The 116,086-nt window shown below is 39.7% G+C and overlaps 1 protein-coding gene across 7 annotated transcripts; it reads left to right on the top strand.

The window, feature by feature from the left end:
• Positions 1-21,647: 21,647 nt before the first annotated feature.
• On the top strand, positions 21,648-115,822 carry ABCB11 (ATP binding cassette subfamily B member 11). Of its 7 annotated transcripts, XM_045187471.3 has the most exons (29): positions 21,648-21,786; positions 22,653-22,735; positions 33,054-33,149; positions 35,584-35,605; positions 38,885-38,936; positions 39,690-39,928; positions 50,223-50,310; positions 51,416-51,549; positions 53,218-53,389; positions 56,795-56,919; positions 58,916-59,090; positions 65,229-65,342; positions 67,547-67,657; positions 69,552-69,677; positions 71,537-71,740; positions 73,419-73,589; positions 74,055-74,256; positions 75,165-75,240; positions 79,423-79,525; positions 87,183-87,347; positions 92,245-92,349; positions 92,437-92,598; positions 100,206-100,409; positions 101,730-101,971; positions 104,306-104,462; positions 105,643-105,840; positions 108,766-108,972; positions 110,196-110,342; positions 111,174-115,822. In XM_045187471.3, exons 3-29 carry the CDS (start codon positions 33,074-33,076, stop codon positions 111,372-111,374), a joined length of 3,978 nt encoding a protein of 1,325 aa, XP_045043406.2. In that variant the 5' UTR covers positions 21,648-21,786; positions 22,653-22,735; positions 33,054-33,073; the 3' UTR covers positions 111,375-115,822. The 7 variants fall into 7 exon arrangements, with proteins under 7 accessions (XP_045043406.2, XP_045043408.2, XP_053774731.1 ...); XM_045187473.3 differs by lacking the exon at positions 39,690-39,928; XM_024579885.3 differs by lacking the exon at positions 22,653-22,735 and having other exon boundaries at positions 21,695-21,786.
• Positions 115,823-116,086: the final 264 nt, after the last annotated feature.

Raw genomic sequence — 116,086 nt, 5'->3', positions numbered from 1 at the left:
GTATGTGTCTCTTTGTTTAATTTTTTATCCAATCCCAGGGATTTCCCCCAATTTGTTTTTCTTGCCCCCTAAATCTGCCACCAATGGATTTCATGTAACCCTCCTTACACTTCCTCCTTTGAGTCTAACATATAAAATGAGCTGCAAAACTGCCGTTCTCTGGACCATTTTCTCAACCCATTGAGATTTTGCTTCCTGGCAATGATCATCATTTTGCCTCAAATAAACTCATAAAAATTCAAGTTTTTCCCTGGCATGTGTGGTTCAGTTGATTGAGAGTTGTCCTGTGACCAAAGGTTGCGTATTTGATTCCCAGTCAGGGCGCGCACCTAGGTTGCAATTTCAGTCCCAGGTCTGGGTGCATACAGGAGGCAACCCGTCGATGCTTCCCTCTAGAATGAGGTTCTCTCCCTTCCTCTCTTCCTTCCTCTCTAAGAGCAAAGAAAACAGGTGAGGATTAAAAAAAATTCTGTACAGTCTTGGACATTTCTTATGTCGACACCAAATGGACTTTTTAAAAAAATCAGATGTTTTGACTGATTTGTATATTGAGAACTAGAATTCTTGCAGTGTCTGGATCTCTCAGTTCCAGGAGACCCAGCTGTTAAGAGTTCGGTTTCGGGGGCCCTGGCACCAGGGTTGGAACATTCGCTCCCCTCGTCCAATGGTCCCATTTAGGCGTTCGGTTAATGGCGCCGTTTGTCAGCAGCACTTTATCCAGACCGTAATCATATCTGCATTCAAATGCACGCCTTACGCGCTAAATTTTCTTTCATCCCACTCCTTAATAAGGCACCTGTGAAAGTGCTACTCTGTTCAGAACTCTCCTTACACTAGGCTTCTGGTCATCCAAGGTGATGTAAAAAATCCAGAACCAAATTGCCATTCTACTTTTTTAATTCCTTTTAAAGACAGAAGATCGCACTGTGGATTTCATTCAAATGTAAATGTCAGTGTTGACAACTGGACTGTAATTATATAGAGGTAAGGCTAGATACTGCCACAGACAAAGCGCTAAACATATGACTCTCCTTTGTCTTCTAAATTCATAGGTCCCCTTGTCTCCCTCCAATTTCTGCCTGAGGGTGGCTTCTCCACCCTTTTCCAGACACAAGAAGAACGTACAGCTTCACGGCTGTCTCAGATGACAGAACTGGGCTTCTTAGTAACTGTGCAGTGTGGGAGGTAGGCCAAGTCGCAGATGGCCCTGAAATGGGAGCCAAGTGGAGAAAAGCACCCCCAGCACCAGAGGCTGTGCTGGATCCAACTCCTGGAGCAAGCTGCTCTCACACTTGCAAGGGTGGCCAGGGGAAGGGGGTTCAAGGTTGTTTATGGCATGTGCATGCTGGCCTACTCCTTACCGGTATAATAAAATAATCCTCTCTCCAAGGTCGCCCTCAGTGTGAAATGGGGTGCAAAGCAAAAGGACCCTGATACAGAGCATCATCCCTTACAGCCCATGGTTGAGGGAAGGGGAGAAGCAGATGATATGGCTTGATACTTTTCATAACGGTGGCAAAGCGATAGCTGTGTCCTTCCTGAAGGGAAGCTGTGCTGCCACCCAAGTAAAGGTCTATGTGACCTTCAGGACATATAGTGCTGAATATGAGGTCACATAGGAAGCCCTGGATCAGCATTTAAAATTAGGGTGGCCAGCCATGATGAGGTGGCCATGGGATTTGAAAGGGTGTAGCAGGGTGCCTACCAGCCCCCCATGAGGTCTGGTGTGTGAGGAGGTGCCACGCAGTTTTGGATTAACAGTTAGAGGAAGAAAGAAGAGACCTGCTGGGAGAACATGGCAGCACAGCTGATGGAACTGGAAATTGCGGGGACCTGCCCAACCAAGTACGGATTAATGGGAGATGCCTGGGATGCTGAACTGTGACCGGGAACGCTGAGTCATGGACTCCTGTTTTTCTGAAAGACGGTTCCTCTGACTGATGTATTCTACAACTGGCCTGGTTTGGCAAAGGAAGGCAGGATTGTGTATTTTGGAAGGGAGTGGGACTTAACAGCAGAATTCCACCATTATTCTAAATCTGTGTAACTTTTAAATAAACAATCCCTTTCCTTTAGACCAAACTCTTATGATGGGAGTCATGCTTCTCGGCCTCGGGCAATTGGACCGTACAGCTGTTCCAGAACAGCATAAGCTGGGGTTCTGTAACAGCCTTGGTGCCCAACGTGGGGCCTTGATGATTGCCTATGGCATGTTGACCCCCACAGGAGTGGGCATGTGGGACTGGAATTTCCCAGTCTCTGAGAATTTCTCTGCATGCCTCTTAAGGGCATTGGCCCCCTAAACCCACCTGGAAGGTGAAAAAGAAATGAGTTTGGGAAGGGATCAGAGAAGTGAGACTATTTGGCTGAAAATTTGTTTTTGAACACTCTTTGGAAAATGGAGTTGTTGACAATAGTTTTGTTTGTATGCTGCTTCCAGGTTGACTGTACTTTTCTGCTTGTAGCCTTTTGCTTGCTAGGCTGGTACAATGAAGGCAGTTCTGGGTTGACCACTAGGGGGAGCCCACTGAGTAGAATTTTGGAGGACTGGAATGTGCACTGCTGTTATCCTATGTCTAAGGAGGTATTGATTTGCTACTGTAACACTGTTTGGCCTATGCATGATTTGGATTTTGAGGAAAGGTGGACTGTGGATGGTTCCCTGAGTTACTGTATCATTAAGCAGTTGGAACGGTATTGCCAATGGTTGGGCAAATGGGAGGAGATCCATTATGTCAGTGCATTCATGCCACTGTATATTAGGGTTTCTTCAGGGACAAAGAAACGCTTGATGGTATAGAGAAGGGAAGTGGCCTCAAAACCTCTTCCCGATAGTAAGACACAGGAAGAAAGGGAGAATAAGGAGATAAATCTCATTAATGCTCTGAACCCAGGGGACAGAGGCAGGGAAGTAAGTGTCAGGGGTTTCTGTGCCACCTCCCCCTTTGCAGGCAGGAGAGGCTTCCTTGCCACCACCCCTCTCACAAACTGCCCCTGAAGTGGAGACCATAAAGCCAGTGGCTCCACCCCTGGATGACGAGGAATGGGTCTCCCCCACAAAGACCCATCAGGGCATCCAGTGTGGCCAAGGGACCTCCCATTTTGGAGCAAGCCAATGCCTTTGAGGCAATATCCTACAGGCAGAGTAAATCAAGAAGGCCAGGCCGCTGGCTGCTATTGGGCCCATACTCCGTTCTCCACTTCAGACTTCCTGGGTTGGGAGAATTCCAACCCCTTATACAGGGACAATCCTCAGAAAATGGCAGATCTTGTCACCTCCACTTCTGCCGCTCATCATACTAACTGGGCAGATGTACAGGCTCCCCTGGATATATTGCTAACTGCAGATGAGCAGTGGCTGGTTATGAGTAGGGCTAATGAAGAGGTCCAGCGCCTCCACCAAGACGATCCCAATACGACCCCCAACCCAGCTGAGGCAGTTCCCCTAATGGAGCCAAACTGGAACCCAAATGGTGGGGGGCCTACCCTTCCTGAAACATTACAAAAGGTGTGTACTAGAAGGGCTTAGAAAGGGGCACCCAAGCAGAAGAGCCTGAATTTGATATAGGCCCTTCAGCAAAGGCCAAATGAGGAGCCTTCTGAATTTTTAGAGAAAATCTATCAGCCCTATAGAAAGCGCGCTGATGCTGATCCACAGGCACCAGAGAATGTGTGCAGGGTAAACATGACTTTCATTGAGCAGAGTGCCCTGGATATTAGAAGGAAACTCCAGTATGTAGATGGGATACTGGGAATGAGTCCCTCTCAGCTGGTGGACATAGCATTTAAAGTTTACAATGCCTGGGAAGCATGGAAGACAAAACAGTCCTCAGTGTTTTTAGAAATGGGCTGGGGAGGCCAAAGGAAGAGGCAGGACCCTATAGAGAGGAGGAGAGACTCATTAGGCATCAGTCAATGTGCCTATTGCAGGGAGGGGGGCCATTGGAGGGATGAGTGCCCAAAACGCAAAAGGGAAAATAGAAATGAGAGCCCTCGCTGAGCAATGCTGAAAAGGAGAAGGGAGGCTGATGATGAATGAGGAGACCCAGGGGCTCCATTGGATATCTCCCAACCTATTACTATTTCCCCATGGGAGACGTGGGTACAATTGACTGTGAGGAACAAGCCAATTGATTTCCTTGGATATACGGGAGGTACACACTCAGTGTTGAATACAAAATTAACCAAGAAAAGTTTGAATGAAGTAATGGTTACTGGAGTGACTGGTCAGTGACAAAACCAGGCATTCCTGCAACCTCTGGAACACCAGCTTGGGGATCAAAAGTTCTGTATATATCTGACAGATTGTCCCTTTCCATTGCTGGGCCGAGATTTACTTTGTAAAGGGCATGGCCAAGAACCATTTCTCTTGAGAAACAGCCATTATGTGTGGATGTCCCACTGGAACATGCCCTCCAGCTGCAGGTGTTCCCAACCTGTTCAGACAGTACTGCAGCTGAACCCTTCCCACCTGAAATCTATGAACAGGTCATTCAAACTCTTTGGGCTGATGGAACCCCAGGTAAAGCGGTTAATGTGCAACCCATAAAGGTTAATCTAAAAGGAGAGGCATGGGTCCCACGAAAGAAGCATTACCCCCTCAAGGAGACTTTAGATCGGATCCATCCAGTGTTGCAAAATTTTTAAAATAAGGATTAATTTGTCCATGCCAGTCACTCTACAACACTCCCATTCTGCCAGTCAAAAGCCTCATGCTAATGAATATCGGTTCACACAAGATCTCAGGGCCATAAATGCCATTGCTCAAGACATTAATCCTGTAGTGCTCAGTCCCTACACCCTGCTGACGGTAGTGCCTGGGGATAGCAAACGGTTTTCAGTCCTAGTCTTGAAGGAAGCCTTTTTCTGCAACAGGCTCAGCAACTGTTTGTCTTTGAATGGCAGAACCCAGAAACTGAAGCCACACTCCAATACTGCTGGACTGTGCTGCCGCGAGGATTGATGAACTCCCCAAGTATATTTGGGGATGTGCTGACAAAAGACTTAAGGGATGTTCAGTTGAAATCAGGAGTTCTTTTGCAATATGTAGATGACATATTGATAGCCAGCAGCAACCATGAGGACCGTTTGCACAACACCATCACAGTCCTGAATCATTTGGCAAAAAGGGGATATAAGATATCACCTCATTAGTCTCAGATTGCAAACAGGAAGTTGTGTACCTGGGATTTCAACTGAAGCAGGGTATGTGGAGCTTCATGGCAGAGAGAAAACAAGCCATTGCTTTGTTAAAAATCCCAGACAACCAAAGGCAGCTTCATGGGTTCTCAGGACTTACAGGATTTTGTCAAATTTGGATTCCAAATTTTGGACTCATAGCAAAACCCCTGTTCAATTCCTTAAAAGGACTGGACTCTGAACCCTTCCAATGAACAGGATTGTCAGGTAGCATTGGATAACTTGAAGGAAAAGATGGTTTTGGCTCCTGCACTAGAACTGCCCGATTTACAGAAGCCTTTCAAATTGTATGTTCATGAAAGGCAGGGGATTGGACTGGGCGTACTGACCCAGGCTCTGGGAAATATACCCCAACCCATGGCTTATCTCTCGAGGAAGTTGGATCACACGACAGATGGATGGCCACGATGCCTCCAAACAGTAGCAGCCACCTCTGACATCTTACCGGGAGCTGAGAAGTTCACTTTGGGACAGTCTATTACAGTGTTGGTACCACACCAGATCCTGACTTTCTTGGAACAAAAACAAGGGTATTGGCTGACAGCAGGGTCTTTGGGGAAATACCAGGCCATTCTGCTGGACAACCCAAATGTTACCTTGCAGACACCGCAACCCTGAACCTGGCAACCCTACTCCAGAGATGGAGGGGGACTCAGCCCTTGAGCATAAGTGCTTGGAAATAATTGACCAAGTTTATTCTGGCAGGCAAGATCTGAAGGACCAGCCACTGGCAGCACCAGCCTGGGAGCTGTATACAAGCGGGAGCAGCTTCATGGACAATGATCAATGATGAGCTGGGTATGTGGTAGTTACCACAGACAAGGTAATAGAAACCCAAGCCTTTGTACCAGGAACCTCAGCACAAAAGGCTGAACCAATAGCCTTCAGGAGAGCCTTAATGCTGTCCCAAGGAAAGAAGGTTGACATATATACAGATTCCAAATATGCCTTCATGAAGTTCATGCCCATGGAGCAATATGGAAGGAGAGAGGACTGTTAACTTCGGGGAACAAGGATGTTAAACATGCAGAGGAGATTTTACAATTGCTAGAGGCAGTGAATCTACTGGGCCAGGTTGCCATAATGTACTGCCCAGGTCACCAGAGGGATGGCTCCCAAACAAGTCAGGGAAACAACACGGCTGATAAAGCAGCAAGACAGGCAGCTAGAGAGCCACCACACCTAGGGGCTCTGGTCCGCTGTTTGGACTTGTCAGAGTTTAAACCTCATTACACAGAACAGAATGAGGAATGGGCCCATGAATGGGGATTCACTAACACTGGTCCCAATACTATGCGGAAGAGCGATGCCCGTGGTATGATTTTACTCCCTGAGGCTCTAGTGTATCCATCCTCAAACACCTACAGGAAGGGACCCCAATAGAAGGGATGCCTTAATGGACTTCATTAGGCCACATCGGAAAGGCCCTTATTTGCAAAGGACTGTTCAGAGGATCACTGAAGCCTCTCAAATATGTGCCAAGAACAATCCTAAGAGAGAGCATATCCCAATGGAAAAGGGAGTACAATATAAAGGGTTGTGTCCATTTGAGGACTGGCAAGTGGACTTCACACTACTGCCTAAAACCAAGGAGAATTTCCAATTTTTGTTGGTCTTTGTGGACACATTTTCTGGATGGGTAGAGGCATATCCCACTAGAACTGAGAAGACGACTGAGGTGGCAAAACTGTTACTTAAAGAAATAATTCTGCCCTGGCTGGTGTGGCTCAGTGGATTGAGTGCCAGTTGGTGAACCGAAGGGTCACTGGTTCAGTTCCCAGTGAGGACACATGCCTGAGTTGCAGGCCAGGTCCCCATTAGGGGGCACACGAGAGGCAACAATACATTGATGTTTCTCTCCCTCTCTTTCTCCCTCCCTTCCCCTCTAAGAATAAATAAATAAAATCTTTAAAATGACAAAAGAAATCACTACGATGTTAAAAAAAAGAAATAATTCTTTGGTTTGGACTTCCTCAAAGCATTCAAAGGGACAATGCACCATTTTCACTTTGGAGATCTCTCAGAAGGTTGGGCAGGCACTACAAATACTATAAAAATTGCATCTTGGAGACCTCAATCTATGAGAAAGACTGAGAAAATGAATCACATGATAAAAAAGACGTTGGTGACAGGAAACACATTTAAAATAGGACCAGGCACTGCCCATTGCTTTGCTCCAAATGAGAGTGGCACCCGGAAGTGGGCTTAAATTGAGCCCTTTTGAAATAGTTTATGGGAGACCCCTCCACATCTCTGGTTTAGGAATGTCTCCTCTAGATTTGGAACACAAGGCAAGAATTAATCAATATGTACAATATTTAGGGCAAACCCTAACCATTTTGCACAGGTTTGCTCATTGCAGGTTTGTCTATCCATCTGATGAGTCCCCGCACCCATTCTGGCCAGGGGACCAAGTCTTACTGGAGACCTGGCAGACTCAAGACGTTGGAGAGCAGCTGGCTGAACAGTGGACTGGTCTCTCTGACACCCTGTTGACAATGTCCATTCTTCCTTGAAGCTGGTGGGAATCAAGCCCTGGATGTACCACACATGGGTAAAATGGGCATCACCTGAGGAGGACGCAGACCCTGCTGCTGTGGTTGATGCTGAAAGGGAAAGCTGGACCTGCCCTCCAGGAGAAGATTTGAAATTCCTCTTCCAGAAGAGGACAGTGAACCCCAACACAGGGTGACAATATTTCTATTACTTTATTCGTGTGCTTGATAGTCTAGGACTTTTAGCTTCCAGATACCTAGTTTGAGTATGGTCCTTTGTAGTGTAGAAAAGAATAAGGGTTGAAAGTGGATTATGGTTAAATCTGAAGGACTTAATGTATATAGAAAGTTTGTGAATGTTGTAGAAGGTCTATGGAGAGTTGTAAAGATAAATGGAAAGTTTGTGAAAGTTTTGAACTTGAAGGATAAGGCAGAGAAATGAAGAACTTTTATAAAAGGTGTATAGAAAGTTGTAGAAGTTTATGAAAGATTTGGGAAGAAGTTATGTGGTTTTAGTAATAGAAGGTATAAGGCATGGAGATACTTTTTTGTGAATATTAGAAGAACAAGGATTTTCCTTCACACTTTGTATTTTTCTCCCTATCTGATCCCTCTGGAATTGGCATTCTGAAGCAGTGAGTGATGACGTAAGGTTTCTTTGCATAAAACCAAGAAGACCAGTTGCTAATGGTGTTGTTTTTTTAAAATTAATTTATTTATTTTATTCAGTTACAATTGTCTGCATTTTCTCCCCATCCCTCCACCCCACCCCAGCCAGTCCCACCTCCTTCCCCCACCTCTACCCTCCCCCTTGATTTTGTCCTTGTGTCCTTTATAGTAGCTCCTATAGACCCGTCTCCCCACTATCTCCTCCCCACTCCCCTCTGGCCATTGTTACAATGTTCTTAATTTCAATGTCTCTGGTTATATTTTGTTTGCTTTTTTCTTTTGTTGATTATGTTCCAGTTAAAGGTGAGATCATATGGTATTTGTCCCTCACCGCCTGGCTTAAGCTAATGGTGATTTTGCCAGCCAAGACTTTGACTGAAGGAGGTATGCCTGGGCTCTGGTTGTTACCAGAAAGCCTGGAGGAATTGGGGTTGACTTTCAAAGCTAGTTAAAGCCCACAAGAAAAAGCCTGGTACCATGGTTAGTTGTGTGGTTCTTGGCAGTCTTTCCAGGGAAGGACCAAAGGTTGCTTTCCTGAAAGATGACTAGGAAGAACCATAAAACACCTGCACCCTTTACCTGGGTGAAGGTCTATCTGACCTTCAGGATATACAGTGCCAAATATGAGGTCACATAGGAAGCCCTGGGTTAGCATTTAAAATGAGGGTGACCAGCCAGGATGGGGTGGTCATGCGGTTTGAAGGGGTATAGCAGGGCCACCACCAGCTTGCCATGAGGTTTGGTGTGTGAAGAGGTGCCATGTGATTTTGGATTAAGAACTGAAGTAAAAAAGAGTGGACCCTCTGGGAAACCTTCCTGGAGAACCCAGCAGCATGGATGATAAGGCTGGAATTGTGGGTACCTGCCTGACCTAGCACAGATTAACAGGAGGTGCCTGGAATGATGAACTGTGACCAGAAATGCCGAGCCGTGGACTTCTGTTTTTCTGAAAGATGGTACCTCTGATTGGCATATTCTGAAACTGGCCTGGTTTGGCAAAGGAAGGAAGGACTGTATGTTTTGGGGTGTTTTTTTAAGGGAGCGGGACTTAATGGCAGAATTCCACCATCATTCTAAATCTGTACAACTTTTAAATAAACAATCCCGTTCCTTTTCACCAAACTCTTACACTGGGAGTCACGCTTCTTGGTGGAGGGCAATCGGACACCACAGCTGTCTCAGAATAGCACAGACTGGGGTTCTGTGACAAGTGGAGGGCATTTCTCTTAATAACTATGAATTGGTATTCTAACTATATACTTTATTATATTTTACTTTCAAATATTTTTAGTTAAAAAAATTTTAAATGATAGTTTACATTCAATATTATCTTGGTTAGTTTCAGTTGTGCAGCACAGTGGTCAGCCACTCACGTACTTTACAAAGTGTTTCCCCTGGTAGTTCCAGTACCCAGCTGGCACCACACATAATTACTACAACATTGATGACTGTGTTTCCTAGGCCATCCTTTAGACCCCCACTATTATTTTGTAACTTCCGGTCTGCACTTCTCAATCCCTTCATCTTTTTCACCCGGCCCTCCACCCCACCTCCCCTCTGGCAATCATCATTCTGTTCTCTGTATCTATAAGGCTGTTTCTGTTTTTTTTTTTTTCATTTATACTGTTCTTTAGATTCTACATATAAGTGAAATCATGTGGTATTTGACTATATATTTTTAAAGTATATTTGTAATTTGTACTTCCTTCCTTTGACAACAGACAGCTCTCTCATTCCACCATAAAGATCTCCCTTGCTGCACCAGCAATACCTGTGACATGCGAGCAGTTTAATTATAAATGATGCCTGTGAGTGCATAGCTCGGCTTGGTCAAACTAGGAGCTCTGATACTCACTCAGCATTTCCCAAGTGTCCCAGGTATAAAAGGAAGCTGGTCTAATCTTTTGTTCCTCTGCACTGTAAGATCCTTGGATATACTACTAGAGACTGAGTCAGGGCAACTTTTGGTAGATTCTTTGACAAAAGACTTTTACAATTTGCAGAACACACATCCTTTCAGCTTACTCAAACAAGAGGTCTTAGTTTGAAAGGTGGGGTGGGGCGTATTACATTGGGGAGCATTGTTCTGAAAAGGCAAATGGAGCAAGAAGGAAGATGGGTAAGAATGGAGATAAAGGGCCAGAAACACTAGGAATTCCTGGCAACAGGGGTACTTGCAAGACATAAGGAGACTCAATAAGGAAAATGTGACTCTCACAGAGAAGAGGAAGTGGATACTCTTTTTGATGTGGCCATCACATGTACAGCATTAAAAAAAAAACTTCTCTGGCTTAAGAATGATCCGTTTGCTAAATTTCCTGGTTTCTTCTAATCCAAAACAACCTTTTCCAATGATTTTAGCTGAGAAAAATAAAGAATCAAATGAAATCATGGGAAGATGCTAGATATCTCCTTTTGTGTGGTATGCAAGTACAATCCAGGAGGAAAAGAACTCACTGGGATCCATAAAATGGAGAGCAGTTAGAGATAACTCAGCAGTTTGAGTAACTGTCTTCAGCCCCTGTGTGTGGGCACTCTGAATTGTTTGTTCTGCACCAGGCCCGTGTTAGGCTCATGAGGTACAAAGATGAACAGACAGGGACATTTCTGTTGAGAAATCACTCACTAAGGAACCTCATGGAGCTGTTCTTCTCCTTGAATGAGTCCCACTCCTTGCTGGCTTCCAACATGTGATTGTCATTGTGACTCTTCTTCTGTTCCTTGAGACTGTGTTAATTATGTGGGAAGGCGTGGCTCATCCTTAGCTGTGAACTTCTATAGCCTTTTTTTGAAAGCTATTGGAAGCATCTAGTAAAATAAAAAACACATGTTACTTTTTCATCCAGCAATTCTACCCCTGGGAATCCATCTTATAGAGACATAAGCCAGTATGTATGTGTATATGAACAAGATGTGTCAACAAGAACCAGGAACGGAGTTATTGCCCTTAGAAGTGGGATGTCGGAGTAAATCGTGGTAGGTGTACAAATGAATACTATTTTGCAGCCATTGAATAAAACAAATTTGAACTCTACAGCTTGGCTCTGAAGCTTTCCATGACCTCATTTTTGTGAAGCAGAGAATCACTGTGTGCATGCGTATGACGATATTTAAGTGGACATGGAGAAAATACGGAGGGCTATGCACTGGACCGTTAATATGGGACTTGTAGATAGGTGGTGTAGGTAAAATAAGAAGAGGATGAAACGAGAGAAAAAAGAATGGATATTTTTTAAAAACGGCACTGAAAATGATGATCCAACGCAATGCCAGCTAGAAACAAGTCCCACTTCCTCCCTCTTCCCACCAAGAAATATCACAAAGAAAAATCATGAATTTAATAGGCTCTTTACATCCAATACCAGTTCATAGGAAATACAGAGAATAGAGGAAATAGGTTAAGCTATATCCTGGGAGTCTAATTAACAAACCAAGGGGGAATTCTAAGGACAAACAACTTGACTTATTTAATAAAAATAAATCACACACAAAAAAATTCAGAGGGAATCTATTTGACTAAAGGAGACTTAAAAGATATAATAATCAAGTGCAATAAACAAACCTCATTTGAATCCTGATTCAAAGGAACATCCTTTAAAATAACAATTAATTCATTTACTGTAATTTCTGAGACAATTAGAAATTTAAATAATGGATAATTGATTATATCAATTATTATTAATTTTTCAGATATGAGGACAGTATTATGGCTATTATAAAAGAGTCCTTATTGTTTAGATTAATTACTGAAATATTAATGTATGACATAATATGGTGGCTGGGAATTGTTTTAAAATACTACAGGTGTGGGAGGAGCAAGTGCAGGTGTGGCTGGGCCAGGATTAGTTGTGGTCTTATGCTGGTGCTGGTGAAGGGTGCATGGGAGTTCAAGATACAAATCTACTTTTATACATGTTTGATATATTCTATTATAAAAATTTTAAAACATGATATAAATATATTTTGTTATTTATACATAAATTGTGAATTATTAGTTCAAAAGCAGACTGCCTGTAAGCCATTGGGTTGGCCGAAAAGTTCATTTGGTTTTTCTATAAGATGGCGCTTAGTTGTTTTGAACTTCATTCAAAACAATTTTGTTAGATTGTGTTGTGACAGCTGTCATACCAGCATTCATTAAAAGAAAAATCAAAATTGGTGAATTTTTGTGTAGTTATTTTAATGTTGAAGATAGAAAAAATATGCAACATTTCTGGCATATTATGCTTTATTATTTTAAGCAAGGTAAAAACACAACTGAAATGCAAAAACGGATGAGTGCAGTGTATGGAGAAGAAGATGTGACTGATCGAATGTGTCAAAAGTGGTTTGTGAAGTTTCTTGCTGAATGATGGTCCGTGGTCAGGTAGACCAGTTGAAGCTGATAGCAAACACATGAAGATATTAAATGAAAACAATCAGTGTTGTATACCATGTGGGAGATGCCAACATACTCCAAATATCCAAATAAAGTTATTGGTGAAAATGAAAAATATCTTTTCTTTTATGGAAAAAAACCGAATTTTTTTGCCAACCCAATAATTTGAGTGCAAAACACCACACCCTGGGAATGGCCATGTTGTTAATGAAACCTACCAAAAATAAGGCACATGTTGTTGTAACTCTGTTGATGCTGGTTGGGTGTAGGCAGAGGTAACGTCTCATAGTGAAGTAGATCTGGCCTAATGCAGATTAACTTCCCAGCTCTCAGTGGCCGTCCGATGCAGAGCCAAACATTTGTTAGGGAAATGTCCCAAATGCACTTTGTGCCTGATATTTACAATGTACCAGAGTACTTTCTGACTTGCAACTTTCTAAAAAGTTTACCATAAACTTATTACAAACATTTTCTGATATTAATAAATAAACTTTTGCTCAGTGGGTTTTTTTTAAAGTTGTTTATATTCCATATGTGTTTGCTTGGCTAACTTCCAATAATTAATCATTTAGACTGATTCTAATTTTTTATTATCATGAGTGATATTTTAAAGAACATGTTTAAATGAACATCTTTGCATATACCTGATCGTTTACTTAGAATAAATTCCTAAAATCTGTGCTATTTAAGCCTCTTTACATGGCTGGAGTTTGTGGTAGATTGTTTCAGTAATGGGCAAGCTGCCTCCCTGGCCACTCCCTTGCATGTAGTCACTTCCCACACTGAGTCTGCATTTGGCCACATGGCTTGGCCTCAGACAAGCAGAAGTGAGGCATCAGCAGAAGTGAGGCAATGCAGGCTTTAAAAAAGAGTGCAGCCCTGACTGGTGTGGCTCAGTAGTTGGGTGTTACCCCACAAACCCAAAAGGTCACCAGCTCGATTCCTGGTCAGGGTACATGCCTGGGGTGCAGTCCAGGTCGCCAGTTGGGAGGCATGCAAGAGGCAACCAATTGATGTTTCTCTTCCTCTTTTTCTCCCTCCCTTCCCCTCTCTCTAAAAAATCAACAACAAAAAATTTAGAAAAGAGTGCGTTGGCACCTGCCCTCCTATAATGTTGCCACCATAGATAGTCTGGGCGAGGGTTCCAGAATCCTGCAGCACGGCCACCTGCCAGCACCAAACCACCAAGCATGTGAGTGCAGGGGGATTTGCCATCCCAAAATATGTCTCTCTGGCATAGGATTACTGTGGGCTGGTTATTTTTAAGAGACAGCAGACATAGGAGAAGCTTTGAAAATCAAGTGGAAGTTTAAGTAGAAGAACCAGGTGGATGTTCAGTTGTTCCAGTGCCCTTTGTTGAAAAGACTATTCCTTCTCCACTGAAAACTCTGACAATCAAATTCTACTCTTTCTGGAATCTGTTGCTCCTTGCAGTGGGTTGCAGTTGTTTGCTGAATGACTTTTCTAAGAGAATGTACTTTTTTGTTGTTGATCCCTGAAGTCTTTATTTCTTTAGCTTTTTAGTCAGCCAGTTGTTTGATAGATATATTTTTTTTAATGGCAAGAGCCAGGAAAAAGGAAAAAAGGAAAAGGAAAGAAAATTTTCTTTAGGTCTTGGAAGATTGGCTCTGTGTTGGGCTGGTCCTCAATGCTAAGCCAGGCCATTTACAACTCTGAATTAGCCTTCACTTCCTTCTTATGCTGAGCCTGTAGATCAGCCTTCAGTCTTCTCTGCTATTTTCTGAGCATGCGATGGCTTTCTGGATTACCTGGTATACTCAGGAGATTTTTGAAGCCTTTATTCCCCAGAGTCTCATTCCCCAGCTTTTTCTTCCTGGCTTTTGTCATGGCTAGTGTTTGCTTCAACTGTTGATTTTTGCCCCAGCGGGCAGACGCTTGTTCATTTAGCTGTCAATATTCTTAAGAAAATCCTCTACCACGAGAGAGTTTCAAGTCAGGTGAAACAGAGGCAGCCTATGTTAGTTCTTCCGGGAACCCACAGACAGGTCAAAACAAATGTGATAATAAAAAATTAGAAACAAGGTGTTCTCTACTCCCTCCAGTATCGTGTATTCATAGTGGGGACTCAGGCTGCCCTCCTGAAGACCTGTATTGTGCTGGGGAGGGAGACGGAGATGGGGTTAAAATGTCACAGAGTTTTATGTTCTAGTGGCTTTTATCTTGGTTAAACATTCACTTAGTTGCTGTAAACCTTTGTCTATCTTCAAGAGTTCCAATAGCGTTGATCCCTATAGTTTTGCCATATTTTGGGGTGTTCCTGGGGAGGAAGAAGCCCCTGAGGTCCCTACTCTGCCATCTTCACTGATGCCACCAATCAACTTGAATAATGTTCAAAACCCTTTTGTATATCTCCAATTGGACAACAGATTGATCAAAATACTACTGACAATTTCTATAGCCTACCATACTTTCTTTGGTGATTATAGAAGATAATGACAAAATTATTTTTTTCCAACTTAATGCCTAACTCTCTGATATGCTGAAAAGATAGACTATCTGAAAAACTTAGTTTCCAGAACCCACTACTAGAAACTCTTCTGGTTTTTAATCCTAAATTTTAAAAACCAGACCTTTTGGCCCAATCCTAAATGATAAAGTCCTTTAGGAATCAATTGTAGAATTTCTTTTCATTTTTTAATCTCCTATGGGATTTTCTATATGAAAAAGAAAGACCTCTTTATTTTTCTATATTTAATCTCCTATATGAAAAAGAAAGACCCCTTTCTTTTTCTTACTTACTGTCTTGTGTTATTTTCTGAATTCTTTATAATCATATCTTCATAATAAAGTTGTGTGTGTGTGTGTTTGTTTTCCTATACCTCCTCAAGAAGAAAAGATGCGATTTAGTTTCTGGAGCTATTAGGAAGGTTAAGTGATATCTAGTTAGCATATATCTAGTTGCACAGGAAAGAATATCCTGGCAAAGTGGCTTAAGTGTTAAAGGCAATTATTTCACATTATATGGAATCTGGAAGCACTTAAAAATTTGTTTATTTATTTATTTTTAGAGAGAGGGGGAGGAAGGGAGAAAGAGAGGGAGAGAAACATCGATTGGCTGTCTCACACACACGCCCTGACTGACGGGGCGTGTGCCCTGACTGGCAATTGAACCAGTGACCTTCTGATTTGCTGAATGATGCCCAACTAGTTGAGCCACACTGGTCAGGGCTGAAATCTGGAAGCATTTGGTTTCAGGGTTGGTTCAGTGGCTCAATCATATCATCAAAGCCAAAGGCTCTTTCTGTCTCTCTACCCTGCTATCCTCAACATGTGGCTCTTCATTTTTTAGATTGTCACCTCATAGTCACCAGACATAATCCCTTGAATTATGACTGAGAGGGAAATACTATAACTTAGAATATGATACATGGCGCATTTGCTTCTGCATGGCACACGCACGCACTGCCCACACACATTCATTTCTACTAAAAATAAAGACATAGACAACAGCCCTGAAGAAAAAACAAACAAACTAGTGATTATCACTAGTATATATGTCCATAAGTTACATGTGAAGGTCTGAAGTGAGTTCCTGAGAATGCTGGCAACTTCCACACTCAATAAGGAAATAAGTACGTGGCAGACCAGCTGATGTGAGACAGGCTGTGGTCTAAGGGTGAAGATGCCTGATTGCGCTCTGGGCGTGGTAAGTGTGGACTCTGACCGCAGGTCTGCTGACACCGGTGGCCTGGCCTGGGAAAGAGTCCCTGGAATAATGGCAGCCACCTGGGCACCTTTGTCAGAGTCGGATGCAGGCTGAACCCGAATGCCAGTCCTTTATTTTACTATACCTCAGTTTGAGGTTTGATGAACAAGACTAGGGCACCCTAGTTAATCACTGTTATTAAAAATTGTGACATTCTCACGTGTGCCCAGCCATGTGTCATTGAGAAGCAATGAATTAGTGAGTCAGGTTTAGATAACTGGCTGCCGTTGTGTTTCACAAGCTATGTGCCTGATGCGTTAAGTAGTAACCCAGAGCTAACAAGAATGGTAGTGGGGTGTTCTGAACAGCCATTGGCAACATGGCAATACAAATAACGTGGCTGCCTTCATTTTTTCCCTCAAAGCTAAAAATAGGAGTTTACCAACATCTACCTGGATTGAAAGGCTTACATAAAGAACTGGATTTTGGATTTATGGGGCTATCAAATGGTTCAAAAACATGATTGACTAATTTGGTAAAACTGGTTCCTTGTTGCAAAAGTTTGTTGTATGAAGAATAAATTGTCTTGCTTTAGGCTAGGCAGTAATAGGTACCACTCACACCTCATAAGTATAAGCACTTCGCATAGATAACCATGACCTACGCTTGACTATCACCAACCACCCACTTCTTACTCTGCCACCGCTTCCACCCCAACAAAAAAATGGTTTCCAAGACTGATGCATCCCTTTAAGAAGGGAGGTGTCCTGACTGAGGCTGAGACATGAAAACCCAATCCACCCAAAGGTTCAGGCAGCCGTGCCCCTCGCCAGTGAGAAATGAGTTCATTTGACAATGCAAGTCGCTGACACCATAGGTACAACCACTTCGTAATGAATTTATTTTGTTCTTCTTCTTTATTTATTGCACCTATTTCTCTCCCTTCTCCAATTACTGATGTTCCCTCACATTTGTTTTTAGTATTTGACGTGATATGTGCACTGTAATGAGCCTTTAGAAACAGACAAGAACTACTACACTAAGAAATATGAGAAGACATTTGCTTATGAGCAAAGCCTGTATTTTGGGCCCGTTTCCCTCACTAAAGAGGTAAACAAAAACAGAAATTCTCACCAAGCATTGAGTGCTGAAGAAGATAAGCAACTGTGAAGATGAATATATGTATTTCATTTAGATAATTGTGAATTACAACGTGACAAGAGTGTGGTTAAATGGCCTTATTTGGTGGTGTCAGTTCTATAGAGGAAGCATAAACATACAAAATATACATTGAGGGTACTCAACTCGCTACTTCTAACTTTTGTTTCCATGATCATGTTAAAGAAAGCACACTTTGAAGATCGCAATGAAGTGTTGTATGTGTCACGTGTTTTACTCTAAACAGCTCAGCAAGTGGGGCTTGGCGGAGTTCCAGCAGCCAAAGTCACATGTGGCGTAGGGCTGGGGCAGTCTGTACACTGAGCAAATGGGGTTTTGTGCTCTCCTCATTGTACCATTGTGCCTCCCTCTGGAGTGAACTAAACTACAGAAATTGTACCCTTGCACACATCTTGCTCTCAGACACAAAACTACCCAAGCAAGCTTGAATTTAGACATTTTGTTTCTGCCACAAAACACAGCCAATTATATTATGCCAATCTGGCTTTTCACAATTTGTATTGATTTTCAGGGTGGTAATGACCAAAGAGTCTGTCATTGGTGCACACGTGCAAGGCTCCCCCGGACTGAAGTTCCAGTCTCAGACCGAGTGGGACTCGTTCTACCGGCATTGAAAACCCTTCCTTTCCTGTCACCACGTACTTAAACAAACGAGATGCCACTGTTTGCCAGCAAACGAAATGCTGTTTTCAGCCGCTCCTCTCAGTAGGCGTTTGGTTCTTCTCAATGCTGCCTGGACGTGTTCGATGACCTTGGCCACGCTGTCATTCTCACCTGGTCCTTCTCATGCTTGGGGACATAAATCCCCCTTCCTCCAAGAATCTTTTCCTGATGATTCCTCTCCACACAGCTATGTCACTGTTTTAATACCTAAGATGTACCTTGAATATTTTAATGTTTGATGTTGCTCTGTTTTATTTTTTCTTAATTGCTTTGTATGTTAAGCTTTATCTTCCCTTTAAAATTTAAACTTTGTCAAGGATACGAATTGTATGTACCAGTTGGCAACCAGCACAACATGGGCCACAGTGTCTTGCAGATAGAAGATCCTCAATAATTTGCTTTTGAATAATTCAGGGAATGAAGTACTGGTGACTCTTTTTTGTCCCTTCCACAGTACCTAGAATGACCTTCAGTACACTTTTAAACACAAGTCTGTTTTCATGGGTTGGGGCCCTCCATGAGGTATTTTTGGCTATGATTTTAAAACATGGGCCAAAATGCTCTACAGTGACCTCCAAGGCTCTGCAGTAGTGGTTCTCAAGCTTGAGCATGCTGGGTGCCACACCTAGAGTTTCTGGGTCAGTAGGTCTAGGTAGGCCCCACAATTTACATTTCTAACGGGTAAAGCCGTTGCTGATGGTTTACTAATCACACCTCGGGAGGCACTATCCCACTCCTCTGGCACTGGTACTGTCTACTACTGCTGTCTTACTCTATGTTGGTGACACTGACCTCCTTGTGGTTCCTTAGACGTAATCCAGGGCTCCCCGGCTCCACCCAGGGCTTTTGCATTGCTGCTCCCCCAGATTCTCATGCACCTGCTCCCTCGTCTCCTTCAGGTGGTTCCTCATATGCCACCTTCTCCCTGAATTCTTCTCTAACCACCTGATCTAAAATAGCAACTCACACTCCCACACATTCGCACACAGACTCCCTGTCAGATCCCTTTCCTGAAACGTTTTTCTCCATAGCATTTACCACCATTTGACACATCACATGTTTTACTTCTTGCTTATTGTCTAAGCACTCAAAACATGGTTGTTTCAAGTGGAGGACAGCCACCAACCATAAACCACAAAGAAAAGCCGCCCACTGCTGAAACAAATTAGAAGTGATTAACTCGATACTCTCTCTGCGCAGGCCTGTGAAGGGGCAGACTGAAGAAGGAAGGCACCACTAACCCCCTGAGGGGCTCAGGACAGGTTGCTGCTTTGTTCTCACGTCTCCTGTACAACATGAGGTGACTGGAGATGAAATACAGCAGGTCTTTGAATAACGTCATTTCGTCCAGTGTCATTTCATTACAAAAGTTGATGAGAAAAAAAAAAAAATGCCCAGCCAGGGCCACTGTCTGTGCGAGGTTTGCATGTTCTTCCATGTCTGCCTTCTCTCTGGGGACTCTGGTTTCCTCCCACACCCCAAAGATGTGCCTATGAGGTGAATGGGTGTGCCCACCTTGCCCCAATCTGAGTGAGTGTATGTGTGTGAGTGCGCCCTCAAGGGAAGGGCACCCTATCCAACGGAATCCCTGCCCGGTGCCCTGAGCTGCTGGGATAGACTCCAGGCCCCTGCAACACTGAACTTGGCATGAGTGGGTTGGAAAATAACAATCTTACCTGTTTCTAGTAATCGTTCTTAAATATATGTGGACCTCACATTATTTCAATGCTTAATATTAGAAGTGTTTTGGGTCTTTATTTAGAAGTTTGGTGATGTTTTTTTGTGACCAGAAATATGCCTAGGAACTTAATTCTGGTTTGTATCAATTAGTCCGGGTAAGATCGGTTTCGTTATACATTGGTTCACTTCAAGTTGTAGTTTTCAAGACCCTATCTATGGTGGTAGGTGAGGACCTGCTGTATCTGCAATGTTTGCGGCTCTAAAACTCTATGCGTTTTTCCTCCCCCAGGTCTACACGGCACACAGAGGGAAGTCTCAGGACATGGGGACCAGTGAGCAGCTCCACTCCGGTCCTGAGGTGACAGTTTTCTCCTTGGCATTTTCACCCTTCAGCTGTTGTCAACAACTTTGCCACAACAAAGGTAGCACAATTCTATAGAGAATTTTCTCCCAGCCAAAGCTACAACCCCATAGCTGTGCTGCCTTTTTGGTTTTGTGTAAAGCAAAGTTCTTTTTTCTGGGTCCTAATTGATGTCAAACAGAATAGTATTACATTTGTGCCACGTCACAAATCATTCCGTTCCAGGGCTTCTTGAATCAGGTCAGGTAGGGGAACATCTAGAAATGTTTCTTTTCTTTACTGACCTTGATGTTTTGAGATTTCAAAATATAAATATAATAATAATATAAAGAATTTGGGGCTAAATCATAAACCATTTTATATCTAGCTTCCAGTAGAGACAAATAGTAATGGATGCTGGATTTTTAAAAAAAGTTTTTTAATTGAGAACATGTGTCATTGTTTAATTTGATCCTATTCTGCAACTGAGAAACACTGGCCCCTGCCTGCATTTCAGAGCATGGGTGGAAGAAGGTTGGCATGGAGTGGTCAGGAGCTTAGGCTCCTGTTTCGGTTTCCTTAATAAAGGTGATAGTGCCTAACTTCTAGGGTTATTGAGAAGCCCAAATAAGGCAGTACACATAAAACTCTTCAACTGAGCCAGGCACCCAACAGGGTTCAACCAATGTTGGCTGTTACTCCACACAAGGCCATAGTAAGTCACACATAGGCAAGGGTTAGCCCAGACAGGGAGAGAAATAATGAAATAAGAACATTTTTAGAGAGTGAAAGGATTAACAAGAATGAAGATGAATAGATATGGCCAACACAAAAACCACTGGAGAAGCTCTATGTGTTTGGCTAAGATTTCTGTTAATTTGAACCTTAAAAAAAATCATTACTCTGCCCTTACACAGGGCTTCATCTGGTAAGTGGAGCTTGAGGTTGTTGACTATTCAGGCCAGGGTACAAGGGCCTTCGGAGCAAAAGGCTGTTTCAGGTGTTCTTTTAGGTTGTCTGTCTCCAGGAAACTCTGGTGACCTGTGACCTAAGGATTTTCCAAGACTAATCTTTTAAACTAAGGGGGGATATTTAAAGGGTTTTTGTTTGTTTTGTCCTGGCTTGTTATGTTTTTAAGTAACTTTTCAAAAATAAGGGCCTATAAAAAGAAGAGTCAGACATAGCCAGAGTCACAGTACTCTTGCCCCAGTCCCTCTTGCCAGTGACTCACCCCTGTTTCCATGACAAATCAGCACTTTCCACAGCCTGGTCACCCCTCAGAGGGTTTCCCCAGCACACTGTGTTTGGGGTCATTACTTTGAATGTGTTCAATCTTTTCTCAGATGTCACTGAACTGTGCCTAGGCTGGCCTTCAGGGCATTGACCCTTAAACAAATAGAGAATGTTCTCAAAAAAGCTTGAATTCCGTTCAGTGCTTTATAATGGTGAACACTGAAGTCAGAAGAGGCAGTGGAGTTCATTGTTTCTTCTGGCTTCCTCAAGTTCACTATCACAGGTAAGTGACTTATACTGTCTACAGCATTTGAGGGCTATGTTCTGCAACTCCGTTTCCTCTAAAGGTCACATCGTGGGCCACTGTGTTTCTGATTTACAAGGGTGGCCTCTTGTCTTGTGATAAATAATGCGACAATGCTTGGATAGAACTTGCAGAACACACGAATGATTTCATAATATCATATGCAATGCAGATACTCTCCATTGCTGTCTTACTCACAGCAGTGCTATTTTCTGCATCGGTGCCTTTGAGAGTCTGTGGTGCATGGGGGGGTGTTGTGCAAATGTGTGAACAGATTGAATAACCTGCCCAAAGTAAAAATGCCAGTGAAGTTTCTTCACTCAGCTTTATGAAAGCATAATTCTGTTTGCACTGATAACCACAAATCCTACCCTGGAAAGCCGCTGCTGGTTTCATAAAGAACTATTCTGATTTACTTTTCTCCAGACTCATGCTCATTTCCTCATTCTCCCAGTTCTTAATAATCTAGATACTAAGAAATACGAGCTCTGGATGCCTGGCTAGAGGGGGAAAAGTTGGCTTCTGGAATCCAATTTCAGTTTTTAGGTTTCCCTAGACAGTAGAAATCACATGTTGCTGATGAGTTGAATGCATAGATCAAATATCATACACATTTAAGACTGGGGATAAAGTGCGGTATTTCTAAATGTTCTGAGGGGGAACAGCTTTCTTGGCATTTTAGAGACACAGGATAATGATTGTACCTACTACTCTTATACTGGGATCTAACAGCGGTTCTTATTAAACTTTTAAAGTATTGACTTATTTTTAGGCTCTTATTTAATAGAGGTTCTTTCTGTGTGCTCTACCTGCCCCCCATCCCCACGTACTCCCCACCGCTCCAGACTTAGTTAACCTTGTGCTCGGCTCTGAGGCTTCCACTTCCCTGCTGAGAGAAACTGTTTACATGCCCCTCCCCCCTTTGATGGTAAGTGCCTTGAGTCACTCATGTGTCCTACTACTAAGAGTAATGGTGACAAATATTTGCTGATGAATGCTGGAAATAAATTAGAAGTAATTTAGGGGAAAAATATTGCCCACTCTGGTTTTAAAAAACACTGAAATTACTTAGGAAAAAAAAAAGCCTGAGTTCCATTGCAGGAATCAAGTGTTAGAATTGTGTGTTACTTTGTGAGGATGAGAGAGCTATGCATGGAGAGGCAAAGGAGGGCTGGGGGTAACTTTGGCGTTAAATTCTACTTTCTTTTTTTTTTTTATTTTTTTATTGTTGTTCAAAAAATTCTACTTTCCTCAAGAAGCTATTCCTTAGTCCTCCATCTCAACTGTGACTCTGTGAAGAAAAGAATTTTTATGTTCCATGAGGATCCCTGTGTATTTCTTTCCCCTTAGGGCTAAAAAGGCCCCATTTTTAATCCTTTCCCTGGACAATGAAGTTAATATTTCTTTTCTCCTCTAATGATCCTTGGGAGAAAGAAATCATTTGCTAGCTTTGATGATAACAAAGGAGCCTTACCATTATTCCTAAATGTCAGCAGCGTAAGACATTTTATGAGTTTTTAGAAAAATTGGTGGCTTGGAAAATGACTTCCAAATTCAAGGGGAGCAAGAGCAGTTCCGCTTTGCTCTCCCAGCAGCTCAGGGAAGGGGAGTTTGTGGAGCTGGCAGCCTCAAAAGGTTTTACAGAGGAGACGACTTCATAAGAGTGAAGTGAAGGAGAGGTTCACAGTGTGAGGTGGGGTGCAGGTGAGGGCCACCCCACTCGTGAGCCTGGCTCCTCAGTGGCTGCAAGGGGCAGCCACTTACCACTTTGGTCTGGATGTGGAGAAACCTCGGCCTCTCCCTCCTGAATTCAGTCTAGGCATGGCCGCCATGTTTAAAAATAGTATTTGGGAGAAAATAAAATGGGAAGCTGAATAAATCTCACCCTGCCCACAAAATTCAAAACCCTGAATCATGAGAGTCAAGGAGCCATCTTCTGAAGCAACAAGAGCCAGGTCACCGCTGGTGTGGCTGTGTCACGCCACACAGTCTGTCTCCTTTGGTGACCTCAGGTGCATCTGCCTGGAGTGATTTGAACTACATATACTCCTGACCTTAGTAAATGAGGATGAGTCGATGTTTGATCTGGGGGGATTTCTGACTTTCCCAACATGATTTCCTAGTCTCTCTCTCTGGGTGTGGGCTCCAAAGTCTCAAGCCTTATTAGAGTGTTGTTTTTTAGAAAATATATGAATGTAATCATATCCTTCCTTTGTGTGAAAACCTTTATTAGTTCCCATTGCCCTTGGAATAAGGGCCCAAGTCCTCAAGGTTAAGGATTACCAGGTCCCAAGGAATCAACCAGCCACATCCCCCAAGATGGCCTCATCCACATCCCTAGACTCACTGGATCTTTTTCAGTCCTTAAACCTACTGTCTCTTGGATCTGGGCCTTTGCATGTGCTCTCCCCTGCCTGGAGCTCTTCTTTCTCCTCTTCCCTCGGCTAACTTCCTTTCATCTTCAAGGTCTCACCTAAATGCACTGGTTCCAGAGCCTTCCTTAACTTTCTAGACAAAGGCAGGGCTTCTGCATGGGGGTCTAGGAGATGCACATACTTCCCCTTTATTCTTAGTCATTTTGTTTGTCATTTCTTATGTGTCATCTGTCCTCCCTGCCATCCTATAAGCTCTATAAGGATAGAGCTGGTTGGGGTGACTGAGCATCACGCCATTTTTCATTGAGTAAATCAAGTCCTTGAAGATTTCTCCCTGAGCTTCAGGCTGTCCTGAACTGATCTCAAAATGCATAGGTCAGCAAGCATTTTCTGTAAAGGGCTAAAACATACATTTTTAAGCATTGAGAGCTGGGTGGAGGTATGTGGGTATAGTCTGTGTCACAGCCACTCAACTCTTCCATTGTAGCCAAAGACAAAATGAAAACAAATGGGCACACCTGGGTTCCAATAAAACTTTATTTACGAAAACAAGTTGTGGGCTAAATGCTCCTCATGTAGTAATATCTTTTAGCATGGAGGTATTCCAGCTCCTGGAAAAACTATTCTCACCCTGTTTTCTTTCATTTTGTTTCATTCCCTTTCCTTTCCTTTCCTTTCCTTTTCTCCTTCTTTTCAGACCATCTGCGGTATTTGGTATAGTCAGCTCATTTATCTGTTACTCCAGGCTGCTGTTTTGGTCACGCTAGTAACCTTAGTGCAATGGCCCATGGTGGGAACTGATGTTTTGTACTCTTGGGCTTTTTGATTTGTTCCTGGCATGGCTTGTAGAACCCTGTGTCTCCTCCAGTTTTGACAGCCTCATGTCCCTGTGGCACTGCACATTCAGCCCCCTTTCTGAGGTTGTCAATGTCCCAGGTTCTCTTGGATGACATCTTGGCACTTCTCTCAGTCCCTCCCTGCAAAAAGTGGCCTTAAAGGGTGTAGTTGCTAATGTTCTAAGGTAGAAAAATCTCTGATACATCCACCAGTAAAGGTCAAAAGACTGACTTCTAATGTGGGTTTCTGTGGATATAAGATTACACATTTTATCAAAGAAAACTTCCACCCTGGGCAGTTAAACAGAAGCACATGTAGAACACAGGTTATAGGTACGTGCCGTTCCGCAAAGAGAAATATTGGTGTTGGCTTGGGCAATTAAGAATTCCTGTGGAATTCCATGATTAAGTGGCCAAAGGCTGCCTACCAGTGCTTAGAAATCTTGATATCCTAATATCCTACTTTTAACTCTTAGGTTCTCAAGTTTATTAAAAGATATGTCTTTCTGAAAGACCCTGGAAATTTGCTTACAGAGATTTTTTGGAGATGAAAATAATTTACTACATCAAAATTCAGAGTGAAAAGGAAATAGCGTGGTGCCTTAATTTTAATTCTGAGTTTTTCTGTGTTGGTTGAAGTAAAATTTTGTTATTGTAAATTGTTAAGAAACCTTATTGAAGCTTCTTGCAATGTATGATACCCAAGTACCTCTCACATGCCTCAGAACACTCAAGAACAAATTGTTAGCCTAGGCACTGAAAGAGTAGAATTTGATGACATTACATCTGCTTGATTTAATGAGAAAAACTAATGTGACAAAATATAGCACTCTTAAATCAGAGTGTACAAGTAAGGAGGACACCCTCTCATACGTCTGTGAAACAAATCTGTTTATCCCTGAAAGCCAGACTCCCACTGTGTTTTCAGGGTTTCAGCAATTAGCAGAGATATTCTCCAGCATCTCCAAATGACCTTCCCAGAAACTTGTCTTATAAAAAGGGAATTAACCAGTGAGAGGAAACATGGTCTAATGATGTATCAGAGTTTTATTGTACACTTGTAACAATATGAAGCAATTCACATAACATCTAATTCTGGAAACATAACTTTTCTGGAAAACACCGCAAGCAAGGCCTTGTCTATTCTTTCTAGGAATTTTGGTATCTCATCGCACTTTTCCAAACTTAGTGTTATAAAATTGCCACTGTCTCTGTGCATGCATGCAAGCAGTTAACATTTTCCATACAACAGCCTTCAAAAGTCATCACTGCCATTTCGAGAGTGGCCAGAGATATGGCAACTAGCCTCCATTTCTGACTGAGCAATAGTCAGATGCTACACAGTGCATGCCTTGTAGCAATGGAGAGTACCTCTAATGGAAAGACTATACGTCTTTCGAAGTATAGCTCCTTGGTATGTCAAAAGGAAACAGGAGACTTTCAAAGTTCAGAGTGATGCACTGCTCAGAGAGAAAACAAACAAAAGAATATCCCCAGGTATTCAGTAGCTGGCCTGGAATTCACACCTAAACCATGTTATGCTCTTTTAAAAATAAACAGTCTCACAGAATATACCAATTGTATTATTCAAGGTTCTCTAGAGAAACAGAACCAGTAAGATATATAGAAAAAGAATTATTATAAGGGATTGATTCATGTGATTATGGAGGCTGACAAGTCCCCCAGTCTGTAAGATGGAGGCCCAGGGACACTGGGGAACCAAAGTCCTGGGCATCAGGGGAGCCAATGGTGTGTGTAAGTCCCAATCTGAGACTGGAGGCCTGAGAACCAGGAGCTCTGATGTCTGAGAGCAGGAAAAGATGGATGTCCTAGCTAAAGCAAAGGAGCAAGCACACCCTCCTTCAGCTTAAAATAATTACTTAAGCTTTTATTGAGATATAATTGACATACAACATTGTGTAAGTTTAATACAATGTATTGAATTGATATATTGCAGTAGGATTACCACCATAGCTTTAGCTAACACCTCTTTCAAGTCACAAGATTATCATTTCATTTGTGTGGTGAGAACATTTAATATCCAGCCTCAGCAGTTTTGAAGTATACAACATAGTATTCTTGACTATAATCACTCTGCTGTGTATCAGATCTCCGGAACTTACTCATCTTCTACTTGCAAGTCTGTACCTTTAATGACATCTCCCCAACTCCACCATCCACCAGCCTCAGCTAAACCCCATTGTGTTCTGTTTCTATGAGCTCCCATTTTTTAAAACATTTATTTTATTAATTACACTATTACAGTTTTCCTGATTTATCCCCCTTTGCTCCCCTCCACCCAGCACTCCCCATACCCTTAGACAATCTCCCCAACCTTTTCATGTCCATGGGTCATGTATGTAAGTTCTTTGGCTTTTCTATACGTACTTTATATCCCCATGGCTAATCTATAACTACCAATTTGTATTTCTTAATCCCCTCACCTCTCACCCATTTTCCCACAACCCCCTGCCCCCGCATCTCTTTATCTTTAACCTTTGGCATTTTAATTTTGATGTGTCTTGAAGTGGGCCTCTTTGCATCCATCTTGTTTGGGACTCTCTGTCTTCCTAGACTTACATGTCCATGTCCTTCACCAAATTAGGGAAGTTTTCTTTTATTATTTTTTTCAAATAGATTTCCAATTTCTTGTTCTTTCTCTTCTCCTTCTGGCACCCCTATGAAGTGAATGTTGGATTACTTAAAGTTGTCCCACAGGCTGCTTACACTATCCTTGATTTTTGGATTCTTTTTTCTTCTTGTTGTTCTGATTGGTTGTTTTTTGCTTCCTTATGTTCCATGTTATTGATTTGAGTCCTAGCTTCATCCACTCTAATGTTGTTTCCATATAAATTGTTCTTTATTTCAATTAGTGTATCCTTCATTTCTGACTGGATCTTTTTTATGCTGTTGAGGTTCTCACTAAGTTCCTTGAGCATTCTTATAACCAGGGTTTTGAACTCTGCATCTGATAGATTGCTTCTCTCCATTACATTTATCTCTTTTTCTGGAGTTTTGATTTGTTGTTCTACCATTTGGACCATGTTTCTTTGTCTCCTCATTTTGGCAGCCTCCCTGTGTTTGTTTTTATGTATTAGGTAGAGCTGCCTTGACTCTGTGTCTTGGTAGTGTGGCCTAATGTAGTAGGTGTCCTGTAGGGTCCAGGGGCACAGCCTCCTCTATCATCCAAGCTGGGTATTTGAGGTACACTCTTTGTGTGGGCTGAGTACACCCTCCTCTTGTAGTTGAGCCATGGTTGCTGTTGACAGATCAATGGGAGGGATTTACCCAGGCCAGTCAGCTGCAAGGACTGGTTGTGACCACTGACCACCAACCTCCACCCTCTGTGGAGGATCAGCTGTGCGGGGGCAAGGTGGTGGTGCTCTGATGTGGTCTATAGCTGTCTACCTGGTGCACTGGCCCTGTGGTTTCCTGGGTGGTGCAGGTCAAGGTCAGCCCTCATCTCTGTGTTTTGCCCAGGGCCACCCTGCCTGAGTTATAAAGCAATCTGAGATGGCTGCTGCTTATGCTGGGCTTGGGGATTCCCAGGCAAAGCCAATCTGTGAATCTAGGCTGCTAGTTCTGAGTCTGGAGCTCACTGAGGCCAGCTGCTGCTTGTTTGTTCATACAGAAAAGCAGCTTGGGTGGGCTTGTAAGTTGGGTGGGGCAGAGTCTCTGGGGATCTCCAAGGTGGGTCAAACAGTGTTAGCCAGGTTGATAGAATCTTAGATATGACACTAGTCTGCCAACTCTTTGGGGGGAAGGTCCAGAAATGGGACAATGGCCTCTGCCCACCTTGATGTCTGGCACCTCAGCCTCCCCCTGCATGCCACTGGTGCCCCTCAAGCCACCTCCCTGGTGCTGGAGCCAAGAGGGAGTGAGTCTGTGTAGGTGAGTCCATGTGTGGGTTCTTTAAGAGGAACTGCTTGGGGCTCCAGAAGTTTCTTCCACTGACTCTATTCCCACTGGTGTTTGCATCCAGAAGTTTTGGGGACTTACCTTCTTGGCACTGGAACCCTGGACTGGGGGCCTGATGTGGGGCTGAGACTCCTCGCTCCCAAGATATCCCTTCCAAATTTTCATCCACCACACGTGGATGTGGGACAAGCCTATTCCACATCTGTGTTTCTCCTACCAGTCTGGATGGATGTGGTTTCTTTAATTCTATAGTTGTCAGACTTCCATTCAACTCAATTTCTGTCAGTTCTGAGTGATGATTGTTCTATATTTTAGTTTTAATTTTGTTCTGGTTGTGCAAAGAAGCAAGCCGTGTCTGCCTATGTCATCTTCTTGACTGGAAGTCAGTGAGTTCACTTTTTTAGATTCCATGTGTAAGTGATATAAGACAATATTTGTCCTTCTTTATCTGGCTCATCTCACCAAGCATTAGGCCTTCAAGATTCACCCATACTATCACAAATGGCAGTATTTCCTTCTTTCTCAGTGCTGAATGTATTCCATTGTTTATATATATATATATATATATATATATATATATATATATATATATATTCACTCCATCTTCTTTAACCATTTATCCATTGACAGACACTTAGGTGATTTCCATATCGACTATTATGAATAATTCTGCAATAAACTTGGGAGTATAGATATCTTTTTGATATCCTGTTTTAATTTTCTTTGGATATATACACAGAAAGGGATTTCTGGATCATATGGTATTTGTATTTTTAGTGTTTCAAGGGACCTCCATACTGTTTACCATAGTGACTGCACCAATTCACACCCCCATCAACAGTGCACTAGAGCCCCCCTTCTCCACATCCTTACCAATGCTTACATCTTATCTTCTTGATGGTAGCCATTCTAACAGATGTGAGGTGACATCTCATCATGGTTTTGATTTGCATTTCCCTAGTGATGAATGTTGAGTATTTTTTCATTTACCTGTTAGCCATTTGGATGTCTTCTTTGGAAAAATGTCTATTTGGTTTCACCACCCTCAATTTCTCTGCCTTTTTCTTCTGTTCAAGCCTTCAAAGGATTGAATGAATGATGCCCATCTACACTGGTGAGGGAGATCTTCTACTGATTCAAATGATAATCTCTTTCGGAAACATCCTCACAGACACAGCCAGAAATAATGTTTCACCAGTTATCTGGGTATCGTTTAGCCCACTTGAATTGACACATAAAATTAATCATTCCACCAACCTCAGACAAGGTCACTCTGAGACTGGGATAAAATGAGAAAAAGCAAGCCCATTTCATAATGTTGCACAGGACAAAATAAGATCACTGTGCCACACACAAAAAACCAAACATCCCTCTCTCCTGCTAAATGAATGACTACTATTTCTTTACCCAATCATAAAATTGCTCTGGCTTTCTGATAGCATCCAATCTGGAGCAACCTCCACTTCATTGGACCTTCTCCCAAATCACCTAACTAAAGCCCATGTCCTACAATTGGTTCTTCCTAACACCCTTTTACTGAGCTACCTATAGTTCCCCGCAGCGTGTTCTCTCTCACTGCAACAAGAAATCCAGATTATTCAGCCACAGGTGTATTCCTGGAGGTCCCTGGCTGCAGGGCATGGTGATGCTATAAGGGTAAAGCTCCATGCTGTGCATACATTTTTGTCTGAGAATATTACTTTTCAATAGTAAAATAGAGATCACAAAAATCACTGCTCTAAGAAAGAAGGAACATGTAAGGAAACATAATGTGAAACCTAATGTACAGAATTTCTGAAGGCACAAAAGAGGGAAAGTGAGGAGAGTAAGTTGGTTGATCAGCATTCTCTTCCCTAGTAAAGACTGCAGTTACAACAAATGACCTCAGAACAGAGGGGCAGGAGGTATGCGTTGGGGGCACAGGAGAACTCAGTCACCGAGCTTGAAGGGCAAAGGGAACATTAGCTACCTTCTCCATTTGTGCCAGCTGGTATGCAGACGCAGACCCATTTCATTTTCACATCAGTCCTGCAAGGCAGATTTTACCATTACCACCACTCCCTGACTCGAAAGATGAAGAAATCTGGGCCTGAAGAGAAGTTGAAAAGACAGAACAGAGTGAAGCCACAGGCAGTACCAAGATCTGTGGGACTCTGATGTTTATAGGCAAGACACTACACGGATGGCCTCTAAATTCTACCAAGTATTTACACACCAGTAGAAAGAAACCTTTTTAAATGAAGAGCTAAGCCAGGAAAAATATAATTGGAGACTAAATTTTAAAAAAATGTCTTATTTTGAAGTCAGGTGATGCAATACTACAACTATCGTTAAAGTTGTTTTATTTTCTCATTATCAAAGAGTTCCTTTTTTTGCTTTTTGAAAAATTTCTTTTGGGTTAAAATTTCATAATCAATAGAACCAGCAAACATTGCAGTCTCTGAATGTAATACTGTTATATTGAACAAATTTTGTTGTTGAATAAAATAATTTGAATCTGGTTCATTTAGTATTTTTTAAAATTTGTACTGACCTCATAAACTACTAATTAAATAATGTTGGTAGTACCTTTCATATGATGTAATGAGAAGGGTACTTTACCTCTCTGGTATTCCTCTGCAAAACATACAACTTCTGTCTAATCATGAGAAAAATAAATATCACATAAATACCATTTTAAGGGACATTCCACAAAATAATTTCTCAATACTCCTCAAAACTGTCGAAGTCATCAAAACAAGAAAAATATGAAACATTGTCACAGCCAAGAGGAGCTTAAGGAAATATGACAATTTAATATAATGTCTTTCTTTTACATCTTCATAAAACTTTGCACTATTAGATATTTACTCTTTGCCAGTATTTCAATTAATGGTTTTAGTACTCATTGCTGATCATTTTCCAAAAATTATTCATTGGGGTGTAAAATAGTAATTTTTAGTCATTAGTAATAGTAAATTTTCTGATTTTGTAAGATTTTAAAAGTCACCCCGGTTGGTGTGGCTCAGTGGATTGAGTGTCGGCCTGGGAACGGTCACTGGTTTGATTCCTAGCCAGGGTACACGCGTGTGTTGCAGACCAGGTCCCCCGTTGGGGGCAAAGGAGAGAAAACTAATTGATGTATGTCTCACACATCAGTGTTTCCCTCCCTCTCGTTCTCCCTCTCTTCCCCTTTCTCTAAAAATAAATAAAATCTTTTAAAAAATCAAGAATGGATTTTGATTTTTATTGAATACTTTTCTGCTTATATCAAAATGATCAAAATATTTTTACATTGAACAGTCACTGCATTCTTGGGATTAACATTGCCCATTATATGTTTTCATATAATGAAGACTTCTGAATGATACTTAACATATCTTATTTAATGATTTTAAACCTATTTTGAAAAGTATTTATGATTTCTATAACATTTTTGTTTGTTTTGATGTCAAGATTGTACTTGTTTTCTAAAGTAAGTTGGATAGCAGTTCTGGCCCACACTGGACTTGCTGCATCCTGGATCTAGGAGCGTTATTTACAAAGGAGCTCTGAAGGCTGCCCACTGGTATTTGAGTGTCATTGGTCAGTTATTGACCCCAAAATGTTGCCAATTGGTTGTGCACTTCTAGTGTATTTTTTTAAAAAATTCTGTTATTGATCTGAGAGAGGGGAAGGGAGAGATGGAGAGAAACACTGATCACTTGCCTCTTGCATGTGTCCCAACTGGGAACCAAACCCACAACTCAGGCATGTGTCCTGACTGGGAATCTAACTGGTGACCTTTTGGCTTACAAGGGCAATGCCCAAGCAACTGAGCCATGCTGGCCAGGGCATAGTTATTTTTCTTTTTACTGACAGAGAGAAATGAAGGAAGGAATAAAAGACAGATAAGCTGAAAGAACAGATAACTAAAAAAGCAACTATCCATTCATCAGCCTGAGAAATCTATAATCAATGGTTTGGGTTTATCTTTCCTAATCATTATTCCCTTTCGTGGGGTTATTAATCACTTAAACAATCTTCTTTTTATGAGATTGTTAGTGAAGGTTTTTTTCTTGAACCAGATCGTTCTTATGTTTTGCTACTTTGGTTAAAAAAGGGATAATTGTAATCATTCTTTTATTTTATCTCATAGGGTTACTGGCTGCAGTTACCATGTCTGACTCAGTAATTCTTCGCAGTGTGAAGAAATTTGGAGAGGAGAATTACAGTTTTGAGTCAGATGGATCATGTAAGTGGCCTTTTTCTGTCACTTTCTGTTGTAAAAAGACAGTTTAGAACAAAAGTGGAACAAGCCAGTGAGGTTTCAAGGGACAGAGAAAATCCTCAACAATATTTAGAACTATTACTGAATATGTTTCTCAAACACGAATGGGTGCTGCTCCCCAAAATCCATGTAATGGAGTGTCTGAAAATATTACAGTAAAAATGCACAAAATATGGGTGAGTGAATTATCTAATCTCTAAATAATCTCTTTCCTAGGCAGAGCAAAGTTTTTCCAACATTGGCTATTATTATTACCTTTATTCACACATTGTAATAATTAATTAGAGTAGTAACTGTTCAGAAAGCACTACTCCTTGAGAGGAACTGCACCAGGACTGTGCTGGCCAGAATGGAAGGGGGCTAGTACCTAGCATGTAGTGAGCACAGATGATTCTAAGCAAGTTTTTTTTTTTTTTAATTTTTATTGTTATTCAATTACAGTTGTCTGCATTTTCTCCCCATCCCTCCACCCCACCCCAGCTGAACCCACCTCCCTCCCCTGCCTCCACCCTCCCCCTTGATTTTGTCCATGTGTCCTTTATAGTAGTTCCTGAAAACCCCTCTCCCCACTATCCCCTCCCCACTCCCCTCTGGCTATTATTAGATTGTTCTTAACTTCAATGTCTCTGGTTATATTTTGTTTGCTTTTTTCTTTTGTTGATTAGGTTCCAGTTAAAGGCGAGATCATATGGTATTTGTCCCTCACCTCCTGGCTTATTTCACTTAGCATAATGCTCTCCAGCTTCATCCATGCTGTTGCAAAGGCTATAAGCTCCTTCTTTCTCTCTGCTGTGTAGAATTCCACTGTGTAAATGCACTATAGTTTTTTGATCCACTCATTTGCTGATGGGCACTTAGGTTGCTTCCAGCACTTGGCTATTGTAAATTGTGCTGCTATGAACATTGGGGTGCATAGGTTCTTTTGGATTGGTGTTTCAGGGTTCTTAGGGTATAATCCCAGCAGCAGAATTGCTGGGTCAAAGGGCAGTTCTATTTTTAGTTTTCTGAGGAAATTTCATACTGTTTTCCACAGTGGCTGCACCAGTCTGCATTCTCACCAACAATGTACTAGGGTTCCCTTTTCTCCACATCCTCTCCAACACTTGTTTGTCGATTTGTTTATGTTGGCCATGCAAGTCTTATTTTTTAATCAATCTTATGATTTTACAGGAGGAGAAACTGAGACTTGGATAAATTTTTTCAAAATTTGGCAAAGATCACATGACTAATAATGGAACCATAATCCTAATCTAGTTCTTTCTGATTCCCAAACCTGTAATATTAATCTCTATCTATACTATGATGGCTCTTTACTCTTACTTAAATTAAATTAAAATGCCGGGAGAATTAGGATGTGCTGTTCTATGGTAATGGTTGACATTGGCAACTTGGGTTCCTTTCCCTGTGGCTTGTCTACCCCAGGCCCTTTCACTTCCTACCCTCCACCTGTTCTGACTTATGCTGGGGAAATAATATACAGTTCAATCTTATGGCTTCTACTGGTATGCAAATATTAATGGCATCACACTGCATATTTAGTTTGAAGGCTAAATTTTAAATAGATAAATTCTGATGTTTCTAAAGAACCAAACAATAAATAAATATTCATTTTACTTGGTATTAGGGTGGTCAGGGCCATGGGCGGTGTAAGAATTCACAAAGAGAAGAAAATTTAGAGAGCAAAGTTTTTACTCACTTTCCAAGAGTGGAAGGGGGCAGGGTCTGAAGAGATACACCAGCATTGGGGGGTGGGAGCTTTTGCTTTTATTGGATTATAATTGCGTTATAAAAGTATGGAGGATTGCTGTTGCGTGGACCATGGACTGTTAGGAACATTGCAACAAAGGAGGTTTTGGGTGGTTTTGCATAAGCTGCGTTTTGCTCCAATGTTATCTTCTGCCTGTGGTAGTGGGGAGTGGTTAGTCATGTTCTGTTCTTGCTTTACAGTAAATCCCAGTCCTGGGGACATAAGCCAAGAAGAGTAAAATGGCGGTCATGTTTAATAAGGTCATAGGCCTGCTCAGCAAGTGGTGCCATAACAGCAAATGGAGCTGGTTTTGTTCTTTGATGTGGTAGTTCAAAAATCATATCGTCTTCAGATAATTTAGAAATGTTGGTCTCCAGTTGATATTCAGAAGATAACATTTCATATCCTAGAGAAAAGTCCAGAAATGTACTCAAGCCATCAGTCCTAATCCTGAAAGAATACCTTCTTCATATATATGTAAAGAGAGAATAAGAGAAAGGAGAAAAAGCAAAAAGCAAATAATCATTTTGCTATGTTTCATGAACAAATATAATTTATAGGATTTTTTTTGCCAGAGCAAAATTGTTAATGATTATGTTACATTTTGTCATTATTAACTGCCTTATGCATTGTTTGTTTTTTTCCTGACAGATAACAATGATAAGAATTCACGGTAAGTGACTATTTCAACAATGCATCTTTTCTAGAATGACTCTACAATTTTCCTATAAAAAGCACAAAATAGAAAAGATATTTTTTAAAGATTTTATTTATTTATTTTTAGATAGAGGGGAAGGGAGGAATAAAGAGTGGAGAGAAACATCAATGTGTGGTTGCCTCCCATGTGCCCCCTACTGGGGACCTGGCCCACAATCCAGGCATGTGCTCTGCCTGGGAATCGAAGAGGTGACCCTTTGGCTTACAGGCCCACACTCAATCCACTGAGCCACACTAGCCAGGGCAGAAAAAATATTTTTATGTATGTTGTACTTCCTATAAAGTGGTATGGATAATCCATTATTTTTCTCTTTAGATTTAGTATAATATAATTTGATTTCAAAAACCTTTTGGAATATCCCTTCTAGTCTAGGTCTAAATCTCCCCTGTGCATCCAGAAACTGTACAGGATTCTGACCTAAACAGTAGAAGAAAAGTTGGACAATTATGATTTCATGGTACAGGGGAGGTTCCTAAGGCCCAGATTCGTCCCACAAGCAAATAGGAGAAACCTAAAACTTAATTAATTGATATTACTCTTTAGTTTAAGAGTTTACATTCTCATATAAAACAAATTATTAGTTAGTTATACTTTGACAAGAGAGCAATATTACATGGAATCTAATTTAGAAGACAGAAGGGAGGAACCAAGCAAGTTGCTATAATAGAAGTGGTAGAAAGGGAGCGGTTGAAAGTATTTAAGAAATTCTAAGTAACTCATGGCAGAGGGAGGGGTTGGGTGTGGCAACATTAGTTTTGGACTAGGAGTGGTAGGACCAGCCTGGGCCTGGAAGAATTATACTGGGTGGGAAAGATATGAAAATGCATGTCAGTGTACATGGAAAGGTGATGAGAGACTGAGCAGGAAGTTTGAGTAAGTTCTTGATTTTTAGAGGAGAGACGAATCTATCTCCTAAAAGACATGTTAATGTAGAATGAAAAGATAAGAGTGAAAGTTTGGTAAAGTTGCTGAGGGGAAGGGAACAATCTCTAGAGGGATGAAGCACAGTGTTTGGCTTGAGCTAAGGCTGGAGACCATACTCATTCATTCATTTATTCATTCATTCAATATTTCATAATCAATATTTCACAAATAGTAATTGAGTGCCCATTAGGTGTCAGGTAAAATTAGTGCTGAGGTACAGAAAAGAAGAAATGAGGCAAAAAATCTATGTCCTTGAAGAGCTTGCATTTTAGTGAGGAAGACATAATAAACACCATAAATAAATAAAACATATAGCATGGTAAGTAGTGATAATCTATCACTTTTTTCTACAAAGGGAAAAGTAAACATGGAATGGAGTTATGAAATAATGTGGGGGAAAGTTGAAATTTTAATGACTTTGATCTGGGAAGACCTCATTGAGAAGGTGACTTTTGAGGGCGAAGGGCTGAAGGAGGTGAGGGAATTGGTCATGTACATATCCAAAGAGACAGATTTCTGGCAAGAGGAAATAGCAAGTGCAAATGCCCAGGGGTGGAAATAAATTTGGCATGGACAAAGTCAGCAAAGAGGCCAGGTGGCTCAGGTGGTGAGAACTGGAATGCAGTAGGAGGAGACAAGGTGAGAGATCCAGTTGGCCAGACCACAGAGTGCTTTGAATGTTTCTCCAGGACTTGAGTTTCTGTAAGAGAAACTCAGGGCAAGCGAATGCTAAACATGGCATGTGTTTAGCATTCGACTGGAGAGGTTGTCTCTAATCGGCCTAGTAGCTTGTTTCGATGGAGGGTGATATTGAGAGTGTGGTTCAATTGGCAGACAGTGGGATCTGGAATTCATTGGGAAGGAAGAAAAATCTTGATGAGGTTTAGCAATTATAAGTAAGTGGAGGGCTTAATGGACTGCTTGTCTCAACTAGGATGACAAATAGCTGTGGAAGGGGGAAGGAAGCGAGAAAACAAATGCCTGAACTGTCCCTCCGTGCGATGCAGTAGAGTAGTTCCTGGTGAAATCAAGGTCCAGGGCGTATCCACAAAGGAATGACTCAGCAGAGATTCCTGGAGCTGAGAAGGTCAAAGATGGGTTAAGTTTAACTTCATGAGAAATAAAATAAATAAGAGATATTAAAGAAATATAGTTTTATTGAAAGTATGGAAGTTTAGGGGGAACTTTTTATCATATCATCATTATTTAATGTAGTTGTAAAATTTTTTAAGTGCTAGAAGGAAGTTTTAAATCAGCTAATCCAACCACCTCAATTTACCCAAAGGAAATGTATTTAGAAATAGGTCAAGAGTCAAGACTGAACTCCAATAGTTATTTTTTATTTCTTTTTTTATTGATTATGCTATTACAATTCCCCCAACTTTTACCCTTTTGCCCCTCTCCACCCAGCACCCCCATTCCCTCTGGCTATTCCCCCCTCCTTAGTTCATGTCCATGGAACATGCATATGTTCTCTGGCTTCTCCATTTTGTATATTTGCTCTTAACATCCCCCTTTCTATTATGTACCTACAAATCTGTACTTCTCAGTCCCTTGTCCCCCATTGTCCCCATTCCACCAGACCCCCCCTCCCCACTGGCCACCATCCCCATGTTCTCCATGTCAGTGATTCTGTTTCTGTTCTGCTTGTTTGCTTAGTTTATGCTAAAGGAGTTCATCATCACCAAACCATTATTATATGAAATGTTAAAGGGACTTATTTAAGAAAAAGATCAAAACTATGAACCTTAAAATGGCAATAAATACATAACTATCAACAATTGAATTCAATAGTTAGTTATTAGTATAATTGAGCGCAGAGTACTTTTTATTTTCTTTCAGTTCCTTTAGAAAAACCTCAATGAATCTCTACTGAACATGATATATAGCTATACTGAATTCTCTCTATATGGAGCTATACAGAAGAGGTAAATCTAAAGAATAAAAGTTTTTAAGATGCTGTGTTTGGCAAGAACTTCTCAGCCAGAGGAGGGCTTTTATTTCTTACTGAAGATGACTCATAGCTCTGGCCAGCAGCTCAGTTGGTTAGAGCTCGGTCCTGATACATCAAGCCTGCAGGTTTGACCCCCTGTCAGGGCACATTCAAGAATCGACCAATGAATGCATCGATAAGAGGAACAACAGGCTGATATTTCTCTCTCCTTTCCTCTCTCTCTCAAATCAATAACATATCCTCGGGTGAGGAGAAAAAAAAAAGAAGAGAAAGAGTGACTCATAAAATCACCACCTAGGGAGAATTTTTCATTGTTTGGAAATGATACTGTGTAAATCCCTATTTTCTCTCCTCAGGTTACAAAATGAGAAGAAAGGTGACAGCAGTCAAGTTGGCTTCTTTCAGTTGGTAATAAAACTGTGCCAATATAGGACATAGTTTTGCAACTATGACTTATTCAGACCATGGAGGAAGTGTTAAATCATTAGTCATATTGGCAGGCTTTCAACTACAATGATCGCTTTTTCAGTCATAAACTTTGTCTATGTGATAACGTAGCTGACTAACAATTAGAAATAGAGTGCTGATTAAACACATCAGATAGATCAGAAAAGTGTCCTGGAAAATAATTACTAAGTTTATAATTATTTTAGTAAGGAGAATCATCACAGTGATCATATCATGTATATTTATTCTTATGACAAGACTTTAGAAATTCCATAGTATAAGTATTTTCCCAAATCTGTTCAGAGTGGAGGCATTTCTAGACACAAGTGGGCACTCTTCATTGTCAGGATTAGTTCTGGGAGACCATTCATGCTGTTGCTGAATGCCCCGCGCAGAAGGTACGTGTGGCAATGGCGTTCGTGCTGATGACTGTTTCCCCCTTAAGTTGCCGACAAGTAACTAAGAGCTAAAGTCCACTCTTGAGATTAAAAGAAAGAAGTAACATGGGCAGACAATGTAAGAGTCTAATGTTCTAGATAATCGATACACCATTTATTTTGATAAAATTAGTGAGAACTCTGTTGTTCATTAGAGGATCCCACAAAGTTTAGTGCTGAATACTATTTATCAGAATGGAGTAGCTAACATTAAATAGTCCTCCTACCTCTCCTGCTTCGCACCCATAGATGATCTCTGAATCCTTTGTTTTTCAAGTTTCGATTTGCTTCAGCGACCGACATTTGGCTGATGTCTGTGGGAGGTGTATGTGCATTTCTCCATGGACTAGCCCACCCAGGCGTGCTACTCATTTTTGGCACCATGACAGATGTTTTTATTGACTATGAAAATGAATTACAAGAACTCCAGATCCCCGGAAAAGCATGTGTAAATAACACCATAGTGTGGACCAACAGCTTCCTCAACCAGAATGTGACAAATGGAATGCGTTGTGGGTAGGCTGCTATTTTTTATTTTTTACTTCTATTGTTCACATTTTAAATTGCAATTCAAAAATGTGTAAAGGGCACTTATTGACTAAGCTGGAATGGTATCTAATATAGAGAAACCATTACCCATATTTCTACAAATTACTCTACCCTGAGGTTCTCCTATCCTACCATGTTTTTAAATCTTAACAAAAAACATAACTGGAAATTGTCCATTAAATACATCACCCAAATTAAACCACTTGAGGATGGGGCTACCAATACTCAATGCCAAAGAAGATGACCCATGAATTTTACTTGAGTCCTATGTCATGTCTTATATCCAAGACTTCCTTTTTTTTTTTTTTTTGGTAACTCTCTTCTGTTTCCTAGCTTCTGTGGCCATGACTAATGATCCACTAGATCCCAGGCCTTTTCTCTACAATGAGAATTTCATTAGTACACCTCAGGACTTGGAATAGGGGCCACAGGTCTCAGTTAGTAGTTGAGTTTCTTTCAAGAGTGCTGTGGGGTAGTGAACAGGAGGAAACCATGCAGAATTAGCCGAAGTTCAGTGTGCTCTTAGTGATAAGCCCAACAGGCTAACTTGTAATCAGTGAGTTCGTAGAGTACACAGGTTGACTCACTGTTATGGCATGGACTTTGCAGCCTGCCTCACGCTGCCTCGGTCATAACAAGCTCATTTGCATGTGTGAACGCATATACTCAGGGTTGAGAACCAAGGGCAGGGCACATCCTGGCTAAAAAGACACTGAATGACTTCCCAAATGAATTTATATTTTTTACCTTCATTTAAAAAATGTTCTACAGGCTTAATCCCAAATTATGTAAAATCCTCCTAAATCACTGACTCTTTTCCATAATATTATCTACTACTTAGGGTATTCTATTTATTTACTCATTCAACCAAAAACTTTAAAACACCAACTATGTACCAGAAAGTTGTGTAAGTGTCAAGGATACAGTGGTTATCTTAAGAGTCATAGTTGTTATCTCTGATACCATCATTAAATCAGTGACTATTCAAATAAATACATAGTTGCAATTTTGGTTACTGCTAGAGAGAAAAGTATAGGATAACATAAAATATGCAGAATTACCCTTTGAAATATACTAAGCCTACTCATTAGAAATACATTTTCTAATACCTAAATATGTATGTTTTTTTTCTAAATTTATAAGTAAGATGCAGAACAGTTTGCATAAAAGAGAGACTATCTCTTTGACAGTTTTTTAAGTCATTTAGGGTGGAGGACAGAGATGAACTGCTTTTTACAGAGTGAAATGACTACAAAATGCAAAGTTAATCACTTCCCCCTTTGGAAAAAAAAAATGTATTCGACTTCTGTACAATGTAAATAGACCCAAATCATTAAAAACAATCATGAAGATAAATTTTTTCAAGGGAAAATTCCTCAAAGTCTATCCTGCTATGTTATAAAATTTGGAAATAGCTGTTAAGGAGGCCAAAAACTGGGACCAAGTGCTTATAACTATTTATTAGATGAATTAAAGAATAAATCTACCTTTAATTCTGTATCACCAGCATCCATTAGAAAGGAATTCACTGTGCCTAATTACCACTCATACTTCATTCACCCTTACTGGGTCATATACTCTAAGGTGAGCAAATAGTGCAAAGCAAATAGGGGCTTTCAGAAATTCACTGGCTTTAGCTGAATCCACATGATACCAAACGTGTAAATGAATATTTATCCTCAAAAAAATTCTATATGATGACTGAAATTGTGTGGACCATATCTTATTTAGGCCATTCCTTCATCAGGAACTCCTTTGATAAGTTAAATATTTTAATTGTGAGTTATTATGGCAGTGACACAAATACTGTTACATCTCTGAACTAATACATTTGTTTAGCTTTTATGTAGAGTGATCACTGCAAAAATGGAGTTGGGTGGAACAGGGGAGAAGGGAGAGCACATTTTCCTATCTGTAAGTAGTTAATATGCCTCCCAAATTACCCAACTCTTTACAACTTGTTTTCTTGAGAAAAAAAGTATATCATTAAGAGTACAATTTCTCCACCTATTATAATAGTTGTATTACTCTTGTTATACACAAGCCAGCTCAATGATTTTATCACTTAAGCGTGCATGTGTAATGGTAGGAGCTAGTTTTTCTCTTTCATTATATTGGTTTCCAAATATCAATTGTAATCTATTGGCTGGAATTAATAAACTAAAGCCTTTTAAATGGCTTTTAGTGAATAATACTGAAAAGGATTACAGAACATTAGGCCTCCTGACTAGCTTATCAGAATTTAGTTGCTCAGAATAGTCAAACAGTGGAGTTAAAGAATGACAGAGAAGAGGACTTCCAGCCAAGATGGAGGAGTAAATAGATACACTTTGCCTCTCTGCAAAAGCAAAAGAAGGACAACAAATTTAAAAACAAAAAAACCCAACCAGAACTGCCAGAAAATAGAAGTGTATGGAAGTCTGACAACCAAGGAATTAAAGAAGAAACAGTCATCCAGACTGGTAGGAGGGGTGGAGAAGGACAGCCAGGGCAGAAAGGACACATGGCAAGGCAGTGGCTGGCAGTCCCACATTCGAGTGCAGATAAATTGGTAGGAACAACTGGGGAGTGAGACCGACTGCGCAACCCAGGGTTCCAGTGCGGGGAAATAAAGCCTCAAAACCTCTGACTGAAAACACCTGTGGGAGTTGCACCAGTGAGAGAAACTCCCAGCTTCATAGGAGAGTCCACTGGGGAGACCCACAGGGTACTAGAATGTACACAAACCCACCCACCCAGGGAATCAGCACCAGAAGGGCCCAATTTGCTTGTTAGGAAGTGACTGAAAGCCTGCCAAGAGCCAAGCAAGTGTCATTGTCCCCTCTCGGAGCCCTCTCCCACATATAGCGCCACAACACAGCCATGTGGGTTGCCTCATCTTGGTGAATACCTAAGGTTCCACCTCTTACAACATAACAGGTGCACCAAGGCAAACAGATATGGCCCAAATGAAAGAACAAATCAAAACTCCAAAAATAGAACTGAACAATGAAGAGATAGCCAACTTATGAGATGCAGAGTTCAAACCACTTGTAATCAGGATGCTCACAGAAATGGTTGAGTATGGCCACAAAATAGAGAAAAATGTGAAGGCTAGGCAAAGTGAAATAAAGAAAAATATATAGGGAACCAACAGTGAAGGAAAGGAAATTGGGACTCAAGTCAATGATTTAGGCCAGAAGGAAGAAATAAACAATCAACCAGAACAGAATGAAGAAACAATAATTCAAAAAAATGAGGAGAGGCTTAGGAACCTCCGGGACAACTTTAAACATTCCAACATCCAAATCATAGGGGTGCCAGAAGGAAAAGAGGAACAGCAAGAAATTGAAAACTTATTTGAACAAATAATGAAGGAAAACTCCCTCAGTCTGGCAAAGGAAATAGACATCCGGGAAGTCCAGGAAGCTCAGAGAGTCCCAAAGAAGTTGGACCCAAGAAAGCACACACCAAGGCACATCATAATTACATTATGTGCTGTCTTTGTCTGCTTTTGATATCAGGTAGTACTGACCTCATAATTACATTATGTGCCGTCTTTGTCTGCTTTTGATATCAGGTAATACTGACCTCAAAGAATGAATTTGGAAAAGTTTGTAAAGAGATGGTATTAATTCTTTAAACATTTGGTAGACTTTATCATGAAACCTTCTAATTTTGGATTTTTCTTTTTTGAAAAGTTTTTAAATTATTGATTCAATCTCTTTACCTGTTATAGATCTAGTCTGATGTCTTATTTCTTTTTATATCAGTTTCAGTAACTTTGTACTTCCTAAGAATTTTTGCTTTTCATCCAAATTATCTAACTTGTTGGCATATAGTTGTTTCAAGTATTTGCTTATAATTCTTTTAATATTGAAGGTCAATAGTAATGTCCTTATTTCATTTCTGATTTTTAACTATTAGAATCTTCTCTATTTTTTTCTTGGTCCATCTATCTAAAGGGTTATTAATTTGGTTTATCTTTGTGAAGATAAACAGCCAGCTTATGAGAAAATATAAGAAAGATAAAAAACAGAAAAACAATATAGGAAATAAATATAACAAAGAGCTGATCCTTGGAAACGATCAGTGAAATTAACAAACCTTTAGCAAGGCTGAAAAAGAAAAAAGGGAGAAGACACAATTACCAATATTAGGGATGAAAGATGAGATTACAGTTAAAGGATAACAAGGAACTACTATAAACAAATCTACACACTTAAATTTGACAACTTGGAGAAATGAACTCATTGCTTGAAAACACAAAGTACCGCAGTTCATCCAGTGTGATATAAGTAATTCGAATAGTCCTAACTATTAAGGAATTTAAAAACTCAAAAAAAAAAAAAAAGAAATCTCCAGGCCTATATGTTTTCACTACAGAATTCTACCTATGTTTAAAGAATAACACAATTTTATACATTATTTTACAGATAATAGGAGGGAACACATCCCAATTCATTTTATGAAGCTAATATTACCCTGATACCAAAACCAGACAAAGATGTTACAAAAAAAAAATACAGATTACTTTCCCCTCATGAATGCAGATGTAAAATCTTAACAAAATAATACCAAATAGAATTCAGCAATATATAAAAAGAATTACATGCCATAACCAAGTGGGCTATATTCTAGAGAAACACAGCTGGTTCAGTATTTGAAAAAAGTGAATGTTGTCTACTATGTTAACAAGCTAATAAAGAAAACCACATGATCATCTCCATAGATGGAGAAAAAGCATTTGAAAACTCAATATCTATTCATGATAAAAATCCTCAATTTAAAAAAGAGCATCTACAAAAAATCCAATATCTAACATTATATTTAATACTAAAAGTTTGAATGCCCTCCCATTAAGACTGGAAACAAGGTAAGGATGTATGCTCTTACTTCTGTTATTTAACATAGTACTCAAAGTTCTAGCTTGTGCAGTAAGGAAGGAAAGAGGTAAAAAATACTGATATAATACTTAACACTACTGAACTGTATGCTTAACAATGGTTAAGGTAGAAAAAATTGTTATGTGTTTCTTTTTTTTACTGCAATCAAAAAATTTGAAGATGTAAAGGAAGAAATACAACCATCTTTATTGGCAGATGATATGATTTTCAACACAGCAGATCCCAAAGAATCTACAAAAATCTCCTAGAACCAATAAATGAGTTCAGCAAGGTCATGAAATACCAGATAAACACACAAAATTCAATAATATTTTTATATACTAGCAACAAACATGTAGATACCAAAATTCAAAATACAATGTCATTTACAACTGCTTAAAAATTTTTAATTAGGTATAATTCTAGCAAGACATGTACATGATTTGTATGCTGAAAATGGCAAAAGGCTGATGAAAGAATTCAAAGAAGACCTAAATAAATGAGAGACATACTGTGTTACTCAACTGGAAGCTTCAACATAGTAGAGAATTCAGTTCCCCAAAATGATGTACAGATTTAATACAATTTCTTTCAAAATCTCATCAAGATTTTTTGTATATATAGACAAGATTACTCTAAAATTTACATGAGAATGAAAAAGAACTAGAATATCTAAAAGAGTTTTGAAAAAGAAGAATAAAGTATGAGGAAACTATATACCCAATTTTAAGAATATTATATAGTTATAGCAATCAGGGCAGTGTGGAATGGACAAAGGACCAGAATAGAGGACTCAGACCCACGCAAATACAGCCAGTTGTTTGGTGACAAAGGTGAAAAGCAAAGTGATTCAATGAAGAAAGGATAAAGTTTTTATCAAATGGTGCAGAAGTACAATCAAAATGGACCTACACAGATATTAGCTCAAAGTGAATTATAAACTTACATGTAAAAAAATTAACTGCCAAATTTTAGAAAAGTACATGGGAGGCCATTTACAGGTCTAGGCTAGCAAAGGAGTTCTTAAACTTGAAACCAAAAATAATACATAAAAGGAAAAATTGATACTTAGAACTCATCAAAATTAAGAGCCTTGGTCTGCAAAAGGCCTTGTTAAGAGGATAAAGACAATCCACAGACTGGGAGAACGTATTTGCAAATTATATATCTAACAAAGGATTAGGATCTAGAATAGCTAAACAATTCTCAAAACAATTACTAAAATAAATCCAGAATATAGGGAAGGACATGAACAGACATTTCACTAAGGATATAAAGATGGCAAATAAAAACATGAAAAGATGTTCAACAACATTAGTAGGGGGTTAGGAAATGCAAATTAAAATAAAAATGAGATATTAGTATACAAGGTCTGTCCAGAAAGTATCCAACCATGCACTGTGAAAAATGAAAACATTTATTGAAGATGATACAAGATACAAGAAACACTGTACATAAGACAATGATACCTCAGTCCCCTTCAAAGTAGGCACTGTGGGACCTAAACACAGTTCTTCCAATCCCCATCAGCTGCTCTGTTGTGTTTTCCTGAATCTCATTGCTGGTCTAAAATTTCTTCCTTTTCAAAGGTGATTTTAGTTTTCAGAAAAGCGAGAAGTCACAGGGCACCAAATCTGGGCTTAGGGGAGCTGAGTCACCTGGGTGATTTGATGTTTCGCCAAAAAACCGTACAGGAGTGGGCGTGTTGTCATGTTGAAGCTGCTGATCACCAGTAGCCCATAGCGGCAGCTTTGTGAATCATCCAAATAGTTTCTACAGTGGAATGTTCAAGCTTAATGCAAAATTTGATGCAGATTCACTGCTCTACTCGCTCATTCATTTTGAATGCCATGGCCACACAGTACACATACTCACTCAATGGCATCTACGGCCCCCACTGACTAGCACAGTGGAGTTGTTACTGTTCACACATGTGCATTCCAGTCCACTCTCCTTGGCTGCCAGGTTACACCTATGTTGCACAAACTGTTCTCGTTATATTAACAAGGTTGGACTTTTTCCAGAATGACCTTGTACATCTGTCAGAATGACTGAAATAAAAAATGGTGGTAACACCAACTGCTGGTGAGGACGTGGAGGAACTGGATCACTCACACTCTGGTGGGCGTGTAAAGTGGTGCAGCCACTCTGGAAAACAGTTTGGCAATTTTTTAGGAGCTAAACGTGCAACTATTATATGACCCAGCAATTCCACTCTTGGGGATTTATCCCAGAAAAATGAACTTGAATGTAAAAAATAAAATCTTTATTTCTAATAGACAGAGATGGAAATACCCCAGACATGTTTCAATAGGTGAGTTAACTAACTCACCTATAGATGTACAAACTGATACCATGGAATTCCTATACCATGGAATACTACTTAACAATAAAAAGAAATGAGATATTTATGAAACTTGAAAGCTTTATGCTGACTGAAAAAAAGCCAATCCCAAAAGGCTACATTCTTTGTAACTCCATTCAACATTTTTCAAATGACTAAACTACAGTGAGAACAGATTAATGGTAGCCAGTGGGTGAGGGAGGAGTGGGGCCAGATGAAAACATGTGTGGATATAAAAGGACAACATGAGAAATCCTTGAGCTGATGAGAATGTTCTGATCTTGACTAACCAATCTCAACATCCTGACTGTGATATTGTCCTGTAGTTTCCCAAGATGTTAGCACTGGGGGGAAACTGGGAAAGGGCATATGTAATCTCTCTGTATTAGTTATCCTAATTGCTTGTGAATCTATCCTTATCTCAAAATAAAACACTTGATTAAAAATAAACAAACAAAAATAGCTTCCTGGCTAAAAAAAATTGTTGTGGATTCTCTGAAATTAAGATCTAGCCATTCTGGAAGTATACTACCCTCGTGTGTGGATGTTCTAGCGATGTTAGCCAGTGACAAGCCATTTATCCATAGGTCAATGTCCCTCACATTAAGCGATACAGAGCCTCCAGCACCCTGAAACTAGGACATGAACACGTTTCTGCCAGCCTGTGATGCTCAGCTTAGACTTTACACTGATATTCACTCTAACGTGTCAATGCTGTGTGTACAGAGCATGGAACCATTGAAACAAAACTCCTTATCAAGCGATGCAACTTATCGTAATGACCTCCTAGGTATTTCAAATGAGAAACCTGTGACCTTAGTAAATCTGACATCTTGAGGCATAAATTGAGTGATTCAATCTTATGATGCATTTATTTTGTTAGGAAAAGTAAGGAAAGAATCCTTACATATTAATAATTTGTAAAATATCTCTTTCCTTTCCTTCTAATTGTCGTCTCTCTCCCCTCTTCTCTCTTCAACAAATGAGACAGAGGAATCTTAACTTATTCAAGTAGATGTAAGTTAATTTTGCTGTTAAAAAACGGTGCCAATTCTGGGGTCCAAATCACCTGCACAATTATATAATCCTTTCCAGGATTTTATCATCACAAGAGCCTCCCCCCAGGCAGAGGATGAAGAGTTTGATGTGCAGTCAAAGGAACTGAGCCAGCCCACTCTTTTCCTTCTTGTCAGTTATTCCCATAGGTTTGTCCTGTTGTTCCAGAAATATTCTCAAGTAGTCTCTAAACAGATAACTTTTTCTTCCCAAGTATAAAATAGAAACGAGTTAACCATTTATCTCTGGGGTGTCTCAGGAGTGGAAAGAATCATGAACTACACATGTCCTTATTCACACCACTTGGCAATGACATAATTCTCTTGAGCTTCGCCCCAGTAATTCCTGGGGCTGGCTCAGGGCTCAGTTCTCTAAATCCACATAGGTTTGTTTATAACTGGCAACTGTGTTTTTCATGACGGGCACTTTATTACCTCTGCTTGGAGTGTCTGTAGAATGAATGCGCTACAGGAAGTCTAAGTAAAACTTTTTGACAAATGCTCATAGGCTTCTGTTTTGGGATAGCCAAATTGTACTTCACAAACAGAAAACCAAAGTATGGACTCCTTTATACATTGGAAGGCTTTACTCATAATATTGCAGTATAGCTCTATACAGAGATAGTTAGCATTTTGTAAGGCCTCTGACTGTGGATACTTATATATATATCTATATATAAGTTTATGTTTTTCTAGATCTTGTTCATTTTGGGGGGTCACTTAAATCATCATGAAAAACTGGGAATGTGGTGAACACAGACATATTAGCTGGTTTGGAGATTGTCAGAGGGTTGACCGAGGCAGTCACTCCCTTCCTTATTAGCATTTCAAAAGTCAAAGCAAAATCAGGAGACATTTATTGTGTACCTACAATGTGGACGATATTGTACCAGGCTTCAGGCGGTACGAGCAAGCAGCTAGAACCCACATATAAAAATGTATTTAATAAAGATATTGAATAATAGTGCAAGATGGCATAAAATCCATCATGGATAATAGTTTGTTGTGAATAAAATGAATTCTACTTCAACACATGGTTTGAGTTCCGTAGAGGGAGAGAACAGTTCAGGCTTGGTCACGAAAGGAAGTCCTGAGAGAATGCAGAAAGCACGTGGCATGAGAGCCTCTATGCCAAAGACGCTGCTTTCTAATTTTCTGAAGAAATAAATGGACTCCATGTCATTTAGCTTGTCCCTGAGGATCAGGATTGTCATCAACCAATATGTTAATTTTCTAATTATAAAATCCCTTATTTCCTGAAAGCGATCACAGAATAATTGTTTCCTCCCATCCCTGCTCCTTCCCTTGCCAATCCCAAAGCCTGTGCTGCAGCATGACGGCTGTGCTGGGAAATGCGGCATCTTGCTATTTCCCACAAGTTCTTTGGCTTCCACCTTGGAAACTGTCCTGGAGAGTGAAGCTTCCTGGGCTGTGGTCAGCAGGAGGACGGTGCCAGTGAAGTGTTTTTCTGCCTCTGGCGAGATGACACACACTTTCCTCACAGTGTCACTCTGAGATGGAGGACTTGAAAAGCTGAGTTCGACTCCTAAAGCAGGAAGAGTAAGCCTGCTGGTTTACAACACACGTCTCCCTGCCGGTGTCTTTTTGGATACCTGCCTGGCTTTCGAAAACTGTCCTGTAATTATGATCGCTCTATCGCTGCACAAGGAGCCTGAGTGAAGGGGGCCTCAGTGGACAGAGCACTGGGCTGCCATCTAGGGCCCCGGGCTCCCAACACCTGCACATTGCTTACTTCACACCCCTAGCATCTCTGCCTGTAAAAATGCAGGGGGTAGGCATCTTGGCTGTGATTGGTACCATGAGATCTATTCAGGGATTTTGTTGGATTCATTATAATTCTACATAAATAAAATACTTTAACCATATTTAATAGAAACATATAATACATATATTTTAAATTCCTCTGCACCCACAAATGTAATCTTTGGTAGCTTGATCCTACTTGTGAGTCTTAATGTTTTTTCTCTTTTTTGAAGGTTGCTAGATGTTGAAAGCGAAATGATCAAATTTTCTAGTTACTATGCTGGAACTGCTGTCGCGGTACTTATCACAGGATACATTCAAGTGAGTGGTGCCTCTATTTTACTTCTTGATCAACATCTGGGTTGAAAGACATTGCAATGAAATGTACAGTGTACTCTTCAACTTTGAAATTGTTCAGAAGCCCTAGGGACTACAGTTTTATTTGTGGGGGACAGCTGAAGGATTCTTCCCTCAGCTGGAGAGGAGGGTACAAGCAGTTGTCTAGAGAGATGGAGAATGGTCCTTTAGTTTCAATGCCCTGTCCTTCTCTGCCCTCCCTACTTCACCCCCTCTTCTCCACTTAGAAATAGACAGGGTGGGGGTATTTGTAGATGGAGAGTGAATGGCCTGGAGAAAGCAGGGCCCAAGATTTGGAGGAAAGCAAACTTTACTTCTTTTTTCTCCTTCATTGCTAAAGTCTCACCAAAAAAGCATTCCGACTCAAACTCTGTAAACTGAATGTAGAGCTCATTCTAGATTTAAGCCATGGAAAGGCCTGGAGTTACCTAATCCTCATTAAGGAAAAAGGTATTTCATCTTTTGCTGCCTCCTATAGAAAAAATAATAAATGTCTCCAACCCCCATTCACTCAAGAACTCCAGCAAGTTAGTGTTCGCTGAAGAGAGAAATGCCTCGGTTTTTCCATTATGGCACCGAGTGTTTTAATGACAGGCTTATTTTGCTTGGTCGGGGGAATCTTAGCAGATTCCCTGCTATGTCATAATGTTGTCTTGCTTTCTCTGAAAATCATTGTCCTACAGCCTGGAAACTATGTATAAATGCTGTTGGCAGGCCCCTCAGGGGAAAAGTTCACTCAGAAGTGGCATGCAAGGCTAGTAAGTTAAAAGCAATAATTAGTTTTGGCACTGTGAGTCAAAAAGTAAGCTCAATAAGTTTACATCTAAAAGTGGCAGAGCTGGATTCAAACCCAGAGCTCCTGGCTTCCCTGTTCACAGTTGCTCTGTTCACCTCCACTTTTAGGAGCAGATGCCAGCGTTCACACTTTGATTCCCCCAATGAGGCATTTTGTGAAATACTTTCCTTCTTTTCTCACCTGTTATATTGGAAGTATTTTCTTCGGAAAAGAGAAGGAGTTAATGAATATTTTTAACATTGCAATGCTAAATATTCCTTACTCCACTTCCAGATATGCTTTTGGGTAATTGCTTCAGCTCGTCAGATACAGAAAATGAGAACATTTTACTTTAGGAAAATAATGAGAATGGAAATAGGATGGTTTGACTGCAATTCAGTGGGAGAGCTGAATACAAGATTCTCTGAGTAAGTAGCTGGTGGGACATTTTAATGTATGTAGGATTTTTTGATAATAAAACTTTTATTTCTAAATTAAATAACAATTGGAAACATTCTGTTATTTTTGGTATGTTTTGTCTCTAAGTTGGACTTTTATAAGTAGCATGGCTTTCTCATAGGTAATGTGTTATCAAATATGGTCATTATAGCTTGAAGCCAGGATGCTACAATATGGCTTATAGGCCCTTGAATAACTACTAGAAATGAAATATTACAGAAGAGAGCTAAGAGAAGTAGGGTCATTTGTCCTCAAAGAAGAAACTGAGGGGTGTCACAATCTAGGCATCTGTAAGGGAAAATACAATAAAGGAAATTTTCTTGCTTTGACTGTTGAAGTAATGTATAGGAACACATAGAATCAAAAAACAAAAAAATCCATAGTAGTTTGAGAAAGATTCAAACTAAAAAACTGGTTGTAAATCCAGTTTACACCTGAATACTAGTTTGGGTCATTAATAGCCCTCTCAGTAATTCTGAATGAGCCCTGAGTAATTAGAACCAGTTCAAAGGAATTAAGCTTTGAAGCCCCAAGAAAGATCGTGTGTGGTGTAGTGAAGATAAAAGAAGACGGAATGTTAGATTCCAGCCTCACTCCCGTCTCTCACTGTGACCTTGGACAAATGTATAACCTTGCTAGAATACAATTGCTTAATCTCTAGGTAATGTCTTAGGTCCTTTTTTGCTATCAAGTCCTAAACCTTGTTTGCTCCATCTAGACAGGGGATTATGGGAAAGTTCCCAGGAACATCAATTTAATGTAACTATACTCAACTAACATTCTGGAGCACTCATTCTATGCAAGGCATAACGATAGCCACAGAACTCCTAATCTCAAGGACTTTACAGCCTACTGGGAGGCCAAAAGGTGCTAGCAAATAAATAACTAGAGCAAACACATAGTGACTGCTTCCTATATCCTAGGCACTGTTGTACATAATTTATTGTACATATATTAGCTAACCCTTGTTACTACACACTCAGGTAGGGTGTGTCATTATCCCCATTTTACAGACGAGGAAACTGAGGCACCGAAAGGTTAAGTACCTTGCCCAAGAAGAGCTTGTGTTTAAATTCAGGGTCTGGCCCTAGAGTCTCTCCTCTTAACCACTGTTCTATACTGTCTATAAGCAGAATGCAATAATGATATACAGTACACCTACATGTGTACAGATTGGTTACACAACTATGTAAACGCAGGGAGGAAGATATTACTTCTTTCTGGGGAGTTATATAAGTTTTTATGAGTTATAAAAACTTACGAGTTATATAAGTTAGTTGGTATGTGAGAACCTTGAGACTAAAAGGATTTAGCAGATGTAAAGAAGGGAAAAAGGGCTCTTCAGGGCAGACCAAGGGTATTAGCTATAAAAAAAGAGACAAATAAGATGGTTTCCAAGAGCCTTTGCCAGTGTTTCATGGACACCAGCTGGGAAAACTGGGTTAAGGACCAATTTACTTGGCTGTGAGGGGAGAGGCTGGATGACCTCCCAAGCTGCAGCAAATTTTCTGAGATGTGAGCGTCTGCTATGTTTTGCAAGGGCAATGGGGTATGGAGAAGAGAAGGACTGCAATTTCTCAGTAAGACATTTGAATTGACCAATCCATTTTAGTGATCAAAGCCTCTCTTGTTTCCAGTGACATTAATAAAATCAATGATGCCATTGCTGACCAAATGGCCATTTTCATTCAGCGCATGACCACGAGCATCTGTGGGTTCCTGCTGGGATTTTTCCAGGGCTGGAAGCTGACCTTGGTTATCATCTCTGTCAGCCCTCTCATTGGGATTGGAGCAGCCATCATCGGTCTGGTAAGAATGTCTTCTCATTTCTCTCTGTGGGAAGGCACTGGCTCTGAGGCATAGCCAAAAATATAAGTTTGAGTCCCTTCTCCTGAGTATTGTTGGTCGACATTGTTATCATTATTTTGATTGATTAATCCTCAGTATCAAATAACATCCCATAGATTAGGGATTAATGATATTTTAATAACAGAAACATTAATGTATTAATAACAGTAATATTATTTATAATACATTTATCGAGCATTTACTATTGTGCCAGGCACTATGAGGAACTTTATACACATTATCTATAATCTTTATGATGATCTTATCAAGTATTAATGCCATTTTAAATATAAGGAATGGAGACTCAGAGAAGTAAGGGGACTTGTCTGGGACTGCACAGCTAGTGAGTGACAGAACAGAATTCAAATTCCAGGGAGACAGATGGAAATTTCCACCCACTCTCCAAAATGCCTATTGCTTCTCTGGTCTTCCAAGCTCAGATGCTCCCCCTCACAAAGAAAGGCCCAATAAATATACCCATGTCAGTGACAAGCACCTAAGAGATTTCTGCAGTCATGGCTATGTTCTCCAATCCATCTGATCAGTTTCAGAGAGATTACCTGGTTCATTCTGAGCAGTTTCCCAGTCACAGTCTCCATTCCCCAGGTATGCAGGCCAAGAAAAAATGTAGGAATAGAAATTTTGGGTTATTCCAGTTAAAACACACTTCCAAAGATTGAGACATTATTATAGCTTACTTTTAGAGCAGCCACAATCAGATAGCAGGTCCTGGGACCACGGACACTAATAATTTGCAATAAGTGAGAGTAGAATTCAAGTGAAAAGCTCACATTATTGAGCAATAAGTACAATAAATACCAAATATCATCTCCATGATATTTGGAGCAAATATTGGGTTGGCCAAAAAGTCTGTATGGTTTTTTCCATAAAATAAAAGATACATTTTTCATTTTCACCAATAACTTTATTGATTTGGGTATTTTGAACATGCAGGCTATCTCCCACATGGTATAATGTTGATCGTTCTCAATTCATGTCTTGATTCGATTGCTATCGACTTCAATTGGTCTACTGGACTGATTGAAACCTCCAGGGAGAAATCTCCAGCACGAAACTTTGCAAACCAATTTTGACACGTTCACCAGTCACAGCATCTTCTTCATACACTGCACAAATCTTTTGCTCTGCTTCAGTTGCATTTTATGTTTCTTGAAATAATAAAGAATAATATGCCAAAAATGTTGCATATGTTCTTCCATCTTCAATATTAAAATGATTACACAAACATTCACCAATGTTGATAAGTTTTTTAAATGCGCACTGATATGAAAGCTGTCACAATATAATTGTTTTAAATGAAGTTAAAGACAACTATGCACTACTAGAGCCATCTTATGGAAAAAACCAAATGAACGTTTTGGCCAACCCAATATTCTCTGCCACCCACTGGTGTTATTACCCAAATGTTTCCCAGATAATACAGAGTGACAACAGCAAAAACTCACTCCACTGAACTAGGTCACCGCCTGCATCTTTCACCTGGCTTAAGAAAGATGTGTTTAACTCGTCCAAACTTCAGTTTCCTCATCTTAAAAACAAGGGTAGTACCTCCCAGTCACTGTGATGATTTAAGACATAATCCATGTTATGCATTTAGCCCAGCAGCAGACACAGAATTAATTACTAAGAAAGTATTAGCTTTTATGTTTTTCCTATCCACCATATCATGCAAGCTTTGTAAAAAGCTTTTCTGCCCAATGCTTTCTAGCTGCACTCTATAAAAGCCCCAGTTTCTGTGGAGGGTCTTCAGGGATTCTGTGAATATTTGATTCAGCTTTTTTCCCCACCAAATACATTTAATGTCTTTCTTTAAACCCATGATAAATTAATACTCACACTTTGACGAATCCCAGTCATATTTGAACATATTGGAGACCAGCACGTGGCCTGGCTTCCATGGGTCAGGCTTAGAGCACAGTTTCCCTTGTCTCAGCGCCCACCTTTCACCTTCCTGTAAGTGCGTCACTGATGGGTGCTGTGGTAGGTCTGCACTGGTTTCTTCTTGAATTCAAGTCCGTGCACGTTTGTGTAAAATGATACAAGCCATTTCACTGGGCTCAATTAAAAAGCGAAGCAAAGCAAAACAAGAAAAAAGGGGGAGGGGCAATGTGGGAGGTAGTAGAGGTTATGGGTTGTGTTTGCTGTGACTTCTACACTTGCAATAAGAAACAGGCGCACTTGGTAGATATTTCCCAATCGACATTTCTGAAGCTCCCGTGTCAGTTTAATTGAAATATCCTGAGATTAGTTAATGTGCCATTACAACAAAAACTGACAACATCCATAGCTACTTAATTATCTTGTTACTCTGCTGCCAGTACATACTGGTGAAATAAATTAGAAAAGGGCCGGGAAAAACTGCATGTCATCCGTAACACCCACATTTTAATGTTGATGAAAATACCTCACTTTTTCCTTTTCTCATTGTTGCCTTTTCAATTCACTAATGTTTTATAAAATGTGGACTTGTGAAATAAATATATCGTAATAAAATACCTTTACTTATTTTACATCTCAGAACTGTGCTTAAGATTTTGTTTGCTAAGTGTTTTGCTGCTGAAAGTTTGGAAAAACTTTGAAGATAAACCCTCTTAGTGTGGGTACTATATATTTTTTAGACTTCTGAGTGAGTCAATTTTTCACAATATTTGCATTTTTCCCCTTCTTGTTTCCTCATCTGTGCCAGAAATCTTTTTGGTGGTTAATTCTAACTCAGACTCAATCCAAGTCCTATTGTAGAGAAAGTAACTTGTTTAATATTAAGTGCAACGTCTTTTTATTTCATTTTTTAAACAGCAAAGGTAGTTGAGCCCCTATAGCTGAGTGAAAACAGTGTAATATTTACCTAAAGCTTTCTCCGATGGAATTACCTCTGCCTCATTGCGCCTCTGCGTGCTCACGGCCTCTCTGGTCATTCCACACTCAGACCAGCAGGATTCCTGCACTGACCTCTGGCCTTTGCCTCTGCTGTTTGTCTGTGAGTTGTGCTATTGTCTTTGGCCCAGTGGCAATGAAATGTGACATGATCTGACTTGAAAACTTCATTACTGTAACAACTGAAGCACTGCAGTCTCACAGAATGCCCTGCTGGGGACTTAACTCTGCATGAGGGTTTCTGAGGCTGGCTTTTAATGTAGTCGTTTTGATACGTCAACAACCAGACACCAGTGGATGAGGCTTAGCATGGGTCATGGACCAAAGTCCTCCCCTGAGAATGCTGTTACAGTGAGAATCTAGTTTTGTATTAACCCATGCCACCAGTTTGCTCACCTAAATGAATCATCGAGTGACAGACTGACATGATTACTTGGTCTTTACCTTTTATTTTCTTCTTTTGGATTTTAGAGTGTGTCCAAGTTTACCGACCATGAATTGAAGGCCTATGCCAAAGCAGGGTCGGTGGCGGATGAAGTCATTTCATCCATTCGAACCGTGGCTGCTTTTGGTGGTGAGAAAAGAGAGGTTGAAAGGTTGGTTAATCGAAATGTCTGCTGGGGCCGTGGCGGAGGTGAAAGAGGGCATAAGGGGGATAAATGGTAATGGAAAAAATACAATGAAAGAAAAATTTTTTTTAAATGTCTGCCACTTTTCTGAATTTCCTTTATCCTGGAACTTCCCTATTTTTTTTTGTACAAAGTGGCAGTTTCACCTTGGTCTATGCTACCCTGAGGGAGCTTTTGTTCAAAAGGGAGCTTGGCAGAATAATGAGATTGATCGAAGCACTCTAAGGGCCCCTCAGTTAGGTGTGTGTGTTGAAGAGCTTCGAGTGGGCAATTTTTAGGAAGCCATCTGAGGTTCAGAGTTTACTTCAAGCTCTGGTGGGGCGGACGCACGCGTGCTGTACCGCATGCCAGTCTGCAGCACTGTTTGCTGCCCTTCAGGAAAAGCCTGCATGACCTAAAGTGCAGTTTCACACATTTTTGTTGAACCCAATGTGTTTTATTCAGCTATTCTACTGCACATTCCTTGTAAGGTCTCAGGTTTCAGTTTAATCAAAAATAATTGAGCATTGGTATATTATAGACCATCATTCTAGGAGATTAATTCTTAATGAAAATAAAAACCTAAGCGACCAAAACAACATAGTTGCCAAACAGTTGTTTTTACTTATTCTTCCATTCGTCTAGTATTTATTGAGTGCTTACACACGCCAAGTGCTGATTTTATAAAATAACCGCCAACTTAATTAAACTCTTATTTCATCTGTTACAGATTTAGTATGATGGTGTCATTCTCACTTGCTAGCAACTTCACCAAATAAAAAATAGAACAGGATTTATAATCTTTAATTTTCCTCTTTTTTTATTTGCTTCTTTTTTTATTTTTATTGTTGACACTATTGTAGATGTCCCCATTTTCTCTCTTTTTGCCTCCTACCTCCCAGCCCCCACTCTGCCTTCCCTCTGGCCATCCTCACACTCTTGTCTGTGTCCATGGGTCATTTGCTTCTTTTGGTTTGTGGAATGAAATTATCTTATTTCTCATAAAAATTTCAGTAGCATATTTCCTCCACTATGAAATGTATTATCTTCTTTTTTTTTTTTAAGATTTTATTTTAGACAGAGGGGCAGGGAGAAAGAGAGATAGAGAAACATCAATGTGTGGTTGCCTATCACACTCCCCCTACTGGGGACCTGACCTGGACCTCAACCCAGGCATGTGCCCTGACTGGGAATCGAACCAGAGACCCTTTGGTTCGCAGGGGGCACTCAATCCACTGAGCCACACCAGCCAGGAGAAAGGTATTATCTTTTACTGTTAATAAAACAAGCAGTGTAAATGTTTTAAAAATGTAACAAAAATAAGCTAGACCTTCAGTTTTGTCCCATGAAATGTTTAAAATTCTCCATTAATTTATTTTTGGGGATGTAGGAAGGCAGTTACAGAATGCCTGAGCTTTAAGACGATGCCCGTTGTTGACGGCCAGATGACAGAATTACTGAAGCTTAGTGCTTGGACTGAATTTCCAGATAGTTAGCCGTGTCCCACGGTGCGAGTCTGACCTGTCACGTTACAGCAGAGCATTCTTGGTCTCAGGGCAGATGGGTGAGCGCATGTGGTGCAAACAGTAGTTTCAAACCTGGGAGGGAAACGGTTATATCATTTTCTGATAGGAAGCATGCCATGTGGTTTAATAAAACAAGTTAAGCACAAATAGTGCTGGGTTTCTCCTATCCAAATGTTGTGCTGAAAAATTCTTTTCTCTTGAGGGCAAAGCTTACCCCACTGTACTCACCCAGGAAGTAATCAACTAGGAGGCTTTGTTAAGCATCATCCCTTCAACTCATTTCATTGCCAGGTTTAAACAAACTACACAGAAGCTGCTGTTTTCTTTCCTTACAGCAGCTCTGTGTTTGGTGCTTTTATAATCATTGAAGAAGCCACTGCATTGTGGTCTGTTTGAAACACTCTAACCTGTGCTGCTACTTCTGCTGATGAAATAGACTCACGTGTTTCTCTTCACAGGTATGAGAAAAATCTTGTGTTTGCCCAGCATTGGGGAATTAGAAAAGGGATAGTGATGGGATTCTTTACTGGATTCATGTGGTGTCTCATCTTCCTGTGTTACGCACTGGCCTTCTGGTACGGCTCCAAACTTGTCCTGGATGATGGAGAATACACAGCAGGAACCCTTGTCCAGGTACCTTGGTTTTGATGACCCTCATATAACATTTCCTGTTGGCATCTCAGAAAAGCCTGCAGTTAAGGCATTTCATTTATTCCTTTACTGTCTGAGGGAGGAAAGTGTCAGTGATTTGATGGAGCCCATCTGCAGAAATAAGCAATATGTATACATTTTTATAGTAAAGGGATGCTGAGCATTTGAGCTGATGAGCCAGGGGTTTAATGATTTCCAATTAAATGAAGGTTTTATAGCTGTAAAACAATGATTTTTCTGACGGAGTCCAAAAAATAATGTGCCAAGAAAATTGAAAGTCAGCGATCTCTCAGTGAAAAATTAACCACTCATATAGTTGAACCTAATGATAGCACAAGATATGTGTTAATGGACATATTTGTGGAAGCATAATGAGTTACTAAAATGTCAAGCCAATAAAATCCTCAACTGAACAGATAATACAAACATATTTTATCGGTCACTTGTGCTATAGCCATACTGCAACTAATACCATAAATACTTTAACTTTCCGTGTCCTTTGAGTCGCTCGTGCAAGGATTAGTGAATGCCTACTATATGCCAAACCCACACAAAGTGCAGGAGTTTCAACAGTAAGCAAAAGAAATGTGATTTTTGCCCTGATGGAATTTATAGCTTAACAGGGAAGATAAGCAAGAAATAAATAATCACTTAAATGCTTAATGGCAAATGCTAACAAGCATTGTAAAGTAGAGGACAGGGAACCTTTACAGTGCCTAGCAGGATACCCAGGTGTGGTGGGTCAGGGAAGGCTAGTGTTCCTGCTCACTCTCCCAGGGCTTTTCCTCCTTAGCTCAGGGCCCTTCCTGTTGCAGCTGAACCATAGTCATTGTTCGGATTCTCAGCTGAATGGCACTACCCCAGCCGGGCTTCCCAGCTCATCCGCTCTTTTATTCTCCAGTTCGGCTTGCTGAACTTTTCCTTCAGAGTACTTGAATGACACCGAACATTTGCATTTGTTTACATTTGTTCCCACGCCTTCCCACCCTCACACAGTAAGCTCTGCACCAGGCCAGCAAGGTAAAATGTAAAATATATGTTTAATTTGGCCTATTAATCATTTAACTGTGTATAATTTAAGCATATTAATTCTTCTATAAAATATTTTGTCCCAGATTCTAGATAGAATGGGCACCAATTAACAATAAAAAAAAATCTTGTATACTAGAAATTTACTAATGAGAAGCCTGAGATTTGAGATTTACTGCTTTAATAGAAATACATTTCTAGAGAAAGTTGAATGGAAATTTTATTTGCAAATAGAAAAGATTACCACAGGTCAAAACATAATCATTCTGCTCCACAGACTTTATTTCATTAGCGCATAATACACTAAGAATGACTTTTAAAATCCAGCTATTCTTTGCAAGATGAACAGCTGGCATCGCTTGATCTTTGTTTAAAAAATTAAATATGATAATGCATGTTAAGCTGTTTTATAAACTTTAAAGGGATGGTATAGATGGAAAGTGTTATCATTATCATAATTTAACCACATTTTCAACTTTGATATTTGAACATTTATCACATTTGAAAAGCCAGTGAAAATATTGCAGGTCTGAAATCTGACTGTAAAGTCTCTTTTCTTTATTGACCTAATGAATCTCAGAACTTCCAGCATTTACCAGACTAGAGATACCAGCAGTTGATTTTAGTCACAGCTGCTTACACCTGCTCGTTCTGCAGAAGCTCGTGCATTGAGAAAAGACATCCTTCCTTTCATTCCATGCCTGCAAGGAGAGGACAGATGTGTGCACAAAGAAGAATTGAGGGAAACCAAATTGGTAAATTGGAAATTAAATAATGTACGATTCCAATTGGAAATTGGAATCTGATTTCAAAAAAATCCTTGATAACTCTCTCTAGCAAGAATCCACTTTTATGGTTCTATTAAAAGAAAAATGGAGGCATATTAAAACTTTTGGGAGTTTATTTGAGCAAAAATAATACTGTTATGGGAGAAACTCAGTTCTTCTTGCCAAAACAGTAAAGAATTACAGACCAGCAAGCCTATTAGTGTGCAAGCAAGGTGTATGAGTGCTAACTTCTAGTGGGAGAGCAAAAGCAAGGGTGGCAAGAGCACAGTGGCCAAAGGCTGGCCAGCACCTGGGTGGCCAAAAAAACAAAGAGGTGGCCAGAGGTCAGGTGCCCAGGGTCCCACAACCCCCCTGTGTGGCAAGAGAACCAAGAGAATGAGTCCTTTGTCCTGAGGACTTATATAATTGGTGGGAAGTGGGTTAGGGAGTTACATTTTGATTGACAGGTAAAGGTGGTACCAGATTTCCCCTGAGAAGACATGACTACCCAGATGTAGGTATGTGTGGGGGTCTGTTAGTCTGAATCCTTATCTTGCTCCAGACTCTATTTATTCATTTTGTGTATGTGACAGGAGGCAGGCAATCAACCAAAGTTGTTTTATGGGCTTTTCTTGAGCGCTGTGGACCCCCTTCCCTTCCCCTTCCAGGCTTTGGGATGAATATACAGTCTCAAGCTTTTCCCAACTAGTGGAGATGATACACACAGACTTATACCCTCCTTCACTATCATAGTTTTGCTCATGTTGTTCAGGATGCCTGGCCATCTTATCAGACCAGGCTCAGGACTGCTGGGTCCATGGTTGAGAAATGTCTTCCTTTGCTTCTAGCCTCCTGTATTAAGTTCTTTGTTAGATTGTAATGGTGAGGGCCCTGTCTTTATTTCTCCTCTGGCCACTCATTCCTACATGCTACCTAACAATACCAATCAGGCAGTGCCAAAAACAGAAGTCATTAGAAGGGCTTCCTTCACTGATAGAAGTGAGGGGAAAGACATAGAGAAGAGGCTGAAACAAAGCAAGGAAATTATTTGATTGGTTGTAACTTAAATAGTTGCCATATTTGAAGATGCCTAATTGGCTGTTTCTGATTGGTTGTCCTTAGGTTTTGATTTCTTAACCTTGAGGAATTTCAGGCTTAGATTTTGGTTTGCTTATATAGGCTGCTAAGGCATTAAAGCCACCTCAGTCTAATTACCTCCTTGTTTAATTAATTTAACAGTTCTCATCTTCAAGTTTCCTGACAGTTGGATTGTGGGCTAAGCTATAACTTCTGTAAATAATTCCTTCTCTCAATTGATACTTCTTGAGTATTTACTATGTGTAGACATGGGATACTACATGCTTCTAACATTTTAGTCATCAATTTTTTTTCAGTTTTTAAAAAATTTTATTTTTCAATTACAATGTACATTCAACATTATTTTGTATCAGCGTACAGGTGTACAGCACATTGGTCAATCATAAACTTTACAAAGTGCTCCTTTCAATATTTCCAGTGCCCACCTGGCACCATATGTAGTCATTACAATGTTATTGACTATACTCCCTATATTAGTCATCAATTATTAATGCACATTTTACTCTTAACCTCTTCTTGCAAGCCTCCTCTTGTGCTTCAAGAAATTTTTCTTCAGGAAGGTGAGAGACATCCTTTAACAATATAATCATTGATCATTCTCCCCTCTCCCCGCTTCTTCCTCTTTCCCCTTTCCTCTCTCTCTTTCACTCATGCATGCGTGCACATTGTTGGCTGTACTTCTGAGCAGCAAACTATGAAGACTGAGTATGCATGAGTTGAGTGTTTCAACCACTAACCTAATTAACAATTAGGTTAATCCGATGCATTTTGTGATGCACAAAATCATTATTGGCTGCGTGGTAATTGGGCATAAATGCTAAGTAGTTCACATAAATGACTGTAATTAGTATCACTTGTACCCGGACAAAAATCATGCTCTGTGATTTATTAGAATAAAAGATGAAAGGGAACTGAATGATGCAGAAGGCTGCTCTTTCATCCCCCTCTTAATTTTCAGGACTCAATAATAAAAAATAATAGCAGTAATAGAGAGGAACATTATTCAGTGTATACAAGGTATGAAGCACTGAATGAGGTACTTAATAAAATTACCATATGTAATACAACTTCATTGTGTAACTGGTGTCATTATACTACCACTTAAAAATGAAATGAAGCAATGAAGATGAGAAATATGTGCCAAGTAGTATGGAGCAGGATTTGAACTCAGGTCTCTGTGACTCCAGAGCCTGACCCACTAACCACATTTTCCTGCCTCTGGATCTGTCTTCCAAGGGGCCACAGATCCCCTTTACTCCAGCACAGCACCCCCATGGACAGGTTATTTGCCAGTGGTCCTTCCTGCCTTCTCTTTTCTCACACTAGTGTCCACAGGGCTAACAAGTGGTATCTGGAATGAGAAATGATGGTCTATTGGGATGTGTGCTCGCTACTGTGAGGTACTAGGTGCTTGCCCCGGTCCCGTCTCACTCACTTTTCTCCTAAGAACCCTGACAGGGACCTTTGCTTGAGCTAATGCTTGCAAAGCCTGGCTGAGCAAGGATTTGACCCCCCCCAAACCTCAGTGTAGGACCCTTGTGAGTCAGTCTAGAATCTAGACCAGGGGTCAGCAAACTATGGCCAGCAAGCTAAAGCCAGTCTGGTACCTGTTTTTATAAATAAAGTTTTATTGGAACACAGCCACAGACATTTGTTTAATATTGCCTATGGCTGCTTTTGTACTAGATAGCACAGTTGAGTAATTGCTTCAGAGCCCATGTGGCCTGAAAAACCTAAAATGTTTATTCTCTGGTTATTCACAGAAAATGTTTACTGACCCCTAATCATTATGGAAGCTTTCCATAATACATATGGAAGGCTTCCTTTGCTCAGGTAGGAAGATCTTGGATGAAGTGGTTTTAACCCAAATTATACCACAATTACTATTCTGTCTGTTCTTCTTATCTCTTCCTAAGTGTGGAATCTTGCTTATTTCATCATCACCATCATCACTATAATTTATGTGGCTGAACTGGATTGATCACCTTTAGATGCATTATCTCATTTAATGCTCATAAAAATCCCATGAGATATATACTCGCATTATCCCTGTATTGCAGATAAAGAAACTGGGGCTTGAAAGATTATGCAATCTGTCCATAGAAGGAACTACCTGCCATAGACAAGGAAAAGAAACAAGAAGGACAGATGAAGAGATGATGTTTGTCCCCATGCATTGAGTGGGGAAGTCAGGGAGAAGTCAAAAGGAGGCTGGCCCACATAATCCTGACATGTGGAGTGGAGAGGTTACTGAAGAGGGAGGGAGATGGCCGGGAGGCTCTGAGAAGTCCCATGATCCAGCCATAAGGAAGAGAGGGGGTGGAGAGGGACTCTGGGAAGAATCTAGCTCATGAAACCCCCGCAGACCAGGATCAATTGATTACCTGAAGAAGACAGCATTCATGCAGAAGGCAACCTTTAGCTCAGCAGGTAATTGTAGTCCCCGACAGATGGTGGCCATTGAAACAACCTCCATGTGAGTCATGAGACTAGCAAGCATCTTTGGTTGAAAAGGTGGAGAGAAGGAGTCCTGTGCTCTTCCTAGAGGCCAATGTGAAGAGTTGCCTCATTGCCTCTTCCTTTATACACAGCACTGATAAAAACAGTGCTGCTTGGTAGGAACATCTAGCCATCCTCAGGTAGCCTTCACCTAACCTAGTGAGATGGCTGGACTGGTGAGTCAAGGACAGCTTCCCCAGCTCTGCACAGGAACCTCTCCACTCCACTGCGTGCAATCTCCAGCAGATGAGCCTGGGAGGTAGATAGAATGTCAGTCATGAATCTGGGTTTAGATATCGCTCTACCACCTAATATGTGTTGTAACCTCTACACACATCTGTTTCCATACATATCTTTTATAAGGACTAAATGAAGTAGTACAGGTGAAGCACTCAAATATACCTTATTATTGCTGTTATTATATTTGGTAGTAGTACAGTACTCGTAGTAGTAGCAGTAGTTATCCTAATAACTAGTATACTAGTAGCAGTAGTGCAGCAATAGCAGTATAGCAGATCCATATTACACATACCGATCTCTAGGACAATCAAGTTAATTGTAGCGTCTTTATTGTTTCAAGGACCCTTTAACCAGAGAAACCATTTTAAGGCTATTTATATAATAAATTATCATATCACTATTGTAAACTACTTTGTGCTGATTGAAATCTCCAAGTTCACATGGATAGCCCCAAAACACATGAAAACTATGTTTATCTCCTCATCAGATTTTCCTCAGTGTCATAGTGGGAGCTTTAAATCTTGGCAATGCATCTTCTTGTTTGGAAGCCTTTGCAACTGGCCGTGCAGCAGCCGCCAGCATTTTTGAGACAATAGACCAGGTATGTAAAAGCCGAAAGTAAAGGCCATTCACAGGTTGGTGTGGGAAGAGAAATGAACTCTTGAGGAATTTACCCTCAGTGTGAAAAGCACAAGGACAAAATCAAGGGGGAGGGTAGAGGTGGGGGAGGGAGGTGGGACTGGCTGGGGTGGGGTGGAGGGATGGGGAGAAAATGCAGACAATTGTAACTGAATAAAAATAAAAAAAATAAAAAAATAAAAGCTATGAGGAACTCTCACACTGCCCTTAATTCAGTTGTACATAACAAATGTTGTCAGGAGTCACACCCTATTTTGAACTGGGCATGCAAGAGTGAAACAGAATCAATAAGGATCCTGCTGTTGCATAGTAACTGGGAAACAGGCAATAAAGATGTAAGCACATTCAAAGATAAGATAACATTGAACAGGACACTGAAAGAAATAAAATAGGCCAGTGTGATAGCAATTAGGGGTGGGAAAGAGTCTTTAAATTGAGTGATGGTGATTGCATCATCTCTGAGGAGGAAGCATTTGAGCTGAGCACCAAAGGAGTAGAGTTGGCCATGCAAAGGGAGACTGGGAGTGGGGTAGGGGTGGTGCATGGGAGGTAAGAGAGGGAAAGGTATTCATGGAAGAAAGGCTTCCAGTTGGAAAAGGGCCTGGTGAAAGCGAGGAACCAAAACAAGGTCAGTGTAATGCAGCAGAGTAAGCAAAGGACAGAGGCTGGAGGAATGGGAAGGGACTAGATCATGCAGGATTTGAAGGCCAAGTTCATGAGACTGGATTATCTATGAAATGTGATGGAAAGTCTATACAAGCTTGAAAAGCACCCTGGTAGTGTGGCTAGGATTTTACTGGTTAATCTCCTGAATCAAGCTAGAAAGTCAAAATCCAAGAACAGAAAGGGAAGATGGCGGCAATGCGTTTTTCTTTCTCTCTGAAAAAATGCCCTGGGCTAAGAGAAGCCCTGTAAATCCAGAGGTGCTTTGTGGGCTCCCTAAGTCATCCCTGTGTATGAGGCATGTAACCTGCCTGAGAAAATTTCTCATCACTTTATCTGTTTTATATTTTGGGGTTTTATGTGTTTGAGATATGAAGAGATTGTTGAAATTGCATAGCCCTGTTGAACAATCCAATTCCACCTCATCCTTGGGTTGTTATGTGCTCAACTAAGATGATGTGTCTAAAAGGCCTCTGAAATTATTTCAAAAAATTAAGACTTTTAAAAATTGTTTTATTATTTTTACTAAAGACCCAAGAAGAAAGTAAGTTATACCATAGCTTCAAATAGAGGTATGATCATGAATTGCTCTCACTGGTGTGGAAAAGAAAAGAAGCTGACCCGGGAGTGTTTGGCAGCAGGAGAAGACCCGCACTCTTACCTGGCTAACTGCGGTGCTTAAGTTGCAGGTTAGGCTCACTGCTAACAGCAGCAGAGGTGAAATTCAGCACATCAATTGAAAGTTTGTAGTGTTTGAGGACACAACCTGAGCACATTCAGTTGGTTTTCATCATCATTTATAATAGATACTCAAATGTTAGACCCCAGTTTGGTTGGCTGGTTGTATGGCCTTAGGCAAGATACTTACCCTCTCTGAGATCCTCCACTTCTTGAAGTGAAAAAAATGGACATATCATCTGTCTTTTTAGGTTGTAGTGATAATTACATAAGGGAAAAAATTATGCTAAAACACCTTGTACGTTGTCTGCTATGGTATCTTAATTATATAATAATACCTGATAATCATAATGTATTGTATATGAATATATTAATTATACATCACTATATATTATATTATATTGGGATATAATAATATATCATAGTAATGCATCAATAATTAAATTAAATTAACTAATGTAACATTATATATAATTTCAATTAATTGACAATATTTTCTATTATCTATAGTTATTTATATTATATATTATAGATAACATTATATATTTACATATAATACATATAGCATATATCTATTAATATATGTGCAATATAACAATACTATTAATATATAGCAATGTAATATCTCATTAATATTTCAATAAATGGTAGTGAGTATTATTACTATTATTAATAATTATTTAATGTAGAAGCAACTTATCTTTAGTGTATCTCTGCGATGTTTTACCCGGCTATCATTCTGCTTTGTGAGTGAATTCAGTTGAGATGGACAGCAAATGCATCTAATGCATGTCGTTGCTGTATCCCTTTTATATTCTACTCCAGAAACCTGCTATTGACTGCATGTCAGAAGACGGTTACAGGTTGGATCGAATCAAAGGTGAAATTGAATTCCGTAATGTGACCTTCCACTATCCTTCCCGGCCAGAGGTGAAGGTAAGTGCCGATCTTCCCCCGGGAACAACAGCATTTTCCACTTTGATGATTCATTTCCAGAGCCCCGCAGAGCTTGTTTTTCTGAAGCATGACTCAGTTCCCAGCAACATGGGCAAGGAGCACGTTTCTCTGGAAGTGCCCTTGGGTGTTGGTCATTTCTCAGGCACCAAACCGCATTCCTCTGTGACACAGTGATGGTGGGGACAGTCTGGCAGCACGTGCCAGCAAAGGGCACTTTATGACACGCTGCAGAAATGAGTATGCCGGGTCCTGTCATCGCAACCGCAGGCTCCGTAACTGCAAGGCACTCAGAGCCGTGAAGGAGTGCAGCTGTGCCCCACTGCCCCCTTGGCGCCAGCAGAAGGCGGCACACTCGGAGTGGGCAGGGGGTGAAGTGGCAGAGGGGAGCTGCTGCCTCTGCAGTTGTCCACTTCTTATCTGTGATTTGACAGCGCCACTAGATCAGTCCTCCGTGCAAAGGTCATCTTGCGATGTGCTCATATGTCACCCATGGTGAAGAAAATTCAGTTTTCCTGTACCTACTGAGCAAATATTTTTAAAGGCAATTTGCTCTATAGGAAAATTAGGATCTACTTCCCCTGCATGGATTGGCTTTGAAATGAGACTTATTCCTCCTTTTGAGCAGAGTATCTCTAGCCACCCTTTCTTAATATTTCTGTTATCCCCACAGAACTAAATTTCATGCAACTTAATTTTGACACCACATACCTATAACACACGTGCATACACACATCCATCATATGTAAACCATAAGTACATACATGCTATGATTATATTTATGAAATATATTTGATCAATGTCATATGTTACATATGTATATAAACACTAGCTGTCATAACATATGTGAAAGTACTCTGTGAAATACAAATCATGAGGTGGTGTTCACTCTTTGAAGGGATGGCTAAAAAGTTCCTTTGTAATATTTGTTCAGAACCAGCTCACAATAGCTATTCAACAAATACTAGTTAAGTAGAAACACAGTTATTTCATTTCTGTCTTACCTCCTAGTTCCAATACTAAAAGCTTGTTTTAATATATATCTTCGTACTTAGATCTATCCATGTTCTTCATTCATACCCGAGTATGCATCTGGCCTTGCTGGGTGCCACAGTGTCCCGAGACTGCAGTGAGTAAAACGAAAAGGCCGCAGCAGCAGCACACCCAGTGCCTGCCTGCCCCGGCTGGGGGAGATTGCAGTCCATAAGTGAACACTGGTACGCCTCACCCTCCAGTCACACAGAGGACCCCAAACCAGCTCTACATATTAAGTACAAAAATCACCACTGAACTGGTGAAAACATCCAGCAGATGGTTTTGAATTACTTTTTGTTCTTCCCTTTCTAGACTTCGCAGCATTCAGTCTCTACCTTGAACAGAGCTTTGCACTTAGCAAACACACTGCAACCATTCAAATAATATGTTCACACACAATGCAAGTGTATGACACCTTAACCTTGCAAACTGGTTTAGTATTAATATGTAGTCAGTAAATTAGTATTATATTTCTAACTCGATGGCTTTCTTCCCTTAACTAATTGGGACAGTTTTCCTGAGCTATCCTAGTAGGTCAGAAATGTTCCAAATTAAATCCTGGAACATTTAAAAGTGGGCCTGGTTGACTTACTTTAACTTCACGGGTTACTATATATCATTTTTTTTGCTGGCCACAGCTATCAGTCAAATAATCAGTAATGTGCTAAATGCTAAAACCTCATCCTAAGCACTGTTTACTAATTTGCTGCTTATTCATGGATACCCGTGGGCATTGCTTACGGCACATAAGTAAGCAAACACAACGTCCTCATAAAGCATCCTAACTTGTAGTCTTATTGCCATCATTGTTCTGAACATTGTTCTTTTCTCTTCTCTGCAGATTTTAAATAACCTCAGCATGGTCATCAAATCAGGGGAAGTGACGGCTATGGTAGGACCCAGTGGGTCTGGGAAGAGTACCGCCCTGCAGCTCATTCAGCGATTCTACGACCCCAGTGAAGGCATGGTGTGTGTCTTCCAGAAACTTCTCGATACAGGGGATGGGAGATTGCACACAGTGATAACACAGTCAAACACAAAGGCCTAGCACACACTGAGGCCATCCTGACACTCGCTTAGTTGACTCGATGATGTTTTCATTCGCTGCACTAATTCCCGGCATGACAGTGTTCACTGGAGAACCAGGCCACTCGCTCAGCGATGGGCTGACTGCAGATACATCCAAAACGGTGCTGCGGCCTCTTCAGTGAACTAAGGTTTTCATTTATTTCTTTGTATTAGAACAGAACTATTATTGTTCTCCTGAAGTTCTTCAAATGCTAAGTACAGGAAAGCTTACACGGCCAGAATTAACAGAGAGCAGCTTTTTTTTTAGTATAGTTTATTGATTGTGCTATTACAGTTGTCCCAAATTTTCTCCCCTTTGTTCTCCCCTCCAACCTGTACCCCCCACCCTCCAGCATATCCCCGCCCCTTAGTTCATGTCCATGGGTTGTACACATAAGCTCTTTGGCTTCTCCATTTCCTGTACCTTCCCCCCCATCTTACCCCTTCTCCCTCCCCATTGATAACCCACCATGTGATCTCCATTTCTGTGATTCTGTTCCTGTTCTAGTTGTCTGCTTAGGGTTTTTTTTTGTTGTTGTTATTTAGGTTCAGTTGTTGCTGGTTATGAGTTTGTTATAATTTTATTTTTCATAGTTTCTGCTCTTCTATTTCTTAGATAAGTCCCTTTAACATTTCATATAATAAGAGCTTGGTGATGATGAACTCCTTTAACTTTACCTTATTGATTACTGCTTTGAGAAGTTAGGGTTAAAAAAATATATAATTTCAGAGCACCTCAGTCTTTTTTTTCTGCGTGTTTATTTGATTAGAAACATAGAAAGAAACTAAGAAAATAAATATTAACAATTTCTATTTATTTATCACATATTATAATTCAAGTACTTAATAAAATGATAACTTATTTTCACAATGATTGCAAAAGGTAACTATCATTGTACAAATGTGGAAAAAGAGTCAGAGGAGATTGAAACTTGCCCCTGACTTGGACCCAGCGTTGCTGGATGCCAAAGGCTTTTCACTCTCCAAATCACTCTTGTCGACGTCTCCTCAAGGCCTTGGCACGGAGTCGCTGGGGTGCACATGAAAGACCCAACGTCATGCGTTCTCCATAGGGCAGGTACCGCTACACTGACATGGCAACGAAACCGGAGTTTCCCTCGTCACAGACATTTCGTTCTCTCATTGGAGATTTTTTGCCACATACCTGCATAACTACACTCTCAATATGTAAAAATCACGGCTTCTTGATGTAAGATTTTTATATTTTTGCTAATAATGGTCAATTTAATTTTCTCATCCCCCTTGATAGTTTCAATGGCTGTTGAACAGCAAAGTGGCAATTGGTGAATCTGAGCAGAAAGTAAGGTTTACTGTAAAACATACATACAAGACAGGGGTCACAGGGGCGTACAATGACAGGGTTCATTGCTTATTTTCATTGTGTCTTTCGAAGTCCATTTTAGGTCACAAGTCAAAACATAGTAAACATATTAAAAATACGGTGAGTAGCTGATTCTGTTCTTTACCGAGAAACTAAAACCTTTCGCCAATCTTACGAAATTAAGTGACCGTTCACATCATTTGTGTTTCTACAAAGGACTCTCCTACAGCTCTATTTGATTTCAGTTACATACAGTCGATCATTCTTAGAAAGCAACCGCATTCCAAGAGGAACTGCTTCTGTTACAACCTTGTTGGTCACTCTCTTTTCTCCCCACGGGTGAAGGACAACACAGCATTATGATTCAGAACCCTAAGGGAATCCAATACAGGTGATGTTGTGGTCACACTCTCTAGGTGACTTTGGACGGCCACGACATCCGCTCCCTTAACATTCAGTGGCTTAGAGCGCAGATTGGAATCGTAGAGCAGGAGCCTGTGCTCTTCTCCACCACCATCGCAGAGAACATCCGCTACGGCAGAGAAGACGCCACAATGGAAGACGTGGTCCGAGCTGCCAAGGAAGCTAACGCCTACAACTTCATCATGGCGCTGCCGCAGGTACCCCTCGCGTCCCTTCTGGAGGGAAGCCCCCGACAGGGAAAACTCTTCTACGATATGTCTTTCTTTCCATTTGAATCCTAAATTATTAGTGACATATCAGTTTCATGCCTGGAAATGTACCATGAGTTTTCCCCTTTGTTCAAAACTGTGTTGTTAATTTATTAAAAGTCTACCAAATTGGGAAACTTTTTTAAAAAGTTCACTTTGACATAGATACAATTTCCTTATTCTTTCCATTAAGCATTTGTCTAAGCAGATGACAAATTTATGTGGCAATAACTTGCACAATGTTCTTTTGATATCTCCCATTGCCATTTAATTTTCCTGTGCATAGACCACTAATAGGTGTCCTCAGCACTGTACCAACATATTCAAAAATTCCCCCTTTATCTTCATTTTAAGCACCAATGCCAAAAGAACCAATCCCATATTATTATGTGGAATTTGCACCTAAGGGTTAGCTAAATCAAAGAAGGGTTATTACTAGTTAAAACATGTAGAGTGCTTACTACAAACCAGGCATTGCTCTAAGCACCTTGCATCTATTTAGCCCTCACAACCATCCTTCCAGGCGGCTACTATCATTCTCCTAAATACAGGTGGAGAACTGGGGTTCTGAGAGGTCAGGTAACATGCTCAGGGCGGGGGAGGTCAGGTTCACGCCCAGGGATCTGGCTCCAGAGTCTGTGCTCTAGAACACTTTCTTTTTTCCCCCTTCTTTCCTCCCTCCCTTCCCTTCTTTTCTTTTTTCTAAGCCAGCACCATTTTATTTTATTTTTTTGTTGTTGACACTATTACAGATGTCCCCCATTCCTGCCCCTGCTTTGCCCCCCTCTAAAACACTTTCTAGTCAACCTTCTAAATTCCCTGAATGGAGAGGATTACAGCCGTGAGTATAACAGAGTGTAGTGGTTAAAGCATATAAAGCGTTAGCATCAGACTGCCTTCATACAAATGCCAGCTTCTCTACTTGCAAGCTTTATAAACTTGGGGAAGTTACTTTACCCCCTTATACCCCTGCATTTCCTTATCCATCAACTGAGGAGAATAGCAGTACTTACCTCATGGGGCATCTGTGAAGACTAAACAGGAAAATGTGTAAAGAGCCCAGCTCTCTGCTTTCTTTATATACGGTGGGTGCTCAACTCATGTTGACTATTAATATGCAAGAGAAGAGTCTGACATCAACGCTTTGTTGTAAGGTTCCAACATAATGCTACACGTGCAAGATATTCAGTAACGATTTGCTGTCGATGGTAACGATGATAAAGACAGTTTGGTCTTTCAGTCACAATAGAAAAACAGCTTTGGCATTGTGTTTTCTCTGCGGCACAGCTAGAGAAAAGAGACAAGATTTGATATGTGCTTTAATCCTCTAATGGATTTTCAAGACTCTAATAGACTTTTAGTTTGGTGGAAACATCTTATTTGAGGTTGAGCTAAACAGAAACATTTATATAGCTAGTGAATCTCGAAATAAAAGAATAAATCAATTTATTTATCTTACACACAAATATTGATGAGACAACCTGTTTCAGGAAAGGGTATTTTAGTAAAAGCTGGGGACCTATGTGGATTCATGCTTGAGGAGGAAGCTAGAAAGGACCTCATGATGGATTACTGTCAGGAATGATCAAATGCTTCCTTGTTGTTACCAGTGTCACTTTCTTCCCAGAAATTTGACACTCTTGTTGGAGAAGGAGGAGGCCAGATGAGTGGGGGCCAGAAACAAAGAGTAGCCATTGCCAGAGCCCTCGTCCGAAATCCCAAGATCCTGCTTTTTGACATGGCAACCTCGGCACTGGACAACGAGAGTGAGGCCATGGTGCAAGAGGCATTGAGTAAGGTTTGTTGAAAGTCTGAGTTTATTTTACATGTGGAAGTGTTTGTGCTGCTTTAGGAGAGGCTGCTATGTGAGAGAGGGGGGAGAGAGAGGTGGAGACAGAGATGTGACATGGGTCAGGGTGTCCAGCCTGACTGTTTAGAAAACATCGGCTGACTACAATATTCCTCACGGTTGAACAGAAGACACAGAATTTGCTTCCAAAAGTCGTATAATCAAATTGAAAATCTGGTTAAGTCTAACTTAAAACATGCGACTTTTAAATTTCCTGTTTTTGTTTTTATCTGTTGATTAATAGCAGCAACAGAGCAGCAATGTGAGAAAGTGTACTGGCCATGTCTAAAGCCTATTTAAGGATTTTCCCAGGGACCGAGGCTCTGACTTACTTGCAGATTCTGAGATGATCCAAAGGTCAATGTCAGCTCTGTCTTACAGCCTCATTTAACGGCGCGCTGTCTATTGTTACAGATTCAGCAAGGGCGTACAATCATTTCAGTCGCTCATCGCCTATCCACAGTTAAAACTGCAGATGTAATTATCGGTTTTGAACATGGCACAGCAGTGGAAAGAGGCACACATGAAGAATTGCTGGACAGAAAAGGAGTTTACTTCACTCTGGTGACTTTGCAAAGTCAAGGAGATCAAACCCTTAATGAGGAGGGCATAAAGGGCAAGTGCCTTTTTCATTACGCTTTTGCATTATGCTAAATAGTTGACATATATAATGTTTTATGTGTTTCCTTGTACTTTAACATAGACTGTCTTATTTGCTCTCCCAAAAGCCCTTGGATGCATTATATAAATGATAAAGGAAAGAACAGGAGCTCAGGGGGTTCAGTTACTTCATGAGATAGCACTAGAACCCAGGTCATCTGTGGAAAAGTGTTCAACTCCATCCTCCTCCCTTTCCCCCAAACTTTGCAAATAAGAGAGGTTTCCTATAGAGTCCTGCACACAGTAGGAGTGTTATTCTTGTTGGTTGAGTGCATTAATCAATGACTAAAATATTTTGTGCTTATTTTTACTAATGTAAATAGATACTTCAGGCACTATTGCACCTTCTGAATTTTTCAACCTAAATTTTTAGATTTGGTCGTTTATCCCAACCTGTATCAATCAACCACTCCACACTTTCTATACCATATCACATATCGATTTTTGAACTCCACTGGGTATAACTCTATAGGCTAACTGTATATAACTGTATGCATTTCACATGTGTGATGTATTCTGAATGATTTTTTAAAAAATATTTGATGAGTCTATCATTTTTCCCCCACTTCTAGTGGGCTTCCTTTAAGTTTGTTATGATTCATGCTATAAGATATCTATTTCTGTGGTGATAGCATATTGGCTATTTTATATACATACAGTTCAAAAGATTCAATGTTGCTGAGTATTTTGAAATATTTTTTGTTAGAATGTGCTGGACAAGTGCTACTTATTGCAATAGAGTTAGTAGAATGTTTCAGCATCAGACATAGTAATGATACACAAGGCAGGCAGGACAAATAATTTTATTTTGATATGGCTCTGCTTCTGGCATGCACTAAGGAATCCCTCATGCTGTGTTAATAGGAAAAGATGACACTGAAGGTGCTTTACTTGAGAGCAAACAGAGCTTTAGTGGAGGGAGCTACCGGGATAGTTTAAGGTAAGTTCAAACCATGGGGCAGATTTTAAAGTTTTCAGATATTCGTAGGAGCCTCCTGCAGCAGCCATCCTTAGGCAGTGTCGCAGGTACGCCCAGGAGAGCCCTAAGCATAGCCCCAGGGCTTGTGCAGTAGCACCATGCAAACAGTCCTTGGTGCTTGTATTGACATTCCTGCTTGTAATTCATGGGGATTTTTTGTTTAACTTTATCTTCTCATTGTGTTAAGGGTGGGGTCATGGTAGAAATGCTCTATAGTTAAAATGTTATTTATTGGCTTTAGAAAGGGGATTTTCCAAAAAATCTGTGTGTAATCTTTTCCCCCAAAGCTAATGTGAAATGAATTAACCATCTTACATGGAGGTCAAATTCATTGCTTTAGCTCTACTTTTTAACCTACTGAATTGCAACTGAATTCAAATATTTCTTCTTCCAGAGTAATGCATCTGATAGTAATGCACCTATCATGCTTTAATTAGATGAAGTAAGAAATGTATTTCCTAATGTTTAGAGGGAATTTTCCTAAATATCAGCTGTTTCTTTTTTCAAAATTTTAACTATTTTTTTGTGGATGACTATATGGGTATTCACTCTCAAAACACTTTTTGGAATATGATTATTAGCAAGACCATAAATTCTAGTCTTTCATACTGGTTTAAAGGTTTTAATAAAATAGGTCTTTTAATATTAAAAGACTTTGCATTAAGAAGAATTCTGCTCAGGAATATGTCTATATTCATGAAAATGTCATTGAAATTTTTTTTCTTAAGTTAGAATACTGTAGTGGGCAATGAGCTGACAGCGTATTTCTCTACCACTGAGCATTGCTAGATCATTTGATTCAGGCAGTACTCTGAGAAAAAGCTGTTATAGGACTGTTCATTCAAGATAGCTAGCTAATTATTTATTGAAAAAAATGGTTAAAGAGCTTAAAAAAACATTCAGGTAACAACTTCAAGTAGTTCAAATACAAATTTATTTATTTATGATACTCAAAGGAGAGTCTACTAAGTTTATGCTTTGAGTTTTGTATTTTTCCTTTTGAGAACAAAAACATACAGAAAAAATTCATAAAATGCTATTTTTATTGAATTTATTGAATTTGGAAAATAATAAAATAATAACATCAAGGTACTCTAGGAAGTAAAAGCTATAAAATTGCCAAAGTTATCTGTCAGTTTTTATAGACATGTGGCATTATGTCTAGTTATGCTTTTCTGAGACCAGCCGAGATCAGGCACACACCACATGGTTTGGCCATAGACTAATCATGCTTTTCCGATGAAAAGAAAAAGTTAAGTTATAAGGACCATTAGAATCATGACCTCAAGACAAACTAACTTCCTAAACACAGAAAATGAGCAGGCATCTCTTTTGATCATTAGGTGAAAGGTTGCGAAGAAGACTTGTATCTGATGTCAATTTCTTACCTTTCCAAATGAACCAAATCTACCTGTTCTATGTAGTTTACTTACAGTTTATTATTAGGACCAAATAAACATGTTAATACATACAAACGTTTCCTATTTGACCATTTGTTCTCACAAACTATACATTTTGGTGACTAGGATGAGAAATCCAGACATACGGTCTGTACACAGAAAGTAGCTATTAACCTTCTGCAGAGAAAGACTTGTAAGTTTGAGAGAGAAGGATGGTTAAAAATACCTCATTGTGATGCTGACAGACTTTGTCTTGCTAAAAGGTGACTAAGTGGAGGTTAATTTGTATCTTATTTCCTTGCCTACAGTCTTTCTGAAGGCTAAATCTCTCTTTAGTCGTATATTTTAGGTTCAAGAACAATTTAATGGATAATGGCAATTAATTTCCTAAATAATAATGTTGTGAGAGAGCAAGCATGTATTCCCCAAATTCGCTGTTTTTATTTGCAGTAGGAAGTGGTGACGCAGCTTCTGAGAAAGGGAGTGGCAGATGTAGGTTTCTGGCAAGAGGTGAGAGAGAATTATAACTCTGGTGTTTATGGTAGATCAGAAGGGGAACTGGATGACAGGTGGAGTGCCTGATGAGCTGTCTCATTGGGACAGCCTATGACAGCCATGTGGCATGATATGGGGGATAGGAAGAGAGACTTAAGACATGTAAGATTAAAGAGTAGAAGTCTGAGGGGACAAGGATAGAGATCTTCCCATGCTCAGAACTGGGAAGTAGTCAACTGTATTTTTACACCTTCCTCTCTCCACATACTCCTGCTATGGGTTCTAATGCTTTGAGTTTTATTTTAGCCCCATGACCTTAAGTCTCAGCCTTATCATGCACTCTGCCTTCTCCAGGTGACACTTGTCTGTTCCTTACACCTTCTGGAGAAGACAGCTCCACCTTAGTTACCTAACTCAAAGAAATGACTCTATTGCTGGGGAGCTTCAGGTCAGGTGGGAGGGAAATGTGGCGTCCCGGAGGAAGCCAGTTGGGTAGCAGGCAGTAGGGCTGAGGAGTGGTTTCATGCCTGTTCATAATGAGGTTTGGCAAGAGTCTGAATATGCAAGAGTGAGGAAGAGGGAGGACTTAAGATAAATGCACCTGGGTTGTTGAACCTGGGTGACTAAGAGAATGGTGGTACCATTAACAGAACTGGTAACAACTTAGAGTAATTAGGTTGATGAGTTACTGCCTTCTCAAAAAAGCTAGATGACATATATAATAGGCACCACCCTGATATTTGTTTTAGTCCAATTTCACCTGAACAGAAATGATAAAGATTTGTGATAGAGATAGAGACTTGTGAATGGTTCTATCTAGATTGCATTAAGCAGTTGATGTAGGTCTCTTCATCTCTAACTTCTCTCTCTTTATACCATATTATTTCCAATTAAGTACTTTTGGTGAGGAAGCTTCCCTTCTCTCAGGTCTTCATCATTGCCTTATCATTGAAAACTCTGTTTGCAAATGAATGAAAACCTAACCCAACCTGGTTTAACCTTTAAAGGGAGAGAGTCAGTTGACATAACTGAATAGTCCTTGAAGGATGCTTTGACTTCAGGCAAGGCTGGGGCTTCAAAGATTTGTCCAAATCTCTCCCCACTTCTCAGTTCTACAATTTTTTTTTCACTATTGGCTTTATTTTTCAGGAAGCTTGGTTCCTTAAGAGTTTTGACATAATTACCAGCAGCTCCCAATGCTACATATTTTCAAGTTTAACCTAGAGAAGAGTAGGAGTCGCCTTCTCAGAAATCTCAGGAAAACAAAACAAAACAAAATAAGACAACCTGAACCAATCATTGCCTATGTCTGTCCTGTACTAAGTATATATAATGGGTATTCCTGTTCTCTCCTCTCTTCATGCTTCCATTTACACTATTCTCTCATTCAGAAACGCTTTTCCTTCTGGCCTACAGAACCCCAAATCCTTCATTAGTCTCCTCTTCCAAGAAGCCTTTCATGGCAATCCCTGCCATATATTTCTTTTTCCTTTAAATTTCCATACTCTTTATTCAAACCTGCTTTATAGCACTTAGCACATTCTTCCTTAGATCAGGACTGGGTATACTTGTGTTGCTCTTCTATAAGATTTAAGCTCCTTGAGGAAGAAGCCGTGATTGACCAGATCCCACAGCACCTGGAACTGGTTTGCAGGTTGTAGTTGCCCAATAAACATCTGCTGAATGAATGAATGAACACATCAAGCTAAGTTGGATTTCATTAAGATACTTGTTGATAAAATGCACCCTTAGGGGTGACCTATAGCATGGAGAAAATCTCACCAGGGGTTCTTTTTCCTCCCACTAGCTCATTTGTATCCAGATGGCGTTACTGTAAAGTAAACACACGATGGGGGCAGGGTAAGGAGAGAGAGGCCAAAACTATAATTCATAACCAGAAGGGAAGTAAAGGCAGCAGGCCATTGCCATTATAGTGATTAGCAGAACCATGTGGGTTTGGAACAGGTTCGAGTCTTACACATTTTTCTGGTAAGCCAGTAGGACAACTCTACCCCCTTCTCTTTCGCCCCTCTGGATCAAGGTCTAGCTTGGGGCTCAGGGCAACCCCACCGATTAATTCTGCCCTAAGAATAGCTCTGTCAAGTCTAACCAGAAAGCTCCCTTACCTGGTTACAGTGTGACCTGGCAAACATTTCTGTATTTGACATGTGTTGTAAACTTGGATACCAGTTGAGTCCTGTTCCAACCTGCCCACAATCTACAGACTCGTTCATCTTTTTATTTACAGAGCTTCCATCCGGCAACGCTCCAGATCCCAGCTTTCTTACTTGGTACACGAGCCTCCATTAGCTGTTGTAGATCATAAATCTCCTTATGAAGAAGACAGAAAGGTTAGTAACCTACTACGCATGGGGGAATGATCTCTCCTGGGGACTATTGTATGCCCTTAAAACCTAGAATATGAGTTTTCAAGGCCTATATCTATATCTAGTAATATTTCATGAAGTCAAACTAAATGGAAGAACACATTAGGACCTGATGGAAACTGTAAATTTGACACAATCTTTTTAAAGAAACAAAGATTAATTAATTACTTTTAAGAACATGTGGTAACTAATACTGGACTATTAAGGGTTAATTAATAGTCCTTAACTATACCATTCTAATAAACATAGGCAAATTACATGTACTTAGCAGATTATTTGATTATATAGATACCCTTTAAGAGTTTTTAAGATTATCTGAAACTTTTTCCCCAAATTTTTAAATCTGTTTCTTAAATTGTAATAACCTTCACTAAAGTGTTTGATCAACAAAGATGTTTGATAAGGCTAGCCTTAACAAGTAGCCACAACTTTTTGATTGACAAATAATTGGCATACAACATGCTATTAGTTTCAGATGTACATCATAGTGATTTGATATTTACATATCTTACAAAACGACCCCCTGCAGTAAGTCTAGTTACCGTCTGAGGTAACTAATCCATACTGTTAATTTTCACATAGTTCAAAACAACACAGACATGAAGCGATAGGAGAGGAGTCAACACGTACTGCAATGTAAAGCCTTGCTCCGCAGGACGCATGTCTGCAATGTTGTCGTTGTGGGCGCTGCTTTCACATAAAGTAACCCTCCTCCTCCCTAGAGCCTTTCTTAGTCATTGCACTTCACTCTTCAGCCCTGACTCTCACTTTGGATCCCCCATTACTCTTCCCTTCGCGGCAATTTTATTGTTGAACTTTATTTGAGGTCATGTTTTCTTATCTCCTTACTAAGTGATAAGCTTCTTTTTAAAAAATATGCTTTGCCTATATATTTTTTAAAGATTTTATTTATTTATTTATTTTTAGAGAGAGGGGAAGGGAGGGAGAAAAAGAGGGAGAGAAATACCAATGTGTGGTTGCTTCTTGTGCACCCCCTACTGGGGACCTGGCCCGTAACTCAGGCATGTGCCCTGACTGGGAATCAACCGGTGACCCTTTGGTTTACAGGCTGGCATTCAATCCACTGAGCCACACCAGCCAGAGCAAATTATAAGCTTTTTAGGAGTTTATTTATTTATTTTAGAGAGAGGGGAAGGGAGGGAAAGAGGGAGAGACACATCCATGTGTGAGAGATACATTGTTCAGATTGGTTGCCTCTCACATGCCCCCAACTGGGGACCTGGCCTGCAACCCAGGCACATTCCCTGACCAGGCATTGAACCGGTGACCTTTGGGTCCACAGGCTGTCACTCAGTCCACTGAGCCACACCAGCCAGGGCCAAATTATAAGCTTCTTGAAGTTAGGGACTATATATTATGTGTGTTTGTATCAATTTGGGCACCTTGCCCAGTGCCCTGCACCTAGTAAGACACTGGAAGATTTTAAAACTAGTATAAAAAATTAAATTTCTACAATAAAATAAAGACTAAAATACAATACTTATCAAAGGAAATAATGGAGAGAATATTGTAATTACAAGCACATTTATTACACATGATATAATTTCAAATTGTCTTTAAAGATTGCAATGTGAGAATTTACATTGGAAGTAATCGCAAGCCTTAGTTCACAATGACAAATTTGGAAGAAAGTGCAGTAATTCTTATGATCCTATGACTAAGAAGGATTCTTAAGGTTCTCTCTTGGTTTCGGTGCATTAATAGTGAGTAAATAAAGGTCCCACCACCTAATAGAGTTGTTTTAAGTAAGTTTCATAGGTGAGCACTTTTTCCCAGGAGCAGCAGAGCGCATCACAGTGAGAGAAAACATTTAGCAAGCCTGACTGCTTACTGCATTTGCCAGTAAGGACTTGAGTCTTCTGCAGGTTCTGCAGCAGAAATTGGTATTTCATTGATGTTCATGGTGCTGCCGCTAATAACAATAAGGAATGTCGGGTAAGGCATTTAACAGAGCTTCAAGGGAGAAAGAACCAAACACGATGCTGAAATTTCAAACACAGCAGCACCAATCATATTCAGTTTGTGCATTTTAATGCTTTTTTTCCCCTGGGCAAACATTTGACAATAAAAGCAAGAGCATTAGGAAGAAGCAAAAATCTGATTTGGTTGTTGCTGTTGTTGAAACTGGGAGATGGCCTGGCACCGTTGCAGAGGACACTCAGACTCCCTGGAGTTCAGACTGCTGTGGCATCCTCTCCATGCAGGGAAACCCTGAGGGGGCCATTCAATAAAAGGAAACAAATCAAAAAGAGACTTTCGTCTTAGAGATGTAAAAACGCTCCATACAATAGTCTACTCATTAGCACTGTAGATTAGAATGGAACAATTAAACTCAATTAAATGTTAACCAGTATGATTTTTAAAAAAGCCACTTTATATTCTCTGTCTAGTTAAGGGAGAAAAAAGAAAGAGGAAGAAAATGACAGGGAAGCCAATGTGATTTTGCTAAAGCTCCAAAAGGAAAAGATCTTATACTTCTACTAACACTGCTTGCTCGTATGATAATTATATGAAAGTCTTTAGATTTAAAAATATCAAGTATTTTTATGAAGGATACAGTAGAATTAGGGTTAATAAATTTTAACTTATAGAATTTCTAACCCCAGTAAATTTTAAAGTATTTTAAATATTTGAGTTATTCTAATCTCAAGTAAATTTTAAAGCATTTTCATAGTTTACTAAATTCTGCTCAAGCTCTGGTGAAATTCTTCCTTTTTAGAAGCTCTAACCTTACCTTCTGTTAGTGGGGAAAATGTTCTATCTTATGTTGCAAAGCAAAAGGTTTAATTACGTAAAGAAGTTACTCCACCTTGTGGTCTCTTAGAGTTTTGACTCTGAAAACTTAGAAGAGATGGTTTGATAAGTCATGTGGTTAGCTGGGCCCCGAACAGAGACTACAGACCACTTCTCTTCACCCTCCAGAAATTGAAAACTTACTTGAACAAATAATGAAGGAGAACTTCCCCAATCTGGCAAAGGAAATAGACTTCCAGGAAGTCCAGGAAGCTCAAAGAGTCCCAAAGAAGTTGGACCCAAGGAAGCACACACCAAGGCACATCATAATTACATTACCCAAGATTAAAGACAAGGAGAGACTATTAAAAGCAGCAAGAAAAAAAGGAGACAGTTACCTACAAAAGAGTTCCTAAAAGGCTATCAGTTCATTTCTCAAAAGAAACTTTGCAGGCAAGAAGGGGCTGGAAAGAAGTATTCCAAGTCATGAAAGGCAAGGACCTACATCCAAGATTGCTCTATCCAGCAAAGCTTTCATTTAGAATGGAAGGGCAGATAAAGTGCTTCCCAGATAAGGTCAAGTTAAAGGAGTTCATCATCACCAAGCCCTTATTATATAAAATGTTAAATGGACTTATCTAAGAAAATGATTAAAATATGAACAGTAAAATGACAACAAACTTACATTATAAACAATTGAACCTAAAGCAAAAATAAAAAGAAAAACAAACTAAGCAAACAACTAGAACAGGAAGAGAATCACAGAAATGGAGATCACATTGAGAGTTCACATGGAGGGTTATCAGCAGGGAGGAGGTGGGGGGAGAATGAGGGAAAAGGTACAGGGAATAAGAAACATGAATGGTAGGTACAAAATAGACAGGGTGAGGTTAAGAATAGTATAGGAAATGGAGAAGCCAAAGAACTTATATGTGTGACCCATGGACATGAATAAGGTGGAGGAATGCTAGTGGGAGGGGGGATGTAGGATGAAGGGGAAGAAAGGGGAAAAAAATAATGGGACAACTGTAATATTATAATCAATAAAATATACTTAAAAATAAAATTAAAAAAATAAAAATGGAACTGCCTTATGACCCAGCAATTGCACTTCCAGGAATTTATCTGAAGGAACCCAAAACACTAAATTAAAAAAATATATGCACCCCTATGTTCATTGCAGTGTCATTTAAATTCTTTTAGGCAGTTAAGGAGGAGGTAGAAAGTGTTCCTGAATCTTTTGTTTCTTAAAAATAATCAGCCTAAAATAATCCTCATGCCAAACAGACATATTTTGGGGTTGTGAAATCCTGTTCCCCTAAAGTTTGTAGTACTAGAAACCCGTTAGTGCATCATAGCTAGCTTATAGGGTAGAGTGTAGGCATTTGGTTAAAGGTGCAACAGAGACAGGACCCAAGTATTTATTCACTTGAAGAATATCTGCTTGTCATTGTTACCATTTATTATCATCAAATCTTAAAGTCATTTTTGAGGCAGGAGGCCCTATAAATTGGCATGCAGAAATCACTGTAACAAAGTATAGAGAGAAGTATACAGAGAAGGACATAAAATTTAAGTAGGAAGTTAAATTTTCACCTAACCTATACAAAGAGATGGAAGGAAGGAAACTGGGAAAAACCCAGTGTCTAGCGTTTAACCATCAACATAGTAGGTAAGCAATCAGTATTTTTTTTAAATAACTGTTTTGTTGCATATACGTACCACGGGCATAAAAGCTTCCTTCACTCTTGCATCTAGCAGACGTCAATTGCACATCTCTTACGTGCCAGGCATTGTGTTAGGGAAGCAAGGCTGCATGAGGGCCACAGTCCTTCTCCACACACTGGAGCTGCTGGCAGGATACTGCTTTGCCTGCGATGAACAAATGAGCGCTGTGCAACTCACCATTGCTGCAGTAGAGGCACAAACGCTGAAGTGAGGAATCACACACATTTTTATAACTCGATCTTTCTCCTTGAGTTACTGGTTTGCCATTAATTTATTCATCTTTCCATTCTTCATCTTAGTTCATTTTTAGCTTTTTTTAGGTGAGGGAATTTGTCCTTAGCTTTACAAAATCAGAGATAAAAATCTTTCTGTACATAATGACCTTAATTATATATTTTTTCTTTTATTCTTCTACTATACTTTTAGCTATATCAGATGAAAGTCAATGAAAAGGCAATTACTCAGGGACAGAGTTCTTGGTTTTTGCATCATTTAGTCTTTATAACCACATCTTTTGAGGGGTTAGGGAACAGTTTCCTTTAAAGTCAAGTGTTCAGTAAACATGGACTAAAAAAAACTATTCAAATTAATTAAATTTTGCTTCTTGTCAGTTTATCTTGGAATGAGAGCCATGAGGCAAAGTTACTTCATATGGCTTTTAAATGTCTTAGATATTGCTGTTTAGGGTTAGAGATACCTTCAGGTATCAAAAAGCCAGAGAAATTTCCATCATGTCAGGCCATGCGTGGACCACCCAGTGTGAAGGTGGTGCCAGGAAATGTTGGGGTTTAATGTTCTGGCCGACACTTTCAAAATGTGTAATCATGGAATCCCAGAGATTTAGTGCTGGAAGGGGTCTTAGAGCTTGTAAACAGTGCTGCTGAGGGTCTCACAAAATGGGCTATGTCACCAAATTACCTGAGGAGTATTTTTTTAATCCTCACCTGAGGGCATATTGATTGATTTGAGTGAGAGAAAGAGATCAACATTGATGTGAGAAAGAAACATCAATCTATTGCCTTCCATATGTACCCTGACAGGAGGTAGAACCCACAACCTAGGTATGTGCCCTGACTGGGAATCGAACCCACAACCTTTTGGTGTATGGGGAGATGCTCCAACAAGCTGAACCACTTGGCCAGGGCCTGAGGAGTATTTTTTAAGTCACAGATGCATACTTAAGCTTACCAAATTAAATTTCTGGTGACCGGGCACAGGAATCTGTATATTCAATCATAGATCCACGTGAGTCTAGTATGCATCCAAATCAGGACACCAGTCACTGTTGAGAACTATAAAGGGTCTAATATTTTCCTCTACTGCAAGTTACCAAGTTAGCCTGACACAATTTCATGGATGCTGGCAGAAAACACAACAGCCCTGAGTCAGAGACAAAAGCTTTCGTTAAAGCAATATTAGTAGCCAGAACATAGCATTTACACTGGTTCCGCAGCCCAGCCCCCACTCTTCATAAATCGATGCAAAGAGGGCTGGATGAAACCAGTAAATAAATGAAGGGAGATATGTTACGGGAGAGGAATCCCAGCATTGAGGAGCCTCTTAAACCAGGTAGTAAGCACATCTGACCTTTTCTTGGGATGGAGACACCATCTGTGTCTTTCAAGGCTATTTGCTATACAAACATCCTTGAAAAATTAGTATGAACAAAGGTAGTCAATGCTTCCGTTCACAACATGTGCAGAAACATGAGAAACCCATAGAGAATTGTCTCCTTAGTCCAGCTCTCTCATTGTGAGGATCAGGTAGCTGAGACCCTAAGAGCTAAAGTGCTTGGTGATATATTCCACTGCTGGCTGTGTGGGGCTCCACCAAGAATCCCATTCTTTCTACTCCTATTCCACTCAGCTTTCCTAGACTCCTTTCTTCCTCTCTGGCATTGATTCCTAGATTTAGTAAGCTGTCAGAAGTAAAATCATTGAACAGAAGGATTTGCTGCATGAGTGAGTAGTAATGACAAGTGCAAATGTTGAGGGCAGGCCAAGAGAGAGCTTGAAATGAAGGCAGTAACACATCCATCTCCAGCTAAGCTGCGTCCTATTTGGCTTGCAACTCTAATGGCACAGACACGATACAGGCTTTTGTTTAAACTGAATTGGAATATGAGCTTTGACTTATAAGCAAAAGAAAAGCATTTGAAATTCCTTGCCATTGTATATTCCCGACATTCAGCTACCAAAAGGGTAAATTACTACGTGTTAATGAAAGAGGACATTGATTCATAGTTTTGTAGTCAATTTCCTATAGATATTTAGTATATTTGAATTCAAAAATATATAAATTATTACAGATCTATATAAGCCACCTAAAATCCTTTCTCAAATAAAGTACATAATAAATTTTAAAATTATTGATTAAATGGGCCAAAGACAAAGCACTGAGTAATATCTATAGTAAGGAAAAATGATAGGGAAAATGATGGGAAAAATGAGGTTTTGAATATAATATTTGCCTTCAAGAAGATACAAATTTGCTGGCTCTGACATTTTAATGGCAAGTAAAGAGATCAGAATAAGGAAATACTGAAATAATTTTCACTCCTTGTGAAGGAAATGTGAAATTGAGAAATCTAAATAGATTACAATTTACTCTTGGGTACTAATGAAGAAAAACCTTAGAGAAAACATGTAAATGATAACTGTCGACACCATTTCACAAATTTTAAAAATTATTTTGCCTCATTTCAGATACTCTGGCTTGCCTTCGGAACTTCGACATACCTTGAAAATTACACATGTCCTCAAATTTGTAAATACTACTATAACGCAATTATTTTTTTAAATCAGGGGTTTATTTTTCTTACAAATCCAACATATCTATTATTCACTGAGAGTCAACACCTATGCTGCTGGGAAATGAGAACTGTGAGCTCACTTTCAGATGCGTTGTCTCCCTAGGCTCCCCTCTGCCAGTGACAGCGTGGTCACAAGCAATTCAAAACCATTCCTCCCAAAATAACAATTCACTACATCTTATAGGTCTTTCAGGCCACTCGTAACCAATCATGCCACGACTCCTACATCTGCAAATGCCAAAGGGCCTGCTGCATAAAAAACAGAGTATCTGAAAAATTGTCTGTGTGCACATTTGGATGATCCATCTAACCCTCTCGCCCCTCAAGGACAACCAGCTTCCTGTGGAGGAAGAAATTGAACCTGCCCCGGTTAGGAGGATTCTGAAGCTCAATGCTCCGGAATGGCCCTACATGCTGGTAGGGTCTGTGGGTGCGGCCGCCAATGGTGCAGTCACACCCCTTTACGCCTTTTTATTCAGCCAGATTCTTGGGGTAAGCAAACAGCTGGACTCTCTTTATTCTCCTCCCCTCTTGTTCTTCTCTCAGTGGATATTGCCATTTTTGATAGATTGACTGTTTAACATATTTAGGGGGTTTTCCTCATCTCTAAAGAATTAAAAACGCCCCCACTCACCCACTCAGTATCCCATCGCACCGAAGGTAGGAAGGCGAAGCGAAGCACTGCCATTGGGGCGGGCAGGACCCTCAGAGAGCCGTAGTGTCTGTAAAGACTGCACCATGGCTGCCCATTTGGTGTAGAAGGGGCCAATTTACCTACATGTGAACCAAATCAGAATGCGAACAGGTTTGGTGAGTAATACAAAAGGGTTTTAGGGCTATTTTGATGGTGCTGAATTGCTGAGGTACAAAGTTTTACTATAATAGCAGGTTTTAGTGCATGCTGTATAATTCTCTGCTTTCCTGCTGATTGCATCGAGATTGGGAGGTAGAGAGAAAATGGGAAAAGGAGGGAGATGTAAAATAAGGCATGGGAAAAGATTAAGTTTACTTGATTTTCTCCTAGAAGTTTTGGTAGTCTCCATATGACTTCATTGCTATAATAAAAAAATAACTACAAACATTAATTAGACACTAAGCACTTTATATACAACAGTTCATTAAATTCTCCTAATAACCATCTGCAGTAGGTATTCATATTGTTCCCATTTTACAAAGGAGCAAACCAAGGCATAGAGAGCTTAGGATAGCAAGTAGGGAATCTAAGATTCAAATTCAGGCAGTGTGACTATAGAGTCCAGTTCTAATGCAACCTTATCATTGCAAAATTATTTATCAAAATGCTATCAAGTTTTCTGAGTTGAAATGTACACACACATACACATCTTGTGAGGTCAACGGGAAGATAAACCTAGAATGTAGAGAACTTCATTCGCTTGTTCAAGGTCACACAGGCATTAGGTGATGGGGCCAGGACAAGAACCCAGCCTTTTGGAAGTTGAAAGGATTTGCCAGCACACCACACTGTCAGAGCTTCGTTAAGAGTCCTAAGTTTTAATTCTCCACCCACTCTCTCCTCTCTCTCTCCTCTCTTTCTCTCTTTCCTTCTCTCTCTCTCCTCCCTTCTCCCCTTTCCCCTCCCTCTCCCTCTTCCCTCCCCTCTCCCTCTTCCCCTCCCTCTCCTTCTCTCAGAACTCCTGACCAGAAATAAATGTTCCCACAGGCATGAGCTGCACAGAAAGTCCTGGTTAGTCAACAAAATCAAGTCAGTTGAGTAGCCAGGCCCTCTGGCTTCAATTTCCACACTGCCCCCTTGTGGTGAGTGAGGAAATAATGTTCATTTCAGAGAAGAAATTGGAAACACAGAGATGGACCTTCAACCTCTGGTAAATGGAATTTCTGGTTATGTAAAAGCTTTATGCTGAAAATCTTTTAAATAATTAATTTATATTCCTTAATGTCTAGTAAGTACAATATCCTAAAATAATAGAAATATCTGTTTGTTCAATCAACAGATATTTATTATCTCCCCTAGACACAGTGCTAGGAACTTAGAAATGCAGTATCAGTCATGGTGTCTTCCTTTAATGGAGTTTCAAGTCTGTGAAGAAGACAGGCACTAAACAAAAAGTCCATTCATCTTTTCACCACTTAACAACCATTTGTTGACTACTTATTGTTTACCAGATCCTGTTGCTGGTGTTGGGAATAGAAAGACGAAGAAGAAAAGCACAGCCCCTCCCTGCTCTCAGAAATCTGACATTCTAGCAGCGAGAAGCCCTGGAAATGCATCGCACTTAGCAGTGGTGTGGATGTAGGCGGCATAGGGGATGGGGTTGCATCTGTAAGGGCCCAAGACTATGCCAAAGATATTTGCTTTTAAAATAAACCCAGGACGTCAGCATCTTTGCTGACCATCTCTTACCGTTTTGTAAAAGCAGGATAAGGAATATACTTGCCCAACTTCACCTTTTATATGAGCTGCTGTGGAGAGAGTCCTGGTTTCCCTGTCAGGAGACCTTTCTTATGAAACTGGCTCTGCAGGTCACTTACCAAGTACCGTATTTATTGTTATGATGTTTTTATTTTGCCTTTGGTGCAGAATTCAGTAGTTTCTATTAAATCTAACCAGTGCCCTTCACTGCCGCGATAATTGGGCTTCGCCTGTCATATGCCCTGGGTTCACATCATGCCACTTCTCTGGGCCTCTGTTTCCTGAATTGTAAAGTGAAGAAGCAACAAAGGTAATTTCTAAGATAACTTCCAGCTCTAGTGGTTGATGAAATGACCAAGACAGAAACAATTTGGTGATTCAGCTATAACCCCTGCCCTCCCCCCCACCCCGAGCACCCACTGGTAACTGGTGGTGGGAGTAATCTCTGTGCTTCTCCTGGTCACAACCAGAAATCCTAGCAAACAGCCGGAACAACTGAGCTTCTCACTTCAGGACTGCAGGACCAGGGTAGCAGGGTCTAGTTGGGGAAATCCAACGTCTACTCACGGATTATGTTTGCTAAGGGAATGACCCTAGCGAACTACTGTTTTTCCTCTCTGGTAAAGAAGATTATTTCTGATTGTCTCTTGGCATAATTATCACATAGTCGTCAGTAGGTTCATGATGTTTTTATCCCATGAGGTATAATCATGAGTCAGATAATAGTCTGTTTTTAACTGTACTATTTTCACTCTGACATCTCTAAGGGGCACGATACTCACATTGGTGTGTTGAGACCACAGTTCGGAATAGGGACTCGGCAAATGACTGGACATTATCAGGAGCCTGACTGCTAGTCTAGTGAAGCCTCAGTATACATGGAAGGCATAATTCATCTGATTCACATTCCCTGGGTCTTTCTCACTTGGAAAATGTGCCCAGTGTTCCAAGCACAGCAATTTGGATGGGGAAAAGCCTGAACTGTGGAGTCCACCAGCCCTGGCTTTGTATGTAGTTGGCCTTTGCTCTGTACTCTTTGTGTGCATTTGGGCAAGTGGTTTCTCCTTGAGGAGCCTTAGTTTCCTCATCTGTAACAAGGAACAGGAAAATCAGTCTCACTGAGCTGTTTTAAGAAGCCCAATTTAAGGAAACCCTGGGTTAAATTAAGTTAAATTAAGTTAATGAACACTTTTGGTATCTGGTAAATAGCAAGAGTTTTTCTCCTTAAACAAACTTACTATTTACAAGAATGGCCCTGGCGTATGCTCACACTACAGCTCGTCTAAGAACAGAGGGGCCCATTGAGGGCTGGCCCTCTGGGTTGCGGGTGCAAAGAAAGGAGAAAGAGCTCATGGGGCAGGATTTTGCAAAAAAGGATTATGGATAGGTAGATGCCAAATCTTGCACTGGACAGTTACGTAGATTAAACAATAGTCAGATATTCTTTTTAACACCGAGAAGGTGAGTGATACCCAGAGCCGAGGAGCATGCTCGGAAGAAAACCACTGCACTGAAATCTGAAAGTCAGGCGTTTCCTTACCCAATAATGAACACCAGCTACGTGAACATGCACACGAGACCTGATGTTTTGGGCTTCAGTTTTCCATCTATAAAATAAGACTTAAACTGACTGATCTCCAGTTCTCTAGTCTGTGGTGATAATAGGTGACCTTAGGGAGGAACGGAAACTGTGCCATCACAGTTTGGGTTTGCAGGGGATTTGTAGGGTGCTTCAAAAAGCAAACTGAAATACATCTTTAAATTCCTGAATTTAAATCCTATAAAGTGAAAAGGTGAGCTGCTTTATCAGGGGAAGAATGAGTGAGCCCACTTCTGAGCCCACTTTACCTGTATTAAGGACCAGGAAAGCTCTAGAAATGTTTTGTCCTAGAAACAGTAAATCTCATTAATCTGGAACCTTCCCTCCACTTTGGAATTTATTATAGATTGTTTTCAGAAGATTTATTTGGCATGTAGCAGACACTCCATAAATATTTATTGAATAAATGGTTTCCTTTGAGCAATAGATAAGGACTTGTTGTACAGCTCTATACTGTATACTTCTTTTTTCTGAACTCTCACAGTCTTCTCATTTAGTCTGCATTAGAAAGATGTGGTTATACCTAAACCACTTTCATTGTGGGGAAAGAGAATATGCAGCTATTCTCTCCATTTTCTTATTGCGGCAGCTTGGTCCCCAATCCACTACTTGAGCATATCTGTAAATCAGAAAACAGGTACTTATGAGTATAGTTTACTACTTTTTACAGGCTAAGAAAACCCATTCACAACTTTCATAGTTTTTGAAGGGAATGTTTTCAGCTTCTGGTGATTTAGAGGCAACAACCTCAGCTTCCGATGGATGGAAACGTTTTTCTTTCCTAAGCCAATTGCCAATTCTAGTTAATGCCTTGAGAGCTGGTTGCTTTTATAGTGATGCTATTATTTGTGTGTGTGTGTGTGTGTATTCTATAAAACTAATGACAGCCAATATACCTGAGTAATGGAACATCACCCTTTACTGCATCTATTGTTGAAAAAAGACCAAGGTCATAATATTTGACTTTTGTCCCATATAACATCCTTGGATTCTCAAGTATCTCCCCTCTTCCCTCCCTTCCTTCCTCCCTCCTTTCCTTCCTTCCTTCCTTCCTTCCTTCCTTCCTTCCTTCCTTCCTTCCTTCCTTTTCTTTACATGATTACATAAAGGATTTGAGGCATTTCATCACATTTTTCATCTGTATTATTGCCTACATCAGGGAAAGAAACAAGATGAAAATTCTGTAAATCATAACCATTGGTTTTCATTCTCTAGGGTTCCCTCCCTACGGGGAATTAAAGTACACACATTCCAAGTTAACTTTGGTTTAATTACTAGTATGTTTGAAGTAAAATCATTTTTAACTCTATGTTTAAGAGAAATTTCTAAAAGAACTTTGATTTCTTTTGCTATTGTTTGTAATAATAAAGTTACTTCCTTGCTTACTGCTTGCAAAGACTTTTTCACTCCCTGATAAAGAAGAGCAAAGGTCGCAGATCCACGGTGTGTGCCTGCTTTTTGTAGCAATGGGCTGTGTATCCCTTTGCACTCAATTTCTCCAGGTAAGAAATTTTATTTCTAAATAAGCGATTTAGCTATTTCTGTCTTTGTAATATTAACCTACCACTAAAGACTCTTTTGTGGTCTAGGGATATGCTTTTGCTAAATCTGGAGAACTCCTCACAAAAAGGCTACGTAAATTTGGTTTCAGAGCAATATTAGGGCAAAACATTGGCTGGTTTGATGACCTCAGAAATAGCCCTGGAGCACTGACAACAAGGCTTGCTACAGATGCTTCCCAAGTTCAAGGGGTAAGCTGTGGGTGGGGTGGGGGAGATGAGGGTGTGTACTAGGGCTGGAGTAACTCTGGTAGACTTTCTTTCTTTCGAGCTGTCAGAAAATCACCTATGTATTTCCTATAAAATAGGACCTCACAGGATTCGGATTCCCCAGAGCCACCTATTCTCCTATTTCCAGTGCTGCGAAACAGTAGCTAAAAGGCACAGGGTCTGCTAGGCAGTGCCCAGAATCAGTGTTATGGTATGAGTCACAATATGTCAGGGTTTTGGATTTCCTCTGAGTCTAGCAATAAAGGAGGACTTTCCTGAGACACCTGAATCCGAACATTTTTAGGCTCGGAGGCTCAGATCTCAGATTCCATGAGACTTGCTAGCACTCCCCAGAGGGTGGAAGCAATGAGTGTGGGGAAAAGCCTCCTTACCTAGCTTGACATATCCTTCACTATTTTTTCATTCTCAAAATGTAATCATTGGATTATACTGAAAGTATAATCATTTTGAAGGGTTTAATATGCGTTATCTTACTGCTTAAAGAAAAGGCTGTACCAATTCGCTCTCATCATCTGAGTATTCTTGTGTCCAGCTCACCTTACTCTTGAGCTTAGGTTAAATAAATAAACCATAATCTTTTCTATTTTTCTGCCCTTCAATCTGCAAGGGGCTTTTCAAGGTTATTCACTCTCACTAGAATTTGAAGAGTAGCTTCTAATCATCTCACAAAAATTTTATTTACTCTTTAAAAAAAGGTTTCTAAGAGTTTTCTAATATTTTTTAAAATGAGGTTACTAACCCAAGTAAAATTTATATTAATATTGATGTAGGGTAGAAATTTGTCATTTTTCCTTCAAGATTAATAGAAATTTTTCAAAAAATATTTAATATAGATTTCTTTTCCATTGATTCGAAATCTTCCTGCCTTTTGTGAATATCAACTTCCCATATACATGTAGAACTACTATGTGGGGATTCTTTATTCTCTTTCATTGATCAACTTCATTTATAATAAAGTTATAATAATTAAAAATTTTATTATAAGTTCTTATTATATGGTAAGGCACAATGATTTTCTCCTTCAAAATTTTTGCCTATCTATTCCTGGACATTGATTATTCTAAAGGAACTTTAAAATCATCTTGACTTCTTAAAAAATTTCATTTTGATTCTGACTGAACACACACACTCACTCTCACAGATTGCTTTGTGGAGATACTGAAAGTTCCCAAGACAGACATAACAAACAAGACCCTTTGATTTTTAGCAAGATTTATAGCTATATTAATATATCCCTCTACCTTATTCCTTTTTCTTATTTATTTTTTCACTATTTGAATAGATATGTTTCTCAATTCTACTTTTAAATGAATGTTGTAGGTTGAAACTAAAACTACTATTTATTGTATATTTATTTTATAGCTACCCATTTTTAAAAATTATCTTATTAATTATAATTTTTTAAAAATTAATATAATCTTCTGGATTTTCTAGGTGTATAATCAAATTATATGCAAAAAAGATAATTTTATTTCTTCTTTTTCAATATTTGTACCAATGGTTTTTTTTGTTTTACTTTATTATTAGAACTTTCAAACACTGTTGAACAAGAGTAATAAGAGAGGGTGTATAGGAGATTGTCTTAAGCTAAATATTGCAGAAAACCATAAACTAGACTTGTTGGGCTACATACAAATTTCAGTCTTTTATATAAACTATGTAATCATAAACTAGGAAAATATATATAACAAGGATTAATATGTTTAATAACTAATATATGTAGTACTTCTAAAATTGAGAAAAGAACAAAAATGAATTAATAAAAATGTTAAAAATAGATATATGGACAGGCGATTCCTCCCCCCCACCAAAAAGAAATGTAGGAGGGAAATTAATAAATGAAGATCTGTTCAACTTCACTAATAGAGCTGTACTAATAAAGCAATGAGATACCATTTTGCACCTATTGATTCAGTAAAACTACCGTGAATGATAACTTCTGTATTTGTGGAGATAAAGAGAAACTGACACTTATATAATATTGGTCACAGTATAAATTCTTTCAGCCTTTTTAAGAGAGTAATCAGGTAGGTAAACCCTTTGACCAAAATTTATGTATAGAAAATTCTCTCTTATTATGTGACAGTATGCATTCAAGCACAGTTTTTGTACTGACAAAGAAAAAATTAATAAATCCCCTGGAAACTACCTGAATATCTGCCCATAGGAAATAGTTGAACAAATTGTGATACAGTCACCCTAAAGAATATTAAGCAGCTATTTTTCAAAGAGCCATCTATAAGGATCTGGAAGGATGGTTATGTTACACTAAGTGAGAAAAAATCAAAGTGCAAAGTAATATGTAGAATGTGATCCTTTTTTGTGAAAACATATACATATGTATATGTATGCGGCCTAACACACTATATGTGTACATATATATTTATAGTAATACAGCCTAAGACACTATATATCAATTGAATAAAATATAAAAGGAAACAAAATAATATTCCAAAGAAAAACTGCACAGCTTATTTTTCAAAGATTCCTTTCCAACCAGAAATTCTTATTTATAAAATTGTGGTAAAATATACATAACATAAAATTTACCATTTAATAATTTTAAGTGTACAATTTCATGGCATTAAGCACATTTACACTGTTACACAACTCTCACCACTGTCCACATCCAGAAAGTTTTCATCGGCCCACACAGAACCTCTGCACCCACTAGATGATAACTGGCCATTGCTCCCTCCCCTCTGCCCTGGTAACCTCCCTTCAGCTCTGTCTCTATAAATTCCGGAGCCTCATATAAGCGGAATCAGCGAAATTTGTTGAGACTGGCCTGTTGCACTCAATGTCTTCAAGTTGACATCCATGTTGTGAAATATGTCAGAATTTCATTTCTTTTTTTAAGGGTGAATAACATATCCTTGCATGTATAGACCGCATTTTGTTTGACCGTTCCTCCACAGACGGGCACTTGAGTTGTTCTGCCCTGTGGCTGTTGAGGATAATGATGGTATGAGCATAGGTATTAAAGTAAGGAATCCTTAACTTAGATTTTACTCTTGTCTTCAAGGGAGTTAGTACCAACACGTGGGAATTCTTTGGACCACAGAGTTCCTGTTCTATTTGAGTGTTCAACACAGTAGGAAGATGCAGGTTATAAATGCTGCCTTAGCACCTGTAGTTACCTAATACCTTACTTTTGGTTGTTTTACATTCTTTGTCTCAAGTAATGCTAAAGTCTCTTCAATTTTGATTAGCCGTCCTGTAGTTGTGCCCACCATGCATTTTCTGCACAGGAAGCGCCAACCTTTGGTCATATTTGCATAGCTGCAAGTGAAACAAGGACTTGGAGCTATCAAATACTTTTGATTAATATAGAGACTAATTACCACAGTGGTTTGATCTCCATTTATATGGAGACTGAACCCATTTCTTCTATCTGTGTTGTAACACAACAGCTATATATTAAGTCAGCATGTGACTTTGTACCAGTGAGCAGGCTAACTTCAGTGAGAATCAAAGGGGCGTCTTAGAACAGGCTTGCGTGAATTTTAAAACTGTAATTATAGCACAAGCATCAATCTTCACTGAAAAATAAGTAATATCACCGTAAGCCCAATGCCTGGGTATTTTCCAGCAAGCCAAACGCATGATGCCTGACAGCCATGCCGCCCATGCTTAGGGCTGAATTAATCTCACACTCACTATTCTAGCTCTGACACCCATGAAATGAGATCAGTTAATAGATGAGCTTCCAAGAAGCTGTGAATAAAATGGACTTTTACTAATCCAGCCTTCAAATGCATTAGGAGAGCCCATTATTTAAAATAACCTACCTTTTTAAATATAGAATTACTATATGACCCAGTAATTCCACTCTTAGATATATATCTGAAAGAATTGAAATCAGGAACACACAAAAAATTCTTTGGACACCAATGTTCATAGCAGAATTATTTATTGTGACCAAAAGGTAGAAACACCCAGGTGTTTATCAACAGATGAATGATAAATAAAACGTGGTCTACACATGTAATGGAATATTATTCAGCCTGTAAAAGGAATGATCCAATATCCACTCCTGGGTATTTATCTAAAGTAAAGGAAAACACTAATTTGAAAAGATACATGAACTCCTTCATTGCGGCATGATTTACAATAGCCGAGATGTGGAAGTAACCTAAGTTCCATCAACAGATGACTAGATAAAGAAGATATAATATATATACGTGAAGAATGAAATACTGCCTTTTGCAACAACATGGATGGACCTAGAGAGTATTATGCTAAGTGAAATGAGTTAGAGAAAAACACATACCATATGATTTATCTTGTATGTGAAATCTAAAAGACAGAACAAATGAACAACAACAAAAAAACGTAAACAGATTCACAGATACAGAAAACAAACTGATGATTGCTAGAGGGGAAGGGGGTGGGGGGATGGGTGAAATAGGTGAAGGAAAGTAAGAGAGGTACAAGCTTCCAGTTATAAAGTAAATAAATCATGGGGATGTCATGTGCAGCATAGGGAATAGAGTCAATAATATTGCAATAAATTTGTATGGTGATAGATGGTTACCAGACTTATATTATTTCTTAAGATATTTAAATGTTAAATCACGATGTTGTACACTGAAACTAATATGATATTGTATGTTAACTGTACTTCAATTTAAAAAAAAGAAAATTCTGATACATGCTACAACACAAATAGACTGTAAAAGCATGATGCTTAGTAATATAAACTAGACACAGAAACATATTGTATCATTTCACTTACATGTGGTACCTAGGAAAGGCAAATTCATAGACAGAAAATAGAATAGAGGTGGTCAGGGCCTTGGGAGAGGGAGGGACGGAGGTTATTTAATGGTACAGGGTTCTTGTTGGGGATGATGAAAAGTTTATGGGTGTGGATGGTGGTGATGGTTACACTACATTGTGAATGTACTTAGTGCCATTGAATAGTACAGTTATGAATGGCTAAAATAATAAACATTATGCTATACATATTTTAACATAGTAATTTTTAAATTCTGTTTTATTGATTATGCTATTACAATTGTCCTGATTTTTCCCCCTTCTGCCCCCCTCCACTCCCTTCTGCCCCCCTCCACCCTCCCACTCCCTCAGGCAATCCCCACACCCTTATTCACATCCATGGGTCATGTGTATAAGTTCTTTGGCTACTCCATTTCTTATACTGTACTTTACATCTGCATGGCTATTCTGTAACTACCTATTTGTACTTCTTAATCCCCTCACTTCTTCACCCATTCCCCCACACCCCATTCCCATTGGCAACCATCAAAATGCTCTCTGTATCCATGATTCAGTCTCTGTTTTTCTTGTTTGCTTAGTTTGTTTTTTAGATTCAATAGTTGATAGAGAGGTATTTTTCGCCATTTTATTGTTTATAGTTTTGATCTTCTTTTTCTTAAATAAGTCCCTTCAACATTTCCTATGATAATGGTTTGCTGCTGATGAACTCCTTTAGTTTTTTCTTGTCTGGGAAGCTCTTTATCTGCCCTTTGATTCTAAATGATATCTTGGCTGGGTAGAGCAATCTTGGTTATGGGTCCCTGCTTTTCATGACTTTGAATATTTCTTGTCAATCCCTCTGGCCTCCAAAGTTTCTTTTGAGAAATCCACTGATAGTGTTATGGGAACTCCCCTGAAGTTAACTAACTTCTTTTCTCTTGCTGCTATGAAGATTTTCTCTTTATCTTTAACATTTGGCATTTTTAATTATGATGTGTCTTGGGGTAGGCCTCTTTGTGTCCATCTTGTTTGGGACTGTCTGTGCTTCCTGGCTTTACATGTCTATTTCCTTCACCAAATTAGGGAAGTTTTCTTTCATTATTTTTTCAAATAGATTTCCAATTTCTTGCTCTTTCTCTTCTCTTTCTGGTACCCCTATGATGCAAACATTGGACCTCTTGAAGTTTTCCCATAGGCTGCTTATACTATCCTCATTTTTTTGGATTCTTTTTTCTTCTTCTTGTTCTGATTGGTTGTTTTATGCTTCCTTATGTTCCAAATCATCTATCTGATTCTCGGCTTCTTCCAGTCTACTGTTGTTCCCTTGTCAATTATTCTTCATTTCAATTAGTGTATCCTTCGTTTCTGACTGGATCTTTTTTATACCGTTGAGGTATTTGGAACTCTACATCTGATAGATTGGTTATCTCCATTTCATTTAGCTCTTTTTCTGGAGTTTTGATCTGTTCTTTCATTTGGGCCATGTTTCTTTGTCTCCTTGTTTTGGTAGTCTCCTTGCATTTGTTTCTATGTATTATGTACAGCTGCTTTGACTCCGTGTCTTGGTAGTATTGCCTAATGTTGTAGGTATCCTGTAGGGTCCAGTGGCAGTCTCCCCTATCACCCACGCTGAGTACTCCAGGTATACCCTTCATGTGGGCTAAGTACACCCTCCTCTTGTAGTTGAGCCTTGGTTGCTGTTGACAGATCAATGGGAGGGATTTACCCAGGCCAGTCAGCTGTAAGGATTGGCTGTGACCACTTAGCACCAACCTCTGCCCTCTGTGGAGGATCAGCTGTGCAGAGGTAAGATGGTGATGCTCAGAAGTGGTCTGTAGCTGTTCACCTGGTGCATTGGCCCTGGGGTTTCCTGGGTGATGGAAGCCAAATTCTGCCCCCACCTGTGTTTTGGCTAAGACCACCCTTCCTGAGCTGTAAAGCAATCTGAGGTAGCCACCAAGCTAGTTGTGCTGGGCTTGGAGATTCCCAGGCAAAGCCAAGCTGTGACACTAGGGCTCACTGAAGCCAGCTATTGTTTGTTTGATAGGATTTAGGAGCCAAGACCAGCCATTCATATGGAAAAGCAGCTAGGGTGAGTGTAAATTGTGTGGGCAGAGCCTCTGGGGTTCTCTAAGGTGGGTCACACAGCCAGGTCAATGGAGTCTCAGATATGGCACCAGCTTGCCCATGATGTGGTGGTAGGGTTTAGTAAAGGGACAATGGCCTCTGTTCACCTTGATGCCAGACACCTCAGTTCCTTCCTTTGTGTCACTGGTACTGTTCAAGCTGCTACCCTGGTGCTGGAGATCAGAGGGAGTGAGTCTGAGTAGGTGAGTCCACGTGTGGGTTCTTTAAGAGGAACTGCTTGGGGCTCCAGAAGTTTCTTCCACTGACACAATCCCTACTGGTTTTTGCAGGCACAAGTTGTGCGGACTTATCTTTCTGGCACTGGAAGCCTGGGCTGGGGGGCCTGGTGTGGGGCTGGGACTCCTTGCTCCTGAGATATCCCTCCACATGTGGGTAAGGGGTTCAGCCTATTCTGTGTCTGCACCCCTCCTACCAGTCTGGATGGATGTGATTTCTTTAATTCCATAGTTGTCAGATTCCATTCAACTTGATTTCTGACAGTTCTGAGTGATGGTTGTTCTATATTTCAGTTGTAATTTTGATGTGGTTGTGCAAAGAGGTGAGCCATGTCTGCCTAAACTGCCACCTTGACTAGCAATCAGTCCTATCATAATAACTTAAAAAAAAAACTATTTTCTTGGTATAAAATAGCCCTTTCACATAATGGTTTATGGCAAAAGACACTGTATGTCTGAGGTTACTTGATTGCTTTTGATTTTCAGGCTACCGGCTCTCAAATCGGGATGATGGTCAATTCCTTCACTAACATCATGGTGGCCATGATTATCGCCTTCTTCTTTAGCTGGAAGCTAAGCCTGGTCATAGTGTGTTTCCTCCCTTTCTTGGCTTTATCAGGAGCTGTGCAGACCAGAATGTTGACAGGATTTGCCTCTCAAGACAAGCAGGCTCTGGAGATTGCGGGACAGGTAATCTTACAGACCCAATTTCTAGACTGATTACAGCTCAGTGGCTGTACACACACACAAACAGTTAAGAATAAGTGTGTAGCACAGAGAGTTAGGAAGCTGGGAGCTCACTAACTTTCGTGCTCAGAAACCTCCCACTAGCCCTTTTCCTGTGTGTCTCCGTCCAAAGGCTGTGACAATAAAGTTCTGTTACAGAATTTGAGTAAGTTTGGACAGATAGTGGAGCATGTTCAATTTGGTTACATGTTCAATTTCCTCTCAGATAGTTATTTTTTCCACACCTAAATTTAGTGTATTTTCATTTGCAAAACCAAGAGTTCAGTTTTCTATCTGTTCAGGTTTTTTCAGCTTAATGGATTCCCCAGGTCATGCTGCCCACACAGAGCAGAGTTATCTTTTTAATCGCACACACTCTTAATTTTCACACTTTAGTGTCTGGTAGACTTGCGGCCAATGTCGTTCCTACATAGAACCATGAAGTATTGCTTAGATTCAAATTCACTGGGGTTTTAGTTACGCACTTTAAAAAGTGTGTTCTAAGTAACATCTGGTCGTCGGGGGTCAATGAGGGAATGGCAGCATGGACGTTCATTCGGTATGAGAAATCATGCATGTGCACATATACGTAGACACCCTCACTCTTTTAGCCACTTTACTATAATCTAGGTTTTGTCTCTTTTAAGAAAGAGAATGTGAGCACTGCCCAAGCAGGCAGAAGCCAAAAGGATTTCGCATGCCAATGGTTGAAAGCAGCCCACCTTTGTGTCTTATTGAGGACAGGACCCTAATTTAGAAACAGTGATTACTTACCCTGGAGCATGGATTGAAACAAAGTTGTAGTATAGGCTAAAAGAGAAACTTTATAATTAATTTTAATTTATTTAAATAATATTTGGTCAGATTAATTTTTTAAGAAAATAGAAGCTAATATTTTAAATTTGTATTATTAAATAAACTTTTGTCTAAGAAGACATTTAAGATACCATGTTAGACAGTTTAAATGAATTGATGGAGAAGCTGAAAAGCTTTCAAGAGTAACCATGTATATATATCTGCCCCCCCCCCCCCCCAACTCCACGGTCAGGGGAGGCAACAGAGCCATGCTAGTTTTAGGTAGACCTTGAGCTTGCCTCACAGAATGTCTCACGGTCCAACTCGGTTGATCTCCATCAACTTCTTTGTGTTCCCAGATAATGCCTTTGTCTCTGATTTGTACCACATCCTGCCATTTGCACTAGATCTAATCCATGTAGCAGTTGAAATACCATGAAAGTAGTTATTTAAATTCTTTTATTCCTAAGACTCTTTTTCATTCTTCAGATCACAAGTGAGGCCCTCAGTAATATCCGCACTATTGCTGGAATTGGAAAGGAGAGGCACTTTATTGAAGCATTTGAGAGAGAGCTGGTGAAGCCATTCAAGACAGCCATTCGAAAAGCAAATGTTTATGGATTCTGCTTTGGTTTTTCCCAGTGTATTGTGTTTGTTGCTAATTCTGCTTCCTACAGATATGGAGGTTACTTAATCTACAACGAAGGGCTCCATTTCAGCTATGTGTTCAGGTGAGGACTATAGGCTGAAGTCATAGAAGATCACACCTCCTGGGAGGAAGAGCTTGGCTCTATAAGTTAGCTTTTGATGCTTAAAAACCATCCCAAACTTGGTGTCTTAAAAAGCTGGGATTTATTATTTCTCAAGATTCTGTGGATTCTCCGGGTGGTTCTTCTGGACTGGGCCAAGTCAGTTAGGTTTCTGAGAGGGCTTCCGTCTCCACAGGGCTGCTATGGTAAGTGAGCTTGTTTTGTTCATATTGTGGTCTGAGTTCCAAGTGCAACAAAAGAGAACAAGCCCCAAGGTGCAAGCCACATCTCCACAGGCATCATATTTTCTAATATCTCTTTGACCAAAGAAAGTCATACCACCAAGCCAAGACTTAAAGAATAGAGAAGTGGGATCCACCTTTTGATGAGAGGATCTGATGTTTCTCTTTTATTCTCACACTGCTATCACTCACAACACTTCTGACACCTGATGGATGTTCTTCAATTCAACTTCATTCTGACACCATGGGCCTGGAGATAGCTCAGAGGCCCCAGGTGAAAGACGCAGTCCTACAGGACTGCCAACCCCACCACCCTCAGATCCCTCAGCCACTGGACCCTTCCCTGGAGGTGAAATGGTTGCTTTCCCAGGCATCCAGCCCCCATTCTTAGGTTACCTAGGGGCTCTCTAAAAGGCACTTCATTAACATAGCAAAAGACAGCTTGATTGCTCTCCAGATATAGGAAATTCCAAGAGTTTAGGTGCTCTGGGTAAAGAGCTGAGCAAGCAAAATATGTTTCTTACTATAAATCAATATCATAGAGGAGTAAAAAGTCATATTGCAAAGGGGTGCATATGGAATAATAGGATGAATTCAGCATTTTCATAATCTATCATACTGGCAAATGCTAAGAAAATCTAGAGACCTCAAACAGGATGGTTCAGAGAAATACCGTATTTGAACACTACTTCTTACAAAAAGGGCATGTTTCCAGCTCCTTGTAGGTGGAGACAGAAAAGGGCAGCTCAGGGAAATTATGTTCCTTTCTTATAGCTGGAGCCTGCTCTTCTAATAAGCTTGGCTTTGAGTCCAGTTTCTCACATTTCCAGAGGTGAGAGAGAGCCTAAGAGTGTCAGGCCCCCCAGGGACATGTATATATATGGGTGTGGTGTGGCGGTAGGGGCATTAGAGTGAGCAGTAGAGGAGTGAGGGGAAGTGGTCTGAGGGAACCTTGGAGGGCGTTAGGAAAGGTGGTCCCAACAGAAATCTGTCCTTTTGGGTTACTTCTCAAGTCATTAGTCTGTCTTCTTGCCTTTGACATGCAATATAGAAGAATATTTTTCTCCTGCCCCATTACACTGACCCCAACCAGGAAAGTCCCTTCTAACTGTTTACACATGTAGAGCTATTAACTTAAATCTGAAATCACAAACTGTTGCTTTTTAGTTTATGTAAGTTTTCTGAAGAATTATCTGTCCACACGTAAAAATTTGGAGATTACAGAAAGCTCCTCATTGCTGGCTTCTCTATAAAAACTGAAAGACCACCTTCTACCATTTCCCACTTAGTTCCAGTTATTTTTCATTGCTTTAGGCTTTGGACTGGGCTCCTGGAGACATTTGGGTTTGCGAGTCTGGCCTAAAACAATTCCTGCCTATAAACTGAGCAACGAAACACACAAGGACACTGCCCGCTACCACTACCGAGGCGGGTCCTCTGTGCTTGGCGGTGCAGGTGGGCAGCTCTGCAGGGCACCCCTCACGTCACACTGTGTACGGCAGCAGAGCTGTCTCTCACCGCGTTTACCTTTCATTTATCCATTTACTCATTTGTTCATTAATTACACACATGTTGAATATAGTTAGAGGCTGGGCCACATAGAAAACTATAGCCAATTACATCTTTCTTATGCATCTGAAGCATGAATTTATATGCATGCTTGGTACAGATTGATGCTTTTATCACCAATCATTCTCTTTCACACACTTATGATAGGTTCAAAAAATGTTAGCATTGTAAAAAAGTCAACCCAGTCTAGTGATTTTTTCATGCCCCTCTTCTTTTTTTAAAGAAGTCTTTTCTCAAATGAATTTCTTAGAAAGAGTCTTGTAGTTGAAGCAGCGCTTAGAGGTCTGAGCCTCCCTTGTTTAATCCATCTCTTGCCCTTTTTTCATAGGATACAATTTGAAAACTGCTAATATCTCCAACTCTACCTTCCCAGACAAGTCTCACGTGACCTGCCCATGGCTGCTCAGGTCTTTGCTAGCAGAATGAGAGCTAGACCCCCATGCTTTTGACTCTTAGGCCACCACACCACAGCCCTCTCTCTACATGGATGTCTGTCCAATTGCAGGGTGATCTCTTCAGTTGTCCTGAGTGCAACAGCTCTTGGAAGAGCCTACTCTTATACTCCGAGTTATGCCAAAGCTAAAATATCAGCTGCACGGTTTTTTCAGCTGCTGGACCGACGACCTCCTATCAGTGTATATAGTGCTGCAGGTGAAAAATGGGTAAGTACTGAGGTGGAGGTGCGGGGCCAGTGGGGTGGGATGTGCTGGTGTGTGTGTGTGTGTGTGTGTAGAACCGCCATTGTGGCTGATCATACAACACTGCCACTTAGCTTCTAAATTCTTACAGTGTTATAGGTTCATTCATAGCACTTAGAATGGACAGACAGATATACAGATATAAAAAACTGAAGTAAATTAGCATTAAAAATTATAAAGCAATAGTATTCATATAAATTATATTGATATTCATATAGTATAAATTAAATTCATGTTCATATAGTATTCATAAAAATTATACTTTAAAACACACTTAGTTGCAGAATAATGAAGCCACCCAGCCACCATGTTTTTTACCGATGTTCTGGTATGGAATGTAGAAAAACCAGTTCTTCTTGTCCAATAATATTGATGTAATTCATGTTTTTCTGGGTTCAAGTTTTAGCTCATTCTTATGGACTACCAGAAAATTAATTTGATCTTAACAAAATATCATTTCTTCTAATTAATAGCCTTCACAGGTATTTTTTTAATTTTCCCTGCCTATATTTTAATATCCAAACATATTCAGGAGAGTAAAACAAATCTAAGCCCTAGTAAAGCTAACCTAAATTCAGAAATCTTTTTAAATTGCTCAAATGACCTGTTTCTCCTTCAAGTCAATAAAAGTAAAGTCTTTGTAGGGTCTATTAAATGTCTGTCCATTTGTAGAATTCATAATTCAGCTAGTACAATTGAAGGTATTCACCTTTGCAGTACAGGAGTTACGTAACTTTCTAAGTCATTTCAGGTGTAATGCTATTATTTCAACTGTTGGAGGCACAGAGCTATAGGGGTTTGGAATTCCTGGTTTCTATGATGTAATCATGTATTCTGGTTATTCTCTTCTGTTTGACATTCTTCCAGAATGTCAAGTAATGGATGACAAGGAAATTGCCTTAGGTTAGAATTGGCATAAGAGCTCAAATATCTTTAATTTCACTGCTCAGGGCTCCTTTTATTCTCACCTGCTAGAATGGGGAATAGAATGCCATTTCATTAAGTTGCTGTCTTTATACTTTTCACTTTGGCAGCATGGTGATGAAGGTACCTTAAGAAGGGATTTAAAACTCAGATTTATGTGCATTTTCAATATTCGAGATTCTTGCAGGAGTGTATATAATTCTAATCTTCCCACCCACAGGACAATTTCCAGGGGCAGGTTGACTTTGTTGACTGTAAATTTACATATCCTTCTCGACCTAATGTACAAGTTCTGAATGGCCTCTCAGTGTCGGTTAGTCCAGGGCAAACACTGGCATTTGTTGGAAGCAGTGGATGTGGCAAAAGCACCAGCATTCAGCTGTTGGAACGTTTTTATGATCCTGACCAAGGGAAGGTGGTAAGCAATGCAAATTCTTGAGAACCTTGCTTTCTGCAGAATATCTCCTACCCCTGACTGTGGTCTTCAAAATCGTGCCTTGCCAAACTCACTCTAAAGCGCTTGCCTTGGACACTCACCCCTACGGATAGTTTCTAGTACCAATCATGCTGGCTGACCTGATTCCACCTTACAATTTCTAATATCATATTCTTCCCAGTTCCAGATGGCCTGCTGACCAGTTAGACAAAGAAAACTGGGCACACTGCAAAGCTGGAGATGAGTGTGTTTAACAGAAGCATTCACTTGCCCGTAAATGGAGCAGAAAGTGCAGACTAATCAGGAGACTAATGACTGGGAACGGAAAAAAGTGGGGGTGATAAGGAGGGACACAATGATAAATGAGGAAGAAAGGGATTTAGTATGAAAAAAATCAGAGACAATCTTGGTTCAAGAAGCTTAAATCTAAATAGTATAAGGAACTCAGAAGGTAGTCATGCTCCACAAAGCTTTGATGGGAATATTTGAAAAATGTGTGGATTACTTTGTTGCTATTTTTACAGCATTTCTTTCTATTTTTTCTCCTTTATTTTCTTTTCTTCATTTCCAAATAATATATGCAGAGGAGGACAGAATAAAATAAGAAAGATTGGCAATGAAAAGCAAGTTTTTATTCCACCCTATCTCTCACTTCCCCATTACTCTGTTCAAAGGCAACTCTTTTCAACCACTGATGTTTTTAGATCTCCCCGTGATTACCTCAGTGTCTCTAAATAATGTGCTTATGCTGCCATTTCATGATTGAACAGGTTTAGATTCTGTTGATTTATTTTCAAGAGATGGAAATTTAGTTTACCCTCACTGCTCTTCCTCCTTTTCCCTACTTCCTCCCAATATAAATGTATCAAAGTCCCTCTATTTGTAAATTTAACTAATACATTTCTGTTTCTTTTTTACCACCTATGTATAGGTAACATCTCTGGAATTCTTCCTAACATGAAAATATTAGCAATTCTGCCTTTATTTTCACCCCTTCCTCCTTTTACCTGTCAAATCCTAATATTACACTTTTATATGATCAAGAATACAAAATGCTTATATTCTGTTAATAACATTTATTATCTTTCATGCTTTCACTCTAGGCTGATTCTGAAATTTGAAAATCAATTAACAACTTGTATTATGATTATGTAAATAAATAATGTTTATCTCATAGTCAAGTAGTGAGGTACATTAGCATCACATTTTTTTGTTTTTCAGAAAGGCTTCCTTTCTTCGTGCATTCCCTTCCTGTACAAAATCTTTGTGTCTTCCAGTGTTTCTGTCCTGCTACCTATTTTGAAGGACCTGCTTCTTTCCCTCACTTCTGCATTGCCTGGGCTAATTACAACCTGTGCCTACTGAGTAATTGCCACCCTGTGGGTTTCCTGCGATGTTTCCTTAGATTAGATTCATTATTTCCATAGTCCACTTCCTCTTTCTTGCTTCTCACTCGCATTTTATTGGAGTGTATCCACAGTCACTTTCTAAGATATGATTTAGAGGCATAGGTCTGGAAATTCTTTATTCTGCTCCGCTCTTGACTGTTTCATTTAATATTTTGAAAAATGCATTTTAAAAAATTTCCTTGGATAATTTAATTTCCCTTGCAATAAGGAAAGATAACATTATGAAGAGAAATGCTGAGAAAAATATATACATTAAGTATATTTCTCTCAATGTGCTCAGCGAATGTTCTGGTCACAGGTAGAAAGCAATGCCCATGAAGAAATCAATATGATTTTGTGGACACATTACATTCGATTATCATTGTAAAACATTTCCATAAATGTTTTTAAGTAGATGAAGCACCACATTTTATGCAATTTTGAAATGTGCTCTATGCTCTTAAGGAAGCTCCCAAATTCAGGTGTTCGACCTTTCCACGCTTAATTGGATGCCTGGGGCGTGCAGTACTGCGTCAGTCCCTGTGGGCGATTCTAAGGAGCATGAGGCATGTCTCTGTCTTCTAGGAGCTTACGATACTAACACATGTACAACAATTAGCAAACAGCTCTAATATTTAATTAAGTATTAAATTGTACTTTGCACAATTAATATAAGTACCATGGAAGATGAGAGAAGGCTAATTGTTGAGGAATGCCTTATGTTTTTTTCTGATAGTGTTTGCTTTTTCCACTGCTGGAACATTATCCACAATATAATATGTTCACACCATTTAATCTAGTCTTTTTCTGAAATCATAGGGCCAAGTACTTTACAGTAGTGTGTTAGACATCCTGCATCTTAACTAGTCTAGGACTTTTAAGTGACCCGGCTCAAATGGTAGGTATTTGAGTTCCTAAACTTAACTGCCTAACTAGGGGGTGAGTTCCTAGAAAAAAGAGATTGTGTTTTCTTCTTATAGCATACAAAAGACTGTCTAGCATGGTACCTTTGTGAGAGGGAATTCCATACATGTTTGTTGAATGATTAAGTAAGTGAATAAATGTACTCCTTTCTTACTAGGGCCTACGGTCTCAGTGGCGCAGAGGCTAGTGCCAGTAAGATCATGGCAACAGGTTTGATTCTTATGTTGTCAAATGTTATAGCCCATGGATTCTCAAAATTGAGAGTTCTGCAAACTTGTAGGGAATGTCTTCCACCAAAATATAAGGGGAATTAAAAAAAAATCTAAACACTGTCCTGAATACCTTCCTCATTTGTACCATCTATAGAGTGACAGTTTGGGAAACAAACAAATAAAACCATAGTGCAATATAACTTTAGATCATTCTGACAGACCACCTGCAGGGGTCAAAGGCAACATAATTTATTTCCAAGAGTCCTGGGATTGCTGTCTCTTAGGCAAAGCAAATGTCTGACATAACACTAACTCTGGAGTGGGAACTTTCCTCACATGGGAATTCTAAAACGTAATGGCCTGGTTGTCACCTCTGTTGGCAGATGATAGATGGGCATGACAGCAAAAAGGTCAACATCCAGTTTCTCCGCTCGAACATTGGAATCGTGTCCCAGGAACCGGTGCTGTTTGCCTGCAGCATAATGGACAATATCAAGTATGGGGACAACACCAAAGAAATTCCCATGGAAAAAGTCATAGAAGCCGCAAAGCAGGCTCAGCTGCATGACTTTGTCATGTCTCTCCCAGAGGTAAGTACCAAGTCGGAGTTATTCCCTGGGGGAGACACTGATGGTAGAACAACTAAAGATTATTATGATTTAGGTTGTAGGAGAAAGTCAAAGGCAACACAATTTATTTCCCAGTGCCTGGGATTCATCTCAGTCTTTAAGCAAAATAAATGTTCTTCATCAACATACTCTTTAGTTTTGGAAAGTAGTATATTATCACATGCAAAGGATGCTATAGAACTTGATGTACATAAAGCAGTAGCACATGAAGCATCAGCCTAGCATAGCAAAAAAAAAGTCCTAAGACTTAAAGCAGACATCAGTTTGAATCCAACCTCTGCCACTTATTAGCTGTGTAACTTTGGGATGATTACCTATCTTTTCTGAGACTCAGTCCTCTGAAAAATGCAAAAAATAACATTAAAATGAAAGAATATACATAATAGCCACACAATGATAACTACTGCTGTTATTATTGTCATCGTCATAATTTCATTACTTGGCAGCATAAACGGCAGCTGGTGGGGTAGTTGCATCTGCCTTAGTGAATCACCCTTTTCCAGAGCCAAGTTCAAACTTAGCATAATATCGACTCTAAACTTTTCTGTCTACCATAGTATCTCTTGATGATCGATCACAAAGAAAATTAAGACATGGAAACAATTTTAAGAGCCAAATATTACACTTAAATGCCACTGGGAAATTGGTTTTCTTAGTAACTGGTTATGTTTATAAATTTTGTGGTGTTTGTGCTGGGATTTTTTCTTTGTTCTTTTCACAAAGGCTTTTAAGTCTTGGGCTCTTGCCTCACTCTAACTTGGGTAACATGATGTGGACATTACTATTTGCTGTGTCCTAAATGAAAAGCAAAGCTTATATGTCCACTGAAAGACTCATTTATTCCACAAATCTTTGTTGAGCACCTACTCGTTTTGCGAGAGACACTGGCTTGGAGTTAATTTATTGCCTCTTTCTGGTACAGACTTACCTATAATACCTTCCACTGAGCACTTTTTCTCAGTGGTTAAAGAAGGACAAAGTCGGTTATTAAGAGTCTCACTTGGCTTGGTTGCACATCTGTCAGGAGGCAGGGGAGGCAGAGGCCGACCTTGTTGTGGGAGGCAGGTAGAGTTCAAGGACAAGGGCTCAGAAGCTAGATTTAGATTTTGCTGTCACTGCTTTTTTATTTGTTTGTCCTCTACACACTTTGTCACTACTAGTTTTCAAACTTATACTTTTTCCAGAAATATGAAACTAATGTTGGGTCCCAGGGGTCTCAACTCTCTCGCGGAGAGAAACAACGCATTGCTATTGCTCGGGCCATCGTGCGAGATCCTAAAATCTTACTGCTCGATGAAGCTACTTCTGCCTTAGACACAGAAAGTGAAAAGGTACGTATTGATTTTCTAAAGCCTCAGATCCTTATAGATGGATCTTTTCCTGTAATATTTGTCCTTCTAAAATGGCACTATTTTCAATTTTCTGATTCATTAACAGTAGCAATTGCCAGTACTTTGTGAAGCCAAGGACAGTAGTCCAGAGAAAGTAATTTAAAATAGGATTGCTTCAAATAAAAAGATATTTTAACCTTAATATAAACTTTTGTAATGATTTTCTAGGCTTGGTGACATTTTCTCAAGGAAAATAATTGGCTTACTTAAGTGAAGTCAAATAATCCAGGTCATGTATCGGGCACTTCAATTTTTGTAGTTCTGAAGTTACGTGGCAGAGCAGGTGGGCAGCGTACAGCACAAAGGAAGAGGCAGTATGCGATGTGAAGTTTGCACGACAGGAAATGCAGTTGAGCAAAACACATTTATGGGATTTACTGTTTATTAACTCCTTACAAACCAGGATTCCACTTCAGAGACAGCTCAAATGTCCTCAGGGAAAAACAAAATCAGGAATGATCAATGATCGCTATCTTAACCTTGTTTCTTTGGTTTCGTTTTAGCAAACTAGACCATCAGTCTTTTGAAATTACATAATGACCTCATAGTTTGGTTCTCTCTGGCTTCACTGAAATTTCTCAGCCTGTGGACTGCAATTCAAACCATTGATGCATTGTACTCAGCAAATACTTTTTGCTTTCATGTCGAGTCTTTCGGTTGAACCCTTGACAAAAGCAATGTTACTTAGGTGGTATTAAACAGAACTCTTGCAGTGGTGGGCCAGGGAATAAGCAGGTGTCTTTGCATCATCTTTGCATCTTTTCTTTGCAGACGGTGCAGGTTGCCCTGGACAAAGCCAGAGAAGGCCGGACCTGCATTGTCATTGCCCACCGTTTGTCCACCATCCAGAACTCGAATATCATTGCTGTTGTGTCACAGGGGACAGTGATCGAAAAGGGGACCCATAAAGAACTGATGGCCCAGAAAGGAGCCTACTACAAGCTGGTCACCACAGGAGCCCCCATCAGTTGACTTGACTCAAGAACCTCATGCACAGATGATGCACCAATTACAGAGTGCCATGGGTTATTTTTTTTCCTTTCAGAAGAAATGATTATTATTTTACTTTTACACACATTGCCATACATGGGGATCCAAGCTAATTTCTAATGACCTTCAGCAATAATTTAGTTTTAGGTGTCTGTACATAGAAAAGGAAAGAAACTAGGTCCAGTGTGTGTAAAAAGCCAATGTCTCACAGCTTCCCAGGCATCACCCAGTGCTTTCCCTGTGCAGGAGACAGTCCCCATTACCACATGGGAATTAGTGAGAGGTCTTGGAGTAATGAGGCTTTGAGCTCCTCAAGGGCAGAGGAGCTTTTTACTTTTATTCCCTTTTTGAGTCCCAAATTTGTCAGTACCAAGATGACAAAAGTAGGAAATGTTCATCCAGCCTGTGCCTTCCAATCAAAAGATACTATGAGCCACTAAGGAGAGCTATTACACTAAATTAAATATGTAATTTAAAATTTTCTAGTTACATTAAAGAAAGGAAAACAAAAAGATGCCATTCATGTTAATAATATATTTTATTGAATTGCTTCTCAGCCTTTTAGCTAAAATCATGTGTAGAACCTGTTCTTATCTGTTTAGTAATATTTTTAATTTAATTCAATATATTCAAAATATTCTCACTATCCCATGTAATTAATATGAAAATTATTAATATTGACCATATTAAATATTTAAACATAAAGTGTATTTACACTTGCTGCGTATCTCAGTTCAGACTAGCCACATGTCAGGTTCCCAGGAGAAACATGTGACTAAAGCTTCTCTATCAGACAGACAGAGTTAGAGAATCTAGGTTCTGAGCGTCAGTTGTTCCTTTACGATTCAAGTCTTATAAAAATATGATCCCAGCTTCTCCCTTGAAGCACGTCCTTATACTGTACTAAGAAACTTTGGAAAACTTGTTTAGACAAAGATCATGGTGCCCATTTGGACTAAACAGATATGTTGTTAGAATTAGACATCATGATTTCAGAAATTACAAATAAAATGTTAACTCTTCTCGGAGGGATTAAAATTCTTTACATCATTTTATTTGATTCACCTGTTTGAGTTGCATTGGTGAAGGCAGAGAACTAAGATTGCTTAGCTTTAGTGTAACACAGTGTAACTTTAGAAACCACCATATTATCTAATTCCCCTGAGGTCTTCCTTCCAAAATAAGTTTAGTTCTAATTAATTTATTAGAATTGTTTATGATTTTTTTCCTATGAAGAATTCTTATGAATAGTTGGAACAGCAGATCTTCCAACTTATTTTAGGAAGAGGCACTCAGTCATTTGGTGATTGTCAAAATTACATGGAGGCAGATGTCCATAAACCAGAGATGTTACTATTTGAGAAAAGGGTAAGAGTTGGCCTCTACAGTTGTTTGTCTAGAAACTCTTTTTTTTAGTATAGTTACTGTATGTCTATTCAACATGTGCTTTGAGGAAATTATTTCAATGAAAAGACACTGTGAACTTAGTGGTACATTCATATATACAATTTTTGGCAATTAAACATTCACTAAAAAATATAGATCCTGAAATATGTTGATACTATGTTCTGAAAGAGAAAAATATATAGGATCATAATTGAGTATGGTTTGTCACATATTTATTCATGAATTAAATGTAAATTTCCTATCCTAATAAAATATCAGAACATTCTCATCAGGTTGGTTTAAGATCACATCTCATATTTCCAATGAAGAGTTGGATTTATTAATACCTCATGCATTTAGACTCTCTCTGTGAGCAGGTCACAGAAGGACGTTAGTGGAGGTTAAAAATTTGCAAGTTTTATCGCTGTTTTCAAACACATTTTTAGATAAATTTACGTATGCATATGTGCCATTATAAAATAGTTATGTCTATTTGCATTTGCTTTAAATTTCCAGATCAAGTGAATAATCTCACCTACCCATAAGAGATGGGAGATGAAAGTAACAACTTAGAAACCCAATTCAGATTTCTTTCACACTGTGTTCAATTAAATGCCCAATTAATTTAAATGAGTGGACTGTAAATAAAGCAGTGCACATGATTATCATCTAATTGGCACTGGCCAGCATTATAATGTGCTCATTAGTGAGTTATATGGTATCCTAAGGCTCATAATGAGTAATTAGGGTACACATGATTGGCATATAGCTGTCTGGATACAACTACTCAATGAGATAAATCAGCACTTGGACAGAATGTGCAGTAGATTAAGGAAGAAGAATACATAGCCAGCTGGTGAATTGGCAATTCCCTCCTGTTTGTAATTCAGGTACAGCTTCTACTCTCAGATACAAATAGATAAATGTGAGAACAAAATAGCTGGAGATAAAAAGGGAAATGTTCACCCAAGGTGACCCAGAACAGTGGGTCTACAAGTATTAAGAATGATTACTGAAAAGAGAGAAAATAATGCTATTATATTGGTTATGTATATTTTTGATATATCAAGTATACAATCAAAGTTGGAGATAAGCAATGTTTTCATAAAATTCCTTGGAAGTTTAAAATTTCATTTATCATTTAAATATACCTCAAGATAACATTTACAAAGTATTTTATAATTTAGAAAGCATTTTGCCTTTATATTCTTTGTGCGTTACTGTGAAACCATTCTAGTAGGCTGCAGGAGAGGAATGCAGCTGTAAGTTGCATTCATTGTTATACATATTAATATGTAAGTCACTATGGCAGGCATCATAGATTAGCTTATTTGACACTTAATTCTACACCCTTTTCCCCTGCTTGCCTCTATTACAGAGGCTAGAAAGTAAAGTGGTTACTTTTCCAAACTCCCTTGCAGCTAGGGGAGGCCATGTGACACTGTTTTGGTCTATGAAATATAAGCACAAGTGTCTATGGAGGCTGTCCCTTCTGCAGTAAAGCCTGGATCAAAGAAAGATTGTTATCCTCTTTCTTCTTTTCTGAATGCATAGCAGCCATTCTGTGGCCATTTGGGTATGACCATGAATGGCAGAGCAGGAAGACAAACTGAGCTTGATTCCTAGACATTCTTGAGAAGCTGCTCCAGTCTGGGCTGTCTCCCTCCAGAAAGAAACCTCTCACTTGTTTCAGCCCTGAAGTCATTTTTTTTTGTAGCTGTTGTTGTTAATTTTAGATTAACACAATCTTAATAGATACAGTTAGATTTTTATTATGAAAAACACTAAAACGTAAGTATAAAGAAAATAATGTAATGTCGAAGTACTGATGTGTGTTTAAATGACCTTAAAATATGACTTTATATCTAGAGGTTTTCCAAAAATATTTATTAAAAGAAGGAATATTAATTTTTTCAAATGTCACTTCTATGAAAAGAAAATTTAACTGGATGGAAGTCTTCATAGCTCATTCTAGTGGTTTCCCAGAAACAGGTCACATACCCTGCTTTGTTGTGTTTTAAGTGAGGGAGGCTTTTACTTAGGGACTTGGTGTTTTGTGATTATGCTTTCTCATACTGTCATTTGATAAAATTGATGTTAGACTAGGAATGATCCTAACTCCATTGTCAGGATATAGCCAGAGTTGAAAGGAACATGATTCAAGAAGAGAATGGATTTGAAATAGGGCAGGTTAAAAGTAATGGGGAATAATGTTACCAGCTAACTTGACCTGGGGATAGCCTCAGTTCAATTCTTCCAAGCCCACAGGCCAGAGACAACCCAGTGTGCAGCCATGGTGGCAGCAGGTAAGCCTGGAACCACTGGGGATCTCCCCAAGAGAAAGGAAGCCCTATATTGAAGTCATCCCCTGCATATCTAACACTTAAGTGATTTTAATAAGTGTTTGTCCAGTGGGTGGGTAGGGGAATTAGAAAGAAAAGAAAAACATGAGCAAGAGAGATACATTTTGAGCCTGAGAAGATCTTAAATGCTATTTGGAACTGGATCTCTAATTTTCATTTAGCATAGTCATCTTCAAAAATCTTGGCATCATATAATATGGTGTTAGAGTTATACTGCATTCAAGAAGCACATAACATCCATAAAGAACTAAAAAGTAAATTTTATCTTTATGTCTTTGAGAGATCCATAATTAGTCCATAACAAACTTACAAAAATGATATTTTAAATTTCTAGTCACTTTCCTCCCATAGAGCAAACTTTTCCTTCTCTTCTTCTCACTCAGCCAGTTATTATATATAGCACCTTAGTATCTCTCCCAGCAAGAAGACTTTCCTCTTTTGGATATTAAGAAAGGGGAACTGAAGCTGGTAACTTAATTATAAGATCTCTTTTGTAAGATGTCTCCATGCATCTCTTTTCATAGCTATAAAATTCAGACTCATATAGGAACAGAATGTTTTGAAGACTGAAATGCATTATGTAAATCTAAAATTGTTTATTAAAAGGAAATTACAAAGTGGGGTATTCTTTAGAATTTGTAGCCTTACTTATTGCATGTAAGTAAAATCTAATATGCTCTGGCTCTTCTTCCAATCTCATTGAATGAGATCCTTAGAGTTGTAGAATGTCAGAGTTAGAATGAATCTTCCATTCTAAGCCCCTGACTTGAGAAATTGGTCAGCTGAACCCAATGTTAAATGACCTCCCAGCATCCCAGTGCTTAGATGCAGAGAGAGACTAGAACCCAGGTCTGATGACTCCAGTCCAGAATGCTTGCTGCCAAACTTCATGAAGTCTTTTGTACATCCATCTGTCTTTGAATTTGCTTGCACCTGCCCCCTTGT

The sequence above is a fragment of the Desmodus rotundus genome, chromosome 2, assembly GCF_022682495.2.
Source record: "Desmodus rotundus isolate HL8 chromosome 2, HLdesRot8A.1, whole genome shotgun sequence".
In the NCBI taxonomy this organism is placed as follows: Eukaryota; Metazoa; Chordata; class Mammalia; order Chiroptera; family Phyllostomidae; genus Desmodus; species Desmodus rotundus.
This window is presented reverse-complemented; position numbering and strand designations above follow the sequence as displayed.

Bases quoted from the DNA above. Each gene is read 5' to 3' on its own strand.
- ABCB11 (XM_045187471.3), top strand. From the start codon at position 33,074: ATGTCTGACTCAGTAATTCTTCGCAGTGTGAAGAAATTTGGAGAGGAG. The intron at 87,348-92,244 runs GTAAGCAAACAG...CTGCTTGCAAAG, and splicing joins TATTCAGCCAGATTCTTGGG to ACTTTTTCACTCCCTGATAA. The intron at 105,841-108,765 runs GTAAGCAATGCA...CTCTGTTGGCAG, and splicing joins ATCCTGACCAAGGGAAGGTG to ATGATAGATGGGCATGACAG.